Source organism: Amia ocellicauda, chromosome 4 (genome assembly GCF_036373705.1).
Source record: "Amia ocellicauda isolate fAmiCal2 chromosome 4, fAmiCal2.hap1, whole genome shotgun sequence".
NCBI lineage: Eukaryota > Metazoa > Chordata > Actinopteri > Amiiformes > Amiidae > Amia > Amia ocellicauda.
Window position 1 is genome coordinate 5,895,161 of NC_089853.1, and position 143,156 is coordinate 6,038,316.

Consider the following 143,156-nt stretch of genomic DNA (forward strand, 5'->3'; position numbering starts at 1 on the left):
CTCCCACAGGCACAGCCAGACTGCGCTTTTATATAAAGCGTTGAGTGAATTAATATTTCAGAGGGCATAAACTAAGAGGATTTTCTTTTCTCTCTTCTCTCCTGCTGTATCTCAGACCACCTGTCCCAAACTCAGCCTTCTGTCGGCCCAGCCTCTAATCTGCCTTCATTTCAGCTTCAAATCGAGAGCTCTGCCCTCATGGCCCCCGACTACAGCAGCCTGCGGAAACGCAGATGACCAAAGCATGGCCAAAAATAACAACCACACAACGCACAGGCCAACTTGTGTGTGCGTTACTTTGGGCAGATGCTAAATTTCTTATAGTTGGGATTTTAATGTCTGAATATGGAGTGCATCGAGTTTTTGTTTTTGTTTTTTTATTGGAGGTAAAATAAATCCCAGACACACAATACATGTGAATCTTCTCAAACAGTTTAATTGTAAATAAACAAACAAAAAAAGGTACCACACTTGGCATACAAAATGACTGCTGGTTGCGTGTGCAATTTAAACAGCTTAGTACCCCTGTCAAGACAATAAGGGTTGGAAAATCCTTAGACAAATATGTTGTTTGTTCCAAACTTGTAATTTTTAATTTATTAAAAAATTATAATTCAACCACGGAAACTGCGTTAAAAAAAAGCAACATTTTTTGCTGTCTAATTAAATTAGTATTTTTCTACGCTTTACATCAAAATCACACACTGACTGAAAAGAAATAAACAAACAAAAGCTTGTCAGAATTAAAGAAGACTTCACAGATTTTTTTTCTTCCTTTTTTCGCTCAATGTTTAATCTTACTGCAGTACAGACTGTTAAGTTTGGTCATAGTGGCAAATTCTTCAATTTTTTTTTTCCATTTTTATTTCAATTTCACATTGTGAAACAGATTTACATTTTTTTTCTAGTAGAAAAGGCAAAAACTGTACAAAACCTAGTGTTAAATACAATCACTTGTACCAATAAAAAAATCCCACAGGTTTCTTTCAAAGATTACATTTAAATCACAAAAAGCAGCTGGAAAATAGGAAAGTCAGTCACTAAAGTATCTCAAATCAATTGAACAACCACAGTCTATCATAAGATCAAACATTTGGTATTTTATTTTGAACATTTCCACAGGATTCGGGTGACACTTCTGAAACTGAAGTCCACACAAGATAGAAATTCTTGGCAACACTGTTCATTGGAGCCAAAAAAATAAAACAAAACAAACAAAATAAAAATGTTAAGCCTGGCAAGCAAGTGGTTGCCAAATTTAAATCAATCACGCGGGTTTCGTGGGTTCTGAGTGGCAAATGAGTATGATTGTGTTTTGAACACTACAAGGACAGTTTTCTTTTTCTGGCTCAGAGTTAATACATCAGTGGCTTGTAAGATCTATAACGACGATGACAGTAACCAGGCAGGCGATGATTGTGTGTTTAGACTATGGTAACGCGGACTTGAATACCTTGAAGAGAAAGACAGTGCAGTGTGCAGGTAGAGACGTCCAACTAAACCCCAAGAAAGAGACTGAGCGAGCGCATGCGTGTGGAAGGGCACCAATCCTCCAGGGAAAATACCTACTTCGATTCTTGGTTTTCATCTTCCAGATCTGCACTTTAAATGTCTTAAACACTGCTTAGAAACGGAAACATTAGATTCAGACAGGAGGGCTTAAAGAAAAGACAGAGACGTGCAGTTTAGAGACAGTTTGTTCCAAAAAATTTATAAACAGGATAATTAAATGTTCTTTTATCCTTGCTTTTATTGTGACTTCAATGTGCTAATAAAATGGAGCGCCGTGTTGGAACGAGGCCAGTTTCAGAGGAGTTGCTTCTCACTCGGTACCGCTTCTGCACAACCAGACAGGGACTGCCAAATTAGACACTGTGGGCCGCGATCAATTACTTTAAAATTCCTCAGAGCGACGATAACCGTTGAGCGAAGCCCCGCAGTTAAAGGCTTTGAGAGAGGAATTTAACAAGCTAAGCAAAGGAATTTAATAAAATGCCATATTAGAATAGATTATAATATCAGATCGAATATTGATTAGTTGGCAGGTGTGTGTTACACTAAATCTCAGATCGACGCCAATGTTACCTTGACTGATGTGATTGACAGACAGTTAAAATGTCAAACACAATCCTGCTTTGCGGACATGTTTGTATACCTGATCGTTTACGGAAAGCCCTGAAAACCCCTGGACCGGAGCACCGTGCGAGTGAGGAGAGATCTGCACATAAAGACGTTTTCCACCATAGTCTAAACACACAGTGGCGATGATCGGGTGAGGCCAGTTCATAGTTGCCACATCAACACTTTAAAATAATCAAACCATTTTTTTTTCCTTTTTCTTTTTTGCAAGGTTAAACTATAAAGAAAGGGACATAAAAGATACAGAAAAATGTGACCAACAGCAACATGCAGAACTTTTGGCACTATTTTATTTTTATTTATTTTTTTAAACAAAACTAAATCACATTTTGCTGAGGATTTCAGTGCAGTTACGAAAAACACGCATGCAAGATATATACTAAACTAATTGTGACAAATAACTCAGTTTTGCTAATTTTTTTAAGAATATTTTCACTTCAGACAAATGCTGATCTCCACACAAAAAAAGAAAAGGAAAAAAAAAAAAAAAAGTATATGTGCCTAAGATGGCAAGAGACACTAAAGAAAAAAGGCAATTCAAGTGTCTACATTAATGTTGTCACTCGGTTAATAGAAACTCCCAAAAAATACATCATGCCAACTAACCTAGCACAAAAATTACAAAGCCATCCTCAGGTTCAGCAAAATGTGACCACAGACATCCTAAAAAAAGTTCAGAACTAACGAGAGAAACAAAAACACACGCACTCACTCGCACGCATACACACACAAAAGTAGCTTCTACAAATTGATTGGCTGCTTATAGACAAATACATGATGTGATAGGAAGACTGCCCCGAAAACAGAAAAGAGGGGAAACAAGGGAGGGGGGAAAATCCAAAACTGAACAAAAGAAAAAAACAACAACCAAACAAATAAAAAAAAATAAGCTAAAAAAATAAAGAAAACCCCAAAAAACAAACAAAAAGAAAAAAACTGCGTCTGCAAAATCTAGTGGTTATGTTAGGAAGTTCTAGAAAAATAGATTCTCTTTTTGCTTGTAACAATATTCAAATGTAACTTCAAATATATATATTTTTTCACTACCTAGCAGTCTTTCTACCACATCTGGTTGGCAGCACACAAAACGACAGAAATGAAGGAAAAAAAAAAAAATTGTATAATTAATAAGCGTCAAAAGTTAACACAAGGTCAAAGGTGAAATTTCAAGCATCAGAGAAGCTCAGAAGACAAGGATTGGACGATGAACTTTTGACGTCACATCGACATGCTAGGCAAACGATGAACAAACGGGCACGAAGATATCTAGAATAAAACAAAACAAAACAGGGAGAACAACCTAGTTAAAGCAACAACTAAAAAGGAAAGGAAAAAAGAAAATCATAAATGATTATCTTTGCATGGGACTGTATACACTCTAGACATTGAACAATTAATGCAACATGTAGGAGAAGAGGGGGGGGTGAGCACATGCTGACATTACTAACAGATGACAACACAAAACAGTAAGACGCAACACAAACTGCCCACGAGAACAGATGACTGCCACGTGGCTCTTCCATGGCGGGAACTTTGTTAACATTAGAGAAAACAAAACAAAACTGAAAAAGTAACAAAATAAATTAACTTAAGGAGAACTGAAAACTGAAAGGAAATTGAAAGGAAACTGGCTGAAGGCTCCGAGATCTGAGTACAGAATTGGCAGCGCTAGGGTCCGATAATCGTGACAAACCCGACGCGTCTCGAACGGCTCTGGAGTCACGTGATCTCGTTCGTTTGCTCTGGAGGCTCACGGTGTCCGAGAGACCGTCAGGAGTCCAGAAATGTAAATCTCCAAATCTGAGGACCTTCTCAATAAAGCAAATAAACCTAATGATTCACTCTGATCCAGTCGGGTCTCTAAGAGTTTCTAAAATCGGGGCAACTCCAGTTTCTGCGGGCGTTTAAAATCGAGCTTCTACGTTTGTGCTCATTTGGTTTCTGTGCATTAAAATGTACCGTTTCATCAACATCAGCTTAAATATCCACTGCAGAAAAGTCCTCAGGAGCCGCCCAGCGCAACGCAACCCTGTTACAAGAGGTGTGCTGTTCTTTTTCCTGGTTCAGTTCTTTCAGAAGAACACTCTTTTAATCTATTATCGTCAGCGTCTTTAAAGGCAAAGCAAACGCTCAGATCGGAACAAGGCAAAGAAATATACGCATCTCTCTCGTTAAAGGAAAACTTGTGAGAGCCCCCAAGAATGGAAGATAGATAGATAAAGTAAAAAAAAAAAAAATGAAGTTAACCTGGCATTTAATATTATAAAACGGTATCAAAGCCACATCCTAAATTAAGACGACATCAGCCCCTTCCACCTTGTAAACAAATCTGCTTAAGACAACACACATTTGGCACGCGGTCTTGTTTAGTATGTATATGGAAGGGCGACAGCGATTCATTTAAGGCTTCCAATTAACACTGGTACATGGAAATGCGTCTTATCAAACGGGGGCAACAGGGCACGTATGAGAACAGTATCGTTGGGTTAATTCCCCAAGTAGATATATAAATATAAACAAAGGAGAGCGAGAGAGAAAGAGAAAGAGAGAAACTAAACACCTTCACATGTACAGCTCAAAATAACGTCCTGGTGACCCTACAGCGCGGTGGCACCCCCATTAATCCGTCTGGACCTTTATTTATTTATTTCGATTTGTCTGTATGGAAGGGGAGGGTGACCCTGTATTAGAAAATACAAATACGAGAGTGTCTGCAAGTAGCTGCTTTTCCAGAGGCTCAGACAGATCAAGCAGGAAATGAGACAATCTGGTAACACTGTGCAACGGACTGACCGCCTCAGATCGTCAGACACCCCATTCACTCGGTTTTGTTCAGGCTATATGACTTTACTACACAACAGAGACCCACACAGACAGCTGTTCTGGGCGAGACGGTGGCTTTGAATTCCACTAAGATGGGAATTTCAAATGTTATTTTGCCGTTGTAGTCGTCTCCCCACACACCCCCTACACCTGAAACCTTTTAGCAGCACTGGAAAATCCTTCAGTTCGATCAAGTTTCACACATTTCCACTGTGTACATCAACAATACACAACACTGAGTGAAAAGGGCTACACAATTCAGTAATTTAAACCTCACACATTTGAATATATTTACCAACTTAACATTAGGATTCTACAAAACTGTTTTTTTTACTTTTTTTCTTCTTTTTTTTTCTTTCAGAGAAATAATTTAGTCAATAAATAGTCTCCGACACTCAGGAGTAGTATAAAACCTCTATAAAAATAGAAAAGGCATTATAGTTTTGTAATATACATCATCTGGACACATTTCATTTCTCTTTGCATTTATATAAAAATCTCATTATATGACCCTGGAAGCCTAAGTATTCATTTATTGATTTGTTGTATTTACTTCCTTTTGAAAACAGATAATTTACGTCACCAAATTTGAAAAATACTTAGTGCTGTTGAACTCCTACAATAAATAAACTCACACTTGGAAAAATCTACAGGAGAGCCAGTGATTCAAGGGAATGAACACGTCGCTCGGTATCTGTGCCATCAAACCAGATCGTCAATACTCGGAGAGGTAGAACAGACTCTTGTATCGCACTGCGGAGGATGATGAATGATTACAAAACCTTAATTCAGGCTAAGAACACAAATAAACCAAGAAAATAAATAAAGATAAAACAAGGGATTTTGAAACCTTGGCCTCATTCTGTACCGCACTCAAAAAGAGCATGAGGTAAATGGAGCTTGTACTGCCGTTTCTGAAGAAACAACCGGACAAGAACGAAACAGACACTTTATGGGAAGCGGGCGAGGCATCTATGCGTTTGAACTCACTTCAGCGTATCTGTTTTGGATGATTTAGGGCCCTTGTCAGCATCCTACTCCATCAATGGTGGCCGGGACAAACACGGGGCATGCGCTCTGGGCTTCCCTAAACGCTAAGAGAGGTAAGGGCGAGTCTTTAAAAGCATATAAGCTCCCTGCGTGGCACTGCGCGGAGATACGGACGCTCTTCCCTTTACGCAAGTTGCTAAAATTGCGGAAGATACAGTACATTTTGCTCCAGTTTATTTCAGGGGTCGAGGGTCTTCAAGGGCGACGGAGGGGGACATTTCCAGCACAGGGAGATGCCACTTTTCTATTGTATTGTGCGACTCAATAAAATAAACAACGCCCTGTGCTTGTCGATCGAAGAAAACTAGACTGATCTACGTGCGTGTCGAACTAAAAGCGGCTTTCAACGCCAAGCCATCGACTCCATATAACCCACAACTCAAGCAGCAAGATTTCAAGCTCCCTTGTCAAGACGCAATTTAGTCCATTACTACTTCAGTGTTTTGTTTCTAAGCTATCGAAGTTGATATCAGCTGTGATTTTGTGTTGTACTCTATTAAACTGCATCTCGTTTAGGGTTCCTCTCCACCAACATATTCAAATGCTCATATAGCCATCAGTATATTCTCCTGTAACTTTGAGCTGTATTTCCCTTGCAGAAACAAAGTCAGATATTTTTTATTTCCTGGGGAATCTATATATATATATTTATATATATATATATATATATATATATATATAAAAAAAAATCAAAACAATAATAAACTCAACGGCTGTGATCTCACTGGAGGTCTGGGCATGACTGGATTCATTCGATTCAGGGGTTAAAAGCAGAAGACATTTATTATGGCTACTGGCTCTCGTTGTGTAACACATCCCTATGACTTTAACGGTTACACAGCAAACTCCTATATGATATGGCACCTTAACTTGAAAAAAGGAAAAGAAAAATACAGCTTTTCTTTTTTTAAAGAAGTTTGAAAACCACAACAGAACAAAAAAAAAAAAAAAAAAAAAAAAAAAAAAGTATCCATTATTTTCAGTAGAACAAACTCTTAAATTGTAACATTTGTGTTGTCGTCGTTGTTGTTAATACAGAGGATAAAAGAGCACCCCGTCAAGTGGAGTCCCAATAATACACAAGGGGTTGTCTATCTGTCACTCTCAACTTACCGAAAACATTTTCTAACCAAGTCCATTTGAGAGAAAAACACTCAGTATGGCTTGCTGTCATTTTTGGATCTTTTTAGCTGAACCTTCAGTCGCTTCATGCCAATCTGGAAACCGTTCATGGACTGAATGGCTGCCTGAGATGAGACTGGATTGTCATAACTTACGAAACCTACAAAAAGAAGAACATTTGTATTAAATCACTGTACAGATCATATATATTTCCCCCCTAAAATCAGTCAAGTACTCTATGAAACAGTATGTTATTTAAACATTTAAATGTACACAAAATACATAAATTGATCAATTGTATTGACGTTTGCAATAATTTGGATCAAGGCTTGTGTGCAACCAGTATATAAGCACACTTTTCTTAATTTCATCGACACAAAATTGAGGACCGGTAGGAAGCTATGAAGCCAGTGGTTTATAACCAAAATGTATGAAATGTCCCTTAAATGTATTTTCAGGACAGAGTGTGTCCGCTCACACAGGCAGCACTGCCGCCGACTCACCAAAACATTTGCTGAGGTTGGTCTGCTTGTCAATGAACACCTTGGCAGAGATGACATTTCCGAACGGCATGAACATTTGGAGCAGATCTTGATCTCCAAACTCCTGGGGTAGATGGTAAATGAACAGATTTGCTCCTTCGGGACCTTGGGAAACAAAAGTGACACAGCGGGGCGTTGAAACTGCGTTGCTGGCAGCTGCTCGGAGAGGCTGACCTGAAACGCCACGTCCTCAGACGGACGCAGGGTACCGGCAGCTCTGGTCAATGTGGGGGATTTAACATCACGTCATCAGAGCGCACACACATGTACGCACACACACGCACACACTGGCACATGTAAGCACACATCTGTACGCCTACGCACGCTGGCACACCCACACACACTCTGGCACATATGCCTACACACTGGCGCACATGCCCACGGACACACTTGCATGTAAGCCCACGCACACACACGAATGCATGCATGCACACATGCGCACACACACACTGGCACGTACACAAGCACAAACTCGCACGTACGCACACATACACACTGGCACGTATGCACGTACTCACACAAACACTTCCAAGCACACACCAGCACACACCCACCACCAAACAACTACATCAAATACAGAAGAGTGACATTAAAATTGTATGAAAAAAGTGTTAATGTGTTTTGTGTGCTACAATATAATACATTGTGTGTTTCAATGCATAGAAATGTATTAAATGTAAATCAAATGCAGTTAAAATGATGATTACACAGCGCGTGCCGGGCGGGGGGTGCACTGCTCAGGTCCTGGGGTGACAGTCCAGTGTGATCAATGGATACCGTGTAAACACTCCTATATCCAGATGTCAGCTCCTATCTGGTCTCCTATTGGTCTGAATCGTGGCACAGCCGGCGCTCGGCGCGGAGTCCTGGTTAGAGTGCCTCCCCCCTCCCCCCTCCAATTACACTGCCTTTTTAAAACCAGTAACGTCTGTAAGAAACTGGCCGAGGCTGATCAAGTGATAAGAGCGCAGGATTAGAATCGCTGCGGAGATGAGTACCAAAGGATCGCCGGGACCCTGCCAGGCCCGGGAGCGGTGCACCCCTGCATCCCGGTCATTCAAACGTAATTGCGAAGAGAGAGGCGAGCGAGAGGAGCTCGCAGAGAGCCGGAGTCCCACCGTGTTCCTGGAGCAGAGACTTGCCTTCTTTCTGGCTCCCGGCCGCGCCGACGCTCTGCTGCGTGAGCAGGGACTGGTTGTACAGGCTGGGCAGCGCGGCAGCGGCGTACTGCTGGATCCCAGAGTACGCCTGGGTCAGCGCCTCCATGGTGCTACCAGTGCCGTTCGACAGACCCCCGCTGCCCAGGCCTCCGTTCAGAGCCGCCATTCCTGACAAAGCGGGAAACGGACAGTGAGTGCGGCGCCGGGGGATAGGCTCAGTGTGGCGCTGACCCGCGGAAAGGGGTCCCACTGGGGTTGTTCCTAACCGAGCCCTCCATGACTTTCATCACCTGAACTGAGCTCATAATTTATGCAACAGATTTAGCTCTGGGGCTGCCCCTGCGAAGGACTCTATACAAAATAAAAGTGCATACATGCATTCCGATTTGTCAAATGCACACATGTACAGAGATTAACACACACTTCATCTACAAGACAAAATCAGTCTTCATCGGTCAGCCTCCGGGTTTAAGGTGCACAACGTGACCGAGTTCCTAAAGACAGACAGACAGACAGATCTAGCTCACCTGCTAAAGAGCTCACGTTGAGCCCGGCACCGGCCCCGGCTGCCAGGGACTGCAGCGCTCCCAGAGAAGCCATTTGGTTGACAGAAGAGTTGGTGCTAGAAGAGGGGGAGGACCCAGCTGTAGAGCAGAGGACAAGCGCGTTAAAGGTCAGGTCTCCTGGCCGCGCAAAACAGGTGTGAAGATTCAACAAACAAAATGCAATGCCTATGGGCTGACTGCAGGAGAAGGGGGTTGAAAAGAAATTGGTCGGCTGTCTGTTATGGTAAGCAGGGAATTTATGTATTATACATTTTCAACCATTCTCTTTTCACCTAAATCTAATCAAAACTGATGCACCGACAATTCACTTGTACACTGAGGTTTACCAGGATGAGAAAAGTACAAGGTCAGAAAAGCTGTAGGAAAGAGCACGGAGCTGAGCATTTCATCCTAGAAACATGAGCAGAATTTTCAATTAAATAAAGTTAACAGAACAAAGTCCGGAGCTGCCATTATACTGTTTCTGTCGATACTCTTTACTGGAGCATCCGATACAATGTCTCCTCACAGGCACTACACACCAGATTAACTACTCCAGTTATATCTGCAACACTGTCTTCTGAAAGCGACTCTGGCACACCTTGAACAGACAACTTAAGCGAGGGAATCGATGTGAAAAGAAAGTCTCCCGTGCATTTCAACTCTCTCCCTGTGGACACTGACTCCACCAAACCCGGAGGGCTATCGGTTTGCTCTGGACTCGTTCTCTTCCTCTCGCTGGAGTCGGGGTTGTGCGCCTCCTCCCAAAACCCATCACCCGGCTCAACCGAGTGTCAGTCGTGGCATCAGAGCCGACTGACACCGGATTACGTGCTTGAAAACAACGATGCTCCGTGAGGCTCCGTGAAGGAGATGCCTGACCTTCATCCTTAAGTTGCCTCCAGCTATAATTCCCCCACAGACTTCCCAGCGCTTAAAAAACCCATACTGGCAGTAGCTGACCTAAAATAAAAACCGAAAGTATAGAGAAGTATCTCAGGTCTACGCAGGACACTGACGAACGAGAGGGATCGAGCCCGACTACTGCCTGAGAGCGGGAAGGGAGATGGGGCATCATCACACGTTTCCACACATCACATATATTCAGATTCCCATTTCCTGTGGCCCACGTCCCTCTATAGCCAAATGCAGGAGTGAGTTTAAATCACTGCATTAGTGACGACTACATTAAATGGCAGTGGGGCTCGACACACACATGACAAGATTGAGAGGAAGTAGCAGAAACCCAGGAGAACTCTTAAGAGGACACCCACCAGATATCTCGCCTAACTGGTTTGGAACTACACTAATTATCGAAGCGCTTTGGTGGTTTAAAACAAACAAAAACAAAACAAGCTTATTGATTCGGAACTTTAAAATAAATAAGTGACAAAAGAAAAGTCAAACAAACCCTTGTATGCTTCCCAGGAAGATTGTGCCTGCTGTCCCGTACCTGAGCTGGTGAGCACACTGAGAGGGCTGCTGGAAGTGGTAAGTGCGTTTGTGCCAGTGGGGGTACTCTGTGTGGCGCTGGCTGCAGCCGCCAGAGCAGCCAAATTCTGCATTGCATTTAATCCTGCAACACACCAGATAGAGAGGGCAGACGCACAATTATACCCCCTTCACGCGCACGCACACACACACACAGAGGCAAGACAGCCATGCGCTTAAACGGCAGAGATCACGGGGGGCTGTGGGGGGGAAGGGGGTCCTGGCAGTCTTGTTTGGGAGGATCCAGATTACAGGATGCAGGGGCCCTGGCGCTGGCTATCCGGGAAGGTTTGAGAGGCCCGAATCTGATGTTCCCCTTCTCGTGAAGAATTTTAAAGGCCAAATCGGGATCAGTGTGATTCATAGTCAAACTGAGCTCAAATCTGGGCTGGGGAACATAAAAAATAAACAAAACAAAACCAAAACAAACAAAACGAAAATGAGCTTTCCAACTCCAGAAGAAAATCAGAGAAGCCGCTATCTGGAACAGCTGGATTCATGGCAAACTGAAAATGATAACCTACGACACACACACACACACACACACACACAAGCTGGATAACATCTCCAGTGAAACACAAGCCTCATAAATCTATGTCCCTCAGCCGTGCGGGAACCGAGCGCAGGTCACAGTTAACGGAGCTGGGGGGGGCCTCGTTCCCGGGGGAGACGCTGCTCTCCGTGTGACAGCGGGACACCAGGGGGACGGAAAGGCTTTGTTCAGAGACAGGTGTCCAACGCAACAGTCCAGAGCCAGCGAGAGGGTGACTGGGAATCGCAAAAAGTAGGAGAGCAACGTTCGTCCGCCGCGGGGCTTCAGAGACAACAAGACAGTGGATAAGGAACACACAAGCCAATGAACATGCTCAGCCACATGCAGGCACGAACGCTGACACACAATATTATAGCACACGCACAAACACACACAAAATGACACTGAAAATGACAAGGCCCTTTTCTACAAGAGGGAAACGCGACTTCTCCCACCGCCTGCACGTGTGTTTTTTGTCGTGTGAAGATAAAGCTGCCACACAAAAGCCACGCTCCTGGCCACGCACAGATATTCGTGATGCACAGGGACGGGTCAAGTTAAATACATTTCTTAAAAAGTGACAGTAAATGTACAAAACTGGCGTGGTCTGCTCGATAATCTCTATGGCTACAAAGTCCAGTCTGACCGGTCAGCGTGGATGTAAATCGGGCCAGTTTTAGCCGGCTTTTGTGTTCCTCTCTATCACGCTCTGGCCTGCCCACAACAAACCCTGGCAGATTTATTGCCTCAAACTCAGGATCGACACCAGTTACTACCCGCCGTGCTCTAAACGCCACAGGAGAGAAATCTGTGTTCGGTTAAGGTAAACAAATGGATGTCCACCCATGCTCAGACTGTCCCAAGGTTATACAATAAACAACACACCTTCCTCAGTCATTATCAGACATGCAAATGGGAAGCGCACAATTAATAATGCATCTGCTCATCTGGTACACAGCGGCAGCGGAGGAGAACAGGGCGGCGTTGTGCGATAAAAGCCAGAGACAAAAAAACGACGAAGACCTATCATTTAGTCAAAGTGAAAAGCAGGTTACCTGTCATCGGATGAAGGTTGCCGAGTGCGTTTAGGTTCCCAGACGAAGCAGATTGTTGGAGGAGCTGCAAATAAAGCTAGACATTACACCAAAACAGAAAACAGAGAGAGTCAGGTCTGCTTCCACTCTGGTGAATACTGGAGAAAGAGAGAAAGAGCAATAGGAGGAAGACTAGAAAAAGGAGAAAAAAAACTAGAAAAGGAGGAAAGAATGAAGGAAGAAAAAGGCAGAAGGAAGTGAGGGATTCACAGCACACCCATGGAGCAGCACCAACGACATTTGGACCAGAGAGCTACGTTGGATTTCAGCACGCGGTCCGAGCCGGACGCTAAAGCGCAATTTGGTCTCGTTTGTCCATTTTTTTTTTTTGGTATAATAGTGGAGCGATGCTGGGGCCATCCAACGTAGCTTCGTGGCCGATGTGCAAAATAAAAACTCTGAACACAACCATCAGTCAAAACACAGCAAACCAAACTGCAAGCAGCGACTGAACAGCTCTCCTCCAGTTAAAACTCAATCGGATCAGGCAGTTACGCACGATGCCAATTACTTCTCTTGGAAACACAAGATTGGTCTCCCATGCAAGATCAAACCAAAGCTGTCACTAGAAATCACACCGTTCGGGTCTTCTAAGTAGAAATGCTTCTAAAGAGACCAGTTTTTAATCATTATCAAAAGGTGTGGAAACAGGATTTTGTCTTGTAGTTTCTAAAAATAAAGCTAAAACTCACAGGGGGCATTCAGTGGCCTCTTTAAAAGTGTTATTCACTGAGCCCCTTTGGAAATCGAAACCACTGTTCATGCGATCATGCAGACCGCTCCGAAACCTCCCTCTACTAACTCAAGTCTGATCGAGTGGGACGTATCTAATGGATCAATCGATCTTGCTGGATGATAAATAGGTCACCAGCAGCAGCAACTTCAAATTAATGTAACGAATAATATTATAAAAGAACCCATAAGAGCTCCCTGAAGTCGGACTAAACGGGTCTCGGGTACCGGTCGCTCAAATCAGGCCCTGGGTGAAGCGACACTTACTGCCAGGTACTGCGGGCCCAGGGAGTTGAGCCCGGTGAGGTTCCCCCACATGGAGGCTGCGTTGATCTGCTGCATCTGCTGCTGGAGCTGCTGGGCGATGCGCTTCTGCTCCTTGTCCTTCTGGGTGTCAGCAAACTTCACCACGATGGGGGAGGAGCAGCCCTGGGGGGGGACAAGAGTTACCAATCCATCATGGAGAGACAGAGACAGAGAGAGGGGCAGCAGGGAAATAAATACATAAAAAAAAAAACGAATTCCCCAGATCATCACAAGCATCACAGATATGAATAAACTGGCAACAACACTGGCTGAACCCTTACTGTCTTACTGTGTGGACCTGACAGATATGAATGGTTATCAGGGACTCGGACTTATTCACAACACACTCAACGCCCCCCCCCCCCCCACACAAACACACATTAAAACTAACGAGAAGGATCCACACAGTGTTACTGAGTGACCTCTTCCTGCTTAAACTGAGAAGAGAAACAGCCAGTGGCTCTTTCACAATCAGTATCTACTGCTATTCCCAATACACAGTCAACAAAGCACGGCGCAGCTCAACTCGGCACCTCCAGTTCCTAATGTAAATACTGGTGGGTCTGAGGACCAGCATGCCACTGCCAAGAAGACAACCTGGTGTTCATCTTGAGGGGGAAAACAACTGCTGTTCAAATTTAACGGCCCAGTTCCTCTTCACAGGCCGGGCTAGTCGGCTCGGAAAAAGTCATAAAATGTCGAGCGACGGCCCCAGGAGGTTTTTAACTCCCGCGGCTGTGGAGGAACGTCAGGGCCCTCGTTTTTAAAACTGTGGTTGGAGGCATCGCACTCACCTCCATAGTCTGCGACTGGTGCATTGCCTTGATGGCCGACTGCGCCATCTGCCTGGCTGTGTAGGTAACGAAAGCACACCCTGCGAACGAAAGAAGGATCACAGTGAGAAAAGGCCAAAAACAACCAGTAAATAAGGAGGTTAATTTCTGTAAAGATCTCATTTATACAATGTTTTTAATGTAATTTTTGACACTTTGGTCTCTCTCCCTTATTGGGGTCGCATTTACATACTGAAGGGGTTAGGATTTTAAAAACGTAGTCTCGGACACTGCATCCCCTGTACGATCGCTGCAGAGAGAATTACCCTTATCCGTCAGAGTTTTTGATTGGAATCAGTAATGAGAAATGAGTAAAAGTCCTCTGCCTGTTCCGTACAACTCGCTGCAAGTTTTAATTAACAGGACAATGGGTTCCTGCCACTTGCCGGACGTGCAAAGGAAGGTATCGGATCAAAATGAAAGTGGTTAGGGATGCTACGGCGATCTTGGCAGTTAACAAGGAAGGAAAAACCCTCGTGGGCTTCCCATCAATTGCGATACATCTGGGAGTCTTCCGCCAGCAGGGGCGCACGGGCCGAGGAGGAACAGGGCTCACCTCGACTCAAGCCATCCGGTCCCCGTAATATCCGGCACTCCTCGATCTGTCCGTATGGCGAGAACATGAGCCTGATGTCGTTCTCGTTGCACTTCTTCGAGATCATCCCTATGAACAACTTCCTGTCTTCCACGGCTGAAAGAGAGCCACAGAGGTCTTAATCAGGGCTGCGGCTCGGTGTCCGGGAGCCGACAGACCCACGATGAACGTTTTCTCAGACTTCAGTCAGACATTAGAAGGGACACCACAGCACAATACCGACAACTTATTTAATCGATTATTGTTCTCAAGATACACATTCGAAATTAAACATTTGTAGCTTAGTGCTGAAAATGCTTAACATTCACTATGCGTAATTTTTTTGGGTGGGCGGGGGTTTGTTACAAAGCTTGCATCTCAACCTCTCTCCCACCCACCCAAAAGCACCGGTCCCACTTGGAACAGAGCACAAACACTGCAAGAAAAGTCTTGACTGATTTATATCTGAAGGAAGTGCTCCCCCCCTCAGGCTGCACTGCGCTCAGAGGACAAGGGTCGGTCATAAAGCATCTCAAAGCCTCCTTAAAGGAACCATTAAAAAGGAAAACGTCTATTGTGTGTGAAATCATTTCTTGTTCATACACTCCCTCTGCTCCCCAGATCCCGTTCCGCCTGCCTGCCCGGCTGGCCATAAATTAAATATTCACCATTATTCTTCTCGCTGTCTGCAGGTTTCATCTGAATCGGGTGATGCATCTGAAAGCATATGAATGTATATATATCATAACCGGTAACAAGAGACAAGTCTTCAAAACATTTAAATTCACTAAATACAAGCAGCTGACAAGAGTGCAAATAAAATCTGTGCCAAATCCAACACAAAAGCTGTTGCCGATTCACAGAAACAATTCATATTTCTTATTTGATTTTTTACATATAAAATCTAAAACCCTCATGATAAATTGAGACCATGGAGATCACAAACATGGAAGTTAAACATAAATAAAAGTATAAAACAGAAGCATGATGATTCGAAAAGACTGAATGCTCCGACTTTACTTGAAAGAGACTTCATTAATTCAGCCCCACGAGCTCAATGAAAGGACGTTCTTACCCCGGGCAGGATTTTCATGTTGTGGAGGGCATTTTGTGCTTCTAATGCTGCTTTCCGTGTGTAGTATGTTACAAAACAACAACCTGGGGGGGAAGCAGACAGACCAACAACAACAAGAACAAAAACAAGTTAACTTTAAATTGATCGTTATGAACATCAATTCCCTCAGAAGTGCCTTTTCATCCTCGAACCGACCAGCAGCACTTCTGTGGGCACACACATGGCACCGCAGGGCGACGGATCAACCACCTTTCAAGTTAATTTGGATTAATCAATATTCGGGACCCGGGAAAGCACTATAATTAGGAAATCGATGCTCAATTAAATAATTAAAAGGTGCAGAGAGAGAGGAGACACTTACACACCCACATCTGTCCGACGTGTTTAAATGTCTCACCTTGCTCGGCTGTGAACCAAGGAATCCTCTGTAAAAGCAAATCTGAAGACCGCTGTGTCCAACGCACTATAGAGGTTTTCGTTTGTTGCCAGTGGGGAGCGGACATGGAAACGTATCAAGGAAAGTTGCCCTTTTTATTATAATGCACAATATAAACCTTTAAAAAAAACACTAATGTAGCCAGGAGGGATTTAGACAGAAGGGTCCAGACTGTTGCTTCAGGGAAAACGTAACCAGGAAACTCGAGGTTTTAAGCCCTTGCAGAAGGAAGACGTCTCGACAAGAGTCTATCGATTCGGTTTATCGGCAACAAAAATATAGCCGAGCTAATGGCTCAACGCACGATCCATTAACCGGCCTGGGATCTCCGTCTGGGAAGTAATGCTTCTGTACGCCTCGTGATCAAACAAACTCCCAAATCAGCGTCAGTCAGATTGGGACGGGGTGGGGGGATACAACAAGTTAAACTTTGACATCAGCCGTGTTCTCCGCCACGTTGATGTTTCACGATCTCGAACACTGCTGGCGCTCACCTTTGCTCTGCGGCGGGTTTTGACTCCTGTCCCGGAGGACGTTGATTTCGTACACGGCACCGTAGGGCTCAAACAGCTCCCGCAGCTCCTTCTCGGTCCAGCTCCGAGGGATCTGGCCGACGAACATCTTGATTGCGTCGATGTCGGGCTGGTCAGGGTGGTCCAGGGTCCCATTCATCTTCTTCGCACTGCAAGGAGGAGGAGGAGGAGACGGGGGGACTGTTATACACGCGTTATAAACACAGGCCTGTGGTCAAATTTTGTCAAGCTGTGAAACCCATGTTATTCAGAAGCTTTTAGAAACCTACTATATAATCTGACTGATGGTAACTGTGCTAGGTTAGGATCGGAAAGTTGGTGTAAAAGGTGTGTATTGTGGTGGAAGAGACATGAGAATGAGATGCGTGTTCCTCTGAACGATGAAACCTTTTGTATATTTTGTTTAAACCCTTTTGGGCAAATATGATCAACTGTACCACTGACCCAGGTCCTGTACTTCAAATGTGAACCCTTCTATATAGATCAGCTACTTAAACCAGGCCAACTTTTTTTTTTTTAAAAAGGTCTAAAAAGATTTATTTGTGGAAATGGTGACACATTAACAGACAATTAATACTGGTCCATTTAACAAGAGAACAGGAAATGACACGTGACGCATTAGGGACAGCGAACACTTGGTCTTTATTAAAATCAAGGCGTGTTCAAACAGTCAATTAAACGTGTGGCTTAATTTAGAAGACAGACTTCCTTGTCTGAGTCGGCTTTAATGGCAGCTGCCATTAAACAATGCAACACATCTATACAACGCACTTGGAGGGAAGAGGCTCATAACGCAATCAATACAGGAGAAGAATTGATCGATAGAAAAGGTGGAACATCATTACAGTAAGCTTTTAGGAGTGGGACGGGAAGGGCCCCGCCTCGCGCTACAGACACTAAACATCTCTGCAGAGGCAGAGAAACAGTGAGTCGAGACCCTGGCTGAATCTGAAGATGACCACGGTGCCCCCAGGGACTACACAGTATAAGAGAGACCTAAAATAAAATACCCATGATGTGATACTACATCAAAATTAACGCTGGATAAAGGGATAAAGGCTGTAAGTAAAAAGGAAACTGTGCCGTTGTATCGGAGTGTTCATGTACAGCACACGTCTAGGATTGCGGACTCACTTCGGGGAGTAGAAGGTACTATAAAAATAATTCATGGCTACACTTTAACTCTGACCTGTATTTGTGCCTGAACCAGCCCCAGAACTTGATCTTACTCACTCATCGCTTTGTGTGTGAGCGCAAACACAGTGGCATTTCTGTCCAAAAACTTTGGCATACTTTAGATATTACCCTGGAAGTGTAAATGCTGAAATACTGGACGAGCTTTCAGTGGGGTCAAAAACCTCTCCCCACTTCAACTTGCACCACTATCCATCTTCTTTTAATGTACAACTGCAAAACACACCAAGACATGCAGACTCCTCACTGCGCCTTGCATGTTTCACGAGCTTCAACATGGAGGAGGCAAAGCTAAAGACTAACCGTCTGGCATTTGTGTTCGTGATGTATATGGGAGTTTTAAGCCTGTGCGATGATCTCCCGTGTTGTTATAAAAGATACACACTCTGGTATGAATTATACAAGGCGAAATCCCGACTTACTGATGCACAGTACACTCTTCTATCCCCAGTGGCAACTCACCAGTGGTTCCCAGCAAATTCTAGTCCTGTACTGCGTTTTACTGCTTCAGATGGGTTTTTACTTCAATCTGATCAAACTCCAAGAACCAAGAACCAAAAACTACTCTTCTAACCCCTGCCCCACTACTCCACCCCCTTTCACAAACAGCCTCTATCCAGAGGTTTAGTCGCTCGTTAGAAACAAACAAAAAAAAAGTTCTCTGGTCACTAAACCAACGGCACAGAAAACAACACATGATTTACATGCGCAGGTGGGTCCTTGCTTGTAGGTCTGGGGCTGGATCAATACAACACTGGCCTCTAGGAACAATTATCGACTCGCAGTAGTCAAGCGTGCATGAGAGTACACCGGCGAAATGTGCGTTTTAAATAAATTTAATCATCCTCGACAAACAAGTAACATTTAAGACGCTGTTAAGCTTCGACCACAGCCCAGCCGTGTGCATTAGAACAACAGGGTATGATGTTTCTAGATGACTAATGCAAGGCCTTTGAAAACAGGATGTAGCAAAAAGGCCTTAATACCTTCAAGAAAGCTTTTACGACTGCAAGTAGTAACAACTGCAGCCCCGTGACTCTGGGCTGATTCACTTGCAGGAGAGCGATCAATCCCCGTCTGCGCCTCTTAATCTCACAAAACGTCATTTCTTCCTTAACTTCACTTTCACAACTGTTGCCGTAAGTGTCTGTGCCGACGCGCATTGCACACATTTCACAGGCGTGTCTCAACAGCACCACTAAACGAAAACAAAACCGCGTTCGGCTCTTCCATATCATATCATAGTGTGGGACAAGGTTCACTACAGTTCGGTGCTCAAGAAGCGATCACAGTTTGGGGTTCGCTGACCCCGTTTGATGTGATGCTTTGTGATGATCACCTTGGGCACCGTCGCCCCCAGACATGCAAAACATCTCAATTATATTCAGCAATCATCAGGGAAACCTCACTACAGCAACACCAGTTCCTTTCTGCTCTTCCCAGACCTTAATATTCATAAATACATACATCTGGAACAGGTACAGCTTCCTTTGAAGACCGTATCTCTCAGGATGCCATTCAACAGCACTGTGAAATCCCTCTTAAGAGCTTTTTTTTGTCTTGGGTGGATTGTGTACAAATGCAACACTTCTCCCTTCTCCTCCTTCCCACAAAACTGGTTCTTTGACTGCGTGATTAATGTTCCTAAAGGCTGATTCCTCTAGACTGCGGTGAAGGGCACTGCTTTTGGGTTGTTTTTATTTCCTGGAAATTATGTCCAGTTATGTTTGTTGCAGAAGCCACAGAGAGAGAGACAGATACGCACACAATCAATTCTGATTTGAACTTGAACTGCATTTCAAGGATTCTGTCTCATTTTTCCCTTTTTTATAACAAGGCGTGCGTCTCGGACAGCTAAATGAATCCCTCTGTCTCGCACAGGAAAAAGATAAGAGGTTTTTCCAAATCTGAACCACTTATAATTGCAGGCAGTGAGCAATTACTGAACGGCGTCGCTTTTACACAGATGACAGAAGGGACGAGGGAAGCATTCGGGAACCATTTCCACTCCATATTTGTGAGGGTATATAAACAAGCTTAGCTCCATGGCCCGGTGTTATGACAGTTAAATATACTTATTATCTATCACAGGGGTCGACAGAGTAGCATAAGCAATTCACATCGCGGTGTACGCTTTACTGAACCGAGAAGTGCAACCTTGACAATTCAGATACACACGTTGTGCAGCCGTAGCAAAAAACAGCACTTTTTCTTCTCACAATGGTGCGGCACCACAGAGGTGACAATTGAACAATGGGGGGGACGGGGACACACAGACTCAAAAGTCAATTAGTCGGCACACGAAAGTGGTCAAGAATGGCAGCAGTGTGGCGTTGGGGCCCACCTGGGGGCAACACCTGCCTAATATCTTATGCAATCAAAGGCTCCGTCTGGGTCAGGTGTGACAATGGTTATCAGAGTCTGTGCCTGTTATTTATTTACAGGATATACAGGGCGGGATGCAAAGTATTTCTGAAGTCCATGTTCACACTTTCACAATTAAGCAACTACAAACTGCAGCTTTACTAACATTAATAGCCAGTGTAGCAATTTGAAATGGCAAAACTAAAGATGGAACACTTCATAAACTAGTCCTCAAGTGAGACCCCCTAACCCCCAATCTTGTTACTGATATCACATAACCATTAGTTTTTAAAAGCCATAAACTCATACCCACTGAAGACAACACAGCTGTATTGTTGATCAGTTATGTGCCGCGCCACTGGAATTTTCCCCACACTGGGACTTTTATAAAAAAAAATATATCATATGTTAAAAAAAAAAAAAAAAAAACAAAAAAAAACTGCTGACCACAGCCCACCTGTTCAGTGTCACAGTCCGTGCATTTCACACAATTCAGAGTATTTGACAGAATTCAAATTAAGTTAAAATACGAGCTAATGTCTTGAGGAAAACATTGAATGTCACATACACTTACCAGAAAGAAAGTGGGGAGTAAATAAGATCACTAAACCACAAAGAAACTGATGCCACTTCATATAAATCTGATAAGTTCTCCTGAAGCCCCAGTTGGCCGCTGAGCGCACAACACACACGTCAGCGAACTCACAATGGGCGTCACACAGCAGTGGTGGAGAGGAAAGAAAATAGAAAGGGCTCGATGCACCCAGTCAGGTAAATTAAAAACCACAAACAAACCTCGATGACAACCGCTGCCACAGTGTTGGCGTTCCGCTTTTAAATTGTGTTTATAAGTTTAATGACACCCACTGTCACGTTTGTTCTTCACTCCTGAGTACAACATTAAGCAGAACCCTCTGAGGACAAACTCGCACTTTAAAAACAGATTTGAAGCAAAATGAAAACATGGTAATACAAGGAGCAAAACAAGCTGAATCAACCGAGGTCTTGCAAGGTATTCTTACAAGCAAACTATTCCACCCAGTTTCATTTTACACATCGATTTAAACCAAATGGATTAACTTGGCTGATTTAACGCCAAGCGAGACAAAAGCAGCCCGGAGTGGAAACGCATCTTTTCTTTGTCTTTCCTCCTTGATTCATTACAGTCCCCCACGCCCCAGAGTGAATCCAGGCCATAGCGCACAATACACACACGCCATCATGGAAAGTCATGCGAGAGAGAGACCTGCGTGGCACCAATAAATATGAACCAGACCGGCACAACACAGTCAACTCCAGATAAAGCAACATCTCAAACACAGGTATGTGCGTATCTCTAACATACATCTCTGCTCTCCACAATCCGCTGTGATAAGCACATTCAACCACTTTGAACCGGCAACCCATTGCCATTTAAGACTAATCTCACATCCTACTTTGTCCACACACATGCACAAAAAAGACAAATACTCCAAAAGGGTTGAGCCAAATCTCTCGCGTTATCCACAAACCATACAAAAGGAAGCCGGCCCTGTTTGAGCAAGCATTGAGCGTCTCAACTGCACCGAAAACACCGATATCAAAAGAATAAGTAATCCACGCATCAGTAACATGAAACGAGCCCCAGCCAAGTCCAGAAACCTTTGATCTCCACTCATCGGTCCCTGGAAACGTGCCATTTGCCTCTTTAAACAAGATGCACACTACAAACAGAGCTGGTGTATCACAGTTTTAAGTCATAGCACTTCTCAGCATTCGCATACATTTCAATAATGAAAATACAACGGGGGAGGGAGGTTGGAACAAAAACGAATACTTACACAGGACTAGAATTTAAATTACAGTGATCCACCATCATTTCAGGTAGAAAATCCAGTTTGAAGGAAGCCATGTTTACCCACAATGAAAAAACCCCACTCTCATACAAAAAAAAAAACCCAAAAACAAAAGTCCACTCTAAAAAAGTAAACAAACTTTAAAAATATTTTGGAAAAAAAAAAAAAAAAAAATCTTAATATGCCACACCAACAAAAAACAGACTAACAGCCCAGGATCTGTCTTTTCACTGTAAAACCAGAGGATGAGAACTTGCACCAAGGAAAGTCAAGGGGAGAGAGAGAGAGAGAGAGAGAGAGAGAGAGAGAGAGAGAGACACACGGAGGTTGATGGAGAAACAAAAACAAAACTAAAACAAAAAATAAAAAAAACAAGCGAAAGACGCAACAGTAAACTTCGGACTGGAGGACAAAAACGCCCTTTCCAAATTTGTACTGGATTAAAAATGGCACGGCAGCCACTAAACGCAGCCCTGCTATAGTTTACAAAGGAAAGCGCTGATGCGATATTTTTTTTGTGAACATTTCTACTACCAAAGCAGTACTGGGTTGCAGAGTCAGATAAATAAAGTGTCAGATTGATGTTGATAAGAGCGTGTGACAGGCCCGGGTGAATGAAGCCGGTGACGAGTTTATAATCCCGTGCTAATGCACCGCGCTATAGACAATCACTCAGGCATCGCCAGGGACCCCCGCTATTCTGCACCGGGGGACTGCGGGACGGGGGTCACATGGGCCGGGTCACGCTAAACACTCACTGCCGATGGCTGACATAGGACTATGTTGCCGACTTCTGTAAACATCCTGGGATTACAGTGCCAAGCATTTACCACCCGTCCTCACAATTCGGACAGTTACTTTTTCTTCTTGATGCCGTGAAAATACACTTTCCATAATAAGTGTCCTTCATCCAAACTAATTAGAACATTTGTAGGAAAAGATTTATAGACAGAGATCTACAGTTATCGATCCACTGCTGGGTGAAGTTCTCCCCAACGTGTTAAGATGCACATCTTTTCCAGGTCACACCTTTTACTTCATCTTCATCTCGGGATCCTATCTGTACCGTCTCTTAATCCATCTGTGGTCTGTTCCTCTCCTGGGCGGCCCATTGCCTCTCACATCTCCACTCAATAAAGTCACACTATTGTTTGCTCTCAGATCCGTTGGTTTGTTTTCCCTCGTCTTGTTATTCAAAGCACACACCTTTCCCTGCTGCTTTCGTGTGACAAACACTATTCTCTAAAGCAAACGGGGAGATTTCCGTTCAATAGCGTGTCCTTCCTTCCCAAAGCACTCCATCCCGTTTTCACTCAATTTTGATTTCTTCCATAAGATCTGTCTGCGTTGCTTTGCTGACGAGGCAGACGAGCTTCCGACTTCAAATATCTTTCGATCTACTTCAATTTTTGTAGTTTTTTCGTAGTTTTAACAAAAGTTAAAGAAAGGAGTATCTTAAGCTCTTTTTATACTAAGAAAATATATAGTGCCGTCTCTATAAATCTACATACACAAAATCAGTAGGGTTGCAATAGATCTCTCTATATTGGTATGGTGATATATTTCCACTTCCTATAGAGATCATATGAATATTTTATTTCTTGGTGGTGGGGATGTGGGCAGCAGTGTTTTTAAGGACCGTGCTCTAGGGCCTTTGCACGTTTTACAGACATTTTTCTAACGCAACCGACTGGAACAATTACGATTCAAAAAAGCACCGCAGCCATCTTTGCTGGCGACGATCGCGTTTGAGAGGTTCTGCAAACGGACCTCTAACCCGTATCCACCTTCTTTCCTTCATCAGACTGCGGGGGACGAGCACTTTGGGTCTGAAGGCAGGTGTGGTCCATTCCCAGCAAGGGCTCGGTCTCGAATACGGCACCGAATCCCAGACACCATCAAGCCCTCGACTGCAGCCCTGTTCGGTATTCCTCCACACGCTCACAAATGAGCTGGTGGGGTTTAGTGCTACGGGATGTACCGACGCTCTCTCAGCCTTTTCGATTCTTGACCACAGCACACGATGTAACCAGATCACATGATGAGCAATAATACAAACCTATATCCCATTAGAGTTGATAGAAACAGCATAGTGTGCATTACCTCACACTACTTCCAACATGTACACAAAAATGAATGCGAACGTGCCTCAACATCCTTTGCCGGTCCTCCACACTTTGCCAGCCGGAGCGGCGGCGGATAAAATCAGGCACCTCTCAGGGCAGCCTGGAGACACGGGGAAGGACCCCAAAGTGTACGGAGAGAGAGAGAAAGCTGTTCTTACCCCCCAAGGGCAGGGACCTCCAGGGCAGTATGAGGAAGCTCACATTGTGGCTGTCCCTGCTGCTCTGTGGACAGATACAGGACGTCAGGGTCGATGCTATCCATCCAGTGCCTTTGACAATCACTAAAAAGAAACACACAGACATCAGCACAGAAACACACACAAATAGACAACAGTGACTCAAGAAATTACAAAGACATCGCAACAGTACATTTCACAGACTGGGAATCCTGGACCCCCAACAACACGCATGCAGTTCTTAGATGTGTTTTTTATACACACAATCTCACTCTGCAGGAACGAGAGGAAGTCACAACGAAGCATGTCTATTTTAACGTATAGGTATTTAAGTACTTGACAGCAGCGACATGTGTCCAACTGAATAAACATCAGCTGCTCACAATTAATTTCCTGTGGCTGGGGGGGGGGACTGCGATTATCCGGAGCATCGGGTCGGGGGCCTACATCTGTGCCGCGCTGCTCCAGAAATAGTCAGGTAAGCTAATGACACACACAGGGCCGACACCGAGCCCCTCTCGGAGCGATGAGCCGGGCAGGGGGATGTGGAGGAATGAAGACTGTTTTAAGCACATTCAATTCGAATAACATTCCTTTTTAAAGCGGCATGTTTGACCACCGATGAGTTTTCAGGATATATAAAATGTAAAACAGACCCGAGAACAGAACAAAATGCTTCCTCTTCCACTTGTCTTTAATATAATTTAATGGAATTTCAATTAGATTGTCAATCGGTCTAAGATAGATTAAATAAACTACTTCCTGATTCGATGGATGCAGGCCAGTGGCGATCCCTCAGATATAAACAGTACTGTCATCTGCATTCAAAACGCACAAGCACAAACCCACGTGACTCATATCATCACTCCACTTAAAATGCAATCGGGCAGGAATCCTTTGTCGCTTTTGGCCTTAAAAAGGACCCAATAAGCAGCTGCTCTCTCCACACACACACACAAATGCATCTATTGTTTCACACCTGCTGTGAACACAACACACAAGTACCCCTGAATTACCACACCCCTCAGCCAGACGCAGAGACCCCACCACTCGGGGCATTAGCCAAGATTAGTTTTCACATTTTTTTTTTTTTTTTTTTTAGGAAAGTACCTAACATTTCGCCCGGCTGCGTAGCCGTCCACAGATTGCTCGTGTAACTGAACACATGGACAGTTGGCAGCCAGGCAGGGACAAAAAAAGAAAAAGACAAAAGGTTCCCCTATGCATTTGGAAAAGGTTTGCCGTGGTTTTGGTCTGGTGGCTTCAGATCTGGCCCAACAGGAGCATCCCTCGCAGATCCCAGAGCCTGTCAGGGTATGTCACACTTGGCTTCGTGTCAGTGCATGTTAGCTCGAGTTCCCGCTCGGGGGGGAAACATGTCCTACTGTACCGCAGCGCTGCAGGCGATCATCTGCTGAGAGCGCTCGACACAGGCCTCTCCATTTGAGGACAGGAATAATGCAAACACGCTGGGCCACAACCAACAAGGTTCGTAATACAAACCGGCCCATTAAAACATGAATTACAAAAAAAAGTTGTATACATCTACACACATACACTTTCAAAATTGTCCTTGCACCTTTTGTTGCCTTCTAGGTTGGAATTAAAATGTATTCAGAGTTTTATTTTTGATGCATCTACACATCCTACCACACACTGTCCAAGTGAAAATAATAAATGTGTAGAAAATTAAAAATGTGGATAAGTGTCCACTCCCCCTGTAATAGTAATCCTAAATTAGCTCAGGTGTGACCAATCAACTTCAAAATCACACCAAGTGGCTTAAGGCTAATTAACATGGTTTAAGGATAAATTAATCAGTTCCCGTAAGCTTCCTCTGCTGGGTTGTGCATTTCAAAGCAAAGACAATGAGTGCCAAGGAGCTTTCAAAAGAACTCCAGGACAAAACTGTTGAAAGGCACAGATCAGGGGATGGGTATAAAACACATCAAAAGGCCTTGAATATCCCTTGGAGCCAGTCAAGATGATTAAGAAGTGGGAGGTTTTTGGCACCACGAAGACCCTGCCTAGATCAGGCTGTCCCTCCAAACTGGATGACCGAACGAGAAGGAGACGGATCAGAGAGGCGACCAAGAGACCAATGGGAACTGTGCAAGAACTGCAGGCTTTTATGGCCAAGACTGGTCAAAATATGTACATGACAATGTCCTGAGCACTGCACAGATCTGGCCTGTATGGGACTCAAGAAAGCCCAACATGAATACTGTGAAGTATGCAAAGAAACTATACTGGAGTGGCTAAAGGACAAAAAGTAAAAAAAATGTGATTGTTGTCCATCAACACTCCCCACGGAAGTTGACAGAGCCTGAACAGATTTGTAAAGACAACAATGGTCAACTATTGCCAAATCTAGGTGTGCAGAGTTGGTAGAGACCCATCCCAACAGACCCACAGCTGTAAATGTTGCCATAGGTGCTTCCACAAAGTATTAACTCAGGCAGGTGGAGACTTATCTGGTTTTGTATTTTTAATATACACTCACCTAAAGGATTATTAGGAACACCATACTAATACTGTGTTTGACCCCCTTTCGCCTTCAGAACTGCCTTAATTCTACGTGGCATTGATTCAACAAGGTGCTGAAAGCATTCTTTAGAAATGTTGGCCCATATTGATAGGATAGCATCTTGCAGTTGATGGAGATTTGTGGGATGCACATCCAGGGCACGAAGCTCCCGTTCCACCACATCCCAAAGATGCTCTATTGGGTTGAGATCTGGTGACTGTGGGGGCCAGTTTAGTACAGTGAACTCATTGTCATGTTCAAGAAACCAATTTGAAATGATTCGACCTTTGTGACATGGTGCATTATCCTGCTGGAAGTAGCCATCAGATGATGGGTACATGGTGGTCATAAAGGGATGGACATGGTCAGAAACAATGCTCAGGTAGGCCGTGGCATTTAAACGATGCCCAATTGGCACTAAGGGGCCTAAAGTGTCCCAAGAAAACATCCCCCACACCATTACACCACCACCACCAGCCTGCACAGTGGTAACAAGGCATGATGGATCCATGTTCTCATTCTGTTTACGCCAAATTCTGACTCTACCATCTGAATGTCTCAACAGAAATCGAGACTCATCAGACCAGGCAACATTTTTCCAGTCTTCAACTGTCCAATTTTGGTGAGCTTGTGCAAATTGTAGCCTCTTTTTCCTATTTGTAGTGGAGATGAGTGGTACCCGGTGGGGTCTTCTGCTGTTGTAGCCCATCCGCCTCAAGGTTGTACGTGTTGTGGCTTCACAAATGCTTTGCTGCATACCTCGGTTGTAACGAGTGGTTATTTCAGTCAAAGTTGCTCTTCTATCAGCTTGAATCAGTCGGCCCATTCTCCTCTGACCTCTAGCATCAACAAGGCATTTTCGCCCACAGGACTGCCGCATACTGGATGTTTTTCCCTTTTCACACCATTCTTTGTAAACCCTAGAAATGGTTGTGCGTGAAAATCCCAGTAACTGAGCAGATTGTGAAATACTCAGACCGGCCCGTCTGGCACCAACAACCATGCCACGCTCAAAATTGCTTAAATCACCTTTCTTTCCCATTCAGACATTCAGTTTGGAGTTCAGGAGATTGTCTTGACCAGGACCACACCCCTAAATGCATTGAAGCAACTGCCATGTGATTGGTTGCTTAGATAATTGCATTAATGAGAAATTGAACAGGTGTTCCTAATAATCCTTTAGGTGAGTGTATAATCCCCCTCCCCCCTTAACAGTGTGGAGGATGGTGTGTAGAGAAGTAGAAAAACAAATCCTCCTTTAAAAGGCACGAAACCAAGGCTCTGACAACAAAATGTGGAGAGAGCTTGGGGGCATGTACACTTTCTATAGACACTGCATGAAAGCAAATACCAAGTCCCTTTGCGAATATTCGGTAAAAGGATTCAAACGGCTGCATTTTCCCTGGGATTTAAAAGGTCAAATTGATAGTTAACACTCAACCAATGACCAATATGGGCTGACGTGCAAAGCCACAGTATGGAGAGTGTGACACCACCGACTTAACTCTTCACCAGCAGTGAGAGCTGTCGGTGAGTGTGCCCATGTCTCCCTCACCGCGGGGTCGCGTCGCTAAGGGCACGGCGGTTAGAGCGGTCAGCTCGCCTGCCGGGATGCCCACGAATTACTCCTCTAAGAAGATCTCCAGCGTCCTCACGGTGAGCGGACAGCAGTGACTGCACCGAACGGTTCTCTCTCACTGCGGCCAAGTGCTCAAACTGTTAAGCTGGCGATTGATATTTAAGTAACTGATCAGCTGGAACAACAAACAGGAACAGGGCTGAGAGCCAGCGGTCAAAACCAAGGCAGTATCACCTCCCTGTGGCCCAACCTGTGAACTGTGGACATGCAAGGGTCACGAATTGTCCATTCAAGAGCTTGCTCTGTCCATCTCTGATCTGTTGTTCTTACAAGATGTCTGGACCATTGGCTTTAACATTTTTCTTTCTTTCTTCTCCTAACAGTGAGCCATTTCTTCCAAATGCACTCCATCCAATTACTCCTCTTTTATAATATTGATACCAAAATTCTTACATTTACCAAATCTGTTAACCAAAGTCATGTTTTTACTATGGTTCATTTAAGGTCCAGTGTTCTAGATCACATCTGAGGGTTCTAGAAATATATATAGAATGAATGTGTGTGTACATGTTGCACCGAAATGTGTACATTCGCTACAGGGGTGAAATATAGCCTCACACGAATCGAGCTCAACCAGATCAGCTCCGGCCGTGGAGATAAAAGGGGAGAGGAATGCAAATGAATGCCAGTCATGCGCAAGACAAAATAAAGTGCTTACGCTCAGTACAAAGCAGGGCGCAGCTGTACATTGGTCTCCGTTAGTGCTAATGTTCGACCTACAGCCATAACGAAAGCAGCAGCACATGCATGAGCGGGGGGGGGCTGGGAAGCTAGAACATAAATTCCACAAGCACCCGGAGGCATCGTGCTTAATACAAAATAACCTTTGAAGATAATTTAAATATGTACAGGCTAAACCTGTTTATCTGCAGTGAGATCCTGACCGTTTAATTGAACATGCTGCGGATACGGAGCCGCGCACTGCAAGGGTTTACAGATGTGGGGAACGCGCTGGTCCTTGCGATGTCACTGCCTGTCTTGAGGCGGCTGACGATGGTTTATTTCCACTTCCAAAGCGGGCTGCACAAAGCCAACTGCCGAGAAGCTACAGATCAGTAATTACATATTTCGAAACACAAGAAGATGGTAGCTTCAGGTTATGTAAGTTTTAAATCCAATTTCACATAGAGACATTGCCTCCCAATGCACAACTGAAGACAACTGCGGCTAAGTGGGGGGGGGGGGAGCTGAAAGGTTTAAGGTCTCTAATTCATAACCAAATATTAAGACGCACAAGCATTCCAATTATATGTATTTTGCATAAGTGGGGAAATCAAGCTGTTTTGCAAATCAACACTTTTGCAATCACGTGTAGAGAGATATAACAGATGTCAAGGACACTACCAGCTTCATGATCACAGGGCTTTACAGGCTGTCAGGATGTCTTTCAGACAATTTGCTCTGGGATCCACACATACTCATTATTGTGAGAGTTAAATATCTATAACGAGACAGGATGTACAGCCTGACGTGTGTGTGTATAATATACATTTGCCAAGTACATCGCCATTTCTCAAAGCATTGTCAGCTCAGTCAGATTAAACTGGTCAAGTTCATTCCTCCACCATCAATGTTAGTTCAGACGCTGTGCCTGGGAATTCAGTTTTACAGTGACGAGACACGGCTGGCTGCAGGTTTGCTGCCTGGCGATTTAAATGGCGCGCCGATGGGGCCGAGCAGATTGATCCGCAGTATTGATCCTCAGACACCCAGCCAGGCAGACAGCGAGGGCACAGTCGACAAACAGTCCCCAGCCAGATCTTACAGCGTTCAATCGATACACAGCAGCCCCTGGTTAACAGCGACCAAGCGGGCGCACAGTGGCACAGACCTGCCGGGCCTCCTCCGCTCGTTTGCCATGGTTCAGTTCTTGAACACTTTGCGGTGCTGAATGCTGTTCCTGACCAGACACTGGAGAAGTCGCATTGAAAAACCGAGCGAGCTACCGAGGAAGTTGCCAGGAGGACACTGTATCATTGACCGCAGCCTCCCACACCCCCATAACCCCACCACCACCACAGCCACCATGTTGGGGGGATCCTGCCAGTCAGCCAGGCTGCCTGCTGGTTTTACTGGCAGTCATCGATCGGCCTGCCAGGCACACCGGACAATTCAGCAGCCTGCAATTTACGTTTTATTTTAAGCATGCATCATATGCGTGTGTGTTTTTACATGTCCGATCATTAAATGTTCTACAGAAAATAAAAAAATATGATAAAAGGCAACACTGACAACCATAAAAGTATAGTAAATGGTACTGGTCATCTTTCAGTGTGTAAATCCCCATTTGCTGCTTTTACCAACACTTGTTTGGCAAATATAGGTAGCAAAACCACATGAATCATCAACAGCCCTAGGTGAGAAAAACCTGAGGAAATAGCAATCCCTCCCAATATCAATACAAGGCACAAACCTGAAAGATTATCCACAATTAGCCAAGATTATTTCACACAGTATTCCCTTCAAAATGTATTGAAAAATAAAGTAACACAAAGAACAGCCAACTCGATCATTCCTTCTTTCTATAAGAGCTAGGAGGACCTGTGAAGCAAATTGAAATGCAGAATCCGTGCCTTTACTGTCATGTAAAGACAGGATATTATTCAGCTGGCCGAGCACTTCTGCTTTTCACCCAAACTTGATTCATAAATCATGAGCACCGACTTATAATATATGTGCATGCACCTGGATCTTAAACGGGCAACTCTGAGCTTCAGCAGGAAGCAAAACTAAATAAATGCTGAAATTAAAGGACCCATCCGTGCACCAAATCCCAGGTGTCCTAATCAAACACCGATGTTCAACTATAATCGAGTCTCTGTTATTAGGTTTTTGTTTCATTCTCCAAAAACCATGGGGGGAGGGGGAGAGAGACGGAGCTTTATGATTCTCTGTGCGTGTGAAGGTTGGAGAACAGATCGACAGTGTGCTAGAAATCCAACTGCATGTTCAACGACATTCATTTGAATACAGCGCGCCGTCACCACACCTGTGAAACACCCTGGGCCGAGCAGCCGCCTTAGCAGAATACCGACTCACAGATTTAACCATCAACGCCTCGGGAGAAGGGGCGTCTCGGAATATCCTCCCCCGGATTGTTAAACGCTCGACAGTGCTGGGGCTGGTGGGTCTGTTTGTCTGTCTCTTATACATGCACAGACCAAGCAGAGGCCATGGGGTGATGTGTGGCTGGGGGGCAGAGAGCAAGGGTAGCAAGCGCTCGAGGATCATCTCCGAAGCAACCTATGAGGCCCAAATCATCTCTGTGCAAGTTGTAATCGAGAAAGGCAGAGAATGTTTTTCGCTCAAGATGAGTTTAATAGCCCCAGCGCCCCGCGTCAGAACACCTGGGCGGTACCAACCTGCTTGCCAGTGCAATTAATACCGAATTGAAATGGTCAGCCTTCATTATGCACTGCATTTCCCCCAGTGCTGCTTTTAAACTGGATGTGAAATACTTTCATTTTACACGCATGGGCGAAGGAGGAAACATGCTTTATAAAGACAGGGCCCGGTGATGCAGCTGTAGAAAGGTGTGGTTCCCAAGCAGCCACCGAAATCTCAAATAACTAAAACAACATGCACGTGTGCAAGGGAGAGAACACCCTTTATGAGCTTTGTTAGAAATTAAATGCAAGAAATTAAAGTAATTTCTGCACCCAGAGATCCTAACAGTACGTGGTGCTCTTTCCTACTACTGAAGAAATGTTTTAGCACAGAAACGTGTCCTACTTAAGGTGATGGTAACCTTGAGTTGCCCTCCTTCCCCACACATCTCTGATTCGCATGGCTCATCTGGGTCATGAGCTAAAAGCATGTGCTGTCTCTCTCTCTCCCTCCCTCCCTCCATCTTTTTCCCCACTCCCTCTCCCTCTCAGGCACACTGTACATACAGGTGAAATGCAGACAAATGTGTCTTTGTTCTCTGCTGTCCAAGTTTTTGTTTGTATTATTTGTCGTGAGAGATGGCTGAGGGGAAACCTACTAGAGGTCACCGAGGAACACCGAAGTCTCGGGCAGATGGAGGAAGCCACACGTCTGAATAAACACAATTATTATTATTCTACACAACCAAAAACAAAAATCACTTATGCCCAGAGAAACAACATCCAGCTAAACACAATAACGCACGCCTGACCGCCGTTCACAGTTCAGCGTACGAATGCCATTCACTCGAGTGAAGCGCTTTAATTCCTCTGATAGTCCCGTGTAATTGTGCTTCGATTACCTGCTATGGTGCACATTAGTGCCATCGTGAACGAATACCCGGCGACCCTGCTCTGTCAGCATGCGGAACGAGTCTCTGGCTCAATGTTTCGGCGGCGCTTTTTAATGGTTTTAAGTTGCGGCAGAAATATTGAAAATGCAGCCAAAAGGGGGTAAACAAACAAAAACAAATGCATGCATGCGCACACGCACATGCGCACAGAGGGGGTGGTCAGGTTTGCCATTCAAGGCAGGGTATCATCTCCAATATGCTGGGAAACTATTAAAAACAACAGAAAATTCCCTTCAATGCCAGCCTCCGATTGTATGAATCCTCATTGGCGTGTTCAGTCGCATCAGCCCCTCCCGGTCTGGGAGATTGCGCCGTAGCGAGTCCGTGTCTGGGCCGTTACCATCCGAATTAGCGCTCCACAGAAAGGCTGTGCGTCGAGACAAAAGGCACGCACGCGATCAGATCAAATATCCATCCTCCGCTGGAGCTGAAGTGGAGAGATCTGTGAAATATTGATTCCTGCGCCGCAATAAGAGCGAGGCGAGGTCGCGTGAGGTCCGGGCTGCATTTTTCCAAAGAGAGAGGGATTTAACCAGATGGGTCGGCACATACGGGGATTGCAGGTGCTGTAACACACTTGCGGTTTATTTCCACACAAATGGGCTGTAAGGACCCTATGAATTAATAAAATAAAAACATAAAAAAATTAAAACAGTGTTAAAACCAACTGCTGGGAGTGAATCTCTTACCCAGTTCAATCCCCAGTGTCGCCCGACAAATTGTTCTTCAACCAAGCAGTTATAGTTATAGTGCCCCCATAAAAATTAATTCGATAAATACCAGGAAAGCACCTCCGTTAAAACAGAAATTAGATATTCCGCTTCCTTGAACTCGGCATATTATAAATATAGTTAGTTCCTCACGGCCCCTATATGAGCTAAATTGCTTCTAAATGGAGTCCAATTAGGGAGGCGTCCTCGAGTCGCAATGACAACACGGAGATCGATCTGTGGAAGTCCTTCTCTCCCGGAGTGCGGTCTGCCCTTGGACCGCCTTCTATGGATGTGGGGGGGAGGGGAAAGTGATGGTATGAGAAGGAAACGCAACCAGTGAAAGCGTTTCAGGGACTAAACGAGAGAAGCTCTCTGGTTTCGGATCGAGTACAGTGTGGGTCTCTCAGCTCGAAGTGTTTCACAGTTCACTACATTGAAACCTGTGGTCGTTTTCATTCAGGGTTTTTGGCGTCGTATTTCTCAGAGAGGAGGGTCACGGCAGCCAGCAGCATGTTTCTCAGCCTATTCGGATTGAAAAAATATATTTTACAGATGTGTCCAAGGTGGTATTTCCCGTCGAATACTCCCAGGTCTGGGTCTGATTAGCCCGTTAACGAAAAGCAATTCAGCGAGCAGCAGCAGCAAAAAAGACGAAGAGAAGCTAAACTGAGTGATGGCTGAGGAGATTGGTCACAAGTCTCAGTATTGATCTCTTCGACACGGCACATCAAATCACAGCACTGCTCTGAAGCTAATCGTCCGACCAGCGGGTCACCTTTTCAGTACTTCTACTCCCTCTACCAGTAGTTCTTGCATGTGAAATTAAAAATGAAAACATGCATCAATTGGAGAAGCTAAAGCGTGCAGATTAGGCAGTCCTGCATGTGCGATTGTATACGTCATTGGCATATTAACAAGTCACAAACATCCCCGAACCAAGTGCTCTCAGAAGTTGCGTTTTTGAGTACAACATGAATTATTGATCTGTGCTACTCTGCTGCCCGTCTAAAGAGATTAGCGGCTGCAAACGAGCACGAGCCCCTGTAAGTGTACCTTTCCTGAGCTCCTGTGGTTTCTATCAGGGCTCTCTCACTCTCAATTGCACTGACCGTTGCAGCTCGGCCCCCCCAACCCTGTGCCGACTCGGGGCTTTCCCTCCTACACAAGACCTCCGTCTCTCTTGCAAATTACTGGCTGACTTCTTGCTCGAACGGTCACAGGGCAGCTGTGCGACGCAGAAGTTTCTTTAAATCTTACACATACAAAAACATGTTTCCTTCGATGCAGGGGAAATCACCCATATCAGATTTTAAATGTCTCTGTAACGTGCAGACTACAGTAAATAGGGCACTTTTTCTGCTCTCGTTTCTCTGCATCCTCACAGACACGCTGTGGTTATTTTTAACATTATACACTAGTAGTAGATTTTCCTAGAGGCGAACGCTGCTTGAATCACAGATCATTGGGTTTGATTAATGACGATTGGGAGATTTGCCATTAAACAGTCCAACAGAAAGACAAGGGGGAGAAGATAAGCCCAGATCCATTATTAAGTCAGCGAGGAACTGCGCGGAACGACGTTTGTATTCTCTTGTTCCTGGAATGCTGTAATTTTCCCGTCACAGACATTGAAAGGAAGCGAACAAGGGCACAAAGAAAACATGGCAATTACAGTTCACTGCAAGAGACCCATTGCCATTGCTAGTGTCATTCCCAAACCACTGCACCGCCACACCCTAGACAGAGCTCTCTATAGGACTTGCAAACTGTCAGAGGAATAAACAGGCTGGAAACAGCATGATTTACACACAACAACAAAAAACATTAAATAAACTATGAAAGGGAAAAGAAAATATTCAGAGGTTTCAATAAGGAATGAAAATATTGCAGCCTGCAAACTCACAGCTGGTTTCACTTTGATTTATCCCAATTAGCCAGCCCCCCCATCCCAATTGATTTATTGGCAAGTCTTGTTTAAAATGGATCATCTTCAGCACACATACAGAAGCCATCTGTTTCATAACCACCAACAAAAAGACATGCATCTGGACAAACACGTTCACAGCCAAGGACCTGCAGAGCTCGGCCTTTCAGAGCAGCCTGGACTGCAGAAAATAAATAAAATACACGGACGCATCAATAAAGACTGGTTGAGCCCAAATGCCCCATTGTCCACGTCCCGCTGGGCAGCGGAGACACATGCAGCCCGTGTGTGAGGTCCTTCACACACAACCATCTTCTTTACACGGCTACACGGGATCATATTAAAGCAAATCCCCGCCCCCACTGAATTCAAATTTCAATTTTCACATGATTCAAGCCACAAGCAGCACACTTCCTGCCCAGGGAATGGCAGATAAGATTTTCTTTTTATATACAGAGTTAACAAGCTCCAGTGAACTGTGTCCTCCTGCTACTGTAGATATCACACCTCTCTTTCCCTCCCTCTCTCTCTTTCCCCCTTTCTGCCTGTAGCCAGAGCTAACTGAGCCAGTTGCACTGAAAACTAGGCTGCCCACGGTTGGCTGCAAGAAGGGAATTGAGAGATTGTCCAAAATTCAGGTCACCCGTCGGGCCAAAGCAAGATTCCACGTCCAAACCTAGAGTTTAGATCACATTAATTAATAGAGTAAGCTAGCTATCACCTGCGGTAATCTACACAACAGGAGCAGGTTGCCTCTTTGTCGCATTTGAGTTCCACTACATCTTTACACAACTGCAGACGGACGGGCCTAAACATCTGTGCCACAAACTGCAACAACCCATGTTTAGGATAAATAAAATATGGGTAAATCAAATGGCACACCAAAAGACCAGATCATCCAAAAAACAAACACACCAACCAATGAACAGAGTCCTGTAACCTAAATTTGAAGTAAGGCCAAACTGCCAGCGCTGCTGCTTTCGAGACGGGCACGGCAGCAGTCAGGGGACGTTGCGCTCAAGAGTTATTGCCAGCAGAGTCTCAGTGCTTCAGTCTGTTCAGACAGCCATTAGGGGACGATATATTACCCCCCCCCCCCGACGTGGCCCTCGGAGTCGTACATCATCACGGTCTATTGAGCGCACACGCCACACAGCTTTACAGCAGGACAACACAATTAACACGGCGCAAACACAATAGCCTCGCAATCAGGGGCTCGTTTACGGAAACCCCAGGGGGCGACGCTATCGGGGCTGTGGAGACGACCACCATTCAGACCCCAAGAGTAGCATGGAAGGCTGGGGGGGACGGGGACGGCAAAACAATGGGGCGGCCGCATGGTTATCTTGCAAGAGCCAGATACTTAAGCAGCAGAGAAGCCTCAATTCTCATTCTTCTGCACAGCAATCAAAGCACGCTCTCTCTCGACGAGGAAGGACCACGTGTGCAGCCATGTGTCCAAAGCCGCACCTCGCAAGGACGAGACAGCTGCACAAAAGCCTGCATCTTCAGGCACACGATTTATTAATACAGTCATTACAGTAGCGAAGCAGACATGGAAATCAGTTCAACCAGAGACAGAGCCGGGAAACTTCTAAACAATTCCCCATTTTACAAACTATACTGAGCAAATAAGTCAGACAAATTGAGTGCATCGTCCAAGCCTGGCTGTGAGTGTTATATATATTTTTAAACATTAGTACAGTGGGTGTGATTACATGACTAAAGTTAGTGCTGCCTTGGCACAAGTTTTAAATGTTGTAGATGAAAGGTCGAAGGCTTTTCCTTTCCAGTGAGGGTTGCACAAGTTACCCAGAGTGGTTTAAAACCCTACTGTTATACCCAGACTTGTTATTGTGCCATTTCAGAGCTTTATGAGATTATCTGACGTTTATGTGTTTTTTTTCTGCGTTTTATTGAGTCTGGAACTGAAGCATTCTGACCGTCTGTACCTGCGGAGGCCTGAAGAGACAGAATCATCTCCAAACGCCTTCACAGCAGTGATCGTGAATGTGTCCCTTACAGGCTTAAAGTACATACAGCACAGCCACAAAAGAGCCACTGACAGATCAATCAAGGCAAGTGGTCTGTGTGTGTGTGTGTGCGTGCGTGCGGAGTTTAGGTTTAGTTGTCTGCATGTGAGAGGTGGTGGGATGGAGGGCTGGGCTGAATCAAGATGACAGAAAAGACTGGTAATCAATTGTGATGTGGGGCTCAAGATAAATAATTGATACACAAAACACTACAGACACTATTACACAGACGCCTCGTGCAGACGTTCGGTCAACACTTTGGCAACCCATCGGCGAGCGTGTGCCACAGACTGACCTCTCTCCAGAACGGCACGGTGCGTGTGTCAGACGACACCACCGCGGTCCCCGTGAACACCGTACTGTAAACAGACCGCTTCGGTTTCAAGCGATGGCATGGACACAGCGCCTGCTTCCTCACTGGATTAATATTGCACGACTCCGACATGCGCCGGCTTCTCGCACGCCGTGCGTGTGTGTGTGTGTGTGTGTGTGTGTGTGGATAAGGTTGCACTGCGCCGGATTCATGCAAGATTATGATAATTTCCCCCTAATGAAGGTCAGCCCTGTGTTTCTGCCCTCTGTGAGAAGGGAGGGGAGGGGATTCCCTCAAAGGAAATAAGAGGGGGATGAAAAAATAACTGCCCCCAGGATAAATCTCCAACCTTTTCCACTCGTTTTACTTGTTTTTTTTTAACATGCAAAGCAGTCTTAGCTTAGCACTTCCCTTAGCTTTTAAACAGAAGTCACCTCCTTATTCTCCAGCACTGATTTACTGCCCAAATTAAGTTCCCATAACATGCACCATGAACCTTATTACCTGCCCCCACCTATGGTAAATGGCTCTATTAATACCACATCCCAGAGAGCAGCAGCGAGTGGGGGGTGACCTTTCCGAGCGCCAAGGGTCAGACTGTAATGTAGTGCACATAAACGCTTATTGCCAAATATTATAGCGTCCATCAGCTCAATCCAGCGCTACACCTGCGGACAACACGCAGCTACCAGCATGGAGAGAGACGGGAAGAGACAGGACGCAGTGTTTGTTTGTTTAAGAGAGAAGGAAAATTCCTATCAATAAATATCACGCGTCAGGGACTGGAGCTGTTCAGTTTTATCAGCTGAATAAACACAGATTTATGATTAAATAAATGGTTTTACTGGAAGCAAAGAGCAGCAATGATTTAAAAGAAAAAGAAAAAAAAAACACCAGGGGAGGAAGGAAGATCGCAGTGCTTAATAAAGCGCACTCACCCATCTTCAGTCTCCATACCCAGACCTCCCGAGACCCTGTCCACCTGATTAACATCACAATTGTCAGCCGAGGCTGTCATCGCATAGAGGAGACGAGAGGAGGGGAGGAGGAGAGGAGGGGGGGGCGGAGAAAGGCAGCTGCTGCTCTTCCACGTAGGGGGGTTGTGGCTGGGTTGTTGTGTTGTTGTCGTTTTTAATGCTAACCTCTTGAGACGGGGACGTCCAATCCTCCAATATCTACTTCTTGTCCAAGGTGTCTTTTTTTTTTTTTTGCACTCTCTCCCCCTTATGGCCCTGAAGGCTGAACAATCTCCACCCAAACGCCGCCCGGGGGCCTAATCTGCCGAGCTGCTGCTGCTGCCGCCGCTTCTTTAACCCGCACTTGTGATGCTGCTATTGTCTGAAACTCTCTGCCCAGTCTGGCAGCTGTGCCTGTATCAGGACCCCAAGTGCAGCGGCCGTCTACAGCGTGCCTGAGTGAAACTCGCAAAGAAGCAAGGGGCGGCTGCCTACCCAGTCCTCCCATCACCCCTTCTCCGCCCCTTTCGGTTTCACTTTCACCCCCGCCTCCTTGCCTGCCTGTTTATGGAGGCAAACTCATTACAGGGCTACATCCATTCCAGCCTGAGATTTCACACAAAAACAGGTAACAGACAACAATCATGAATGCAATAAAATACTACTGGATTAGAAGCAACCGATTGATGCATTTGTTACATTTTTGTGTGTTGTTTTTATATTGCAACATAGTCTGCACTACCCTCCATACTGGTCTTACTTGATAATCAATACAAAATTAAAGACTTGTACAAAAGTTAGCTGCCCGCTCGTTACATGAAGAGCCATTCTTAAGTGCAGAAGATACAGTTTGTATTCGTGTGCAGCGCACGGTGCCGTTTAGCACAAGATGAATGCCTATCAGAGGAACGTGATGATAATTTGACCCCGTACTGCTGATGAGGTCCCATACTTAGAGAACGGGAATTTTAATTGCCATTAAGTCAAATTATTATTAATCATGAATCATTTACAGCAGCAGGATGATGCAGATAAATATGTCATTATCTGCAGCATAAGGAAAAAAAACTAACCCTCGACTGTCTGGATTCTTATCGATCAGACAATTGTATTTTTTAATCGTGAGCGGTTTGTGTTTGAAAAATAGACATAATTTGTTATTTTCTCTCCACTCAATAAACCACAGAATGCAGGTAAGTCACAGAAGAAAAAACAAACAAACAGTATCAAGGTCACCAAGGGAATCTGTGTAAAGCCTTTCCAATAAAACAAATTTATATATAAATGGATAAATAAAAACAAATACACTTGTTACAATGATATGAAATGTAATGTGCATCAACATCACAGACTATCACTGCAAAGGAAATTCACTTATTATTCAAATTAAGCAGGTGACACTTCCTTTTAGAAAAGGAGATGCTGCCACAGAATGTCTTAAAATGGATGCTGAGGGTTGAGCATAACTGTCTGGTAATTGGCTCAATTCAGTCCACAGCCCACCATTGTTCATGCAAACGCACTATGAGAGGGTGACCATGTCAGTGCATCCAGTCTCATGTGTAAAGGTCGGCACTTGCACTTTTCACTGGTTGACAAGGTTTTTCTGGTTACATTAACTTTTGATGCGACTTTAAAAAAGATTGATTGTTTTTTATGGTCAATCAATGCATGTTTTATGGCCGCTGCGAACACAGATCAACACGGTCTGCGATGAGAGATCGATTCTGTTTGAGGTGCTAAATGCATGTACATGTGATCAATGAAAATTCCAGTAATTTAGTGGCCAAGCTGTACTGTAAATGCACAGACACATGCACTCCCACTTCTTCAGTGTGTTGACCATTTCCTTACTCAAATTGTCAGTTCTCCAGCTCAATCTGTATACTGGATTTTCTTATGCCACTGCTCTGGCCTAGCTCTCTCCCCTGCACAGGGCGAAGCAAGATCTGCAGTTGACTTCTACCACCCGTCACATGACGCTGACAGGAAGCCAGGATTGCCAGTTTTATGAATGTAACCACAATTGCACAGAATTACAGGGGCTGGAGGAGACTTGTAACAGTCTGTGGGCATGCAACCATAATTTGTCTAAGCTAACGAGTTACCACATCGTTACGGGACAAATAAAATGTTACCGAAAGCTAACATGATGGTGAAAGTCAGTGCGGCACACGTACATGCCAACACGCAGCTACACACTGGGTTTACGTGCACATTGACACAACACATACAATCTTTGGCAGCTCTGGTCTGGTCCAAAAGGCATCCTTATGGTTTGCCTTTAAAAAGGTTTGTGTGTGTAAGAATTTTTTACGTCACAGTTTAAAAATAGACTGAACTGCCGAACAGCGCTGCACCCTGAACACACACTTACATGCATGCATCTTTTATATGCATCAGCCCATGTTCCACACGAGCTGAGCGACTGCATATCGTCAAAGCAGGCTGCCATCGCTGTTCTCGTGAGCGCTGTATTACATTAAATAATGCAGATTTGAAAGCCAGCGGGTGGGAAGCACCCCGAGGCACAGCCGCACAGAGCTCTGATGGCAGCTTGGAAGGAAAAGAGAAAGGAGAGCAAGAGAGAGAAAGGAGAGCAAAAGAGAGAGAAAGGAGGGAGAGAAAAGAAAAGCTAAAGACTGTAGTGCCGAGAATAGTAATAAAGCGGCTGTCTGACTGTGAGGTTAAGGAGTGGTAGCAGAACGCCTCTCTGAGCCCCCTGGGGAATAATAACTTAATGAGGCAATTTATTAACACTATGTCGACCAGACGTTTCCAACTACATTCAACCTTTTTGTTTGGTACAAATTACATTGTACAGATTCGTCAGGTTTATTGTAAAGAAAATCAAGAATCTCTTTCCTGTAACTCTTCTTGACAAGTCCTCGACCCCGAGGAAGGATGCCAGTCAAACTTTTTTTCCCCCTCGGCTTCTAACAAAGCCAGCGAGTCAGTCCGATGAATTGAACGTACTGCACTGTAGTTCTTTGTCACGATATTGATGAACACCCTTGCTTTAACAGTTCTGCCCATTTCCACAAAACATCAAAAAAGTGACACCATGCCAATTCACATCACTGTAGCAGCTGCCGGCAGACCATTTCCTGCCAATTCAAATCGCTGATTGCTTAGGATGGGTCTAAGCTCCAGGAACATCCTTAAGTGAATTCAAATGATCTTAAACACAAACATTCGGCCATAAATAGATCAAATCTGTTCTTTAACCTGGATGGTTTGCTTAAAACTAAAATGCTTAATACCAAAAAAACATAAATCTGACTTTCAGGGGAATAAAAAGACTGCAAATGGTGCAGAAATGAAAAAAACACACTTTAAGACTCCATTTCTTAATCTGTGTCGATCGAATTCGAATTTGGATCGCATGCAGGCTGAACAATTGAGGGTGGGGTTTCCTTTCGCATCCTCCAAAAAGCTACTCAGTGTCTCTGCATCAGGAGATTTTTAGAAGCGACTTGTTAACCGCAGAGAACAAGACGGCGACACTCAAACTGAATCATAGCTGGGCGTCAAGAGAGACCCGATGCCCGGCGAGGTGGAGCAGCTTTGACGGCATTTAGTAAAACCATAAAAGAAAAAACAAGTCTCTACGGTGTATTAACCTGAAACATTGCGAGACCGGAGTTACTGAAACACTGGAGGGGAGGGGATTGCCTTTGGCCAGGGACAACATCTCACTCTCATGCTTGTGGACGGTGGTGCACAAGAGCCGTCACTCAGCGGCACACAGAGGTCTCTAAACACAGGCTACTGATATATACACGCACAGAGCAGCCATTGCAAGAAGGACCTGGACTATTGCCTGGCAGAGCAGAAGAGCTATTCGAACTCACACTGGGCTAATGGGAGGTATTGTTCTGCATACAGCCAATCCCACCGTCTGCAATCCTCTCTTGCAGGGAAGCAGACTGACTCCCTGTGTGGCTCAGGACCTCTCGCTCCCAGTAACCAGATTAAAAGCCAGGTTTGAAAGATCGTGCCCTGAACGCAAAGAGAGAAAGCCACTTTTACTGGGACCAACCTGCCCTGAGGGAAGAAAAACCTTTATTTTGACTGTACGTGTTTCAGCTTCACAAGTGTGCTGAATTTGGCAAACGGGGGTGGGTCTAAAACCACCACTCGCAAGAATCTCAATAGAAATGCACCTTATCGCTCAACACTCCATTGATATTCTATATGAAACGCGTCCAGAGATTGAGAAACTGATTGGGTTTAAATGTTAGACCAGCTCTGGTTAGATCACAAGCCACTATCGACATTTTCCGTCCTTGTTATGCAGGGACAGTGTCGGGTCTTAACCTCCTCTCCCCTGCATTGATGTTCTCCCAACTAGTTACAAACCAAAGGACAGACGTTGACAACCCAGAGATTGAAACGCCAGCATCATCACGTCCGGCTGAAGGCCCAGAGAGATTTTACGATCTATAAGGCCTTCATTCTGATCGAGAAGGCGGCACCACCCTGTCTCTGGTCTTAGCAGGCCTTCCTTTCGGCCCTAAAATCACACAGCTCTTATGTGTATATATATTTATTCCCACCCTCCATGTGCATTCTGTAACACCTGTCAAAGACAGGTACCCCAACCTACAGTACCAATAAAAGCACACTGTGTATAAAGGCCTGTGCTTCACACTTGATCGCTCCAGTTAGCGGTGGCACACTGCTTTGGGGACTTCCTGGCTGAATGACAGGAACTGCGTGTTTTCGTTTAACCTTTGGCTCACTGTGGACCCGAATTAGTTTATTTGTCTCGGTTAACAGAGCGATCTCGTCACGAGCGCTGCTGCCGCGGAGGGGAAGACATCAATATAGGTCAGACGCTGAAGAGAACGAAGTGGCGTCTCTCTTCAGTACCACCGAGTAAAACAAACCGATGAAAGATAATCCCAGGCTGGGAGCCACCAGAATCGGTCTGAAAAACAAAGAGTCAATTTTGAAGAAAGCGTTCCAAGTCACTGAACCAGATCTCGTTTTCTGTGAACTCACTGTCACACACATAGCTCTTCTGCTTTATAACATTGCCATCCTCCCCCGCGCCTTTAAAAAGAAAAGCATTTCTATGTACCTTCCCAGAACACATTCACACAGTCATGTAGCGTATTTCTGGGTTCAGAAAGCATCCACCTCCCCAGCTCGCCCATTTATTTGGTCTGTGAACCCAACACAGGACTAATGCATCTCCATTAGCGAGGGACTAACACACATGAGTTCAGGCAAGCCGGGGCAGCACTGCGGAGGAGGAGGCCCTAACCCCTCATGTAGCCCTTCACAATGTTGTAATGTCTAATCTCCTTAAAGTAAAGCCACAGTGGGCCATGCGTCGAGGTCGCCCCCCGACCTCTAGGCAAACGCAGCCGATCGTGCAGCACGAGCCCCTCTCCTCCGGCACACTTTCAGAGCCCCCCCACCATTCCACAAAGCACAACTCTGCAGGTGGGAGACGGCACAGCAGGGTCACACCGCCCAGTGCTCCCCTCGGCCCGGCCCGGAGAAGCCGATGACGGGGAGCAGCACAGGAGACCGAGCAGACGTGCGAGGAATCAACCGCCACACACACAGCATTACAGAAACGGCAAAAAAAAAAAAAAAACGGGGTGCGCACTGCGTGGGTACATTACCATCGTTACCAGGGCAACAGCATGCAATTATACATTAGGTGCTTCTCGATAAAAACGCTTAAGATTTTTTTTTTTTTTGGGTGACAGTTCTGCAGAGGAAGCACATAAATACAATTTTATTTAATGCACCGAATTATCATTCCTATTTAAAACTGCCCAGGGAAGCCAAAACTGAACGTCGCGACGAGCCGGTCGTACCGAGATCTCTGATCCCCCCGCAGCAACGCGTCCTGGACCGCTATATTGAGCCGGAGACACTCGCCTGGGGCGTCTGGACACAATCTCAAAACTAAAATAAAATGAGGCACAGAAACCGAGCGCAAGAGTGGCTGGACTGAACGACCCTGGTTTGCAACCGGAAGAGCCAGACCGATTATTCTGACCATGAAGTGCCTGCAGTAGAAAGGCAGCGGATGACACTTAAACACAACCTTTCCAGAGCAGATGGAAATGTGACCGATGGCAATTTTAAATATATATATTCAGCTGCAAGCCTTCAGTCACAACCACAGGGTTTAGACACCTTTTTCCCCTTGCTAAAAGGTTTTCAAAGTGCAGGCCATTACACTGCGATAAAGCAGACTTGCCAACCCCTCCCCCCCACCCCGCACACACAGACTTATCTGCAGCTGAGTGTTGCATAATTTCATGAGTCGGCATTAGGTTCTGCTATGGAGATATCCAAGGTGCTTTTAATATCCCGAATGAAGTCTGTCCAACTGCTGTCAGTCTATCTCCTGTCAGCTCCACAACACAGCTATTCAGTTAAAAACCGTGCATTTTTATTACCGCTAGGCCCCTATAAGTCAACGCATTTTGTATGTTAAAAAAACAACACACTAAGCAATTAAGAAACGACTGCATACGTGCACATCAATAGATCATTCAATATACAGACCACGTATGTATAATTTTCATCAAGTAATGGCAGAATTTCACGGCATCTACAGATCAAAACATACGTGTGTTCAGGAAAACAGCGCCATTAACACAGCGGAACATTAACCCTGTGTCGGTGTGGCCAACGAGACCCATTTTAGCGACGCACATTCCTAACATATGCTGACACACAGGCACGGTTTCCGCAATGCGCTGGGAACGAGCAGCTCACCTCGCAGCCGGGGTATGTGCCTGAAAATGTGGAAACCATCATAGTTATTTTGGATGCGATATTTGTGGAACGGGTACGGCACGGGCAGGGTGGGGGGGGGTGGTGGAGAGTAATTCAATGCGTGTGCTGACAGCCCTGTGTAACCCTCTCGTACCAGGAGCTGGAATACAACGTCACCGATTTAAATCCAAGACTTTCCTCAGCAGTCTCGAGTGCTTCATTAGCCGCAATCTTGGAAATGAAGTGGGATGCACAGGGAGGCATTATCTTGTAACACAGTACAGTGTTTCACTGCGGCTATTTTTAACTTCATACACACTAAGAACAGTGGCTGCACCGTCGTTTGCTATTCCTGCATGGCTCGCTCTCGGGCCGTAAATTAGCTTCTGTGCCATTGTTTCACCTATATTTAAATGCCTAATTTCATAAGCAAGAATATGTATCTTGTTGTGAGGCCGTAATTACAACAGGGGCAGGTGGAGCGGGACCAATTGAACTGCAATATCAAAATGGAACAGCATCTGTGTCCAACGCAACTCTGTGTGCATAAAAACGGTGTAGTTGTGCAAGCACTGAACCTCATATAGGCACATCAAACACGCCACGTAAAGCACTGCTGTAGAAAGTTTGTTTAGCTTACCTCTTGTTCACTTGTCAGGTAAGAAAGCTTTTTCTTTATCCTGAAAAGAGAGAGGGGACAAAAAGGGACAAAAGAAACGTCAAAGAACAGTACATTGAAAATGACTGACACCTGCCACAGCTGTTGTACATCTCATAATTAGCAGCACACGCCGGGTGGTTGAGAGAGGAACGCAACAAGAAACAATACAGGGGACACTGTGTGCCACACCGCAGACTCCGCCAACTGCCCCTTCTGGGAGAGGGGGGTGAGAGAGACGAGGCCCTGTCACGGGGGGCTGAGGCCAATCAACCTATTGGACATCCTGATCAATAGGCATGGACAGACCCCAAATTTCTGGAGGTCTAGAATTTAGATTAGTCTCCGAAATGGTAGAAAGATTTTCCAGTTTTAAGAGGATTTAAGAGAATCGTTCAGCCTAATTGTTATGGCACCAACACACACAAGAAAACAGATCCAATAAAGATTAAACGAGTCTGTGAAGAACAAACGACAGCAACCCCTGGAACGAGTCTCTGCGCGTCTGTGAGCGAGCACAGGGGCCGGGCGGCCGCGTTCACGGGCCGACGACAGGGCCCGGGCACTTCAATAGCCGCCCGCGGTTCTGTTCGGCAGTGGCGTTTCTATTTCTGCTTCAAAGCTTTATTTACATCGTGACTTGCAGGGTTTAGTACGTTGGGGGTGAGAGGATATATTTTAACAGGACTGATGTTTTCAGAGGAATGACTGGTTGTTGAGCGGTGGGCCACAGCATGCCTGAACACCAATCTCAAAAGCAGTGTTGTTAAAAGACGCGTGGCCACGACATATTTCTCATTTGTGGTCAGTCGAAGAGAAACGGCCTGATGCAGCAAGTGCCTCCAGCTGGGAGATTGCTGTATTCTTTTTAAATTGGTTTCTTTTAGAACAACAAACAACAATAATCACTTAATTCCTTCTCACAGGGTTTCACCCCTTATCAGGCACGTTTTAAAATGTCATTTTTCACCCAGCAGCTGGCTAACACACGCCTTTTCCACCGCTAGCCTGACTTCTCGATTGAACTCAAGCGATTGCTGTGCCGTGAGCTCACCGGTTCAGCTCACCGCTGGGAACCTGCCGCAAGAGCAGACATCTGTGCCAATCAGAGCCGTGTGGGGGCCGTGTCAACAGATAACACGTTACTGAACATTATTACCGGAGACTCGAGCTGAGGACAGGAAGCCCGAGACAGCCAAAAATAGAATCAGACGTGTGCATTCCTGCAGAAGGCATCAATACCACTCGAACGCACAGTACAATTAATCTCCTTTACAGAAAATGGTCATCTTCACTGGATACCTGGGGTGGGCAGAGCAGAAGGGGGCTTCGAATTCCGAGGGCGGGGGATAGACAGACTATCAGATGGGCTCAAAATAAACCTAGAAAAGGCAGCCTTGCAAGCTTTTAACTGTGGTGCTGAGGTCAATACATACATTTCTTTCTTTAAAAAGAGGAAGCAGGCACTCCAATTACTAGGCCGGGGGGGGGGGGGGGGGAACCATTTTCACCATATAAGGCTGTAAAGGAGAGGGGAGAGGGAGACAGCGAACGAGTGTGATTATCACTCTGAGTCGCTCATCTTTTTGGTCTAATTGGAGATCAGAAAACAAGCGCGCGCTACACTAAGCGCTCTCACTTCAACGCAAAACAGGCATTACAGAGATGACTCGCATGTCAGTCCTCTCCGCGGCGCCGGCACTCACGCCAACGGATATTACATTATGCAAGTGATGGGGATGGGGACGGTGAGACCCCCCCCCCCCACCAGTCATTTTCAAACTCCAGGCCGAGCCGCATTTAAAACATACGCACAAGCCGTCAACGGACCGAACGCAACCGTCAATCGTTGTCCTTTGAAGTTTTTCTATTCCAGCTCTAATTCCAGAACTGAGCTGGAACTGACCCCCAGTCTGGCTTCTGAGGAGGTCCAGTCAGGCCCTGTGGCCCCTGAGAGCTGAGGGCGAACGTTGTACACGGGCCTCCTATTCATAATTGAGGACGGCCGGGCATTAAAAAGACAAATGTGCCATATCAGTACACACTCAACCAGAAACACGAAACTCCGGTCATCTAATTTTGGCACATCTTCCGTTTTACAAGCAAATGGAAAAAAGTGAATGTTAAGAAATCCCCCCCCGCCACTATTTAAAAGACAAGTCTCAGCCATCCAGCCTCTCGCTTCCCTACATTTAACAGAGACGCTGCTGAAGAAACTTCTAGAAGTAATGATGCATTCAGATGCCCCATTAGATCCCCGTTAGAAGCTTTAATACAGAAATCCTTTGTTATCTGAACTGCGCTGTTAGCTATTCAGTAACCATATCTGACACCTGATATGCTTTGGGGATGGAGAGGGAGAGTCCGCTACCTCTTTCACAGACACCTGCTCTTATATCATTTTAAATGCAAGACTCGATCTATGTGTGCGCTACAGAAGAGAGCTCTTCTGCCCTCTCTCACTGGTCCAATACAGACCTATATGGACCAGGTACCTCTTCACACCGGCATGGTACATCGCGTCACAAACAACTCATAATGTGGGACCAATTAGACCGGCTTCAGACATGCAATATTAAACAGCCTTTTATCCTGGTACGGCCATCACTTGCATTTCCACTGCTACTGACATTAATTGAACCAGCTTCACTTAGGAGCTCGGTCCCCAATCCTGCCTCTGCAATCAACGCTTTTGTGGAGGAAGAAACAGCACTTTTCTTTTCTAAATTTAAATGGAGCTGCGAATCGCTGTGCTCCTATCAGCTGGCATAGAGCGGCAAGCTCTCTACTACCGCAGGCTCATAGCGAAAGCCACCACTTTCACTACCTGCTTATTTGCGTGTCTTTACAGTATGGCCCTTAATGTTGTGTTTTCACCAAGAGCGGTTACTTTCCCACTTGCCAGGGGAGCGGCACATGAAAGAAAAGCCCAACTCGTACGGTGCTAGAGCGCGTGAATGGGGATTTCTGGGAGCGCTTGCGGAAGCTACTCCATCGCCTTGGCTCCGTCTGCTTTCTTGCCCCTCGGTACGGCTCTTGCCACCAGACTTCAAAGAGAGCAGATAAAACACTCCTCTTAATCTGCCTTGTAAAAGTGAGAAGACCAGGGCTGTGCTCCTAAAGTCAAACACGTCCTGGATTCTGATCAAGATGCTGGAGCTGCCAAAGTCTTTATAGGCTGCCCTTTTCTTTTTTGGGCCACACATTCAAGAACAATTATATTATACAATTTAGAAGGATTACTTAAAAGCTCCAGTGTAAAGTTACGTTTTGTGTAATGGTTTAAAAGCAGACTTGAGTAAGTCATGCACTGTACAGGATACAGCTGTTTAGGGGAAGGGTTTTAATACATGTTGGAGTAATCAGTGGCCTGGGATGCCAGCAGGGGCACTACGGATACTTTCCTCATTTGCTGGCACTGGGAAGTCCTCTGGCATGGACATCAAAACAGGGCCTGTTTCCCAGAAACGTTTGGAAATCAAGGCCTTTAGCACGATCCTCAAATACCTGGTAGACGATGGACTGATTATCTGCTAATTATCCCGACGAGACTAAGCGATTGTGCAAGAACCCCCTCCAGTGTTTTACTCAACCTCCCTCAGGACACCAACGCCATTTGGTGGCAATCTCCCTCCCGATAACTCACCCCCGATCGCCGGGACCCCCCCCGAGTCTGCAGACCGTCACAGTAATTAACATATATGATGTGTAATTCCCCCCCCAACCCTCCAAAGGGTTTGCATAAGAAAGAGAAGGAGCACCACCACGGCTGGGGATTATGCAAACTACGGAGACATTAACCTCGCAGTGGAGCAGGCAGGCAGGCAGGGGTTAAAGTAGTAGGAAGCTCTTACAAGCACTTACACTGCAAAGCGCCGCTGTGATTCACCTCCGTTATATAAGCCCATTTAAGGACTGATAAGCCTTTTTAATTCATTGAAAACACGATGAGCACCGGCAGGGTTTTGAGCCGAGACCTTCCGAGAAATTACACTTCGCACGCGTGGGTGTCGAGCCGCAAATCTGACGTCCCAGTTTCAATCTGTCCGGCTCCCCGGAACAGATCCTGTGCTCGGCCAGTCAGATCTGACCTCTTTTTAATACACACACTGCCACCCCAAAGTGAGCATCACATTAAAATACTGTACAACAAAAGAGGCAGCCGCTTGTAACCAGGGGCATCTCTACAGGAGTTCAGGCAACAGGAGCAAATGCAGCCTCTTTAAAATACAACTATTGATTTTTGCGTAGGAAACGACACCAAAAAAATAAGTTGTGTCGGTGTTTATGGGTGTTGGGAAAAAAAAAAAAAAAAAGCATATTTCACAGTGGAGGATATTTTCAGCGGTGGCATCTGCCCCCGGTTCAATGCACTATGCAACGTTTGTTCTCTGCCACCCAATTGCAGCCGAGGCCTGGCCGCCTAGTTCTGCCCCCAAGCGAGAGGGAGGAGCCGCACCGCTCCGGCGTGCAGATCCTCCCGGAGGAGTCCGCGCGGAGCAGACCGCCGTTGCTGTGGCAACAAAAACCGAAAGTATAACACCGGGGTCAAAGGTCCCACTAGATGACTCATTAAAAGGAAAAAAGAAGACAAAATGAAAGGAAAAACTAATGGAATAAAGAGGGTTTGTGGCTAGTTTGCTCACACAAACAAGGAGAAGTATACAGGTCTACACACAAGCCTCCTACAGGAGACAGAACTTGCCTGAAGTTTAACAGCCAGGGGCTGAAGTTGACATCAACCGAAACCATCACAGAACGAGCGCTCTGAGGTGCCATCTCGGAGAGCAGAGCCGATCTAACAGTCGCCAACAACCGTTTACATTGAGACCACGTCTACCGCGGGCCAGCTTCACATCAGAGACTAGGAGCGGGTCGGGGGGCTCGAACGACGACTCCAGCTTTTCATTCCAGCTGAGCTCTCAATTGCTTAATTGAAACCACAACTCGTTGAATGTGATCGTCAGCCACTGACTGAAAACCACTCATTAGGCGCGAGGCACGGGGGGCTCCCTGGGACCAGGGTTGGAGACTAGTGATCTGCATGATCAGATGAGACGCATGCTCTCTCTGGGACATTATTGACTTTTACACAGAACATTCCCGTTCACCGATATGCAATGCTCCATTGATAAGTCTGTACCACAGGCTTGCGTTTAGGCCAGGCTCAAGTGCTAGGCCATGGGGGGTTCGGCCCTGTTCCTGGAAGAGCCACAATCCCGCAGGCTTTTGACAGTCACCAATTGGGTACCTCGAACACATGGACATTTAAACTAATTAAGGATTGACTAATTCAACAATTGGCTCAATTAAGCAATTAACGAGGATAAAATCGCACTGCTGCTCTCCGGGGACAGCTGCGCTCGGCTATTCATAGCTGGAAATGTTATAATAGGCCAAGATGAATAGATTGTCAGTCAGAGGCAGTTGTTTTAAAGCAGGGGTGTAATCTGACTGAGGGAAGGTTTTCATTCTTCCCCAAATTTGTCAGCTACCTAATGATGCTAATTACCGGCTTAACTGCAGCAATTCACCCTTTCTTCCCAGTGTTGCTGGTTTACATGCAGCTACAAAACCAGGACCAGAATAACTTTAGGAGAAACGTGCTGGATTGCGAGACCCTCAGCATTGCACAACGGACCAGGCCTGAGTTACAAAGAGATCAGTCCAATCTTTCACTCCCTGACAGACAGTTTATGCAACTATATAGAATTATTTGTGTGTTAAAAAAAAAAAACTGCACCAAACGACAACGATGAATCCTAAGCAGATGACAATTAAAGCTGAAGGGTTCAAATTATGCGATTCTTTCACTCTTAAAAACTCTTCACAGAAGGAGCTATATTAAAGAAATGTAGCAGCTGACAAAATTAGCTGTTTTATGTACCTGGAACAAAGTCCTAATAAATATAAATATAAACACGCCACAGTTTTGAGCCCTTCTACAAAGAAACCATTACGTAAGTGACATTGAAAATAAGGACGAGTAGAGAGACGCTTCCCTTTCTTCCGAGCAGAATCACAAAACAGACCATTCTGCACAAGTACAGGATTCAGGGTGTGAGTGAAGTACAGAATTCAGAAGGCTTATCAATTCCTGCATTCTTGAACTCCCGCAAAAGACTAGAAGGTCCAAGCAACGTATTTATTCTATAAATATAAAAATCAGATTGACGTTGGCATCACAGTGATTTTATTTTACTGGGAACCGAAGTCCACTTCCAACTTAACAGCGACAAGTGAAAAACCTTTCAGCGCTCCATGAAAGAGACAATTGTAGTCGAGAGTTACAGCTCGGGGTTAGTCAAAAAATCTTTAAAAAAAAATCCTTGATATCACGTGGCTGTTAAGTAGCCTTGCACCATTTCCCACATAAGATTAAAAAAAACTGTACATGTGTGGCAGAGCCAGGGCCCCTCTTCACACCCCCCATTCATCCTTTCCCCCTGCCCACCGCGCTGAAGGACCCCCAGCCTCCCTGCTTCTCCAGACGCAAACCGTCCGTCTCAACGACGCACGGCGGGCCAGGAGCCTCGCTGGTTGCACTTTACAACTCTGCAATTAGGATCGGTCTGGTCTACAGTGTAACAAGTGGTTTCGGTGCCTTCTGTGTGTTCGCAGTGGTTACTGGTTTTGTTCATTGAACCCCCCCCCACCACCACAACCTCCTCCTCCCTCATGCATTCTGGAACTTTCCTCTGAAGAAGCTTCCACTCCGCAGCAATCTGGTCGCGTTTTCCTCGGCACGGAGGGGTTTCCAGAACGAAACTGAAAATGGGAATCACATTCAAGGGGGCACTACCCAAGAGGTGCTCGGACACATCCTCAGTCCAGTCTCAAGGGTCGATAATCTGTGGGAATTGAAAAGCTATGTGGCACTGCAAGCTAACAGCAATAATTACAGTGATATTGCAATAATAATGCATTTGCACCACATCCAGAACTGAGCAGAGAATGAAAGGGGTGTGAATGGTTAACACTCAGCCAGCCAAATCCTACATGTTCAGGCATCTTGCTGGATAACTAACTATGGTCCTTCTATTTCACAATGATGCCATTTTCACAGTGTTGGTTGCCAAAAAACGCAACAGAACATGATGCGTTCGACACGACTGTTAAACAACAAACGCATTTTCCGTACATTATCATTACACAGCTGTCCTCTGCAAACAGCCTGGAGCCGACTGTCACAGATCTGATGGGGGGGGGGGGGTAGATGCAACCAAAACCAGCCTGTTCGATTCATAATCATGCGCTCGGGTCACTGGGCACCGTCATTCCAGGAGCCAAGCGGTTCTCTGCCCCCTTCCCAGGTGTGCAGGCATGTAGCCTTCACCGGGGTGATGCAAGCAGCTGCAATGACGTGAGAATCCATTTAAAGAGTCATAAGATGCACATAGGAGCCCCTGGTAACAGTGGTCGGATTAATACATTCATCAGAAACACAGGCTGCACCAACACAGAGACAAAGAGACTCCAATTAAGAGGACAGACTTGACGGAGGCGAATCTGGGGCTGTGAAATGTGGAGAACAGAAACAGGATCTACAAACTGCTGATTTTGCATAACCCACAGTGAGCACTCTCTCAACTGCACAAGTCACACTCTTACTTCCCATTCTCTGTACAGTACAGTAAACCAAATGACATGGGGGACGGCCAAAGTGGCTCAACCAGCAGGCTGGGGGCTTATAAACAGTGGCTTTAATACACTATTAAATCTCACACACAGTCATTCACGCCATGTCTACTGTCACGAACAGGCCGATTCTGTCATCCAACTGGGTGGATAAGGCGTCTCCAAGGTTGTGAGTGAGAATAATACAACTTTAAAAAGGGGTTGCAAACAGACACGTAACATCTCCAATGTTCACAACCCCCTCTCCTGCTGCCTGACATCAATGCACACGAATGGGCATCACGGCCTGCCTTGTCCTGTATTGTCACGCAAGATCTATAGAAGACTTTCAAGGCTCCCAACTACCGCGGCTATAAAGAACGGACTCTGATCCGAATGGCACTTGGGATCGAGTCAAGCGCCGCGGTTCTCATCGCATCACATGTGTAACTGGGCTGCATATATAACATGACACGCAAATCTCCACGAGGGGCTGGCGAAACGTGCTGTTGACAAGGCCTGCGCATCGAGGACGATCTTCCGCTACCCCCACCCTGCTCCTCTCGCCATGGAGGACGGGCTCATGTGACCCGGGGAGGCGAAAGACACTGAGAGCGACACGTAATCCGGACGCCGGCAGTCAACTGGACTCGGCCCGGCGTGCATACTAATGTGTTTTAATAAGAGGAGAGGGGGGAGTGGGGATAAAGTGTTTGTGTTGTTGTTCTTCTGAATCAACCCGCCCGCTCTGTCAGGCTCTTTAAAACCTGCACCGGCAGCCCGGCGGCGTGCGGGAGGGCCGGTCTGCAGACACCAGGGTCCGAGCCCAGCACAACGTGCGGCGCGGACACACCAGCAACATACAGACAAGACGACCGGCGACAGCAGCGCGAGCGGCCGAGCCGCGTTCGAATCCCCGGGGACGTTCGGGCGCTCGAGCGAGAGGCGAGGCGCGGAGCTGCGGATCCGAGAGGAAGAGGAGGAAGAGGAGGAGGAGGAGGGATCGCCACAGCGCTGTCGGAGATGGCTAGCTGCTCGAAAGCGCTGCCCTCGCCTTGCACGCCGAGCCAGAGGACCCCCGGAGCCCCGGACAGGACACGGACGCCGACCGTGCCACCCCCCCGCCGCGCCGCCGCGCCGCCGCCTCCGACCTGCATTCTTGCACAACTAACTTAGGCGGACAGCTGGGTGTCGTGCTGCTCCGCCACACAAAGATGCATCAGGAGCCTCGATACGTGTCTGAAAAAGAAATGAAATCTTCTTACCCGATGCAGGGAGCGACTTCTGGCCAACTGAGCGGAATGTGGATCTCCTCTCGGAATCTGTTCTCGGGATTGAGATTAAGATGATATTTCCAAAATAAAAACCGCCTTCTACGGCAACCCACCTTAGGCTGCACTCTCCAACAAGGGGACTCTGCAAAATGGCTGCCTTTCCTGCCTTTACCACCGGCCTCTCCAGCAGGGGGGTGGGGGTGGAGCCGCCGCTGAGCTGCAACGCCAGAGACGGCGCGGAGCCCCCGGCCTCAGCCGCACACAGACACTCATTTGGGGGGATCTGAGCGATTCGTAGACCCTGGCTGAGAGCTTATGGGAATCATCCCGGCTTTTTCACGACCCACCCGGCACCTGTGCTCCCCCCCGCTGTGGGACAGGATGGGATGATCCAGAAGTGTTTTTCATCAGTAGCGGTGGGGGGGTCGGTGTCAGTCCGCAACTTTTTTTTTTCTTCCCCCTTTTCAGTTTTGTTGTCGGGCGTGTTTTTCCCACGCATTTCGGAAACACGGGAGTGACCCCCGCAGCCGGAGTCGGTTGGCATTAACTGTGTTATTCATATTAAATTCATATTAAATGTGACAGAGTGCCATCGCGAGGGTGAGGGTTCGAGTGATGAGCGATACATGCATACCTGGGGGGTCGTGTACACTGTGGGGCACATGCCAATTAATGCCTGGCACAATTCAAACCATAGTCTAGTGAAGCACATGCACCTCGCATCCAGGCGTTGCATGTGTAACAAGAAGAGAGAGACCATTAAATGAATAGATCTGAATGTGTGACATCATTGCCAGAGACAAAGGCATCTATGGAATGGATCCCAAGAGAGTAAACAGACCCCATAAGACGACCACATAGAAGATGGGGACATGAAACCATACACTTGGCATGCACGAAGTGGAAAAGAGAAGCTGAAGATCAAAGCGAGTGGAGACAGTTTGGGGAGCCTTCATCAGCAGTGGACCGATATAGACTGATGGTGATGATGATGATGTGTATATGTGGTCAATCTTGTGGTGGATGTAATTATATTAAGGTGTGAAGACCTTGTAGTGTTAGTACACCGCAGTCACACAGACCCCCCACCTCACACATATGGGCAGACCAATGCACTGTTGTGTCAAAATAATGGAATCAAGTTTATTTAATCTGTACTTTACAGTTAACAATTTGTTCACATTGTTGCAGGTTCGAGTGTATTTGAAATATGGAGCAAATTGCAACAAATAAATGGTATCAAATAAATCCCAGACATTGTATTGGCTTCTTATATGAATAGAAATGGTGCAAAAAGATAGCTCATCTATTTCATATTGTGTTTCTCAGAAAATGAAGAAATATTAATTAAGACAAATATTTAACAAACACACACATCTTAAATTAAATTTAAAAACGGGGATAGCGTAGTTGTATTTATATTACAAGCTGTCAGGTCATGGCCGGCAATTTTCAAACTACAACAGGTATATATAATTGGAAAAAAAGGGTTAATTGATTAATTAGAGATGTGGATCTCAAGGACAGCAGGCCCTTTTGCTTTCGCCTCCTGCTAATCAGTGTCACAATGTAGCCAAACGCAGCTCGGAGGAGCGCCGTTTTGCTCAATGTCACCTAGACCTCCGGCCCGCTAGGGGGCGCACCAAGCAAAGCCCCCGGTTCGCGTCATCTGTAATTAGTCTTCCGGGCCGCTGGGGGCACCGACAGCGGCAGTTTGTGGATACTGTAGACGTGTGTGTGGTGCATGAGCGCAAGGTTGCACTGCTGCACAGAGGAAACGTGTTATTAGTAGCGCTAGTGAGCGGTTGATCCGTTGACCATGTCGGGCGCCCTGGCGAGGCTGCTCTTCTACCCGACCCTCGCCTACAATGTCTGCATGGAGAAAGTGTCGGCCAGGAGGTGGTTCGACCGGGTGGATCAGACCGTGCTGCTCGGAGCGCTGCCCTTCCGCCCCATGACGGAGCAGGTGACACATTGCGCTCTGTGGGCAGGAGCTGTGCACCAACATTACGTGTTGGCCAAAACATTGAAAAGCATGTCTTTAAATTAGTTAGTGCAACCCAATTAACCTATCAGCCATACATCTCAGCTAATGCATTCATCAGTCAATCTGGGTAATTTGCATATTCTGTTTGTTTTGCAGTTGGTTCGGGAGGAGAATGTGCGAGGGGTGATCACTATGAATGAAGAATACGAGACTAAATACTTGTGTAACTCCACCGAGGTGAGAGGATAAGAGCTCAGGCATTCAGATTATGAATTGTATACCCAATATATTATTTATTTGTGTTTATGTATTTATATTAACAAGTCCCATTCATTGAGCAATTAAGGTTCCTGTTCCTGAGGACTTTTCTTCCTGGCACACTCTTGGCATGTGCAATCCTTTCTAAGTGACACACGTGTATAAAGCGAGCTTCAACCCATCAGGCAACTGTAAGTGCCAGTTAGATCTGACAGATTGCAGCGAACGGCCGCCGTAGCCTCTCTTGATCTCTGTCTGTGTCCGTGTGCCACAGGAGTGGCAGTCTGCGGGGGTGCAGCAGCTGCGTCTCAGCACCGTGGACCTCACGGGGGTGCCCAGCCTGGAGAACCTGCACCGGGGCGTGGAGTTCGCGCTGCGGCACCGGCAGCAGGGCGGCAGTGTGTACATCCACTGCAAGGCAGGGCGATCGCGCAGTGCCACCTTAGCGGCCGCCTACCTGATCCGGGTGAGTGGGGAGATGGCACGCTCTGGGACGGGTAGACCTGAAAAGACACCCCTCCAACCCCGTGCTCATGACACTGGGCAGGGGGTGCAGGGCTGAAATGGCATGTTTGAGTGCATGCGTGTCCTTTTCACACACTGTGGCAATGACGGGCTCTGTGCTCTTGTGTTCCTACAGCTGCACTGCTGGAGCCCCGAGGAGGCCCGTGCGGCGCTGGCGGCGGTCCGTCCCCACATCCTGGTCCGCTCGGCGCAGATGGAGGTGCTGCGGAAGTACCACGGGCAGGTGTGTCCGGGGGAGGCCAGCTGAAGGGGGACTGGGCTGCAGCTGCGCGACACGTGGCATCCCCTGGCCTAGAGAGAGAGGCCAGATTCGGTCGAGAGGAGGGCACTCGACCGGACGTTTGTGAGACATGTGCTGTATCGGCAGACATATGTTGGTGTGCGCCCTGTTCAGAGTTCATACACGCTCTATTTTACTTATCTTTTGGACCTGTTTCGGACAGTTCTGTCTTATATAATCGAGCTGATGTTCCAAAAGGTTTTAAGATATTTATTTTTATAGAAGGAGGGTATAATAAAGTTAAAAATGTGAAGTATAGAAAGTCCCCGGCCTGCTAGAGAATACAGTCCACTCCGCTGTGCTGTATTACTGTGTGGGATTGCCTGTTCTGCTAATGCAATGTAAATGCAGTGGATTATTAATGCTATGGCTGACATTGTATGAGAGTTATCACCAGGAACCCCCGCACTGGTAATCCTGCAGACTCTGTAACCGAAACGACAGCGCGCACCGTTTTCCCCCGACAGCCAGGCTGGATTTTAATCTCATCAGGCGTGTTGGTTTGCTCTGTTATTAGTCTGAGCAGCTGAAGCCTGTCTTCGGTGGTGTTATTTTGGGGAGACGTCTTTAACATGGTGTTGTTTCTGAAGGCCGGTGTGCTGCTTTTAATCTTCATTGTTTAAAATCTCAGTCGGTCTCCCTGTTGCAAGTGGGGAGGTTTGATGAATTCATGTCATAAATGGAGAGAACATACACTGTGTAAATCCTAGACTGTACGGGCCCCGAGGATAGGAGAGATTTGTGGAGATCCCCACACACGCATCCAGGTTGAATGAATGTGTTCAGGCCTGTGCTGCTCAGTGCTCTGGAACGAGGGACCAGGGACGGCCGGCTGAAAGACTGCTGCGCTCAGCGCTGACGGGGGCACGCTTGGTGATCTGGGTGGGACCGGCTGATAGTTCAAGTTCAATCCATTAGTTCCCAACGGCTCCAGAAAAGGCCAGTTTTACCGCAAGTCCTGGGAGGTACAAACTCCTGTGACTCGGCACCATAAGAGCAATCGAGTTCACCAGGCACGAGGATGAGGCTGAACAAAGAACTGCTTTCTGTCCGTGCTCACACAGGTATAAGGGATGTATTATACTGAGGCGGACACTGTCGTATTCAATACTGTGTGAAAAATGGGCCGACGTGAAACTGGGCTCAAGCTGTACATGTGTTAAAGAAAACGCCCCCATACAGGACAGGCAAGAGAAGGGGCTTTCTGGGGCAAAAATGTGCATTTAAATAGGGTTAAAATATAATCTCCACTTCTTGGGAGTCACTTTAAGGTAACACTTTATCAATGCTTCTTTTCAAGGTGCTTTCAAGTCAACAGACGTACATTTCCAATCTCATATTTCATCAGTATATAGTTTAGTGTGGAAGACATGCCTGTGATTTATTCAGTTTGTGTGTGTGTTGAATGTGAACAAAGGTGCACCGAAACAAAATGTACAAATATAATTGTCCTGTGGAATTGGATCATCATTCAGTTTGGTGATGGATTGATTATATTTTAGACACTATAATTAAGATTGATGGAGCCTCTTTCGTCCTGCATATCCTTTTAGCAGCAGAGCACAGGCTCTATTCAGTACAGGCTGTTTATCCGATGTAACCCAAATCAAGGACTCTGCTCTTGAAGACGTGGTCACCCCACTTAATCCTGCTCGGTGCGTTTGTGCCTCACACACAGGAGCTCAGCTCGGAGGGAAGTATTTTACTTTAAACACAAAAAAAAAAAGCCTTGAAGCTTTTACCACTTCTAGTCAAGTACCACTCTGCTGGCTGGCATCTGGATTCATAAAAGTTTCGCCCACAAGGATTTGATACTGAACTGAGAAGCAGAGTGCCAAGCAGACCTTTCACTTAGGGGGATCGCAATTGACAATAAGAGGATGCATTTCCATTAATTGGAGCAGGACAGGCCTCTTTCTTCGCTGCCAGAGAACTGTCAATTGTTTTTAAGAGTGCGGACAGAAAAATATGCTTTTGTTAGTGTACTGAGCAGCACCTAATGCACAAGGTGCGATGCATTTGTGAACGCTGCACTTATGGCAGGTAGATCTATTTGAGCCTCTAAAAATAAGAACCATCTCTTGCAAAACAAACAGGCCAGGTCTCAGAAGGGACTGTAAGGCCAGCAGGGATGAACTGTACTCTTGCAAGCGTACGGCTTCTCGTCATTTAATTTACAATCCTGCCACTTCAGTCGGCCTCCGTTGACAATATCATTAAAATTACACTATATACATGCGCTGCTGCATGGTCACTACAGCATCACAGACTGGGAGGGCTGCGAGGAAACCTGCAAAATGCCCATTCGATTGCAATAAACGTTGACAAATTGTTTTCATTGCCACATTTACGCCTTCATTCTAAAACGTCTGCTTAACATCTCAACACTGGTGAAGCTGCCCGATAACACCATGAAACACTGAACAGTTCAAATTACTGCACTTTAATTGAGTTATCAGCATATCTGATGATTGCTGCTTTTAAATCATGGAGGACTGATTAGACTGAAATGGGTGTGTTTTGTATTATTTTTTCGATATCCTTTTGGATGAACCTGCAGCTCTGAAGTCCTGTAATAGTTTCCATACCTGAAGCTTGTACTCCTTGTTTAGCAATACAGTAAACTTTATTCTGACTTATTTGTGTCCTGCACTTATTGCTCATTGGTTTATTTCATGGACCGTTTTGTGTGAGATGAGCACAATTCCATGCTATGTATTGCAATATGACAGCAATTCCTGAAAACAGCGACTCAGTACACAAAACTGACCCATACCTGAAAATGTCAAACCAGAAATGAAGTCACACACTGATGTTTTGTTTTGGCACAAGATGCAAAAGCACTTTTACAAAAAAAGATACATGAAGGTTAAATAATTTTCTACCCATAGTTTTGTTTCACAATGTTTAAGAATCACATACATTTCACATTCACATTCCACAAAGAAAAATCTCAGCTAAAAATCTACACAAACCTAATTTAATGATCTGCATTCTACGCAATGCCAGTTCCTGAAAACATTAATCTTCTGTCACTGTCCTGGACATGTAACGCTATGGAGCTTCATGGAAGCTATTCAAGTTTTAAAGAGCATTATTTTCTTGCTTCATTTGCTGTCAGTCCATCTGTGTCCTAAATGTTCTGTCTTATGCCTCCGGTTATTATCTCTCTATAATCTGCACAAGGGAGGCAACGTTTATAATGAGAAAATCACGGAGGAAGCGGAACTTGGGGAAGCAGAACACAGAGGAATTCTAGAACAGCAGTAGAGTTACTTACTCACCATTGTTCAGTGTCTGTTCTGTCTTTGATACGTGTCCTCCAGTGAAGACTGGCTACACGTGGAGCTCATTGATATCCAATCTGATTGTGGGCATATACACGTCTTGGTTTTGTTCTAATTATTGGTAAACCTGTAAAATAAAACTGTCCCAATATATTCTGCATGCTCTCATTCCTGGAGAACTGAGCAGGACAATGGCATCAGGGTATGACAATAAAAATTATGTGGACGTGACATAAACACAATCAAGGTCTCACCAGGCATCAGTCCGAGGAGATTGTCGCATTTGACTGATTCTTTCGCAGTGGGAGCATGTAAGTTAAAATATGTAAATAAACAATAACGTTGTGAAAAGACAACTGAGGGTACTATCTGTCTGAATGAGTGTTTTAAGTTGTATTTAAGGGAATATAACGCAGGCTGATGAAATCTACAGCCCTCAAGTCATAAAAGAAATGGTGGCAAAAACATTAGAGTAACCCAAGGATTATTGTGCGAAAACCGTCTCAGCCTAAACCAATCCGACCATCTGCAAACTCTGCACTGAACTGGTTCGCTCCCAAGCATCACTGCCGGAGCAGCTCGCATCAGTGTTTCCCAACCTTTTCAAGCCTAAGACACAACTACACGTGTGTGCAACACGTTTTAATCAGGGGAAGTTAACCTACTGATGTCATACGATGGGTTAAACGTTAAATTTAAGGTTATATTTTGCTCCCGGCTTGGGTTGGGATTTGGATTTGGGGTTCAGGCTGTTTGGCCCTAAAGGGGGACAGTTATTGATGCAACACAGGGTTATAGTGAATAGTTTCTGCACTGTGATCCAGTTCTGATTAATTAGGCCAATTAATGGACATGTCTAATTAGCTCAAATTTTGAATATTTAAGAAAAAATAGGAAATCCAAAATCTGACCAAGCTCATCTTTAATGAGGGATACAAGTGGAGGTGGGACGGGTCTGAAGGTCACAGCGGGGTTGTTAACAGAGCATCCAGTAAGACTGAACTATAACGGATGTGTTATTATCGTAGCTGTCCGAGGTGCGACTCCTCTAACCCCCCGCGGCACGCCGGGTTGGGAAACACTGAGGATTTCGATGCAGGACACGCAGGGGCAGCACAGCAGGGGGGGTTGGAAAGACGGCACCGAACGTACATTTAAACCGTCTCGAGCAAATCTGAAACCCGCCGGTCTGAGCTCTCGCTCCGCAATCCCAACAAATCCCAACAATCTCCCTCAGAGGGAGATTAAACCGAGAGAGGGAGAGAGAGAGCGCGAGAGGGAGGGAGAGAGAGTCAGCAGGAGGAGGAGGAGAAGGCAGCAGTCCGTTTGGGGGCTCGATGGCTCAACAGAACAGGTGAAAGGGGAGACGGGCGAGAGGGGACTCAGGCCAGAACAAACTGCCAGTTCGTCAGCAGGATCTTGATGCCCTTGATGACGGATACCACCGAGGTGGCCGGGTCGAACTTCAGCGTGTTGGCGTCGCCCTTCTTGCACTTGTCCCTGAAGACGTAGATGCAGCCGTTGCAGCTGGCCACCTTCCACAGCGAGGGCACGCAGCTCCAGGCCTCGGGGAAGCGCAGTCGCGTGAAGCTGTCCAGCAGCGGGTTGTAGCAGACCAGCGAGTCGCCCTCGGCCACGACGAAGATGAGGTCCTTGTGCGCCGTGGCGTGCATGCACCCGGCGAACGGCAGCATGTAGGCTTTGGTGTGGCACTTCTGCGCGGCCGTGTCGAAGCACTGGATGATGCGCGAGGGCTTCGTGAAGAAGTCCATGTCGTTCTCCTCGCCGCCCAGCAGATAGATGGTGCCGCCCAGGTTGACGCCCGCCGCCCCGGAGACAGCCGTGTCCAGCTGGCTGGTCTCGGTCCACATGTTGTCCCGGACGGTGTAGTAGATGACGGCGTTGGACAGCGTGTCCTGCAGCGTCTTGCCGCCCAGCGAGTAGATGGCGTCCTCACCCGGCACGGAGACCAGCGTGTGCTGCAGCCGGTCGCGGGGCAGCGGGGCGCAGCGCTCCCAGTCCATGGTGTGCATGTTGCACTTCCACATGCGCCGCGGGATCGAACCGCCCACCACGTACAGGTCGCCGCCGTGCTTGCAGGCCGCCGTGATCTGGTGGCACAGGCTGTTCTGGCCGCTCACGCTGATGGCGTCGTCCTCGTCGCAGTGCAGGGACACGGCCAGGGAGTGCGTGCGCGTCTCCTCCTTGCCGATCAGGTAGATGTGCACATTCTCGCCGATCTCCTGTGGGGGGGAAAGTCAAGGCGATGAGAATGAATGCGTTTATTTAATATCACAAGGCTTCCACAATGGCCCCTGGAGTTGCATGGCTACGCCTCTGTGACAATTCACCACGGACTCACGGTACCTTCAGGCTGTCCTGCAGCATCCCCGAGTGCGCCCCCCGCTCGTCCTTTTTGTGGTTCACCCACGAGTCGATGGCCGCCGTCGGGTTCTGGGAGCTGGGGACTCCGTCTGCAGGGATGAGAGAGAATTATACCGACGCCCTGAGAATCTGCTTCACAGCTAATAATCGCAGGTTTTGAATCTTCGAGCCTCATTCGAAGTCGTTCTACAGCCACAGGAAGAGAAGTTAACCTCTGCATCGTGACCTCGTTATTCCCTGAGTGGAGTCTGAACGTCATACAGAAGCTGTTCATTGTGTTTAAGGGGGGGGTTAAGGAACAGATACTCAACAAAGGGATACTTGTACAATGGGTGCAGTATTGTCACAGCCTCACAATGACTAATTTTAACCATCATTGTCCTGATACACAAAAAGACACAGCTCTCCACACCCGGCTACGGTGGCCCTGAAGTGCAAAACACAATTGCAAAAAGAAAAACACTAAAACAATTTTTTTTTTTTTTTTATTATGGAATTGCGTCATCTAGAGTCCTACCAATAGAAAACATGTCTCGCTTCATTTATTAAAAACACAAAATACATATAATGACTCTATTGACTGTAAACTCTTTACAGGGAAGTATAATTAGAAGTGGAGGTGCACTGTATAGAGCGACAAATGTAGGTCCTGTAGGCTAATTTCATATCTCGATCAAGACCTATATTTGTTAATATAGAATGCAAGAATACCAGCTCTGGGACCAAATCAGTTTTAATATCAGAAATAAACACTGTGTAAACAGAGAGCTTAACTCACATACATTGCACCAATTATGTGTGTGTTTTCCCTGTAGTGTTTATAGTGAACACTGTCCTCATATGTATTAAATGTACGTGCACACACACACAGAGACCCACATACGCACAGACAGTATTGTGTGAACTGTAACGTTATAGTGTTCATCTAATAAAAGCATGATGTTCTTCATTAAATGTGAAATCAGTAATCTTAACATTTGTTTAGTTGTTTCCGTCAATTCCCCAACACACCATGTGCATGGCAATTGCTTTAAGAAACACTTAAAGTAGGCTAACATCACTTTCTAACCTTTTCTAACCTGCATCAACACTTATCCTTGAAATCGAGCGTTTCTCTCATGCACAGAGAGCACAGAGCAGAGAACAGAGACGCTGACCAATGGCAGCGCTTCAGTCCTGCGTGGGCGTGTAGCTGCCCATAACAGCAGTGGCCTTCGAAATAATGCGGCTTGGGGATGAAGAAACTAAAAAAAAAAAAAAAAAAAAATGTTTTTGTGTTTCTCTTTTTGTTTTTGCAATTGCCTGATTTTTTTTCCAGTTGCGGTTTTCTTTTTGCACTTCAGTGCCACCGTACCCGGCAGACGCAAAGCTCTTCTGTTCAATAAAGCGTATCAGAATACATGGCAACAGCCGTCCCTAATTCGATTCAACAGAGAGGACTGATAGATGATACGGCTCCAACGGCACCAGAAAGAAAGAAAGAGACGAAGGAGTAAAGCAGGAGGAGAGAGGCAGGAGGCAGACCTTTGATGATGTCCACGAGCAGCCGCAGGGGCAGGTTGAGAAACTCCTCAGTCTGGTGCAGCTGGACCAGGTGGATCTTGGCGCAGTGCTTGGCCGAGGTGTACAGCTCCTGGTCGCTGTGCTGGTCAGCCAGCCACATCACCTGTGCGGTCGGGGGAAAGGGTGCGTTTTAAAAAAGGGAAGGGACAACGTCTTCACAGCTTCCATCCCACCCCCGTTCCTCACCACTCAATACCTCTATTATTGTCTCAAATTATATCAACTGAATGGCTGCCCAGAACGGCATTACACACATCTGTGAGCCCTGCATGATTGTGTACCCCCCCCCCCCCCCCAACCGCAAAACCACCCTCACTCGCTCATGAGCCACTGACCTGCAGGCAGTTCCTGACGGCCACGGTGCGCGACAGGAACCGGGAGCACTCCTCGAACAGGGCGGTCAGCTGGTACATGTCGGCCATCTCGTAGGTGTCCTGCAGGTCCTCCACCCTGAGCTTGATGGTGCCGTGGTAGATGTAGTCCACGAGCAGTTGGAAGACGCGGGCGCTGACGTCCTTCAGCTCGATGCTGCGGTTGTGTGCCTCCTTCAGGTTGGAGGTGAACATAGACCGGAAGAAGCAGCTCTGGGCCGACAGGACCAGTCGGTGGAGCTGGAACTCCTTGCCGTCCACCATCACCGTGACATCGGCGAACAGCCCGTCCTCCAGGCACAGGTCCATGATGCTCTTGACCACGCGGCTGGAGTGCGAGCGGTCGGTGAAGGTGTAGCCCAGGAAGTAGTTCTCCTCGCCAGACGAGCCCCCCACGTTCAGCACCCCCGCATCCTCGCTGGACTCCATGTCATCTACAAAAACAACACTGGTGGACCCACTTGACATAATACAACAAGGCCAGTCCCTTCTTTCTCCATGCTTAGACAATCTTGAACTCAACTATGACCTAAGCCAGGGGTGGCTAACCCTGGTCCTAGAGAGCCACAATCCTGCAGTATTTCCAGGTCCCTCTAAATTACCAATTAATGGATACTTTGAACACAGGGACATTTTGCCTAATTAAGACCCACAATAGAACAAAATCCCGCACACCCTGCAGCTCTCGGGGAGCAGTGTTAGCCACCCCTGACCTAAGCTATGATTTCAGACAGAGAGAGAATTGTGTGGATCCCCTAAAATGTTCTGCTGGGGCAGGAAGCTTTTGCGCAATTGTCTGATTAGGATAGTCTTGTCCAGAGCTTGACCCCTGGAGGGCCATAACAACTCACACAACATAAACAAACACAACCTAAAAAGCAATCGGAACAGAAATTGCACACCTGGGAGAAAATCAACAAATGATGGACAATCATAGCAGATACAGAGTTTGGCCAATAATAAAACAGGAACCAGACCCCAGAGTACAGACACTGTGCAGGGAATGGATGTGGAAATGTAATTTAAGCAGCATGTCTGAGAAAACAACAACAACAACAACTCTCCTTATGGATTCGCAACACGTTAGCTTTGTCTTGCACTGGTTGTTCGGTTTTGTAAATTTATAAGTTGACTTGACCTATAAAAAATAAAACCAGGCTTCCTTCACATTCAAAACACACATAAAATATTTGATCTCTGCTAGATCTTTGATTCTGCTATAACTCTCTGTGCCAGTGTGTGTGGAGCATGACAATCAATAACACAGGAGCACAAGTCAGTCTGGTACCAAGTCATAAACACAAAGCCCACTTGTTAAAGCTTTTCTCTCCCTGTGGGTACTGCTGTCTCACTGCACAATCTCCAATAAATTACAGGGGCTACAAGTGCCTCTTAAGTCAGCCAGACCGGCTTACTATTTTATCATCGTAAAACAAGGGCACTACTGTAACTCATGTCATTTTAAAAGGGTAATACTATCAAACATACGCAACCAGGCCCCAAACACTCCCAATACCACTCAAGAACACGTTTCTCCTTCTCCTTCTCTCTCTCTCTATTTCTATGTGACTAATGAATCAATCACGTCTATCTGTTGTTTCCACCTCGCACGTCAATATTACAATCGACTCCATATGTATGTAATGCAATGTTATACACAACATCAATGATGCTTATTGGAGAGGTTTCATTAGATTAAAACGAGTTAGTACACATTATAAGCCAGGAACCGTTAGGAAAATGAGATCAATGCGCTCTACATGCGACACAGCTGATGTAATGTCATGTTTTTACGAGCTTTGATTTGATGCTGCAGCGGGGCTTGTCACACAAATCACGCCAAAGCCTTTGTTTTGTTGTTGAGTTAAACCTGTACGGAAATGCAGTACATGTTGTTTATTTACCTGTCCTTCCACAATCCCAGCCCTGACGTGTCGTTAATCTGAACCTCGGGTAGTTTTATATGCTACCTATGCCTCTCAGCTGTTGTAAGCACCTGTAGAAGTGGACCAGGGGGACCGTATAGACACACACACACCGCGGCCACTCAGCGGAAGGAGAGGGGAAACGAACGGACTCGTTTCCGGGCAGGACCGGTGCGGCGCTAAAACGCGCCCGGCTGGAAACAAGGCCGCGGCGTTTCAGTGTCCTCTTTATAGAGGTTGAGTATAACATACAGTACAGCAGTACGGTGTGGCGCCAATTCAATTCAAGGGTGCTTTATTGGCATGACAAACAGTTGATATTATATACATACATTGAAAAATAATAAAAGGTAAGAAAAAAAAATGAAACAGTAACATTATAATTTATAAATAAAATCTTAATAGACATGTACATTTACTTTATTTATAGTTATCAGGTTACAGCTGGTGCTCATGTATGTTTTCACAGTGAGCCCCTCAGGCTGTGGCAGGCGGCTACATATTGGGCGGCCAGGGGGGCTGTATGTCCCTCCCCCAGGAGGATAGCTATTTTTTTTTCATTTATCAATTCAGAGAATGATTTGGTAATATTTATGAATTTATTAAAGAATGTGTCCCTTTATTTGGCATATTTATTGCAGTGGAGGAGGAAGTGCATCTCTGTCTCGACCTCTCCTGTCTCGCAGTGACACAGCGCCGCTCCTCTCTGGGCAGCCAGCTCTGCCTGTGTCGGCCCGTCTCTATGGCCAGGCTGTGGTCACTGAGCCTGTACTGGGTCAGGATCCGTCTCTGCTTCGTATCTCTGACAGTGAAGAGATACTCTGCCAGGGTGTATTCTCTGTTTAGGGCCCGATAGCAATCCAGTTTACTTTGGGATTTGGTTTCATTGTTCCAATGTTCCAGATAGGAGGTTTTGGTTATCTTTATTATTTGGTTGACTCTGATTGGGGGCAGGTAAGCAGTGCTGACCTGAAGCTGGTCTCTGTTCGCAGTATTAGCGGGGGTCAGTGCCATGAGCTTCAGGGCCAGCTGACTCAGTGGACTCTTTTCAGGGCTGAGCTCTTGGGTTTGGAGGGCCTTGTACTGGAGTGAGTCTGACTCGCTTTTCTTCAGGCGCATCCATAATTTCAGTGCTCTTTTCTTTTATTAATGAGGGTTGGGAAGCGGCCTAATTCTGCCCTGCATGCGTGGTTTGGTGTGTTCCTGTGCACCTGCAGTATGTTTTTATAGAGTTCAGCATGCAGGGTCTCTATTGGATGTTTGTCCCACCTAGTGTAGTCCTGTTGACTGAGTGGACCCCATACTTCACTACCATACAGCGCAATGGGCTGGATCACACTGTCAATTAGTTTGAGACAGATTTTGACTGGAATATTAATGTTATAGAATCTTCTTCTGATTGCATAGAATGCTCTTCTTGCTTTGTCTTTGAGCGTCTTCACTGCCAGGTTAAAGCCCCCTGACGCACTAATAGTCAGGCCCAGGTAGGTGTAGTGTGAGGTGTGTTCTAGGGTAGTGTTATCTAGCGTGAAGTGGTATTTGTTTCCCTGAGGTCTGGCCTTTTTTTGGAAAATCATGATCTTTGTCTTCTTCATGTTTACTGCCAGGGCCCAGGACTGACAGTACTGCTCTAGTAGTGCCAGGTTTTGCTGAAGCCCTTGCTCTGTGGGCGACAGCAAGACTAGGTCATCCGCATAGAGCAGGAATTTGACTTCTGTGTCATTTAGGGTGAGGCCAGGGGCATCAGACTGCTCCAACACCGTTGCCAACTCATTGATGTAGATGTTGAACAGTGTTGGGCTCAAACTGCAGCCCTGCCTCACTCCCCGCCGCTGAGTGAAGAATTCTGTTCTTTTGTTGCCAATTTTTACTGCACATTTGTTTTCGGTGTACATTGATTTTATAATATCATAGACTTTACCCCCTACATCGCTTTGAAGAATTCTGTAATAAAGTCCCTCGTGCCAAATGGAGTCGAATGCCTTTTTGAAATCAATGAAACAGGCAAAGATATTGCCTTTACTTTTTGGTGGACGTGTTTGTCTATGAGGGTGTGCAGGGTGTAAATATGATCTGTAGTGCGGTGATTTGGGAGGAAGCCAATCTGACTCTTACTCAGGACACTGTGCTCGGTAAGGAAGGCCAGTATCCGGGCGTTGATGATACTGCAGAACACCTTCCCCAGGTTGCTGCTCACACAGATGCCCCGGTAGTTGTGTTAGTTTTATCTCTGAAAGATACGCACACCTTTAACAGGATGCAGAGAATCGCTGTACACCACAGAGCCAAAATGGCGAGTGCAGTATAACAGTTACCATGCTCGCGTTGACCCCCTAGACATAAATAGCCCTTATTATTTAATTCGCAGGTTCGTATCTCGACACCAGTGGTAAAGGGTAGTGCAGTGGTACATCTATCGAGACTTTTACACGCACATTGTTATTGAAGCTTAATAATCACTCAGCTGTAAAGAAAAGACAAGCGGGTGTGGAACCATATATATATATATATAAAATCATTGTTCATTTCTGTTTATTCTGCTCTATCTATGGTGGATCCTCAGATGTGACCTCACTTCCGCTCTGCGCGGTTTTGTCACAACATTGCGGACTCCAACTTCCGGGTAGCGATGGCGGCCTCCCTGGCGCGTTTTGTCCGCGGAGGACTCGGCAGAAATCTTGGTTGTAAGTCAGCACTCGCAGGATGTTTATTATTATCTGGGCAGTTTTCATAAAATGGCCGTTTGGGAGACCGTGTTGTTCAGATGCATTTCGCGCAGTCGTGCTTTATGCAATGCTTCGCTTGCAGTTTCTCAATTCTGTATCTGGATGACCTTCCACTGCTGTGAATGAAGGGAAATTGCAGACACCCGCTTTTGTTGTATATTGTTAACAAATTGTGTTTTTTTTTTTTTAATGTTCTGTATTTGTTTCCACTGAACATTTCTAATACATCCTCGTATTTAAGTAACTGAAATTAGATTTATTACGAGAGTGCGTTTTAGATTGTCCATACTTTGCATGCAGATGAAGAATGCATGGAGCAGATATTACACAATAATAATAATAATGTGTACAGCGTTTTAAAATGTATAGCATTATAACTGATCTTGCTGTTGAATGTCTCCCAGTTGCCCACCGGGCTGCAGCCTTCGTGCAGGCGAGGTCTGAGGCGACAACCACAGACACCAGACGTGAGTGTTTATTTACCCGACAAACTATATTTAATCCTCTTCCTGAATTCTTTTATTTCCAATCAATAATACAATATCAATCTGTAGAATATATAATATTCCAGACTGTAAAGGAAAAAGCGTAACTGGTTAAACCCTTATGGGTGACTTCATATGTTGTGCACAAGGCTTTTTCAGTTCTTTGAAAGAGAAGATTCACAGTAGCATGACTGACAAGACTGCCCAACACCTAACATCGCGCATTTGGAGACTGGCAGGAAATGAGTGTCTTGTTAATTTAAATGAAGTGGTGTTTCCTCCCAGACAGTTCAAAGGATACAGCTTCCCCCCGCCCCCCATCACTGATTCCACTAACAAGATGAGGCTCTGAGAACTGAGGACAGGATTCCTGCTGCAACTGAACTAGTCATACAGTGGAAGTAGCCCTCAAGACTATTCATGCTTTTTAAATTGTAATATAATAATAATAATACTCTCTATATTCAGCTACTGTTCGACCCAAGGACCAAGTCACCCATAACCAGCTGGCAGCTTTTGGAGAGTACGTGGCCGAGATCCTTCCCAAATATGTGCAGCAAGTGCAGGTATGAGCGTGCGTCCAAGGTATACTGAGGTGTGTGTATATATATATATATATATATATACACACATTGTGTGTGTGTGTGTGGACTGTGAGTTGTGTTTTTTAAAGGCTGACTGTAATGTATTAGAATATAAGACGTAATTCTTTAACACTTAAAGCTTCCCATCTCTGATAGTTATGTATTTATAGTTTGTGAAAACGTCAAGGTTAAACAGCCAGGTCCAGGATCTGACCCTTGAGCTCGTCTCCTGGGGACAGGGAGACCTTTTTCCAGTGCTGCATCAATGGGAGTTAGAACTGGGTGGATACACTAGGTCCCAGGAGGCTCAGGTGATGCCTCTTTTCTGTACCTGTGACCGCAGGTGACATGCTTCAATGAGCTGGAGGTGATGATCCACCCCGAGGGCGTGATCCCCGTGCTGACGTTCCTGCGCGACCACACCAACGCCCAGTTCAAGAACATGACCGACCTGACGGCCGTTGACGTCCCATCCCGGCAGAACCGCTTTGAGGTACGAGCCGCAGTCGGACTCGCTCTTCCTCGGCAGCGGCCCGAGCTCCGGCCGCCATGTCGCTGAAGGACCCTTCCCTGCGGCCTGTTATCATAGGGATGTTTTTTGTGGACCCTGGATACTGGCATGTTGTTTTAACATGATTTTCACAGCCCTTCCCCCTGTCGTTAACTCTATAGGGACTTGTTTTTAAGTGTCTATCAGCAGCAGCCTTTTATTACGGATCTTTACACACAGGCTACAAACACTTAACCCCATTCTCGCCTCCCCGGATGCACAGTATGAATGTAAACCTTTTCAGATATGTATTCTGACCGTATGTCTCAGTGTTGTCGTCCTTTTAAGGGCAGTGCAAACCATTCGAAACATTGTAGCCCTCAGTGGACGCTTCCCTGCACACACTTCATTAAACCAATCACACGGCTCTCGTCAGCACGATTGACACACACCAGCTCAGACTCCCTTCTCGAGAGATCAGATGCACTCTGGCTCGTAGGGGGAATAGATGTCCAGTCGCCTCCTGGCTGTTTTACGCTGCGTATCCACAGAGAGTAACGCAGCGGGCAGCGACACAGGGTTTAATTGACTGCGTGATGCTCTCAGTACCTCAGTATCGTGTGTGTGTGCTGGTTGTGTTATAGCTCGTGTACAATCTCCTGTCCCTGCGCTACAACTCCCGGATCCGCGTGAAGACCTACACGGACGAGCTGACTCCTGTGGACTCTTCGGTGCCCATCCACCAGGCGGCCAACTGGTACGAGAGGGAGGTAAGAGAGAGGCGTCACTGGAGCCAGAAGCTCGGATGTTACTTCAGTAGGGATCTGCAGTCTTATTGGAGGTTTCTATCTTGGAATAGTGTAGATGCGGTGGTCCCCAGACCTCTCCACACTGCGGCCCGGCAATCTGTGGTATCCACGTGTTGTGGACCGCCAAACAGAACTGTACCGCCATCATAGAGTTAAAAAATATATAATTGCCAATTAAAAAAAAATGCAATATCTAATACAGAAGACTCAAAGCATTTTAAATTATTTTCTTCATATTTTATAGTTTATAAATATGCTGTGGACCGGTGCCATGGACCCACTAGTGTAGAGGTCTGGGAATTGGTTTATTTTGGCAGCATATTTAAATGGTTTGTATAACCCTGAGGACGGATTTTTTCATTATTATTTTGCTTTGTTTTCTTTCATCCCAGATTGAATCGTTTTTTGCTGTTACCTCTGCATTCATTTGTGACCAACTTCTCAATCTAGTGCCGAAACAGTGAAGCGAGTCGATCTCTGTATTGATACTTAGTGTTAACGGGCAGAACGTCGAAATCGATGTGGGTTCCTCTAGGAAATGAATATGCAGAATCAGCAGCAAGAGGACAGTTTTTACTGCCGGCTTTTATTTGTAATGCATGTTCTCAGAGACTGACGCTGCATGATTCTGGTGTCTTCAGATATGGGACATGTACGGGGTGTTCTTCGCAAACCACCCAGATCTGAGGAGGATCCTGACCGACTACGGGTTCGAGGGACATCCGTTCAGAAAGGATTTCCCTCTGTCTGGATATGTGGAGGTGAGAATCCATATTTAATTGAAGGGTCGCATTACTGTTGAAAAATACCTTCCCAGGACAGAGATGGAGACTTTTTAAACTCCCGGGGTGCTGAGTGTCTGTGCCGGCTTCTGTTCTCAATGACTTCTCTGCTCTGATTATTTAAGAACCTGAGAAAGTGTCCAATCGAGAGGAGGCCATTCGCCCCATCGTGCTCGTTTGGTGTCCATTAATAACTAAGTGATCAAGGATCCTATCCAGTCTGTTTTTGAATGATCCCAAATCGTCTCTTCAGCCACATCGCTGGGGAGTTTGTTCAGATTGTGACGCCTCTCTGTGTGAAGAAGTGTCTCCTGTTTTCTGTCTTGAATGCCTTGAAGCCCAATTTCCATTTGTGTCCCGGGTGCGTGTGTCCCTGCTGATCTGGAAAAGCTCCTCTGGTTTGATGTGCTCGATGCCTTTCATGATTTTGAAGACTTGAATCAAGTCCCCACGTAGTCTCCTCTGTTCCAGGGTGAAAATGTGATCAATTGAAGCCATTTAACTCTTTTCCCCTGGCCCTGGAAAGATTTTGGGGTAGCGCACCTGCTGTCAAGTCTATCACCATAGTCTTCTCTTTCTTTGAAACAACCTTGATCTGTTTCTCTTGTTCAGGTGCGCTATGATGACGAGGTGAAGCGCGTGGTGGCCGAGCCGGTCGAACTGTCACAGGAGTTCCGCAAGTTCGACCTCAACAGCCCCTGGGAGGTGTTCCCGGCGTACCGTGAGCCCAAGGATGCGGCCAAGCTGGAGGCCGGGGAGAAGAAACCCGAGAGCTAGTGGAGCAGCGGCCTGTGGACCCGAGGAGGGGACTCCGGCATGGCCACACGCGTGTGTGTCCTTGTGTTTCGGTTTAACCTGCAGGGGCTCGGCTGTTTCTCTGGCCTCTCGCTTAGTATTTATGTAAATAAAATATTAAATCTTCGATACCTAAAGCACTTTTGTCTCAGACTCTTGTTTTCCTGTGAGATATCTATGAATTTGACACCAAAGGGATATACAGGCATTGTAAACGAAACGCAACTGCCCAGCGATCGGCTGCTTCTGTAGTTAAGGCAGGTTCATGCCAGATGCTTCTTCCCTCTCTTAGACTTCATGAAAACTTGAGGACCATGTCCTGTGGCCCGGGGGGTTCTGCCACTGAGGCGAGGCCGTCCGCATGTGGATCTGCGAATGTGCTGTGCAGAATAGGACGGGGATGGGGTTGTTATATTCTATTCCAGCTCCATGTGTTTTGAGTTCATGCTTTGTGGTGAACAGATAATAGCAGACAGGTGTGTGTGTGTTGGTTCATCGGCAGTGTTGTACTAAAGGGGTTTGGGTGCAGCTTTTGATGAACACCCAGCATGGACTCTGGTCGCTTCTATCCACGACTATCCACAGGAGCTGCAGAAAGCTGCGTCACACGTGGGATTCATCATTGCTCTGTTTCTGCTTATTTGTGAGGAATTCCTCATTTGATTCCTTCTGAATTCCAGAAAGAATCATTCCGTTGGCTTCAGTCCGCTCTTTCCCTGGATAAACAGCCCGACTGGAATGCATGGCATTTTCACAGGAAAAAGTTCTGGATATATTGGCTTGTCTCTGGATCAGACGCTGAAAAGCCATCTGAACTGACAGGAAGTGAGGATAAATCTGCCGCTGGACTGAGGATCCACTCAGAGGAGGGAGAGGTCGTGTGGACTTCAGCATGGCTGTGCTGCTGCTCAGGGTCTGTCTGTGGGTCAGCCTGGGCCTGGCCACCCTCGGGGGATCCAGGAAGGACACAGGTGGGCTTGGTGCAGCTGCAGGTGTTCAATAGTGTGCAGGGCGCTCTGGAAATGCAATACCTGCCGGACTCCCGCTCGGAGAAGCGTCCGGGCCGTGACGTATGTATATCTAAGTACGACACTAGAAACTTTTAAAATAAGATTATTATACAGTAGCGCGTATTGCTGTAAAATACGCATGAAAACTTTCAACTGCATTGCGTGTTTTGAGAGAAAAAGCCGTAGTTTTATTAACGAAACGAACTCGTGTTCACATGCATTGAATATGGTTTGTAAACAAATCGGATAACGTGATTTGTATTATTCATTTTAGGTGTGTTAGTATTATTGGTATAACCTGCAGCTACACCGCCTCATATAGTCTTATTTGAATGCTATTATGGGGTTATTTATATGCACAAACACTTCATAAACGCTTGTATCAGCGGCTTACTGGCGACAGTAACAATCGCTGCATGTGTGTTGGGGGTGCATCTCTATATGACACGCGTTTTACCCAGTGTGTGTTGAACGCCTGCAGACTTTACCATTCCTGCACATGTGTTCAACTCATGTGATGTTGCGCACAGTAGCTGCTGGCATTCAACGCGTTAAATACGTGGCACATCCGTTACTGTACCTTTGAGATATTTTCAAACCACAGATAAATCATTTATACAGTCGGTTCTCAGCCAAGTTTGGGTTCTCCTCCCTTTTTTTTTTTGGAAGACAAGCGTTTTGATGGGGATTGATCGCACTTCAGTGTTTCTATGGAAGGATATTTTTCCTCCAAATCAAAAGTTTTTTGTTTGTTTTCAAACCATTGCAGAAAGCACGGAGGAGCCAGTGATATGAGCCAATCTGGCATGACATGAAGAGCGAGATGGGAATGCATGCAGGCTGGCTCGATGCACAATAGAGAAAGTGACTCATTTCCACAATGCCCACAACAGACAACAGATGGGATCAAATATCTACATATCTACCCATGTTGTATAAAACGGTCATCTCAGTGATGACATTATGATGTGCCATTATTATTCTCTCTCTCTCTCTCTCTCTCTCTCTCTCTCTCTCTCTCTCTCTCTCTCTACAGATTACAGATTTTCTCCAGTGCAAGGTCCTGCCACAGTAACCAAAGTAGTGTTTCACAAGTCTGTCAGTGACACCAATCTAATGTACGAGGTAATTATTTTTGAATTTTCTTAAAATATTTTATATTTTAATATAATATTTGATATCTTCTGTATTGCAGCAGGATAACTACTATTTGATTAATAAACACTTATGCTTGTCTCCCAGTAGGGGGTGCTATAGATAAACTGTTTTTTTTTCGTTGGACAGATGTTTCTTTCCACGTTTCTGTCTGTTTCATGTTCCTATTAGTAGACTATCAACATCAGTATTGATGAGTATTTGGCAAAATTTGGACCTAATTTCATTGATATCAGGGTTAACTCTTCATCATTTTATTTAGTGTCCATTTGTAATCCATATTTATATGAAGGTGTCACACAAATCATGTAATTCTTCTGTTTTTTATAAATGAATTTACAATGTATCTTTCAACACACTGTAAAAGAGACATCTGTGTAAATGTCTCTGTGATTTTGGACTCTTTGCATTATGAAAGTCCATGTTTATCCTTGAAGCATAACTTCTGTGCCAGGAAACCTTTTTAAAAGTTCAACAATGAAACATTAACGAGTCCCTAGTTTTGTCCTCGTTTTATAAGATAAACGAAACCGAATGGGGACTTTCTGAAATTCCTTCCTGGTGACTGGACCTTTCCCTGGAACGAACTGTCTTTCCCACTTCCTGTGTAAACACGGCTCTGGGTGCCGGTGCCAGAAGCACGGGACTAACACAGTCCAGGCTGGTCCTGTTCCACCCCAAGCTGTGTTTTCTTTGCCCCGGCTGCAGCGGGAGTTGTTTGGCTCTGAACACAATTTTCGGCATTGTAATTTAATTTCGCTCAGAGTTTAAAAATGCATCTGTAACCATTTCAATGTGGCCTCCACCCAGTCACGGGATATATACTGCACACAGAGGACTGGCATTGTTAACAGGGTCACACTGGTATGTGTGTGTGTGTGAGAGAGAGAGAGAGGGAGAGTGTGTATGTGTGAGAGAGCACGTGTGTGTGTTTGTGTTAGGACAGAGTCCCAGTGTGAGATGACACTTGAAACCAGAGGAAGCATTACACAGTGCTTGCCTGAATCATTAAATAAATAATCAAACAAACAGACGGAGACTCAATAGTGGTGTTCTGCCATTTCTGAAATCCAGTGCTGTGTGAAATGATGCTATGGAGTTGTGTCCTTCACTGTGAGGTACAGGGAAGGGGATTGTGGTCCATATTTCTGTATCTCATCTCATAGCGGAAATGCTGTCACACCCTCCTCTCAATTCTGTTCAAAGTGGAATTATTGTCATGACAAATGTGAGTGTGTTGCCAATGCATTTACAAGGATTAAACTGTAAAATGTTTTAATAATAAAATCAACACTTGTTAACATTATCCCTTAATAAACAGTATCTCCTCTATGTCCTGCTATATGTGTTTTTGCTTGTTATTAATTTCTTGGCAGACACCCTGACCCAGGGTACTTACAGTTGTCAAAATATACATATTTTACCAATATACTTAACAGATCTCTCTCTCTCTCTCTCCCCTGTGTGTGTGTCTGTGTCTGTGTGTCTCTGTGTCTGTCTGTGTGTGTGTGTGTGTGTGTGTGTGTCTGTCTCTGTATCTGTGTGTGTGTGTCTGTGTGTGTCTGTGGGTGTGTCTGTGTGTCTCTGTATCTGTGTGTGTGTGTGTGTGTGTGTTTTACCAGATCCTGCTGAGGGGGCTGGTGATAGAGAAGGACAACAACATTGTCCTGCAGGATGAGGAGCTGGCGTCCATGCGGCAGGGACGGGTCTTTGTGTCCCTCATCAACGACAACGTGCCCAAGAGCCGCGTCACCATGCAGAGGCTGCTGGGCCGGCTGCAGGCCGAGCGCTGGCCCCTGGAGATGTTCCACTTCGAGACCCTGGTCCTGGGCGCCGTCTACTCAGCCCACCAGGCGCGGCGGCAGAAGAGTGCGGAGGAGCAGGCGGTGTGGGGGGGCCTGCTCATGCAGCTGGTCAACACCACACTCCTGGACCTCCGCAAGACCCCCCAGCTCGGCTCCAACGCGCTGGGCACCTACTGAAACCCTCCGCCGGGTTTCATGTCCCACCCCAGCTCTTAATCTCGTCAGTGAGTTCATTATTTCGATTAGAAGTCTAATCGCCGGTCATTTCCAGGTCTTCATCCATCTGGATATGAACGCTGTCTGGCCCCCCAGGACTGGAGCTGCCCACCCGGCCCTCAGTGCTTTTTCTGTCTTGTCTGGTGATCTGCTTTCTGTCCAGTGTGTGTAGGCTGGTCCTGCTTTTCGCTGCCCCCCGTTTGACACCTGTGTCTTGAGGGTGGGAAAGTTGTCTCTTATTCTGCCGGTATCAAAAAAAAAAAAAAAAATCTGCGCTGTATTGAACTTGTACTTCCTGTACTGTTTCTTTATAAGCAGCTACAATTCTTCCCAAATTGTAAATCAGACTGTTGCTGTAACGTGGATGTCATCATGTGTATTGAAGATGCTAATGGATGTAATGACTTGCTAATAAATATGATAAGGTAAAATAAATAAAAGCTAAATTGTGTACTTTTTGATCAGTAGCTGTGTAGCCTTTTGTCAGTCGGTTTGTTTCAGGGGAAAGTGCATGTGATAATGAAGTTGTAAAAAGTACTATAACAATTGCTGTATTTGCCAATCTTAGCACACCTGTCTGAGTGCTTTCTGTCCAGCAGGGGGAGCACATGCATCGCTTAACTGCAGGCTGGGGGGGCACTGCAAGAGAAACGCACCATGACAGACCCTGAAACCACAGTAAGTGCAGTTTTACTACAAACACTTTACCACAACAAACAAGCCACATCAAATAATAAGCCATTTATTGTTATTTACTGAGTCGCGTATACACAGGCAAAATGCACAGAAGCATCCAGTTTCAAAAGCAACATTTAAAATGTTTTTACACATCTCAATTCTGCAGAGCTGTAATTCGTTTTTACATAAGAGCATAATATATCCCTGGTCTTATAAAAAAAGAAAGAAAAGAAAATCCTCTTGTACACGACTACAGCATAAAAAGTACAAATGACCAAAGTACCACAAACATTATAATACAGGAGCCCACATGGTGAGAAATGGTACAAAACAGTGTGTCGTTGGAGTCGGATCAGCTTCTGTTTTACAACCACACTTGCACTAGTCTTGGCCAAAGCTGAGTGAACAAAATCAGTGAGTGAAGTCATACAAGACTGTGCACACCTGACTCAATCAAATACAGTCCAGGAAATCAGCCTCATTACTGTCAGTCCAGAAGCTGTCTTTAAATATGAACTGACTCGCTTTTTCAGGACGCTGAGAGAAGATATTATTAGATGTTAATCTGCATCTCACTAATGTGTTATTTTTTCACAAAAAGTATACAACCAATGAATTTGTAATGCATGTTTTTAGGTATTTCTTATGGAAGAATCTAGGTTTACATTTGCAAATCCATGCGCAAAATGGTCACATTTGTATGTGTTACTGAAACAATTAAGCCCTTATGTTGAAATATCTTCCCTATAGCTTATGTGTGTGTGTGTGTGTGTGTGTGTATTTTCTGCACTGCTTATGCACGCCTTTTGTGCCTGTGCAGTGATATATAATGATGATGACTGTTGGTATTGTTATTTAATTGGAGTTTTGATTCTAGTTATCATCAAAAAAGTTTAATTAGTGTTTTGCCATTTTACCCTTTGATCGTAAATTGGTATATAATTATTGTAGAGGCTTTATCTTGAGAGGACAACATATTTCATCCAAACGTCACAAAAGCACCACATGCAGTGAACAGTCAGTGCACTCTCTGAGGTGCTTTAAATCACAGCACTCACTCCATGCAGTGCGTCTCTGTAAATCTGCCTGTATCAGCACATTGTCCCAGCTGATGGCAGAGATGAGCTGCAGAGCAAAGTATATTTATTTCAGTTCAACAGATGTTTTTTTTTTATGACATATTTCAGAACCTGCCCTGAATGAAAAGCAGGAGCAGAACAATACTGCTTCTGCGGCCGGGCTCCCCGATTGCAAATTGAACAGGGTAGTTGTCAGAGCATGTTCAATCATAATGAGGGTTTAATTGTGAAGAAGCAATTCAATTTTGGTCGGTGGCAGGCGAATGTGAAAACCAGCTTGATAAATTAAAATTGAATTACTGGAGTTTAGTCTTAATTTCCTACAACAGGAGCGAGGCACAGGCGGCCTGGGAGGCTCGGTTCTCCAGAGCAGAGTGAGAAGAAAGCCTGCTGTTTAAGATTCAGATTTTATTTTTTTAACAAGGATGGGAAACTCAGAGGTGGGATGAACCAAAGCCAGAGGAAAACTTTATTCCTGGTCGGTTCATCTGGTCGTGGCAAACCTGTCTGTGCCTTTGTCAACCTCGGGGATGTGATTAGTATGTTTCCTCAAACACAGCAACATGAGGAGGGCAACACTCACATGCTTCTCTGGTGGACACAAGATAGAGAGAAGAACGAGAGAAAGACAGAAAGAAAGCAAGAGGAAAATAAAACACAGTTGACAATCCATAACACATACAAAATGAAAAACAATAAACCAATTTCTCTTTTTTTTGTGTGTGTTTTGTTAGTTTTTTTAAAGAAACACTCATTCAATAAATTAACGGGGACCGGCAGGGCGGCACGCTCATATTTCGTTCCTCTGCCTCGTGGGGCTCTGCAGTCTGTGCGGCGCCGGCTCGGGGTACACCAGGAACCCCGTGAAGGTGATGTACTTGCCGTGGTTGCTGTAGGCGCCGTAGCCTTCGTGCTGGTGGCTGTAGAGCCAGACTGTGTCGCCCTTGTGCAGCGACAGCATCAGACTCTGGCTCTGCATCTCCCGCCGCTTGGAGTGGCTGTCGTCGTAGATCATCGCCTGCACCTCCAGGTGGTTCTTCATCAGCTTCACCGACATGGTCTTGTGGGGCAGCTTGCCGATGGTGAATGAGAAGTAGTAGGTGCCTGGCACCCGGCAGGTGAACACCCCGGCCGAAGTGTTGAAGTCGTTGCCGATGTTCACGAAATCCGTGTCGAAGGTCATCGGCCGGTGCTGGACCATGCCCTGGTCTTCCCCCAGGATGCTCTGGCTCCGGGCCACGGAGAACGCCGACCTGGGATCCTCCTCCTCTTCCTCCTTCTCTTCTTCCCGCTCTCTCACCTCTTCCTCTTCCTCTGGCGGCGCCGGTTGATCAGACTGCATGTGCTCCGGCTCCCGCGCCCGCTCGCAGCCCTTCCCGGCAGAGGAGGAGGAGGAGACGGTCTCCAGGTGTCCGTGTCTCTGCTCCTGGAAAGGCAGGGCGTTCCTCTGGAAGGCGTAGACGTCGGGGTAGATCAGGTAGCCGTTGAAGGTGGTGTAGGGCCCGGTGTTGCTGTAGAGCGCGTACTTTGGATCGCCGTGTAGCCGCAGCCACACGGTGTCGCCGAACTCCAGCTGCAGCATGGCGCTCTGGCTCTGCACCTTCCTCTCCTTGCTGTGGTGTTCATCGTACACGATGACCTGCACCTCATTCTTGTTCTTCATCAGCATCACTGACAGGTTCTTCCGGGGGAACTTGCCCACCGTGAAGGAGAAGTAGTAGGCGCCCGGGATCCGGCAGCGGAAGACGCCCGTCTTGGGGTCGAAGTCCGCGCCGATGTTGACGTAGACCTTGTCGAAAGTCACCACCATCTTGGGTCCCCCCTCCATGCTGCTGGTCCGCGCCACCGAGAAGGCGGACCGCTGCTCCAGGACCCCCTCCGCCATGTAGGCCGACAACACCGCACCCGTCGCCTGCAGCAGCAACCCGATCAGGAGCGGCCCAGCTGGGGACATCTCTCCTGCGCACAACGAGAGACCTGCATTAGAGACAGCAGCACTTTCACACAGAGAAAAGATTGTGCGATTGTCATTGTGCGTTAATTACAGAGAGCTCAGTTGTTGTGCACTTGTTTGTGTACCACTGGGACTACCTCTGTATATACAAATATAAATGCAGGTTTCAGGCATTTCTCGTGTGAACTAAAATGTACTGAATTACTTTCAACCACATACTGTGCTGAGAAGCAGATTTGTTTCTCCTGTCCTGTACCGTCCTCCTCCAGTTCACCAACCCCCCCACTAGGAGACAGCACCGGCACAGACAGCCAGACAACCACACACCTGTGCTTTTGCTTTTGACAAGGTGCCACGATAAGGTAAAGGAGGGCTTGGGTTACTAGCTAGGCCGAAGTCTTGGCTTGTCCGTCACTGGCCGGCCACAGGCTGGACCTCATTACACGCACACATTACATCAGGCAGGTACATTATACCCTCATTAAAATGGCGTTCAGTTGGGCCACAATGAACGTCTGCCTCTCTCTGCTTCTCTCGTCTGGGTTTGGAATCAGGGGGCTGGCAGCCAGGCCTGGGCTCAGCGGACCGAACAGCCCCCACCTCAGTACAGTTCTTTGTTTTTTTTTCTTTTCTTTCTGCGCAAGGAATTAAATCTCCTTCTGTCAACTGCCGCCTCACTGCTCCTTCTCCCCCCGACACAGGGATCTCAAGCAACACCAGATTTGGTTTCCTGACAGGGGATCAGATTAGGGAGGGATGGGAGAGCTGACGAACACAAGAGCCACAGATATGAGGAGGAGGGTGTGTGTGGGGGGTGGGGGGACGCTTAGACCTAGGCCACAGACAATGGCATCTTTATCAGCGGGGAAAAATAGGAAACAGGTGACTGTGAACCAGTGCGGTGCAAATGCATACTGCACCCCCTATCCTCCCCCCCCCCACCCCAGCTTTCACTCTTTAGTGCTGTAGCCGCAATTCCAGTCTGGAGAACCTGACACCGGTGAAAAGCTGCTCCTGGCGAGAGCACTCTCTGCAGGGGAGGGTGAGCCTGGTGCTGGGGGGGCTACAGTGCCTTCTGGTATTTGTTCCTCCTCAGCTATCAATACGTTATTTGAGAAAATAAAAAAAACATGTTTTTTCTTCAAAAACCATCAGTCTCCTCGATAAGAAAGAGTATTCTTCAGACTATGGTTTTGCAGTTGGCTTTGTTCAGCTTCCTAATCTCGGGCCCATATCCCTGACCAACACTGACTGTAAAGTGGTGCATGCGTGGGCCTTTGTGCTTTTAAAGAATGACCCTCAATTACTGACCATCTCTGACCCCGAGCAACGAACCAGATTGTCCTGTAAATCCAATTTACTTGTGCAAATGTACTTGGTTACTACGTAACAGGAAAGCAGTGGTGTGTGTTAATCTGCCTGTGACACCAGCGGATCTCTGTACCGCTTTCCAGTCCGCGAGACTCTGGTTAGATTTGTTTTTTTTCCAAGTAGGCAACATAAAATGGAGCTTCAGTCACTCCTTATGGTGTCTGTGGCAATCGCTCAGCAACTAGATCCCTGGAGAAACTGTAGTACCAGTGCAGCACCACACCTCGGTCTATTTCACAGGTCGAGTTGCCTTCATCTAGCTTCAAGTGCCGCACGTTCAAAGCACCACACTGTGCAGTCTCAATTTAGGAGAGAGGTCAGTGACAGGACTCTTCTAGCAGGGAGGGTGTTTTGTGGCCGGCGGCTTTGCACCTGCTCTGAGAATAGCTCCCATTTTGACCTACTCTGTCTCATACCCTTCCCAGGGACTTCAAAGGCTACCAAACATTAAAAAAATGGAAGCACAGGGGACACAGCACACAGCGCAGGAAGAAACCAAGCAAACGCAAAGCTGGGGTTTTCATGTGCGCAGCGCCGGTACACCTCGGTGCCGTTGCAGTGCTGGAATGAAACAGAATGCTAGATGAGAGTGTAGTGACTGCTTTTCTTTTTTTTTGTCTTAAATGTAAATAAATAAATAAATGCAATGAAGTAAAAATGAAAGGAGTCACTGCTGGAGGATTCATGTTTTATTTCGCTTGCCTTTGTGTTTTAAAGTGGTTGTCTTAGCCTAGGTGAAGCTTTGATTAATCACCAGCCTCTCGTCCCCAGGGGACATGGAGGTAAATGCTTTTGTGATTAAATGCTCTCCATGAAACACACACCCAGGCTGAGCAATGTGGCTTTAGATTTACATGAATCCGCGGCCGCCTCCTTTACAGCTACAAGGGCTGGATTTCTCCATTGACCTGGACAACCTAAACATCTACAAGCTGATTTTGTTTTAGCTAGGTTGGAACAAAAACCACCAGGGTTGGGAACCACTGTACTAGAGTATCCAGACAGCTTAAGTTATTATACATACAATTATCAATCGATCAATCAATCAATCAATCAATCAATCAATTTCAAGAACATCCTTTGCAAAGTTGCCACAGAGCGCAATTAGCCCACTACCATCGGTTGGCATCCAGGCCATGTCTCAAGCTTGTTGCGTGCTCCACCTGTCGCTTTGCCTCCTGTACCCTGGCACTGGTTCTGGTGACCGTTATCGTGACTGACCACTTCCCTTTTCTCTGTGGTGTCAGTCTGGCTCAGGCTGCGGCCAGTTTTCCCTCCAGTCTCTTGCTTTACCACAGAAAAGCCGCTGCTTCCTGTTTCAGTCAGTGCTACTTAGCCAACACAACACTCATTGACCAAGCATTAGTGGCTTTAGGGCAGCAGTCCATTTTGCAATCCTCTTCCTGTATCACAGGTCTATACGTCTGTACTGGTAAACGGAGAGATGCAGCTACTGGGTGTATTTATTTTTCTACAGCAGTTGCATTGATGCTATTTACATCTGTCTAAAATAAACACTACAGCATCCCACACTGCAGTAACCTGTGTCTTACTTTCCCTGTAAAGTTTTCAGTTAAATGAAATTCCAGCACCAGTAACAAGCTCTTTATAGCAAGGTGCAATGGTATATAATAATTTAGATATGGTAGCTTGAACACGATAGATTTCTGCAAATAGAAAATGAAAAAAGCAAGGAAAAAAGCAGTATTTCATAACAGCCAGTCAATTTAAATGAAAAATAATTATTTTAGACACCAGGGGACCTAACCTACTTTCTGCGTAGGCAGTGCAATTTGTGTGCAGGTATGCTAATGAAAAAGGTTTCTAATCATTATCATTAAGTGATAAAAGGGAAAATGTAGTATTATTATTACCATTCATTAAGTGTTCTCACGGACACTGTGTACACAGCTCCTGCCTGCGCGTGTGTCTCTGTGTGTGTGCGTGTCTGTCTGATACCCCTGGGAAGAAAGCCCTTGTTTGATTTTTCTCTTTAAAGAACATTGTGCTGGGCTTGTCAGACTGTCTGTCAGGCGTCTTGCAGTCGTATCCCCCTGTGAACGAAGCTGGTACACAGCCAGAACAAATATTCCTTTATAATCGAATCCCTCGGGATGTGGCGCGAAATCCATTACGCAGGCGGGTAGGCCCATTCCTCATACTGCCGGAATTAACTAGATGATAAATGGTGAGCACAATCAGACTTCGGAGAAGGTGCTGAGCATCCTTAATCGCAGCAAATGAGCGCAGATGTTTCCTCGTTAGCAGACGTATTACTGTCATGTTTGGAGGAAGTGGAAGTCTTGACGATCGGCGAAGTGGAGTCTTTGTTTGAGCGCCGCGTTTGCTTTTTCCTCGCTGGTGTGGCATCTTAGCACACATGTCCCTGTCTGTGTAGCCACATGTTGGAGGTCCTTGTTATCAGGAGGGAAATTGACAACTGATATGGTACTAATTTTAAAACCTTTTTTAAATGTTTCCCCCATGGGTTTTGGTTGCGGATTAAGGTGTGGACCAGATGTAAAGATGGGCGTGGTGTATGGGGAGGTTTAATTAGGGATACAATTAAAGCGAGGAATCGAGTTATATATAGATATTTGGTTCTCACAGGTTTGTACTTTGTGATTGGCTGGCAGGTCACAGATTAATGTGGTCTAGGCCTAAGAGGTTACAGCAGCCAGCTTGTTCTTGATATACCAAAGAATCGACTTCACCGCGACTGAGCCCTGTAACAAATTGTTCTTGACTCCGAAAGTACAGGAGGCAAGCTTCACGTGTGGCCGATTCACCCTTAATTACAGCGCCTGCAATCTGTAATAAACTGTGGGTTGGTACATAAAACCAGGAGAGAGAAAAAACAACATCCACAACAACAACAACTCTGCCCATTTGTCGTGGGCATTATTAGTAGCCTTTGAGATGTGGTAATTGCTCACGGCCAGACAGAAAAATCTATCTCGTCTCTTAGTCAGTTGGCACCTGAAAAATCGGCAGGAGCCGAAGCGAGAGCAGCATCCGATCGATAACAGACCCGCGGCGTGGTCTGAGGTGAGGCACCGCCAGTCTCTTGGCACGGAGTCAGAACTGCAGGGAGATTTGCAATCAAATCAACCTGCCCGATAACAAGGGCCCAGGGGCCTCTCCGCAGCATCTGTGGGACTCATGCCATCTCCGGTGTTTTAATTCACTGCTGTATGAACACTTAAGGGATGTTTAATAAATCTGATATGCACGTATTTGCTCTCTCTTCCTTTTAATTGCTTGATAGATTACAATGTTATCTACCCCTTGCCGGAGTGTAATGATCTCAGATGAGGAGCCACGGACAAATCAGTATTCTACCAGCAGTTTATTACTCTCAATAGTGAATGACCTTTTTTTATAAGATAGAGGGGGCCAATAATTATATCATATAAGATTATACTGTATAAACCTTCAAGGAGTAAAGTGTCAGTACTAATAACTGTGTGGTTATGGTCAATTGTGTTTAGTGTGAGAGTAAAGGTCACATTAAGCTGTTATGTGTGGAGGTTAAAGGTCAGCACTTATGGTTCTGCTGTCAGAAAGTTCTCTCAGCGCTGCAGAAACCGCCAGCCTTGCGCAGCCCTGACGATCTGTCACTCGCACGCCGAGAGCTGGCCAACGCTGCGCTCCGCAGAAACAAACAAAGCTGGGGACAACATCATGTGAAACGAAACAAAAGGCATCCAGTTCTCATTCCCCAGCGTGTAAATATTTTATGCTGTGGCTCACAGAGTTTGCTCGACATTATGTTTTGTACAGATGTGTTTAGCTGACCCACATTTATTTTTCTGATTGAAAAACAAAAACGGAACCCTGCTCTAGGAATAGGAGGCGAGCCGGGATCAGGGCTGCGTTGCGCCTCGGGAAGCGCAGCCATCATGGGGGTCGTCCTTCATGCGCTCTGAGAAAAAACGATTAAAAAAAACCTGGACTTTTATTTGTGCGCTCTGGACTGCTTTGCTAACACTAAATCATTTGTAATTGTTGTTAACTGTGTTTCGTGGAAGGTCATACGGTGCTTTATTAATGTGTCCACCTAATTCTTCAGATGTCTGAGGCATTAGTAACTAGTAACTAGTAACTAGTAATTCATAAATTACACTGAAGAGTTACCATGAATCTTCAGAGCTTTTTTGCTGGCCTTTTCCCCCTGCTATAAAAAATTAACTTCTTATGCCTGTGGGGTTGAAATTAAGGAAGCTATCACTCCGTTCTCCACTGGCTATCGCTGGTACTTCGCTTCGTCTTGTTAGTTTCTCAATCTTCTCTTTTGGCAGCAAAGGCTGGCGAGAATAAGGACATGTTGTTTTTTGTGGCCTGCCAGTTGAATCTCCCCCAGTCCGCAAGGGTTAGACTATTTTTTACTGTCCTCCCAATAATACAGGGGTGAGAACGGGAGACTCAGCACGTCAGCGGGGGATAGGAGGATTGATCAGTCTGTCAGTCATTATCACGTCAGCAACCAAGCAGACGTGCGTGAGAGAGCTGAGAGATTGGCACGCACACTCACACACACTGAAAGAGATATCTTGGCGAAAAAGACTGTAAGCTATGCCCACAGACTTCTGCTAAAGGCCTCAAGGAAAACATTAAGCTCTGTTTTAGAGACCATTAGGAGAACCGGCCAGAATCATTGCTCTAATTGCGTGTCTCTGAAATCATAAATGACACACTGCTGTACACACAGGTACCCCCACCGCAATAAAGGAACAAATAATAGTGGAAGTGTCCTCTTTTCCACTTGTGTTTATAGATATCTGTCTTCTGCAGGATCCTAAGCGACAGTCCCATCACCGTGCAGCAGAGCAGGCTGAACATACCCATGCTGGGTGCTGGGTCAACACCAAGGATGAAAAGGCTGCTCAATTGCATGTTTAGACAAAAGTGCCATCAGCCCAGTTCCTCTTCCAACTTCTGCAATGCCATGAGTTGCTGTTTTCTTTACTGTCTGAGTCTGAGAATGAATCTTGTCATTTCACACAATACTTATTTTCTTGATTTAATCAATATAAAATCAAGGCCAGGTTTGAAATGTATTATACAGACACCTTCACACCTCCACCCAGTGAGGTTCTGTGCTGAACCCTATTTCCCAAATCCATCCCATGGCTTTCTCACATAAAAGTGTGACAACCACCCCACAGTATCCTGGACACCCAGGCCAGGAGGAAACCCACAAAGTTTAGTTGATTCAGAAAAGCAATAAATAAATAGTTTAATTCGCTATCCAGAAGACAGAGACCAGACCCCCATTTGAGCAGACTGACACACAGTCACAGGTCCCTCGATGTCACAGAAGAGTGAACGAGATTTCTGTCAGAAAGCTCCATGCCATTAAACATAATAGTTGTATTAGTAATAGTATTATTTTATTATTTTTTAATTTGGAATCTTTTGTGCAGCCCGCATTAATTAGCACCCAATTATTAATGACAGGATGTTACGGTTGACTTTGCTAATGAGGAAACAAAAGGAGGCACATTGTCACAGTTCTCTCGAGGCATTTCTCACTCTGTTCTGTTATCATTCTCCCTGATGATCCAAACAACGAACACCGAGCCGCCTCTGAGCCCCGAGAGGCAAACCAGATGAAAGAATGTAATCCTTTTATTAGCAATTAAATGTCATAAGCTATTTCTCCGCCGCCTGCAGACTTCCTCACTCTAACAGAGTGACTTGTAACGGCTCCGACGCTGTATTGTTCGAAATGTGCTCGGCATAGAGAGAGGCAGGGCAGCAGGGAAAGCACATGAGAATACAGATGAGAGGATCAGTTTTATTTTAGGTCTGAATGTTGTTGTGGGGATTTAAAATGTATGAATTAATTAAATCCAATTAATCAGTTAATTAATATGTCATAATATGCTTCTGTATTTATGTAACACTGTAGCACATCATCGAGATTTCATCATATTCACAGATTTTTAAAAATGATGGCGATATAAAAACACACAATTCATTAAATTATTATTATCATCATTATCACTATAAAGAATAATAAGAACAGTGATAATATATTCTAAACAATGGGATCAAACAAAGGGCACATGGGATCAGAATACCAGAATGAGATAAAAACCAATGATAACAACAATAGCAACAGCAACAACAACAGCCAAATCCACTCTCGTAATTGGCTACCCAGAGAGGCGTTTTCACAGATTTCGGGCCGGATTAAATCAAACCCTTGACCCACCTGCCATCAGCGATTTCCACACCAGTGATTACAGTGAAATTCATGAGGATGAGGAAAAAATGCAATCAGAGGAAAACATTAGGCCGCCACAGAGGAAGGCCTTCTGGTTTATTATCAGAGCAGCCCGAGTAACACATGTGCTGGTTGTCAGAAAATGGGGCTTTAATTACTCAAAAACAATAACCATAGAGAAAGAAAAAAGAAAAACTTGCACAAATCCAGGCGGTCAGTGTGGAAGATGCTGTAAATTGCCCCTTCGTAACAACAGAGGGCTAGGGGAAAAAATACAAATAAAAACCTGCCTTGTGAATGATTCAAGATCCGTGTTCCCCAAGGGCCAGCGGATTGTGATATCAATTATCAGGAGTTAGGAAACACTTCTGCCCAAAGTGATTTACAGAAACCAGAGCTACGATTCTGCTGCTGCTACTCCTCGTAAAATAACCATGGTCTTAGATCTCATCCACAGAGTAAAGAGCCCCACGTCTGAGTGCCTGGAGCCAGACCCTCGTTACAAAGCAAATCTATTAACCACTGAACCAAGCAGCTTTCATAGGAGTTAATAGATCATGACCTGTGACGAGGGGGATTGGTTCAGGTAAGAGAATAATTAATTCAATTAACTAATTAAGGGCCTAGGAGGAGTGAACTGTGGAGTGCCCTGTGGCCCCCGGAGGAGCCGAATTAAAGACATCTGTATTAACTCTATTCCGTCCGCACTTGTCAGCTCATTTGTACCAGGATGTGTGCTTGTCGTACTGGTTGGATTTACTGCACTTTGTCATGTGTTGATGTTTCTTGTGAAAACCGCAAGGTGCCCTGGGTAATGGTGTCACTGAGAGATAAATCATAATAAATAATAAGCGTCTGCAATGGCCGGGTTTTTCCATGTCAGGCTGTTTCACTCGGGCCCTAACGAGCGGTTTGGCGCCCCAAACGCTCGCGTCTTCATTACTGCGCGGAAATGTCAGCAAACCACGGTGGATAGGAGCTGCTTTTGTTGTGGGGATGATTGCGTTCAATTGCTTACAGTAAGCCGGGCTGGGAATTGTCCTCTTCGCATGGCGTAAGTGCCTTTCATCTCGCGTTTGTACCAGACTGTGCTCGGAACGCGGCCCAAAACAAATTGCGTCTCGCCCTCCTCTCTCGGCACCTCATTAGCGCGCAGCCACATGCCTTTACAATGCAAATCTTAATCGGCATTGAAATTGTAATCTGCCCATCCCTTTTGTCGCACTGCACACAGTTTTTTTCCTGTAATGACAGGAGTGTACTTAACAAATCCTGTTTCCTCCTTGCTGTTGTTCGAGGCTCCTGCCGTGGCACTTGTCTTCAGCACGGCGCGGTCATTAGGCCGGGTAGTAAACCCATAGAAGCATCTCCTCCACCAGGGAGGGATCTGACCGGAGCAAATCCTCTTAATACGTCCCACAGCCGAGGTTACTGTGACTCTGCAGCTCAGCGGAGGCCCACTGGGAGGAGGGGGACTTCGTTGGCCTGCAGTCCTGTTTCTAGCAAAGCTCTAGATTGTCCTTATTATTTTGATTTTGATTATTGCTAAACACTGACTCCTCCCACAGCTCGTGTGTCACACTGTTTAGTCTCGCATGGTATTTCTTGCTCCCGTAAGACATTGTTTGGTTGTGTATTCCTTTTTTTTTTTTTCAATTACCCCAATGAGTTAATGAGTATCTCACACGCCAAACAGTTACTAATTTTTTTTTTGCTAACATGTTTGCTTTTTCCACATTTACATCTCTGTATGTACGGATGTATGTATGTATTTTTGACAATTAACATTAATAAGCACAATTAAACAATTAGCTGTTTTAGTGGCTGTTCCACTTAATGCGTCTCTTAAGGCAACAATAGTTTCACAGAGTGGAGTTAAAGGGAAAACAAACAATATTGCATACTATGTACAACACCCTATAAAACCCCTATCCCTCTTTTACACAAAAATAACACACTGCACTAAAAATAAATAAATACATAAACAAACAAACGAACATGCTCCTGTCTTACACGTGGCCAGACCTGAGGGGAAGACAATGGCTATTTTAAAATGATGTACTGCCCACACCCGATCCTTTACTCCTGCAGCACTGCATTAAAAACAGAGTTTAAAAAAAGTGGGTTAGAACCACACAGCTCCCTGTGTGTCAGAGTGATTAAAAACACACCTGAGGACCTCTGTGAATTCAGTGAATTTCAATACAGGGTTTGATATTTACTTTAAACATGAAAAGGCTTTCATCGGCACTATGCTGAACCTGCCACCTGGCGTAGAGGAGGCCGGGGGGGCCGCTGGGAGCTGGACTGCAGTGTGCCGTGCGAGCAGCTCAGAGACCCAGCTCTGCCGCAGTCATCCCGACTCTCAGGGGCTCCCGGCAGCATAGGGGGCTGGCAGGGGGCTGCACCGACCCCACGGCACGCAGCCCGGCGCTCCTGGAGGCTGCGTCACCAATAGAATACTTACACCTTCAAAAACGCAGTCACTAAACCTATAAACAGCCCCCGGCTCCTTGTACAGAGACTGATCTCTGACTGGAATTTTAAGCAGCTGTGTGCACATGGATTTTATGGGCATAATTCTGTAGTTAATAGATGTGTTTTTTATCTTTTATAAAACTGCAATAGATTAGTGTAGTGTGAGCTGGAGAAATTCCCCAAGAGTGCAGTAGCCTCCGTCTGTCCCCTCCATCCCAACACACACATCTAAACACTGGTAAGTGTTACACAGCACCCCAGCACAAAATATATACTTGAAGGATATTTAAAACCGCTTCTCTCTGTAACAAAACCGATTCCAGTTGTTATGCGGCCATTTTTACTCCTCGTCAATCTTCAGATACCCACAGTTATATTTTCTATACTGGAAGACACAGTGGTGGTTGTTTTCTGTTATGGATTTATCATATATTTAGCCGATTCTCCTTTCTAAGCATAAAGCGTTGCGTTTTTTCCTCTCCCTAGTGCCATTGAATCCCCTCCCCTTACTGTTTTCACCGCATTTATATCTCTTTCCCTGTCTGAATACATCGTGACCTACATCTTTTCACAAGCCCATCCACCTCCACAATGAGCCCCATCCATCCGCCAACAATAAGACTCACAGCGGGAGAGAAGACATCTCTCTCAGGAGGCTTCAGACATCTATAAATCTAATAAGAGTAATAAAAAATACATCATCCTCACAGATCTAACATAAGCATGATTTTTATTATGAAGAAAAACTAAAGAAAATAATAAGACGAAGAAGTCACACCGGAGGATGTGCGGTACAGAAGCGCCGAGGTGTGGCCGGGTGTTATTGTGTTGGGTATGAGTGACAGAGTAGCCAGGACTGATTGATTGTCAGGAGAAATGCAGCAGAGTTTTATTCCTTTTTAATTGTGAATCCCGCTGCCGCTAAAGCAACGAAAGCCCCGTGAAGCGCACACACAACTTCCTACAATGCCCCTGTGACCTTCCACGAGAAGCCAAAGAATGGCCCCCTTGCCTTTATATAGAAGTCTTCAATTTACTGGATAAGAGGGGGTCTGAAAGTCAATTTCTAGGAGAAGCCATCCTGTGGTTTTTTAGTGCCTACTGAAATTTCAATTCCTTAATGCATTTCTTCTTTATCAAATCAAAATATATAACCAGACATAAAGGATTTCAACAGTTCTTGGCTTTTGATTCTTGACTTTTGAGGCACAACACCTCTAAGATCATTTGCAGCCTGCAGAGACGTATTAAATCCATCCAGTTAATCAGCTAATCAGACCGACTTAATCTACTGGGAGCTTGGATAGAGCAGAGCCAGGAGACACTGTTGGGAAACCAGTTGGAGCATCTTCCTGGTTCATGAGTAATCGGCGGTTAGTTATGGTGATTTGCTTGCTCGTCTTGGTTTGATCAAGCTGGTAAAAGTTTCATTTTTTCCCCTTGCTCTTTCTCTCGCTCTCTCTCTCTCTCTCTCTCTCTCTCGTTTCAGATTCCACACCTTCTGGTGTCTGCAGTAGGTTGACCCAAATTAATAAGCTTTGGTTCATTGCCTGCGCTGCACCTGACATTTAGCTCGGAGGAACAGAGATAGTATTTTTCAGACTTGTGAGCTCAACAGGGGCTGAATGGGAAGCAGGAATTCATAAGGAAATGGATACAGTTCACAGGAGAGAGTGAGAGGTTTGCATAACAGAGGAGGGAGCAGCGGAGGGTGTAAGATAAAGGGAGACTGAAATAGAGCCGGAGAGAGAGAGAGAGAGAAACAACCCGGAGAGAGATTTGCGAACGGCACATCAAAAGGAAAACGACGGCTTTTGAAATGGATGGTGAAACAATAATAATAATAAAAGAAACATGTAAGTCAGACATATCTAACAGAAGGCTGGGTAAGTGCTAGCGACACACAAACTCAGACATGTGCGGGGTTAACAGTGCGCAGGCCTGAAATAATGGGCATCCTTTGAGACAAATTTGGTGTTTCTGTGTCTTTGAAAAGTACCTGCATCCTCTCTTCACCTCACAGGACTGAAGAGTTTTCTACTTATCTACTAACATTGGTGACTGGGAAATGCAGATACTGTAATACCAAATAAAATCATTCATTTTCAGCTTTTTTGCCTCTCTTATCGCCTGCACTGCACCCTCACTAGGTAGTATTTCTAAAGAGCGCTGCATTATTGTTGCTTGCCAGTCAGGTAAACATTATCCAGTACAGGGTAGCTCAGCATGTTACATTTTAAAAGTAATATATATATATATATATATATATATATACACTCAAACATTTAATCGGTCCGTTCAAGTTCTAAAGCGTTAGCCTTTTTGGGAGGTGGATTTTACTGCCACTTTGAGCGCCCAAAAAGTCTGCTTAAAGTGATAACGGAGAACCGGGTCTAAAAATGGAAACAGGTCTCTGTGGGACAAGAGCAACTTGAAAGAGATTTTTTTTTTATCTCCAACTTTTCACTGGATTAAAATTCAAATAAACAGTTTTTTAGAATAAAAGCACTAAGAGCATCGCAGAGCTGTCTGTCTTTTGTCTTTCCTCACCAAAGGCTTATTTTCTAGTACGACGCTGAATGCATAAACTAATCCAATCAACTGTCCCCGGCATTTCTCGTCACTGTGGTGGAGACTGTATTTCTCAGGTGACTTTAAAGGCAGCGGCCGAGATGAAACTGCAGTAAAGTCTCAAATGACTGCATGCTCACCTCGCATCAGTGCCATGGATAATTTACTGGTTTTATGCCATCCTGTTAGTTGTGTCAGTCCCAAAGATACACTGATTGAATTAGCTAGTCAGTGTGTTGGTTTTTTTAGTGCATTTTATTAATTGTGCCTAAAAAGTAACAATATGACAATCTAACCCAAAGCATCACTTCCCTGCCGAGAGTCAAGCGATTAGGATGACACTAATGATCAGATTTGGGTCACACGATGGGATCTGGTTGTTGCCTCTCTTTCCCTCCAGCACAAAGATAATTGTAATGAGATTAGCACTCAGCTGACGGGTTCCCAATGGCCCCACTGCCCGAGTTTTCTACATCTCTCGTGCAACGACGCCAGAGGCACAGCTGGCAGGAGACAGACTGCCAGAGAAGACTGACGAGTTGTCTTTGGAAAGCGTAAACAAGGCCCGGCACAAATGCACACACAAACATCAGGACAGAAAGCCTTTGTTTCCAGTATGGAGAGACTGGACTGGAGAGGAGAATGCTCGGCCCTGGGAAAGGACGAAGCTCCCTGACATTGACCAGCCATCTTTGTCTCCTCGCCCCATGCCAGGTTGGGTCATGTGACGTGCCAACGCACCCAAGGAGTGAACTTCTCCATCGACACCCCAACCCCACCCTCAAGTGTCTCCCCTGAGTCCCTGTGTCTGGGATTTGCAGGAGCAGGACTGTGAGGCTACATTTAAACCTTTTTTCATCACATTGACTCGCACTTTGTTTGGGAAAAAGGCAGCAAGCGGGACAGTGGTAATAGCAAGTAGTCATTTTAAAAAGACACCCCTATACAACACATAGATCAGGGGAGGAACTGTGTCAGGAACCGCCTGCTGATACCAAGATGTGCCTCTGGTTAATTTTTCTGGAGATCAGATCCAAAAGGAATATACTGTACTGTAACACATGTAGAGTTCCTGTCCACAATGCCAAAAGGAAGACAGCAAATGTCAAACCAATCCACAAGAAAGAGGACAAAACTGAGCCAGGAAATTACAGACCAATCAGTCTCACCTGGATCACTTGTAAAATGTTGGAAAAAATGATTAGACAGAAAATAGAGGAGCATCTTAATGAAAACCATATTCTTGGAGATAGTCATGGGTTTAGATGAGGCAGATCATGTCTTACTAAGTTATTAGAGTTTTTTGAACATGCAACTGCAGCGGTAGATCAGGTGAAAGCATATGATATGATATACTTAGATTTCCAAAAAGCTTTTGATAAGGTTCCACACCAAAGACTGATCCTCAAATTGGAAGCTGTAGGCATTCAGGGTAATGTAAGTAGATGGATTATGAACTGGTTGATGTCTAGGAAACAGAGGGTGTCGATTAGAGGAGTCACTTCTAACTGGAGTGAGGTTGTTAGTGGAGTTCCACAGGGATCAGTACTAGGGCCTTTGCTTTTTCTAATCTATATTAATGATCTGGACTCTGGGATAGTTAGCAAACTTGTCGAATTTGCAGTTGATACTAAAATAGGTGGCTCAGCAGATACAATCTTGGCAGCACAGGCTATTCAGAGGGACTTAGATAATATTCAGTTGTGGGCCGACACCTGGCAAATGACATTCAATGTGGACAAGTGCAAGGTAATACACACAGGTAACAAAAATGTCCACTATAATTACACTATGGGAGGAATAGAACTAGATGAAGTAACGCATGAGAAAGACCTAGGAGTCTATGTGGACTCCTCACTTTCCCCATCCGAACAATGTGGGGAAGCAATAAAAAAGGCAAACAGGATGTTAGGGTATATTGTCAAAAGTGTAGAATTGAGAACAAGGGCAGTGATGTTCAGACTGTACAATGCACTAGTTAGAGCTCATCTGGATACTGTGGACAGTTCTGGGCTCCACACTTCAAGAAAGATATCGCTGCTCTAGAGGCAGTTCAGAGGAGAGCAACCAGACTTATTCCATGTCTGAAGGGAAAGTCCTGCTGAGAGACTGAGGACCTGAACCTTTTCACCCTGGAACAGAGGAGACTACGTGGGGACTTGATCCAAGTCTTCAAAATCATGAAAGGCATCGACCACATCAAACCAGAGGAGCTTTTCCAGATCAGCAGGGACACGAGCACCCGGGGACACAAATGGAAATTGGGCTTCAAGGCATTCAAGACAGAAAACAGGAGACACTTCTTCACACAGAGAGGCGTCACAATCTGAACAAACTCCCCAGCGATGTGGTAGAAGCTGAAAGTTTGGGAACATTTAAAAATAGACTGGATAGGATCCTTGGATCACTTAGATATTAATGAACACCAAACGAGCACGATGGGTCAAATGGCCTCCTCTCGTTTGTAAACTTTCTTATGTTCTTATGTTCTTCTTAAGAGCCAATTGTCCGCAGGAAGAGATTCACACCTGACCTTAGACCCTTCTGATGAGCACACCTGAGGGGAGAAGGGGGTTGCCATGATTTCCCACTTTCTGCAGGGCCTCCGAGGTTAATGTGACAGGTTTGCCTCACTAATGCATTTTCCTCTCAGATGCTTTTTGTCAAGGTTTGCAAATCTGTTCTGCTTTTCTTTCTCATTCTGTGGTTGCTACACAAGCTTCCTGTGAACACCTTTTAACAACGGACCTCCCAGCCCTGCTTTGTGTTCAGAGCATCAAACCGCTGTGTGTGCTCTGCATAAAACCCAGAGCTGGTGGTCAGGAGAGCAGGAGCAGGGGAATGAAAATGCAACGTTTCCCATCCCGCTTTGCTCATTTTCCTTCTCTATGTTCGACAGCGGGCTGCAGAGAAACGCTCTAGGGAGTTGAGTGTCAGGAAGGGAATTTAATCTAAATTATGGAAAAAGAGGTAAGTTGAAGGCACAGATAAGCAAAAGGCCAACCAACCGTGCAAAACATTAACCGCCGACCGTGTCTGATCAGGTTTGCAAATGCACAAGATAAACGTCTTCACTCTGAGTGCAATATCACCGGCCGGCTCGTATCGGGGAGTCTGCGCAGTGTTCCTCGGTGCGATGCGGCCCTGCACTGCGCTGCTCCGTGCCACGGGAGGCACATGAGGGAGTCTTTCACACATCGCCTCACCGCAGCCTTCAGAGTGTGTGATGGCTGGCAGCCGACGGGCAGCGATCGATGGCTCATACCATCTGACTGAACATTTTGAATTTGACCCTGTGGAAACCCTGCAGCAACTGCCCTGCAAAGCCCAGAGGAGACAGGGAAGAAACTAAAACCAATTACTCGTTAAAGTGGAACGGACATTTACAAATGAGAAAGAAGAGGAAAAAATCTTGGCAGCCTCCTTTTGGTGGAGGAACATGGTGATAACTCATGACGGCCTTTAGGACAGGGTTTTTATTTCATCATGGTGTCATTAAATGAAATGCACAGAGGAAAGGCAACAAGCAAGAGAGAGCCTTCCAGACTTTGCCCATCTTTTCTCCGTCAGTTGAGAGCAGTGTTTCCGTCCCCGGCCCCCAGTATTGTCAGTATTGATCACATGGTTGGCTGATTTGTTCCAACACTCACAACTCTTTCTACAAAAAAAGAGCATCCCTTCTGTTCTGTCCTACTTCTGCTTGTATTTAACATTAGTCGGGGGCCTCTGGGACCAAACCCCAGGCCGCTCCCTTGGGAGAAGACATTTTTAGCATTATGGATGCCTGTGCAGAAACACAACTGAAGATGCCCTTGTTATTCTCACCAAATATGTCACTGGACTTGTCTTTTTTATTTCACTGTTACCAGTCATGCTAATGACAATGGAAATCAATGTGAGAAAAACTAATAGAGCTGAAGTCTGAAAGACCGTACATTTTAATTGTTCATCTTACAATCTACTTTATGAAGCTCAGTCCTCTCTCTGTCTCTCTCTCTCTCTAATTTAATCTACAGCCAAGACAGGCGATTCACAGGAGACCCACAGTGCGTGTCTACTCTCTGAAGTGCCAGTTTGTGATGGATCTGACAGCTTTAGTCTGAGACTGTCAGCAAAGTAAGATCACACCCGTACATCTGCACCTGTGAGGAGGCATGCTTTAGCCCCTATCAATACCAAATACGAAAATAAAACAGAATCCTTCCATATCACATCTCGAATGTTCAATAGAAAATGTTTTTCAGTCCGAAAATGACAGAGCATTTGGAAAAGGGAACCACACTTGACTGAAACATGCAATCCATGTTGTTTGAATCAGGTTTGATTCTAGGGTGTAGAAAGGAGGACGGTAACCAATAATCACCTGTATCTGCACTCAATATCAGTCACAAACAAAGCCAGCACAATGAAGAGAGTGGGAGCCCAGGGGAGAGCAAACGTTTGCCTCCTCTCTGCAGCTCTTGGTTTTCTCAGCTGCAGTGGTTGTGTTTGCGTTCCTGGTTGGAAAGCCGTGTTTTTTTCCCCCCGCCAGTTAAACCACAAACAGTGTTTCTCGTAAACTTCTCTAAACTCTCTCTTTGACACTATCAGCGTGGGTGTGAGAAGGCCGAAGGAAGAAAGCCTTTCGCACCATTTCCGAAAGTGTGGAATCTATTTATGTGTGTGTGGGTCTTTTTAAACCGAGAAACGCAAATTGTTCTTGATCTATGCTTACTAAAATCTATTTTCCTCTATTTCAATCTAAATGTTTTGTGTTTCCCCCATGTTTCTTTTCTTTTCTTTTCTCCTCCCAAAGGCTTTTCTCTATAAACACTTTGCTTCCGCCGTGGAGGGAATAAGCAGCTGTTTAATGATATGGATGCATTCATGTTTTAATTCACTGACGCATCCAGTCGTTTGTTTAGAGTGTCTTCAATGCATTGCTTATTTCGCTCTGCATGAGTAATGCGTCAGTGGTGTCATATTGTGTGACAATGTGTGTAACTCAGATTGCGCACAAACAGAAAATATTTAAAATTGCTCCTGACATTTCTTTCACGGAGCACTTTATGTTTTTCTCTCTGCTGTGATGCACAATTCTTTATGTACAGGCTGCCAACCCGCCTCGAATGTGTCTTTACAGTCTCTATTCATCGCAGACCAGCACATGTATAGAGATGCATGCATTGGTATAAGAGTGGGTGTTATGAAACACGATTATATAGTAAATCCTTATCACACTGAGAGGGGCCACAGAATTACCATTTACACAATATCACGCCTGCACTGCGGGTCTGTAACCTCCGAGATGTGCGCAAACCGGCCGACTGCGTCTTATCAGGCTGCCTCACCTGAGCAGCGGTATGTGAACAGACAACAACACAGCGCTGTGCCATCGGGAGCCAGGAGATTATGCGAAAGGATAGAGAGGGAGGGAGGGAAATTCCCATGTGGTCTTGTGGTGAGAAGTATAGCAGAAGGCGCAGTAGTTAATCTCAGTCACAGACTACAGCCCTGGTCTCCAGCTCTCCGGGAAAGATTAGCCGGCAATTGAAAAGTGCACTTGACATTAATTCCTGGATAATATTGTTCTGCTGTCAAATGTCTGGGCTAATTACAAACTTTAATTAGGAGGGTGAGACCTGGGGGGTTTCATCATGAAGCCAGTAGGTTTTGGCTGTAGGCTACTATGCGTTTTTAAAAGGGCTTTGCGTTTGAAATATACATTAAATAGGCATCCCTTTGTGCTGTATCGTTGCTCTGTTGTGTGTGGATGCTGATGCACAAACACAAAGACTGCCCCCCCACAGAAGCCCCTCCTGGCATCCCAGTTATTTCATTATGTGGAGCTGTTATCAAATTGCCAGCAGACATTTTGCTAATAAAATCCTCAAATGTCATTGCTGTGCCATTGCTTTCTTCATCTGAATCTTAATTTGAATCTTCCCCAATGCACACTATTATGATGTGACCTTCTGTTGAATAATAAGCAGCAGTCCTTCTTTTTTTTCCTTTCTTTTTCATTAACTTTGGGGGAATTAAATTGCTGTTAAAATGAACCAAACCAGCCCAAACTGTAGAGACATTTATCAGAGCTCATCCGCGGCAGAGCAATTAGTCTAAGCTGTTTCTTGTCAATATGATCTTTATCTCCTGTGACAAACTCGATTCAGGGACATCAGATGTCCATAAACCCCCCTAGCTGTGTTTTATGGGTCTCATCTGCTCCTCACAGTATGTCTGTCTGTCTGCCCATGTCAGAACTGCAGGTCCAGGTCCTAAACCCAGCTCTCAGTGCTCAGAACATGTGGATGCCAGGAGCAGCCTGCGTGGTGCGGTGCAGTCGCAGAGCCACAAAACCATCTCTCCCCGGGAAGAAAGACACACAGAGAGACGCACAAGTGCACCCAGAGGTTCCGGCTCAGCCCGGGAACTGAGGTAAAGCATTTCACAGTCTCCTCTGCCAGGATGGTGCTCAAGTCACAGCTAGACCACCAGGCTTCAGTCAAATCGCTCACAGATGACGAATTACAAACAAAGCCTTTATAATGCGAGGAGCCCGTTGACACAAATTACTGTAGACTCACTGGCATGAGTCCACCTGCTCCTCTCACAGCGCACCAGCAACTGACCACATGGAGACGCAAACTGGGAATTTAACCAGCTCCACAATGACATTTCCTGACTCTCTGACCGGCGGCAGATCTTTATCCTTAAGGCAGTGCAGTTTTCTAAAGCTCAGATTGAGAAAGTCTTGGCCAGTCACACTCCTGGCGTGCCTTGGCATGTGTTTATTGTCGATGCACACCGGTCTATACAAGGCTACCGAAGCAATTGATGCAAGCCAGCCTTAAATTCAGAGATCTGGGGAGATGAGCCATAGTTATTATTCAGCTAACACCAAATATCAATACATCAATACATTGATATTGTACCTATGTTCCCCTGCCCTCTAGTAAAAAGCAGCTCTACCTGTGCTGTGCATTTATAAAGCATAATTGCCTTTTAAAGTCCACACCTGGCACCGATGCTTCCCTGCAGAGGTGTGAGTTCCAGTCACTCATCCCTGTGCCGTGTGGTGCTCGATTTTACACCAACTGGGGGGGAAAGGGCCCCGCGCTCGGGAGAAGCACAGGCTCTGCATGTGACGGCGGTGATTCGGCATCAAAGTTAATGCCCTGTGTTAGAACAGGAGGCTGACACTTCCAGGATTGTTTGACAATCCTAATTCAATATTGATGCTGTTTGATCAAGCCAAATCAATTATGCATCCTTTTTGTGTGTGTGTGTGTGTGGAATGTATGTGGGCTGGAGGCGAGCGGGGTGCGTCTCCCTGCCAGCGTTGTACAGTCACAATTTAGAGACACAGACGCAGTGTATATGTGCGAGTGTGTGTGTGTGTGTGTGTGTGTGTGTGTGTGTGTGTGAAGTGAGTGGAGAGTGGAGTCTCAGAGTAGTAGCCCACAGACAGTTCTCCTTACCTGGGTTTTGCAGGGAAAATTGTCAGAGGTCGTGAATGAAATCCAGAGGCGATGTCCTTCACTGAAATGCCAGCTGTCTCCGAGCGTCCTGGCAGCTACAGTGCTGCGGTGAGGCGGGAGCAGGTAGTGGAGTAGAGGGATCAGTCCAACGAGCCCCTCTCTGTATCCTCAGAAAAGCTAAACCTACTGCTATCTCCCCGCTCGGCTGTACATGCATATACACTGTAGGCACCAGTAGAGGGATTTGAATATGAAAGGGGTCCCTCTCCTGTTCAGGGGGGTTCTGGAGGGGCTGTTTCACAGAGTGTCCCCGGCAACAGGACTAATTGCAGGGATACGAGGGGCTCCTGTATTGTCTCAGGGTGTTCCCGAGGACCCAGGCACTCACTGGCCGGAGTGGGCTGTGGAGATCAGGAGGAGACGGGGGTGTGGGTCTGTCAGGGTGGGATTACAAAGCCCCGTGGGTGCGCTGGAGAGAGGAGCGAAGCATGTGAAGTAAGATGCAGACTTCAGGGGGAGGGAAAGCAGAAATTAGCCCAGGCGGTTCTAAAGGTTTAATTACAGGCAGGATTTGTTCACTGGGTATTAGATGATAACAACTGCCCGGGGTGGGGGGGGCTCCTGCAAGTGGATTTTAGCACTCATCCTCTGGTAATGTCAGATTGCTAAAGGCGGAGCGAGGAATGCTGTGTGTTTTGTGTCTCTTTATCCCCTCGAATTTGGCAGCAGATCTGCCAGCCACATTACTCCAGATTCCTGCCCTCTCTCACTCTCCGCCGTTGATCTGTTCCTGCCTCCCGGTGCGTCTGCGAGCCGCGCTGGTGCGCCGTGAGGCTTGAGCGTTCCTCGCCTGCGCAGGAGGGAGCGCGTGTCTGTTGACCAGATACCAGCACTCCTTGTGTCGCTCCATATGGGCGCTGCCTCGATCCGTGTCAGGCTCGTGCATCACAGACATGACAGATGAAAGGGTCAGGAGGGAGTGAAACGGGGAGGGAAAGACTTTTTGAGAAGCTCCTGGGACGTCTCTTAGGCTTCATACTGATACAGTCCCTAGAAATACTGGTGCCCGTTGGTGGTGTGAGGTTTTGTTCCTCATTGATCAACAACAATGCACAATGCTCTCTGTTCTCCATGGCAACGGCGCCACTGTTTAAGACAATCCCGAACAATGCTGTCGCAGGTGTACGTACAGTTCAGCTGACAGTGGGCTTATTGTCATCCCCCCGGGTTGTACGCGATACAGTCGAGGAGGGATACCCTGACAGCCTCCACAATTGGCCCTTTGTGTGCGTCTTTCTCTCAGGGCTGATCGTTAGACAATGGCCGGCCAGTCGGGTCAAAGGTCAGGTGGTCTAGGCATTTGCAGGTCACACATCAGCCCCTTCTGGTTTGTGAATGAAGCCAGTAAAGCTCTCCTGTCTTTAAACGGGAGAAGAAAGGAGAAACAGATATAGTTATCTGTTAGCGGTCCGGGCATCTATCAGGTGATGATTTTATTTGCGTTGAGCTTCACAGTCCCAAGGTGCATCCCATCCTTTTGTGTTCACTCCGAAATCCAGGCGATGAATGCGAACGGCGGTGAAGCACCAGCAGATGTTTTGTCTTTTGATGATGTGTCACTTATTTATTTATTTATTTTATTATTTCCTGCTGACTTTGTCACTTAAACATCAAAGGCTTGGAGGGTGGGGGTGCTGTGGATCCAGCCAGGCTTGCGCACTCTTGGAAAAGCGTGTGATCTCCGGCAGCCCGAAGCGTTCCATCAGGCATTCCAGCACAAGGGCTACAACTCCAATAATTATTGCGCAGTAAAGAGCTGTTTGAGGTTCTTGCTTTGTTGGGAAGCGACCCTTTCCAGCCGACGCGTGCGACTTCAGACAAAGTTATTAACTCACAGAACGCACAAAACTAATACTTTAAAAAGGAATGATCTAACTATAGGGTTTATTCCAGATCAATTATTTCCTACAACACGGGCAGAGACCGGAATTTGACCCGACTACATGATGCAGCACAAAGGGAAGCTGTGGGGGGGTCTACCCAGTGTTGTATAAGGGGATTTGATAGGATTTATATTGAGACTAGTGCATAGGCACTAGAAAGCTAGTCAATGCTATCAAAGGGGTTGGGGGGAAGCTAAAGGAAGCAGAAATGCAGCAGTAACGATAGCAACTATACAGTCTTCAAGCACAAGGTTGCTTTTGAAACACTGTAAGGCAAAACATCGTATTCCCACTTTCTGAAGGAGTTCCCCCAGGATTCGAGACAGAGCGAATGGCTGGCCAAGACGAGGGAGAGCAAAGACAAGAGCCGAGGTAAAAATCACAGGGCTGTACAAGGGTATAAGCAGGGAATAAAGCAACGTGTTCATTGTGTTTTTGACTTGAGAGTGAATGGCCATCTCGAATGTTCCCATCACTCATTCTAAGAGTACAGCCAGCGCTCCCTGTAAGTGACCTGTAAACGACAAGAGGCCAGTTTAGACTTTTTAGAATCTAAATATGTTTTCAAATCTATCACTTCTTTTATGATGGGCATCAGATGACAATCTAATCCTTCCTGCTAGAGCTACATGGAGTCCCAGTAATCTATGCCCTTGACTGGGTGTCCTGGGTCGTCCATCCTGCTCCTCCACTACGAGCCTGAACCAGGGGGCACCAGGCAGCCTGGAATCTGTCAGAGAGAGCCGTCCCCCCGGTCACCGGTAGACTGCTCTGAAAGGAGATTAAATGTTCTTCACTGCTGTTTTCTGACCTATTTTTTCACACACACACACACACACACACACACACACACACACACACACACACACACACACACACTTACTTATACAGCTCTGGAAAAAATTAAGAGACCACTCCAAGTTAAGTGTTAAGTGGTCTCTTAATTTTTTCCAGAACTGTATATATATGGTCTCATCTGCCAATCCTATGTGAAAAGCAAAATGGGGCGATTTGCATGAGAATGCTTCAGCTTAACATGCTTATTTGTACTGTTTTTCCATGTCACTTCCCTCGTTTGATACTCAGGCCAGCCTTAGCTGTTTGCATTGTGCCTTTGCTCTTATTGATTTATATTTATTTTTAACACTTTCCTGGACTGAACTGGGCTTCAGGCTGCTTCCTCATTCCTTTTCCTCCACTTTGCCTAGCCTCACCATGCTTTACAACAAAGGGGATACAACGCTCCTGGGATCGAAGGCCAACCCTCTATCTCATGGCTTTTTCGACGAGTCCAGGCTCTCACCTGAACTTTGTTTCTCTTTGGCTGCTTCACTCTGTGGAGCACGAAAGGCAGGATGTCTGGGATGGCGTGTTGACGCTGACTTATTGAGAAAAATCAGCCCTCCAGTGTTGCGTCGAGTTGCATCAGAGTTTCACCGTTTGCAATCGTTGAGCCAGATATGGGGGCCGACACCCCCTGAATAATGCAGAGCTTTGAGCCCAGTTATATTAAAGTGACGTGACTGAATCGATAAATACAGAGTGCTGTTCACTTGAAGAGAGAGAGTAACTTCACAACAAGAGATTGCCGTTTTCTTTCTGTATTTTTTTCTCATGTTTTTTGGACTGCTGGGAACATTAACTTAATTTAATCTACCGCAACATTTCCTCCTTGAAATTGTTGTTTTATTTGTGGTTGTTTGTGTTGGTGAGTGCTTAAGCTGGTAGTATAGGAGAGGTAGAGATTGGTCTCAAAAGCCAAACATGATAGCTCTGTCATCGAAGGTGTTGCTTGGTTTTCGTCCAACGCACTAAAGGAGGGCAGTGACTCTTTCGACAGTTTGTAAATGTGGCAGCGTCTTCATTAGCGCAGCCCAGAGAGATCGATGAACTCCTAAAAATAGGCCCTTTCTACCGCCTCCACAAAAGCGCACGGCACTGTAATAAACACCAGCTCGCCACACCCTCCACCAACCCTCCTGTGATTTGCCCCTGCAGCGAAACAGAGCGACCCTGTTCATTTAGTTGACAGAGTTTTTTCCTCCATAAATATTTACAGAAGCAATCCAGCTGGCGAGACACAGAAAATAATAACAATAATAATAAAACTCTGCCAACACCGAGCATTTGCATTCCTGTGATATTTGAAGCAATTTATACATTCCTTAAACCTGCTAAACTGCCAGAGAAGCCTTGGGGTCTGAACACTAATGAGCTGTAAAGCAAAAACTGCAGAGTTCAGATCCGCTAATGCGTGTTACACGGATGGGTCTGTGTTGTAAAACTGTGCAGACGTGGGGTGTCTCTAAGGGGACGGGGTAAGCAGAGACGAGAGGTGGCTGTAGGGGTCTTAAAACAGGCATTGTTTGTATTCCCATAGAAGCAGGAATACACTTGATCAGTTTGAGCCTAATTTCACAACATCTGGAGAGTGTGCTGTTGTTTTGAGGCACATTCCTGTGGACCGTTCATCTGTCCCATCTCAGTCCATCCTGGTCACGATGGCGGGGGACGGGAGGGTCCCCTCTGTTCCTAATCCTTATCCCAGGATGGGCATAAAGGCATTACAACCAGCGTTTGCCAGCTTGGAAAGCAGGTCAATTTCTGTTTCAGTCCTGCTTTTTTCAGTCCCCTTCATAGCTATATCCACTGCATCAGATACATTGAATGTTTATTTTATTTCAGTCCAGTTTTCTTCATGCTATTTTCCTCCTCCTCACTCTTTGAATTATTGATAATGGCATTTATTGAGTTAGTCTAGAAGGAGGAATGTATCTAGCAATAAATAAACAAATTAAAATTCCTTGTAAAGACCCAGTTTTTTTTAATGAACCTCCCAAGGCCATTACTGCTAATTTTGTGTTTTCTCTTCTTTTATGAACCCATATGGCGCTGAGTGGATGTATCTGGAACAGTTTGCCGCGCCGTCTGCTGTCTTCACCGCGCGTTTACACAGAGATGCGCAGAACTCTAGTCTCTCTGGACAGTGTATAGGTATAAATTATTGCCTGCTATCCTTTGTTAGCCTTATGCTCATTAATAACTCACTTTAGGTCATTTTATTAGCAGAAGGATGATGTCTTGTCTCAGGAAAGTAAGGAGATAAAGAGTTCATCGCTATGTGATACAGAAACTGTATATTTTGTCCTTTCTGCAGACCACACTGGTCTCCCACTTCAACTGAAACTCCCAGCTACTGCCTGAGAAAGATTTAATCTAAAAACACAAACTATAATAATACTGGAATAACAGCAACCTCTCCCTCCATTGAATTTCTATTTCTCTTGTTGACAGACGGATTTATGCGTCAAGCACAAGATTTCATTGATTTCTGAGGTCTTTCTCGACTGGCGATGAATTCCCTGCTCAGGACGAATAGTGTTTTAATTGCTCTTAAGAATGGAAAGAAGGAAGAAAGGAAGGAACAGGGGGGCATCAATCCAACACAGCCCGTCATTGAACTTTTTGCTTGTTCTAAAGAAAACCCTTTGTTGGGTATAAATAAGTAATCGCTTGATCAATGAGTCAATCTTTAATATCGCTGGGAAACAAACAAAAGCAGGAGAGAAGGCTATCTGTAATGTGCTGCCCGCGTCGGGCCCGATGCCGGTTTCTCAGGAAGGACATTGCGGCAGATGAATCGCCGTGGTTATAAAGCATTAATGAGGCAGTTTTACCCCGAGGAGGAGCAGGTCTGAGTCCAGGCAGGAATACAGAATATCAGAGTGAGACGGTGACTTTGAACACCTTCTGTTGGCTCGCCTCGCTTTATTTGAACCACACAACGCACACACAGGAACATGAAGGGAAGCTGTTTAGTTGCAAAAACACCCAGAATGCAGTTTGATGTAGACAGCGCCCGACTCTCTGTGTGTCTTATAATCACTGTTAAACTGCTGCAGTGTGTACCGGTGACGTCTAATGTATACACAGATAGAGGGAGTAGTAAAGACTGCCTCACCGAATACATAATGCGCAACAATCTTTGAGAGAAGTTGGCAGTCTCCTGCAGATAGCCCAGGCCAAGCGCAAACAAAATGGTTGTTTCTCTTTTCAACTGGCAGCTTTGACTGTGTGGAAACCCCACTGTCACAGCAAGATAGTTATTAACATAATGACATATTTATGTGACATAAGACCTGGAGCAGATCAAAACCTGGAACTACACATGAATTGCAAAATGTGTACTCCATCATGTTTTTATTTATAAGAAGTGGAAAGTAATATCTGACAAATTATAAACATGACTGGGAACGAGTCAATTTGCAATTCGCAGGCAGGGCAAAGAAAACTCTGACTCTAACTCAACCCCGGGTGTATAAATTAGGTTTCTGCACACTTCCTGGTTGCTGGAGGATAATGTTTCCTGACAGGGGTCTCTTCTGCTGTTGGGAGCACAGTGTGGCAGGAGGAGATCTCACCCCCAATCCTGCTCGTTCCCTCCGCTGCTATAATCCACTGATGCATTTTTAATGCCACTTTTGCCTCCCAATTAGGTGTAAAATTTCATTTAGCAATTAAACTCCCTGTGAGCATCAGCCTGTTGCCAGCGGGGGGGGGGGGGGGAGGATTAGCATACGCCACACAATTCAAAATACCAAAGCTTATTTTAGGAGTACCAGACTGTGTGCCCAACAGCTGAGATTTGTTCTCTTGTTCCTGTTTAGATCTTTGGATCCTCAGATTCTCTATTCAGACGATATCCTGGCCCTACAGCTGACATTCTCAGATAAAAGAAAGTCCGAAATTTCTGTTGCTGTGTCTCTGAAACATTTATTTGCAAGACAAGTTGAAGCTTCACCCATCAGAAACAGCACATCCACTGTCTGCACCCACCTTCATTAGATCTGACTGATTTATTACTGCGGGCGCAGGGAAGCTGGGTTTCGGCACAGAAGTCTCCTGCTCGGATTATTCAGGAGATGACAGCGGTGCCTAATGACAACCAAGCATTCGGTCACTTCCACGGGCTTGAGTGTCACGCTGAAGACATTCCCCGTGATTCAATCGAATCAGTTGTGTGGGTTTTTTTTGAGAGCGGTCACATATGTCATTTATGAATTTACAGGGAACTTTTAAAAAGTTTGCAAGTGTTTTAGCAAAACAATCCACGTAATTCAATGATGTACAATGAAGCAAAGGCAGTGTGGAGGGGTGGACGATTACGATTCAAACCATCTGTGCATCCAAGCAGACCTGCACTGTGGTCTACAGCAGATAGTCATCGAGGGCCGATCGCTCTTTATCTGATTGGAAAATCGAATCAAGGTCAAGGCAGACCGAGTGAGCTGCCGGTCAACAAGACTCCAGGTTGGAGAATCACTACAATCGATTCATGGAGTGTGTAAACATGGTGCCACATGCTAAAATAATCAATCCACAAGCCCGGGCGTCCACCTGTCTGCACATGTTACCCTCCGTGTCCTCACATGCGCTTTCTTTATTCTATTTCTCTGTTTCCTATCACCACACGTGCCCCCCCCGCTTCCCCTTGGAGATAAAATGATTAGCAGCTTGCTGATCCCCTGTGTCGCCCCGTGAAATCACACGCCTGGCTACTGCCGTGACCCAGGGCCTGGAGGGAACTTTCGATGGCTGCTGGTTTTCAATCTGCTCAATAGAAACTTAACAGCGTCTTCATTAGAGCCTCCATCACCATCGGTGTCAGGGGGGTTGTGTTTGTTTGTCTGACTTTGTTTTCTTCCTCTTTCCTCTTGTCTCTCTCAAGAATGATTTTGGCGCTCTGAGACTCCAGAACCAGGTTATGCTGTTAGGTTTGTGTTTCTTGTCTTTGTTGCAGCTGCTACCTCGCCCGTTTAATAGAGAATTGAAGTCGAAATCCCTGACCAACATGACAGCACTCCTGCACAAACTACAAAACACAGACATTGAAGCAGTGGTGAGGGCTTCTACCTCATGGCTCCTGGGACCTGGGTTCAATACTGCCCTTGTGCATCTGTCTGTGCATCTCCTCCACCCCCTTGTCAAAAAGCTTCTAATAAGGTTCCACACCAAAAACTGATCCTCAAATTGGAAGCTGTAGGCATTCAGGGTAATGTAAGTAGATGGATTATCAACTGGTTGATGTCTAGGAAACAGAGGGTGTTGATTAGAGGAGTTGAGGAGGGAAATGTCCTACTGAGAGACTCAGGGAACTGAACCTTTTCACCCTGGAACAGAGGAGACTACGTCGGGACTTGATTCAAGTCTTCAACATCATGAAAGGCATCGACCACATCAAAACAGAGGAGCTTTTCCAGATCAGCAGGGACACACGCACCCGGGGACACAAATGGAAATTGGGCTTCAAGGCATTCAAGACAGAAAACAGGAGACACTTCTTCACACAGAGAGGCGTCACAATCTGAACAAACTCCCCAGCGATGTGGCTGAAGAGACAATGTGGGAACATTCAAAATCAGACTGGATAGGATCCTTGATCACTCAGTTATTAATGGACACCAAACGAGCACGATGGGGCGAATGGGCTCCTCTCGATTGGACACTGTCTTATGTTCTTATGATAACATATAATAACTGAGAATTGTGGACTGGGGTATCATGGTAATGTAGTGGTGAGGGCTGCAACCTCATGGCTCCTGGGACCCGGGTTCAATAATGGCCTTGTGCATCTGTCTGTACGTCTCCTTCACCCCTTCAGCTGTGTGGGTTTTCTCCCCGTGCTCCGTTTTCCTCCCGGTTCCAAAAGGCAGGCTGCTAAGGTTGATAGGGTCCTCTCGATTGTCCTGTAGTTTTGTGAGTGTGTGTGTGATTGCGGTGTGTGTGTTTGTTTTACCCTGTGATGGACTGGCCCCTGTCCAGGGTGTACCCTGCCTTGCCCCCTGTGACTGCTGGGATATACTCCGGCTCACTGCTTAAGGAAGTGGCTGTTCTTTAGTTAATATATTATTATTATTATTATTTATTATTTCGTCCAGGCATATTCATCCATTCTGACCTTCAAATCCCAGCTGTATTCTGTTTCTCCAGAGATGTGAAGTGACACTGTTCATATACATTTCCACTACACACACACAGCAAGCCTTGTGGTGTTTATTCTGTATTTGACTTCCCTGGCAGTTTCATCGTTTCTTCGATATGGCTGAGGAAACACTGTGACAGAAGTGTTTTCAGAAACCGTGTTGGGGATAATCCTGTCACACTTCATTCTCCTTATATATAGGATTAAGTGGGTATATATATATATATATATATATATATATAAAAATAAAATAAACTAATGCAATTCAGTTTGATCATCTTCCCAGCGAAGCAGGCTTGCGGAACAGGGCTGGAGGTGTCAAGAATCCCTTCCCAAAATATCGCCTGACAGGTCCCAGTGGGAATTACTCCTCCCAGATTTGTGGGCATTAATGTTCCAGGCTTTTGACTTGAGCTACAAAAGACCTCCGCACAGGAGCTCTCTTCTCTTCCCAGGGAGGTGAATTTGGACTCGTTGCTTAAAAATGCAGCTCTGCTCCTTGGAGCCGGTCTCTCAGAGCTGTGGCTGTGTCACCTGTCGTTCTTATGACACGAATAGGTGCCCAACGTCTTTCCTGCCAGTGTTGCAGCCAGACCCAACAATGATGAGAGGAAGCATAAATCACAATCACTTTTGTTGCACCCTTATTCTGATTGGTCGAAAATGCAAGGACGTGACGTGTCATTTGCCGGCAATCATTTTCCTGCCCCCATTCACACTGTTGCTGGAAAATTGCCAGCAATTAGACTAGGACCCTTGCCAGACCTTGCCGGCAACAAAATGCCATCATATTGCCGGCAATTGTTTCAGTGTGAATGGGATATTAGTTTACAGGTCGCTGTCGGGTTGTAATGCAATTGCAAAATACAAGTCACCAAGCTCATCGACACCAACCATCCAAACAGCACTAGAAATGGAAAATAAATATTCATATATATTCATCCAAGAACATCAGATCATTTACATATAAATACCAAAGCAACAATGTGGGTGGAAGTGTGTTGTTTACTGGCAGATCATTAAAGGTACATAAGCTGCACCTGGACAGAATAAAATCCCCAAACACAATGCAGCGCAGAGAATAAAACCTGCTTTTCTAAGCAAGCCGTATATTTATATAAAAAAAAATCAAAGCCCATCAGCGTGTGATTAAACTGTCCACCCTGCGTGCTGGTCACTGCTCTCGCGGGCGGTTAATGATTCCACCGAGCGTTTCATTCGGCTTGATCTTAGAGCCGCCGAAGAATCAGAAATGTCAGATCAAAGCCTGCCGTGATCAATGCCGTATTGATTGCTGTTTTGAAGCCTGGTTTGCCAATCCTGAGCTGAACAAATGTGCTCTGCAGCCCACGGGAGACCTTCTCCTTTGAGGATCAGTTTGGGGCCAATTAACAGAGCCACAATTACACTGACCCATCTGAATATGTCGTCTTGGCTTCTGCACTTCGTTTGCTTAACAGCCTCCCAAGGATCGCTCTCCTCAACGCGGTGGAGCTCATTACAGGAGGACACCCTGACAAGGCTCTGCTGTTGCTTAGCAATTGGCAACACCTTTGCTTTTAGTAGAACACACAGCTGGCTTAAAAAAAAATACGTCTGTTCTGTGATGATACAAGACAGGGAAGGCATGATGAAAAACTAATATGTCTGCGATGGAGGGCTCTGCGTGGATAACAGGGCATTTCCCAGGACACAAACCTGTCTTGAGCAGCAGAACAGATGGCAACCGCTTCCTCATTCAGGGAAACTTGCGGACGCATCGCCCACAGTCGGTCTCAGACACCTGCCCACACACACACACACACACACACACACACACGAGAAACATCTCAATGAGCCAACAATGAAAACATTAGAACTACTGATCATTTTCTAAGTATATGTAATTATTTATAGGACAGATATGCTGTTGATCAATGCAATATTGATTGTTTTACACAGCTCTGAGCTTTGTTACTGAATATGAATCTAGGTCTGCATCTAATTCTTGTTCCACAACATTAGCCAAGGTTTGAATACATTTCGTGGCAACTACTGGCCAAATAAATAAACAAATAAACTACAAACATGCAGCACGTCTGAAACACACATTGGAACTAAATAAGAACAAACTGCATATCAATCAATTTGGTGTTCAATAAACAAATTACCCAGCAACCACATGGAAATGCAGGCCTTTCATATACACATGAATTTTGTCTACACATGTTATTAGATCTATAAAGCACATTGTTGATTGGAATACCCGCTCTTTCCTTATAAATGTACAGAATCCTATTGTGCAAGTCATTTTTTGATTGGCAAATGCATTGGTAATCTAGGATATTACCAGGAACATATAAGAAAGTGTCCAATCGAGAGGAGGCCATTCGCCCCATCGTGCTCGTTTGGTGTCCATTAATAACTAAGTGATCAAGGATCCTATCCAGTCTGTTTTTGAATGATCCCAAATTGTCTCTTCAGCCACATCGCTGGGGAGTTTGTTCAGATTGTGACGCCTCTCTGTGTGAAGGAGCATCACATTTTCGTAACACTACTGAGTTTCCTATCGATTTCAGACTTTCTGTTTTCACAATCCATGTATTCTACAGTTTAAATGGTCTGTATTTATAATACAGAAAAGCACCGGAGATACATGTATGTGATCTGATGTGCAGAGCTGACAGGAAATAATCAGCCTTCACGCGTATTTACAGTAAATAGGGAATGAAAACGATGGTAAAATCCCAGAGGAGTGTTCCTTGAAGGGTCAGCTTTAATAAACGGAGAAGCCATGTTGGTCACCGCTCTGAATTTGATCGTTATTAAAACCGAACATGGCATTTCCTCAGACGGGAGAAGGGATTGAACGAGAGACCTATGGAGGCATTCGTGGCATTTCTATTTTTTATTATTATTCATAGAGGAAGAAAGCAAAAAGAGCCGGTAACTGTGGTGACACCTGAGGGACACGATTTCTATTTAAAACCTGGCCTGCCACCCCCCCTCAGCCTCCGAGGTTAAAGGGCGTATTTCACTCTTGCATTGAGAGAAGCATCCTCTCTGCACCTCAGTTTCTGCAATGCTGGGGAATTTAAGCAGTAGGTTATTTTTGGCGTAGAGAGCGATGGAAGCTGATGTTTTCAGACATCTGACACAGTGCAAGAATGCCTTGATAATCCTCCTAGTTTTTTTTTTTGATTGTTTGTTTGCTTTTGGTCATCACTAGAGGTTTGTTTTCATTACAGTTTGGCTCGTTTGGGGAACCCATATAGGCCTATTATTTGGTTGGTCAAATGTGTTTGGACTACTGTATGTAGTTACTGTATTACCTTCATATATATATATATATATATATATATATCATATTGTATGCGTTATGCCATTTCTTATATGCTCTAATCATGTAAATATCTGGTGTTTTATCAATACAAAATGAACCAAGCTCACTTGATTATTGCAATGTGAACACAAGCGATCCGAGTCCTGAGAAAACACAGAAGTGAACCACGAAAACGAACCCGAGTTAGTTTCCAAATGAACACAGCACGCTTGTACACAAGGCAAATGTGAACAGCGAGCACACTGATATATTGTTTTAAAGCAATGTTAGTTTGAAATGAACCCTGTGTGAATGGGGGTAACACTCCCTCAGCTATCCATGGGCATAAACCCCCTGTGCCAAAAGAGCACATCCCCAATCAGAACATCATCATAATAATAATGATTAAATCCTCACCCCAGACATTGGAAACACAGAGAAATAAATACGAATGTCGCTCTGTAGCTCTGCGGATTTTAAAACCTGCACATTTCAGGGCCGCAGGAGAACAATAGCTTTCCTTATTCTGACTTCTGTCTGCCTGTGCAGATTTACTCACAATAAGGTAAGAATTGAGAAATCGTGGTGATATAACAGTCTGCAGCTCGTAAGACAACGGAGCGAACCGCTGTGTCGCCACGTGACTCTCTCGCCCGCCTCAGCGTCATATGAACATGTGTCAGGCTTCACTCCCCGTTCCCGTGGAACCCCAGAAAACAGGTCAAGCACCGAACAGTCGCTCACAATCTCCATTTCAACCCCCCATCCTATTAGGCATCAACATCTGAGAAGCTGGCATGCAGAAACCAAATGAGAAAATCATATTTTCCGATTTGACGCGCATGTCCCTGGTTTCCGAGAAAGCAGTGTCGGATCGGCCATGATTTTGAGGGCTGCGAGTTCTGACAGGTATCGCACGAGAGGAGATTCGCTGTGACAAATAAATCACTGTGCCGCTCCGCAGTGACAGAACGAATTGTTCAATCCCATTACATCTCTGTACCTACACCACCGATGCTCACACCATATGGCCGACTCATCTGGGCCCTGGGAGCTGAAAACTCTGTTCTGTGATTAAACACAATGAGATGATGAAGATAAGCACATCGGCAGCCTGCTGCAAACCAGTCCGCTGTGTCAGAAGCTTTCCGGTTTGCTAATTAGCGCTTAGATTACTGCAGCTAACAGCGGCTCTGCAAAGATGTGTTCTGCGGCGCCGCAGGGCGGTGAGGCAGCCAGTGGCCGGTCGTCTTGTCCGCGAGGAGCCGCAGAACGTGCTCGGTGAAGGAGGTATCACTGGCCCTGACATTCACTCAGCCTACTCACTCACTTTGAAGAGAAAGAAGCCTGATCCCCACAGAGCCCACTGGGGTGGGACTGAGATGTTTCAATTGTGATGTTTGTCCAGCACAAGAACTTACCTGTCGTTCGCAGCCGACTCTGCAACCTTCAGTCTTATTGTTCCACAAAATCTACCATTTAAATGTATTATAGCCAGACAATCATTAAGAATATAGAGGCCATAACTGGGCGTGTTCATCACAACCTATTCTTCAATAATAATAATCAGAACAAAACTACCTTTTCTTCATTCTTCATAATATTGTTATTTTATTGTGATTTTGCACCTGCACTAATACCAGCTCCTCATGGCAAAGTGCTGCTACTAACCGAGAGCTGACCTCTCATCTGCACCAGTACCCCGACACCCCAGTGAACATAGATCGTGTTATTGTGCATATTTCATCACGTATCTTACATGTTACAGGTAAATGACCGTACCATGTGTTGTTAGCAAAGAGAAACAGCAGTGGGAAACAAATCCACATTATAGGACAGATAACTGTGGTAAATGACGAATGCTATGTTTGCACCTTGCAGTCCTCGTGACTACACCATGCTTTTACTTTGCTTTTCCATCACGCTCCACCGCACCTCTCCCCCTGCGCTGCCATTGCCCTTTGCTTCAGCGCACTTTCCCTGGGAAGACCACCGTCCTGTGTACACAAGGGGCATAGCTACAGCTACTGACAGTGGACAGGTCCTCTCCTCTCCAGAGCCGAGGGAACCGAGAGCCGGTCCTCGATCAGGCTGGATCTCATTCCCCCAAATCAGAGGTCAGAGAGTGGATGTCTCTCAGTTAAGAGCCCAAATATCCCTCCCTCCCTGCCTGTGCGCTCTGTGTGTCTGGAGCCATCAGTCTCCCTGCTGTCTGTCAGTCACGGGGGTGGGGGGGAGTGTCTCTGTCTCGCTGTTCTCTGACGGACAGGTCTGATGTGCCTCGCCTGCACTCCATGTGTGTGCTGTCAGCCAGACACGCTCAATAAACAGACGTCCTGGGAGTCGGCCTCCTTCACAGATAACCGTTGGGCAGCTGCAGCATCAAGGGCACAATGAGACGGTGAAACTCTTAATGGAAACTTCCAGCAGGGAAGCTGTGACAGTCAATGGTGTCAACGATGTAGGGCTTCGGAGGCATAGGTGGAATAAAATGCTTTTATTCCCATTTTCCTCAAATAAACTAATAACATTAAATATACATTCTTGCTGTTTAGCTTCCTATGGATTTAAAAGGAGTTGTTAAGACAGGACTCGACCAAATCTAATTTTGAGCTTCCCATGCATCGCAAATGACAAACTCTTACCCTGTTGCATTTTGATTGATAAGTGGTAGAAAGTGGCTTCTTCAGGTTTGTGCAAAGAGGGGGGTAGATCAAAGTTTTGATTTGGTTTTGCCCTTAGTTTCAAATTTATTTGACATACAGTACACTGAAAGTTATACCAGGCAGAATATACATGTCTATACAGATTTGTATTCCACTGTACAGGCAAACTCTTTTTGAGTACAACAGTTCAGAAGAAAGATTTATCAGTTTGGCACAGCAATGCAGCATCTCAGATTTGATTAGAGATTTGGATTTGATTATGTAGGTGTTTGGCTAATTCATTGTCATCCCTTCATATATTGCAGATTTGGCTGTTTACCAAAGAAAGGTATGCCTCCCAATCCACTGCAATGCCAATATTCATTTAGGTTTTTCAGGAAACCGCTGTTGTTTCGACTCATATTCAAAAGCATGAATGTTCACTGCTAGTTTGTTTCTTGTGTAGATGTTTCAGATCAAATCCTCTCTGCACCCGCAATTAATTCTCATACTTCTGTAGTGCGTCCCGCAGAGGACGATGGGGGGGGAAACACACATTTGTTTGGATTTGGAGGCAGGGGATGAAAGACAAAATTGTCACCTTGCCACAGAGTTTCACTGTCAGCAGCCGGGGGCATCCGTGATCAGATCTGTTCTGTGGCGGTCCTGGAGCAGGGGCTGCGCATACGGCCCGGTCTGGCTCTCTCTCTCTCAGCAGCCAGTGTAACGGGGGGGAGATTACGGCACTGAGTAGGTCTCTCTGACCTCAGTGTGAGAGTCCACATCTCTTCTCATCTCATCTCCAGTTGTTATGGAGATGCTGCAGCGCGGAGGCCGACGGCACCGACAGCCACAGATCCCTCGAGCCTTTTCCATCACTGCGCTGCGATTCCAGCTGTTCACATCGGCCTCCCCCTGAACGCTTGCCATTCAGCCCGAGTGCTAATTAGGAATGATTATGTTTAATACCTATTATTATTATATTATGATAATGATGATGAACCGAGCGCCCGATGTAAGCGACTGTGGAATTGGATATTGATCTAAATGTGAATGCTTTTAAAATAGTCACAACACTGTTACACACTCTACCTGCACAGTGCTGCTTTAATTGTATTCACTCAACCGCCTCCCATTGGTGTGTCTCACGATGTGTTTCCAGCAAAGCAGAGAGCTTTCACTTTTCAAAATGGACTTTTCTTCTGCGTCTGGAGAGTCCTTCATACCATTCCTGTGTTCATTCTTCTCACCTGAATGCTGCAATTTCGCTAGAATAAGATGCACTTGACTATAATGGTTTATTAGGTCTAAAGAGGAGATTGCAATGGGGCGTTGTTGTTGTTCAGCACAGTAACCTTGTCTCGGTCTGTGTGAGAACTGGAAGAGTGTTCAGGGTCCTCTCGACAGGTGTGATGCTCTGCGCCCTGGTAATTCTGCTGGTGTTTGTTGCGTGTGTCACCAGGCTGTTTTGTGTTGTAGTTGCCAATTTGTAGGAAGCAGGGATCAGTGCTACAAGACGTAATGAGTGGGGGGGTGCGTAGATTGGTATTCTTTGTTCATTTGGTGTCATAGCAGCACTATCATTAACTGGGATCCTTCATTGCTCTTCACAGGGCAGCAGGCTGGCGTCGCTGCTCGATACCCCAATACACCCAGCTCAACACTACATTAAGCCCACGCAGAAACAATCCCGTTTTCCCTAAATTATTCATTGCTTTCTCACAGCCAAGAAGACGGGCAAGTGGCGGAGAAGAAAGGAAAGAGAGAGTGAAAAAGAGTAAGAGAGATAGGCAAGATAATTTTCTCCCCCCTCTCCCTGATGAAAACTGGATAGTTGTCTCTATGTTGGCTCTTCATTTTGGATTCGGTGCCTACCCTTCAATTTCAACTTGTAATGTGCCAAGAATCCTACTGCCTTTCTGGGATAATTGCCCTCGCTGGTTGGCACAGAGCTGCAAGAGCTCATGTTGGCAACGCTCTGCATGCTGGTGGAGCGGGACCTCGGACCAGCTGTTGCAGTGATTGGGTTTGTGGGTTGATTGAAAAGGATGCAGATAGAAGGAGGCAGAATGATGTATCTGTTGCAAGGAAAATCTGGCTAGAGATGGTCATATAGGAAGGAACCCTACAGAGATCAGCGGTCCTGTCCAGTCAGACTCTAAGGAGCATCTTGGCCGTATATGATATGATGAAGACCTTCGTATCCTTGTCTTGTGCTTTGTGAACTTTTAAGATTTCCTGTCATTGCACCACTAAATCTTTGCTTTTTTTTGTTTCCTATTATAGTAGTTAATTAGTTTCCTTATTGCAGGTGAGTAGTGTTGTATTTATTTGAGCCCTGATAATGACTCCTAACCAGATTGTCCCAATCCCATCACAGCTTGTAGGAGGTTGAACACGTCAGTCCATCGTCCCAAGTATTTGAAACGACAACATATCGAACGCACGGCATCATACAAAAACTGTCTCAACAATTAACTTTTGCTTCGTTTGTTTTGATTGGTTGGTTGTTTTTTTCTTTCATGTGTTGCAGCCACATCAGCACTTCCCACGTCACACAGGGCTCCAGCGTTCTGATAGCACACAGTTAAAGATAGAAGATGAACGTCTCAGACTCAGTGGCACATCTGCAATCCATCCGATTATCTCGGTCCATCTGCAGAGGCAATACCAGGAATTGGCACGCAGCCTACGTGTTGCCGTCAGTAATTCAAACCAGGATCACAGGCACGGCAGCTCCGAGGTCTCAGCGTTAGTTTCTTCACTGCACTGTGTCATGATGGTGACACTGATATGATCGCTTATGACTTGAATTGCAATGACATTTCCCTGCTCTTCTGAGCGTGGGTCTCTCTGGCTGTGTTTAAAGGTCCGAACGTAAGAAGTGTATCGATAGGTATGGTGCCTTTCTCGGCGTGACCAATGCAGCGGTCACCTAGAACACAAACAGCTCAACAACCCTGTTCTCTTCAGACCAATGCCAAACTCAATCTTATAAGACATTACAGTTTGTTGTTCTTTCTGGTTCTTTAAATTCAGTGCCGTGTGAATATTATTCTTGGCACCACTCTAAAGACCACCCCCCATTCGACTGAATGCAAGTTGACATCATGAAAATAGTTGCACTGGAATCATAACTTAAACATTTAAGCTTTCATAGAGATATAAACAATTACAATCCTGTTTATTTTCCATTACATATGCCAGGGTGCTGCAATGTTTTTCAGAACCCAATATTTGATCTTCAGAAGAAAGGTGCAAACTGGTTGTCTCTTCCAGAAGTATTTCAGTTATTCATTACTATCTCACAGCCAAGAAAAATAAATGTTGATTGATTTTACTCATTGGTGAAGATTTAAAACAAATACTACTTACAAATAAACTTCCTCTTCTATCCAATACTATTTTATCTTTTTTTGTTTATTTATTGGTTTCTTTGTTTCTCTGGCCTAATCCAATTACTCTCCAACAATCCTGAAATACATGTATTCATTAACAAAACCCACCTTTGTGCTGTTTGTGTCTTCAGATAATTAGTGTATTCTCGGTGTGAGTGTCAGCGAGGCAACACGTTTGCTCCCAGCACAATCACAGGTACCTTAAATATTTATTAGCTGGTTTCTTGGTGTCTCGGAGGCACGATTGTGTGTAATTACCTTGGCTCTTTTATATTTCATAGTTGTGAAGACATCAGCAGAACGGGACTCAATTACCTTCCGAAAAAAGAACGAAACAAACAACCACTGAATGCTGGAATTTGCATATTGAGCAGGTTACCCAAAGCAGAAGCACAGTTTTCTAATGAATGTTCAGGCATAACCTTAATTTAATTACACAATAGAGCAGACATGATTACTGTGGCAAAACACATGCATGAAAGCAATTTGTTTCTGTCTCCGTCTCTACCTGCATGATGGGCAATTGTCTGGGCCTGTACCTTCGTCCGCACTTCCTCGGTCATCCACTGGCTCTTCCTTGCATGGGTGCATATTGACCAGGGATGCGCGGTGTTTAAGGAGAGTTAATAGGCTTTTTGTTAACGTTAGAATAAATCAACACGGCTTTCTAGCATCTGAGCGGTGCTTAATGTAGTTTAGTGGTGTCATGTCCACTCCCTGGAGTGGCACGTATTCTTTCAGCTCTCAATTTGTCTGCACACAACGGGCCTAATTAAGTAATATCTAATACATATAGATTGTGCAGTAGTTGTTTTGTCATTATCCGGTTTCAAGAGTACCTTTGAAATGATCAGCTGTATTCAATTTCAAGATACAACCCATATGTTAGGGATTTCCTTGACACTCTGGGTGAGATGTTGGTTTAATAATGAGGTTCAACAACAAGTTTATTAAATACATTTTCCACATTTCCAAAGGCTTTAAGAAGTATCTTCATGCCCTGAAGATCAAATAAAGTCCAGGGACAAATGACAGATCTGTCTAATTAAGAATTTAAGTGACAGAGCACAGCTAGAACCAAAATCCGAAACCCTCTGTTCTTGGTTGTGTAGCATTGAGAAGCCAATGCCTTGTGTAGGTGCTTTTCAGACACAGTTTAGCCCCGGTCTGGGACTGCCCAACGTTATCATCGTTAGGGTCTTCCAAGACTAGAGCCAATCTGTGAAATCAGTTTGTAGTGCGGAGAAGGTATTGTTGTGTTACTCAGGGAGAGACTCACAGGCCTGGTAGCTTAAACCAACACACTGAATCAACACGTAATGCTGTTGACCCCAGAAACCCAGACAAATTCACACAAGAGGGAAAGCAATTACTATTTCGCGAAAGCAAGTGTAAATCAATGGCACAGGCCCGTAATTACAAACACAGGGGCAGGCCATCACCTAGGCTATGGGTGGACATGCAGCTTTAACTATAACACCCATTGGAATTGATATCCACTTATCTGACATGAATCACTGCGCCGCTTCGATCCCACAGCCTGTTTTCCGATGCGATTTTAAACAAGCTGTCATTCTGTGCCCCGAAGCAAAGCAGAAAACAATATTAAAAACACAAAGGGGGAGAAAAAAGAGAAAAAAACATGAAATGAAGTCTAATTTTGGAAATGAAAAAGACAAACTGGCAGAGATGCATATTCAGAGCTGTAAACCTCTATACAAAAGAGACGGGATGTGCTTTGAAAGCTCAATTTGTTTTTGTTTTTTAAATACCCATAAGTCTGCTGTGCTCCGTCACATCAGCATCCTACTGGTTGTGTTTCTCAGTCGTGCTCATCTATCAAGTACGCTGACAGGTCCCCACGGGTAGGAGTTGTGTCACACTCAACTGTTTGTTTCTAGGTATCTGATTATGATGTTGATTATTAATATCATCGTAAAATATTGCTGCAACCCAGTGGAATTTATTTTCTGGTCTTATTAGGAACAATTCAGTTTAATCTCATTGTTCAAAAACGTATTTACGTATTCTTCTGTTCACAAGCCTTATTCTAGTTTAATGTGTGTGGGGGGTGATGTCAAGTAAGACATTAGAAGGACTTCTGCAGCCGCTTGCACTGATGAATTAGATAGAGTAGACTTCATTGCTTCAAACAGAATGCCTCCTGGACCAATTGCGTCTGTTCCAAAGACTAATAAGAATAAGATGCGGAAATTCATTAAAAGAAATAATTGAATTGAATTGACCTTGGCTATTTGAATATGTATATAGTTTCTCCATTCGAGTGCACGGAGCTTTAAATCATTTATACTTCTTTTCTTTTTTGTGAAGCATTAAATTCTGCGTGTGCTTGGCGGCTCTGTGTTTGATCTTTAGAAATGTCATCTTGAAGCTCCGAAAGGGAAAAGCATCGCAGCTCTGGAGTTGCAAGACATAACGAGATGAAAGCGTGAGTGAGAGAGAGAGCTGGAGTCGGTCCAATTTCAGCGAGTGGATTGTTACCGGCCTGATCTGAGCTGAAGCTGGGCTTGCTCTACACATCTTCTAGAGCAGGAACAGGGATTTGTAGATGGCTGCCCAGCGCGCTGTAACTCTGACTCCGAAACCTTGAACTGTTGAAGAGAAATTGCAATGGGTTTACAGCCTGCACCGGCAATTACTGGCAATCTCTTCAGTGACGAGAGCGCTATTAAATCGAGGCACGCTCGGCGCACAAGTCCGCAGCATGATTTATATGTATCATGCTTCAGGAAAATTGCTTCATTACACAGATAGGAGAGACGAGGACTGAGCTGTAAGTGGCACCGAGCACCGACTGCAGGTGTTCATATCCGGTGCTGCTGTCGTCGTCTCGGCTTGCGGTAGAAGAGACTTGTTCCACAGGGAGACGGGAACGCGAGAGAGCAGGCCATCGTAGAGACTGAATTTGGCTGACGAGATAATGTTAACATCCCGCTGAGAGAGAGGAAACACGGCCCCATCTTACAATAGGGTTTCTAAACTGACACCCTGAATTGCGAGCAAAATCAAGCACCTCGTGGAACAGAAAATTGTGGCACAAATGTATCCCATGATTCTCAGTATACGAATACAAATATATATATGGATAAGCTTCAGTATCCTCTGAGAATAGGATTTTAAAATGCTTCCACAAGAGTGGGAGGCTTATCCCCAGGGATGGAGAGAGGGAACCGGACTGGCGGTCGTTCAGGGCCAGACTGCAGTTGTTTACTTCGAGCTCCCGCCTCCTACGTTCAATTTCTTGGCGGCATTTAAGTTAAGAGGATGGAAATGAGATGTGGGTTGAGAGTGGGAGTGGAGAGCCCTTATCCATTTCCAGTTCTCGCCTCCTCATGTCTGCAGTCGTGAGAGAGGAATGGGGCAGGAAGGACTTCGGACTGGACTGGACTGGACACTTCAAAGGGCTCTTTCGCTTTCCCTGCTGCCGTTCTCATGGCTCTGCTCCGCAAAAGGCAGCAGAGGAGACTGAGAAGACCCCCAATTCTAACAACCAGGCCGTTTCTTTTGCTGTTTGGTTGACCTGCAAGGGTCTGGCGCATCAATAAGAAAGGGGACTCATACCAGTCAAAAGTTGGATCCAGACTCTCAGAAGCAGCACTTATTTATTTATTTTTTTAATCCCTGGCTTTATGAGGAGAACTTTCAACACTTTTACCAGGTGAAAGAATCGTTGCAGCTTGAGAATGCCCAATTCAGATTGACAGTAATTGTTCCAAATGGTATAAAATTAGTCTTTTGTGTGTGATAATCAGGCTGGAACTGAGATTCCTCTAAAATAATTATCATTTTTACAAATTTCAGTTTAACTGTACTCAGCAATCCCCAATTAAGACACCATCGCCCCCTGCAGATTTAATCAGGAATGGTTTTGAGGAAAATGGGAATTCCTAGGGTTCAGTTCAGCAAACCAAATGCAATCTTCATGCTAAATCTGGTAGGTAGAATAAATATACATACAATATAACTATACTCAAATCACACACAGATATATATTTAGTTTGTTTCTATGTATTTTTCATTCACAATCTGCTTTATCTAAAAAAACTGCAGGATGTTTACATGCCGTGCATCTGATATTTCTCCTTTGTCGACTAAATCAGCTGTCAAGAACATGATCAAGGTCCCAGTACACACACAATACAGTGCAGCTAATGCACAAACTCTGCAGCAAATCTCGATAACACAGCACGTTCAGTTTACTTCCTTGCCTGGCAAATTTGAAATGACAACGTATTCTTTGGGATTTCCATGTATTCTACTTAAACATGATCAGGACTGAACATGCAAGGAATTTCAGCTCAAAACTAAATAATACAGTGAACATTTACTGTCAACATTGCATGTACTGTTAATTTCTTTTCTTTACATAAAATACTGAACTTCACTGTTCTTGTGAGCGTTGAAGCTGCTCTTAATTTAGCCCATCCAGGGAATCAGTATTTTTAGATGAAGAGGCTCATGACAGTCTGGTATAAAAATATGCTTTTCATCAGTTTACACAACTTCTGAAGAGACACCTTCCCACTCGTTAGACACACTTGAAAGGAAACATGACAATATGACAATTATGCCATTAGATGTATTTTATATATACAGCTCTGGAAATAATTAAGAGACCACTCCAAGTTCAGAAATCAATGTTAAGTGGTTCTCTTAATTTTTTCCAGCGCTATATATGTATGTGTGTGAGTGATCTAACCTATCCTGGGGAGGACCTCACCCAGCAGTGGATGGACAAAGGCTGCTGCTGACAACATATTTAGATATGATCCAACTCTCCAGTTCCTTCCAGAGATGTTCTAAATGATGGAACCTGTCAGGATTTAGAAACTCACTACATTCATCTCTTTTGTTGATAGATGTACGGGATATACAGCTCAAATATATGGATATACAACTCAAACCTCTGTGGAGTACTTGGCCTTGGTTAGAGCCACATAGAGAATATGGATATGGAGCGTCGTTCCCTTGCCTGTGATTGCTCGGTGGAGGGGAACATGTCGCTACAAAGGTCACCTTCCAGGCTTCAGTCCCCAGCTGATCCCCTATTCTCTACGGATCTGGTCAAGGTGATTAATGACCTCTAGCCCGATTGACGGCAGGGTAGCGCCTGGACTCGGAGACGATCAGAGACGCATCATTTTTCATTTTATATTTTCGTCTGTACAGTGATTCTGATGCGCATCGACATGGAAGACTAAATAACCGCGGTGGCTTATGAATGGAGCCGTGTAGAGATTTAATTAGTTTTCTCATTTGAAAAAAAAAAACAAGGAAGGAAGGCAAGATTGTCTTACATGGAGGCAACGACAGAGGAACACCAGTCATTTTGCGAGGCATCGTTTACAGTTTCATGTCTTAATGTGGCGTTGCTAGGCTACGGCGAGGCGCAGGCCGGGGCTGGTGACAGCCTCGCACATCTCCAGTCACACCTTCTGAGAGAGCGGGCGTCTCTGCCATAGGAATCGCTGGCTTATTAAGATGAAGTGGGATGTGGGAGTTGACTCTTAAAGCGACGGCTGCAGCAAACCTGCCAGAAGAAAGCTTTCTACAGAAGATGATAGTGATACACACACATGTACCTACATACATATGTTAACTTTATATATCGTACTGTTATTGCATCAGAGTGCAATTAGCTAATGCATCTCTTTAAGTGTCTTTTTTGTTAGGAGTAATTGTCCAGAACTGTTTAAAATGGCTATGTGGGGACTTGATTCAAGTCTTCAAAATCATGAAAGGCATCGACCAAATCAAACCAGAGGAGCTTTTCCAGATCAGCAGGGACACAGATCTTTATTGTAAAGGGTTTAAACAATGTTTGTTCAATGAACCATAAACAATTAATGAACATGCACCTGTGGAACGGACGTTAAGACACTAACAGCTTACAGACGGTAGGCAATTAAGGTCACAGTTATAAAAACTTAGGACACTGAAGAGACCTTTCTACTGACTCTGAAAAACACCAGAAGAAAGATGCCCAGGGTCCCTGCTCATCTGCGTGAACGTGCCTTAGGCATGCTGCAAGGAGGCATGAGCACTGCAGATGTGGCCAGGGCATTAAATTGCAATGTCCGTACTGTGAGATGCCTAAGACAGCGTTACAGGAGACAGGAAGGACAGCTGATCGTCCTCGCAGTGGCAGACCACGTGTAACAACACCTGCACAGGATTGGTCCATCCGAATATCACACCTGCGGGACAGGTACAGGATGGCAACAACAACTGCCCGAGTTACAACAGGAACCCACAACCCCTCCATCAGTGCTCAGACTGTCCGCAATAGGCTGAGAGAGGCTGGACTGAGGGCTTGTTTTCCTGTCAGTGTCTGGCATGGCCAGCGAAGAGCCCGGATCTCAACCCCATTGCGCACATCTGGGACCTGTTGGATCAGAGGGTGAAGGCTAGGGCCATTTCCCCCAGAAATGTCCGGGAACTTGCAAGTGCCTTGGTGGAAGAGTGGGGTAACATCTCACAGCAAGAACTGGCAAATCTGGGTCAGTCCATGAGGAGGAGATGCGCTGCAGTGCTTAATGCAGCTGGTGGCCACACCAGATACTTGACTGTTACTTTTGATTTTGACCCCTCCTTTGTTCAGCGACACATTATTCCATTTCTGTTAGTCACATGTCTGTGAAACTTGTTCAGTTTATGTCTTAGTTGTTGGATCTTTTTATGTTCATACAAATATTTACACGTTAAGTTTGCTGAAAATAAAAGCAGTTGAAAGTGAGAGGACGTTTATTTTCTTGCTGAGTATATAAATACTGTATTAAAACTGAAGTTTATTTTTAGTAACATTATTTGCTAATATATAAACCACACTTCTCCACATTCTATGATGAGCGCTGTTATTGTTAAGAGTGTGTGACCTACTGTTCATGTACAGCCTTTGCAAACCATATAGACAACATATTAACTTCAGCAGTAACTAACGCTAGATGTGTGCCAGTTCTCTCCCAGTGCCAGGCACCTTTGACTACTGCGCTGGTGTCTGCTGCAGCAGTAGAACCACAACTTTTTGAAAACAACTTCATTAATGTAGCATATTTAGCAGCTTCTGCCTCAAGAGCATTTTTTTTCTCTCTCTCGCTTTTTCGGCACCAATGACTGAGAGTGAAAGCGGGTCTCCTTCTCATGCGTGAATGTAGATTTGCATAACTATGAGTTTAGCCTCCTCCTCAGCCAATCAGAATGCCAGACTGGCCCATTGATCTTCATAGCAGGGCTGGCCATTGCACATATCAGCCAAATGCTTGTTATAAATATATACATTTTTTTCAACTTCGACCAGCCCACCGAACTAAAAAACGGTCCGGCCCACCTGGCATTTGCCAGAATTGCCAGATGACCAGTCCAGCTATGCTTCAAGGCATTCAAGACAGAAAACAGGAGACACTTCTTCACACAGAGGTGTCACAATCTGAACAAACTCCCCAGCGATGCGGCTGAAGAGACAATTTGGGAACATTCAAAAACAGACTGGATAGGATCCTTGGATCACTTAGTTATTAATGGACACCAAACGAGCACGATGGGGTGAATGGCCTCCACTTGACTGGACACTTTCTCATGTTCTTTTGTTCAAAGGCAATGTCTTTATGACTTCGCTCATTACATCATAAGCACTGAATGTGTCCCCCCCGCCTCCACCTAAACACAAACCTCTTAGCCAGGTCTTCTCCCTCACGGGGATGAGTGCATCCAGGACAACACACCGTGAGAGCTTCCAGTTTCCCTAGAAAGAACAGCACAGCTAAAGACGGTTTAGATGTGTGGCGGGTGGGACCCTTTAGATGAGTGTGCTGACCGGTCACCTGAATGTCTCTATAGCGCTTGTTTAAAAACTAAGGTAGCCAGGTGGGGTAAAGATGCACAGAGAGAACTGCATGGCAGAGTCATTTTTAATCTACACATTTAAAGTAAGATAGGAAAAGCGATAGCAGTGTTTTATGCATTTGTGATTTTACAATTTATATCTTTAGTTGTGCATAAGACCAATTAGTCTATTGTATAAAAACAGAAGTATTTACAAGTTGCCACAGACAGACACAGGAGAGTACAGGTGAGAGGCAGCCATGTTGTTGTTTTCCTAGTTTCAGACCAGTCTTAACATTCCCCATTTTGTTTTTACTATGCCTTAATTGATGTTTATCTTGTCTGTAGTGTGCCTTAATTGAAGTCAATTCAGTTCAGCTGCTGAGTTGGTGACAGTAAATAGGCTGTAGAAAGGAGATTTAGTCAGGGACGATCAGGAATTATGTTCCAGGTGGAGCCAGGTAGGCGTGAATTGGAGGCAGGTTGACAAAAGCTACTTAAAGCAGCTGTTTAGAAAGGGCTGCGCTGTTTCTCGGTGAGAAAAAGTTAAGCAGTTGATTAGGGAACAGGAACTAAGACACTGAAAAAAAAACTAACATTTAGAAGCATGTGCCCACTACAGTGTCAGGTTTGCAGAATGATTGCCTTCCTGGATGAACTCATCCAAGAAGATTTCATTTGTGAACGCTGTCAACATGTTGAAATCCTAGAGATCAAGGTCTGTGATCTTGAGGCTCAGCTTGGTGATCTGCGCTGTATTAGTGAGATGGAAGAATTGGTCAATCAGCCCATGAGAGAGATGGTGTGCAGCCAAAACCTAGGGGAGTTGAGACCTCAGAGCAGGACAGCGTAGAGAACTGCTGGGTTACAGTAGGTTACAGTAGGTTGTAACCGCAGAAAAGGGCGTGCACAACCCCTAGAGACACCCCAAGAGCTAGAATTGCCCAACAGGTTCCAACTGCTGGACACCGAGTTGGACAGTGACAGCTCTGAGTGTGATGGGAGGGCAGTTGGGCAAATGTCATACCAATCCACAAGAAAGGGAGCAAAAGTGAGCCAGGAAAGTAAACCAATCCGTCTCACTTGAATTACTTGTAAAATGTTGGAAAAAAAGATTAGACAGAAAATAGAGGAGCATCTTAATGAAAACCATATTCTTGGAGACAGTCAACATGGGTTTAGACAAGGCAGATCATGTCTTAATAATCTATTCGAGTTTTTTGAACATGCAACTGCAGCTGTAGATCACGTGAAAGCATATGATATGATATACTTAGATTTCCAAAAAGCTTTTGATAAGGTTCCACACCAAAGACTGATCCTTAAATTGGAAGCTGCAGGAATTCAGGGTAATGTAAGTAGATGGATTATGAACTGGTTCAAATTGAGCTTCAAGGCATTGAAGACAGAAAACAGGAGACACTTCTTCACAGAGAGGCATCACAATCTGAACAAACTCCCCAGCGATGAGGCTGAAGAGACAATTTGGGAACATTCAAAAACAGACTGGATAGGATCCTTGATCACTTAGTTATTAATGGACACCAAACGAGCACGATGGGGCGAATGGCCTCCTCTCGATTGGACACTTTCTTATATTCTCATGTATATATCTGCAGGACAGAGTTGGAACGTGTTATTATTGGCCAGTTTTGAGATGGTGAAACTTCCCTTTTGGATGATTGAATGTGAGTGTTTAGCTGGTTGTCGCTGTATATGAGGGGATGTTGATTGCAATTATGTGTTTGAAGTGTTGCTCATTGGCTTTTTGTTATTCTAGGTATTGAGCGCACTCACTGTTTTTCCCATATAAAGTGCTATTTGCACATTGCCTCTACATACACATATGAGCGCTGGATCCATATTGTATTGAAAGCAAGATTGTGAGCTGTCTCAGTAACGGGTTGGACGGAGCCGAACTAATCAACTTTAAAGTCGCATTTAATTTTATGTATAGTGTAGCTGTGCCTGAAAACTGAGTTGGGATCGCTGTCTTTGGGGAAGCTTCACTTGCTGTGTTGATTTTAGTATTTTCATTTGTATGGTGTTGGTGTTTATTATTCTGTTTAACTTTTTATAATTGTCTTATTGTCAGTAGTTCTTTGGTAACACGGTTGTATTTTGATTCACTGGTTTTCACTTGTATTGCACCGTGGTAGTTGTTCTTTCTTAGGTTTTGAAGAGACACCTAAGAGCCAGAAAGTTCACTTTTTAGACTTTTTTTTTTTTAGATTAAACTGGGGTTCAATTGGTAACGCCTGTGGTGGACGACCCCCCTCAATTGCCACAGATTTCGTGTGAAAGACTGAATATTCAAACAAGGCTTGCTTTTCTCAAACAGATTATGAAAGTTTCCTCCTGTTGAAAAGAATACTTTGTGTCTCTCTCCTTCTCCCTGGCTCTGGAACAGCCAACCAAACCTGCCCACACTCTACTGGTAATTAGTAAGTATTTTAACATGGTTGATCCTTGCAGTTACTTCTTCCTTCTAAATGAAATACTTTTGAAGCCCGGGTTAAATAAGGAACTGCTTGATTGTGCAAATGTGGATTCTAACGGGCGAAACAATGTTTGCTAATGAATGAGTCTCTGAAGCTCGCCTTGCACCTGCAGAGCATATGGCTTCCCCTCACGTTCAATATCCTCTCAGGGCAAAGGAACAGCTTTCAATTATTAATAGGAGGTGCGTTACCCCAGTGGCGCTCAGCTCGGGATCTCTCTCTGTGGGGTCAGGGCTGCAGATGGGAGGGAGCGGAGAAAGGTCACCACCTCACTGTGTTCAGAGCGAAGGAGAGAGAATACAGATCTCCCAGCATCACCGGCTCAGCTCGTCTCCCTCCCACTGAGGTGAGTAGGAGGGCTTTCTTTGAAAAGGAGAGTGCCCTGGAGCGAGAGGAGGATATCCTGTGTGATGATGCAGACAGGAACGAACAACAGCAGGGTCTATGAGTGAAGTTGTGTACAAACATGCATGTTAGGGCAGAGGAGGTAGTCCTTGTTTTTCCTCTGCCTTTCATTCATCACAAAGTGTGTGTCCGAGCGGAGCAGCAATGTTCCACACAATTTGAGATGAATAATTGCGCCATAAATCAGGCGGCAGATCAGGACTGCGTTTCCCACCGAGAGATGGAGGACGATAAATGGAGGACAGATTTTATTTTTTGTTTTGTTAAACCGCTGATTACTCCGATCCATTTCTCATGGCAGGCTAAAACCTTGCCGAAGATGGAAGGGGTCTGTCACCATGGGCAGCCTGCGCCGGCTTGCTGTGCGTTCGAGCGGGCAGTGTGTCGGGAACATGCTGCTCGTGTGGTGATGAATACGCAATAGCAATGGAAAAACACTCCCTACTACCTTGACATCGGGTGTACCATGGGGGGATAAAAGAGTCTGTTTAACGTGTAATCTCTGTATTATTCCTCTCAAGATGTGTTGACCCTCCTGATCCTTTCACAGTTACCTGCAACACTGCTTCCAGCATAGCGAAGAAGAGTTCTGCTTTTCATTCCACACGATCTGCCTTACTTAATTTGCAGCCTTTTAGCCACCGCCTGAAGACTTCCATGGCATGAGACCCCGGGTCAGCCATCACTGCCTCGTACAGTACAGACTCGATCGGTTGTTTTTTTCTGTGTGTGATGTTATGGTGGTGGACTGCAGCCGTACGATAACCCCCCACAATCAAACAAACGAACAAAGACACCCCTACCTGAAACAACAACCAAAAACACACTTTAAATCACACTCCAACACAATCAAGATTATGTCCCAGCCCTCGACAGGAAACTGCTCCGGCACTGGTCCTCCCGAGAGTGAGGAAAACCAGAACGCTTCCTTAATGATCAGTGCCTTCGGTTCTCTATTGATCTGATGGCGGAGCTCCTGCCCTCACAGACCGCACACTCTCCTGAAGGGACCCGGTTCACTCCGGTCAGGTGATCAACACGTGACACCGGCACAGCGCACCTCCACGCTGAAGGGTTCTGTATCAGGCGGTTTGCGTTACTGAGGTCTCTGGAGCATTCAAGCATCTCCTTGTGCTGTGGTCGGCGGCAGGACGCCACTGTGCAGTTTGAAACTCTGATTTCTATTTAACCTGCAACCCTTGGGCTGTGGCTCTACTGTGTCCTATAGGGAAGTGATGCCTCTCCCAGCTGATGGTCAGAGGGAGCTCATTGAAGGGGGAGGGTCTTGTTTCTGCCTTATGCACCAGTGGGTGTGGAGAGGATTAATGATCTATATTGCAAGAGCAGCTCGGTGGACTGATTTACTGTGTAGCACCTTTGGGTTTATTTACATCAGAGTGTTATATGTTTATAAGAATTGTATTCCAGGCAGAGTGGATATATATAGGGAGAGAGGAGAGTAACAGGTCACAGCTTATCAGTTCAGAGGTTCGCTCAACATCTTATGCTCCACAGCAACACAATACCTTACCATGGTAACCAGTAGTCCAATGCTTAAAGGTGAAGGTCGGGCTGAGGGAATGGAACAAAAAGAGACGCCACGAGCTTCTGTTATTGCTGTTACCTGGGGTATTTGTATTAAGACGTGATGTCCTAATTGTGTTTTCACATGCCTGCGAGTGCCTGTGTGCTCATGAATCACATCCTCATTTCACTGTGCCTCGCTCTGACAGCAGCTCCAGCTTTGATGCCGGTGAGCTGGTCATATTAAGATGGCAAACTGGGCTGCCTTTTGCTCTTTATTTGCGGAGGTTTGTCTGTCTGTCGTCAGTGACAACCGGTTGATCGCCGAGGAGGTCGGCTTTAATTAGTCCCTGATAACGTGAAGACCGCGACGCAGCCCAGAGAGAAGAGCTGTCACAAACCCATTGATGTTATTCACACATCATAAAAAGCCTATTGAAACACAGGTAGCTACATGGGAAAGCAGGGAAATAGTGCTGAAAAGTGATTAGAACATTGCAGAGGACATCTTTGGTTTTGTAAAACCTGACAAATACTAGTATGAGTAAAGAGTGTGGTAAAAAAAATGAAAAATGTGAGAGAAGCAAAAAAACTAATTGACATTTCACCACCTTGTGTCTTGTGCTCGCTCGGTGCAGGTCTGTTTTGTTAACACTCACAGGATGGGAATCCCCCCAGAGAGATCTTTCAAGAGCACCCTCTGACACCTTCAAGACAGTAATTGGTCCCTATGTTCAACGCTGAAGAGAGAAAGCACTGGGAACATCTCGTTGGGTCTGCAGGATGCGTGGCAGAGCAGTGAACCCCACACCTCTCGCTGCGCTGCCCTGTGTTTCTGTTCTCCACAGAGAGTGCCCTCGGGCCCAGTTCAGACCGAAGTCAGCTGCATGTGAAGTGTGCAGTTCTGCCTCAAGGCCAAATATGAGGTGGGCTATATGGCTGCAACACCACGAAACCAATTTCTAAACACTCCCACGTACAGTGATGGGAATTGTGGAACTGCCATTATAGCTTGTGCTTTGATGTCTGTTCTATGATAGTTTGAGAAGAGGCATCTTTTATCATTAAGGACCTACATCCCATGAGTTCGGCCATTGCAGTGCGTGTGCTGTAGACATGCCCAGGTTGCACTTTGATGTGATAAATAAGGGATTATAAATAGATTGTTTTTGTGCTTTGCTAAATTATCTTTTCCCGAAGTGCAGCAGAAACCGTTATTATGATTTGTGTATTTTTCTAAACTTACAATGAGACATCTGGGCCAAATGTAGCTCAGAGTCCTCCAGGAAGACAATAGCTGCTCCCGTCTGTGGTTTCTGTCGCCTCACTAATATCAGAGCACTTTCTATTGATTCGTTATGTTTGGAAAATGTGGCTTTTCTCGTTATCTGGCAGCGAGACTGTACTAAGTCAGCATTATTTGTAAATACTAATGAAACGAGTAGGCAGTGCCTGTGGTGGAATAATTTGCTCTCCCCAGCATTGCACTATATGCAGCAGACCACAAAAACAACCACAACATTGAACCAATAGTGGTCTGAATAAAGATAACCTGGAGAGAAGCAATTTCGAGGTGAGTGCAGATACAGTCTCGGCAGCACAGGTTATTCAAAGGGACTTAAATAATATTCAGTTGTGGGCCGACACCTGGCAGGTGAAATTCAATGTGGACAAGTGCAAGGTATTACATGCAGGTAACAACAATGTCCACTATAATTGCACTATGGGAGGAATAGAACTAGATGAAGTAACGCATGAGAAAGACCTAGGAGTCTACGTGGACTCCTCACTTTCTCCATCCAAACAATGTGGGCAAGCAATTAAAAAGGAAAACACAATGCCAGGGTATATTGTAGTGTAGTGTAGTGTAGTGTAGAATTGAGAACAAGGGCAGTGATGTTCAGACTGTACAATGCACTAGTTAGAGCTCATCTGGATACTGTGGACAGTTCTGGGCTCCACACTTCAAGAAAGATATCGCTGCTCTAGAGGCAGTTCAGAGGAGAGCAACCAGACTTATTCCAGGTCTGAAGGGAAAGTCCTACTGAGAGACTGAGGAACTGAACCTTTTCACCCTGGAACAGAGGAGACTACGTGGGGACTTGATCCAAGTCTTCAAAATCATGAAAGGCATCGACCACATCAAACCAGAGTAGCTTTTCCAGATCAGCAGGGACACACGCACCCGGGGACACAAATGGAAATTGGGCTTCAAGGCATTCAAGACAGAAAACAGGAGACACTTCTTCACACAGAGAGGCGTCACAATCTGAACAAACTCCCCAGCGATGTGGCTGAAGAGACAATTTGGGAACATTCAAAAACAGACTGGATAGGATCCTCGATCACTTAGTTATTAATGGACAGCAAACGAGCACGATGGGGCGAATGGCCTGCTCTCAATCGTACACTTTATGTTCTTAAGAGTGCAAATAATAACTAACCAATTTATCCACCTCTGCAAGCTGTGGTGTTAGATTTTATAAATACATCACAGCTGGCAACCCAGGACTGTTTAAGAATATAGAAGAAAAAACAACAATACTATAAACAGAATTACTGAGATGGACGTTGAAGACCAGCCTCTCTGCTGTCCACTGTTCAGTTCAGTTAAACACAAGTGGCACCAAAAGTGAGGGACTTGGACTCTGAGCTGTAGCCATTGGATGCTATTTCTAGCGCCGCACCTCCGTCGCTGTGTTTCAGTTCCACACAGAGACTCACGCTGGCGGAGGGAAGAACGCCCCTGCGAGGGCAGTAACAATGCAGGACCTTGTCAAAACCCAACGCGTCTCATCAGAGTGTCTCTCATCCACAAGGCCACCTTGTGTTTTCACTGTCTTTTGCTGTGATGTGTCTTCAGAAACAATCCAATCAAATATAACGTTATCTGCGTCTGCTTCTAAATCTAAATATAGGCAAACATCTGGACTTTTTATTTTAAGAAAAGAGGTGTGATTGTAAGAAGAGTGGAAATGTCTTTATTAGAGCTGCAAGCATTTGGATTCCTAGAAATAATCTTCAAATATGTAAACCCTGGACACTGGAATGTTTTCCACCTCATTGTGGATTTGAGTACATACTACGCCTAATTTAAACACTACTACTACTTCCACTAACCTACAAACTACCACTGATACTAACCTGCATGGTACCACACAAACAATGCATATTCTATTGTTTATTAAAGTACAGTCATGTACAGTCAAAGCATCCTTGGATACTTTAAATGCTAGTTGTTATTTTAACTTCTTTAACATATCCTAACCAGTAATGTAACTGATTTGTGGACAGACAGAGAGAGAGAGAAATTATTCTTTTGACTCGAGGAAAATAAAAAAAGTAAATAAACAGTGACAGTGCAGACGCAATTATGAGCTCATAGGACAGAAAAGAGGGGAGCTATCAGGCAATCAGCACTTCTCAGCTGGCAGGAAGGCAGAAAACTGGAAAACGGCTTGAGACATTCCCTGTCTAAAACCTTTTCAAGTGACTGCTTTTGACAAACCAATTACCAGCGCTGTCAGGACCGCGGTGACTCCCTGAGTAATTTGCAGATGCTATGTTCACCTTATCTATAGAGAAGGTCTTTTTAGGAGCACTTTTCCGCTGTGTACGTCAGACTAATCCCAGCCATCATCTCTTGGGCAATAGGCTGCACAAAGCGCGATAGACTAGTGGAAAGTGAAATTTCGTATTGCGGGAGTCAGTGCTCATATGAAGTATGTGACGGGGTTATATATATATATCGCCCCTTGTTGTGCATATTTAACATTTTACTAAATAAACTCTGTGTTTATTCACCACATTTAAATGTTTAATACCATTGGTTTTGATTTATTTTATTACACTTATTGTTTTCTCAAATAACTGGTTTAGACTCTCACCAATTCCCTGTGATGGATTTTTTCTCCCCTTTAAGCCTTATAAAAGGAAAGGTAGTGGATTTAATCTGAGATAAATCAACTACATATACAATATTTAATTATACATATAAAACTACCTTGCTTCTTAATAATTTCCATGTAGTTGAAATGTAGCCTGTACACTTCAAACGACAGCAAAATCATGCAGAAGTCCTTGTACTCCATGTATCTCACACAAGCACACACACACACACACACACACACACACACGCATTTGTCACATTGTACTTTCAGAGTCTCTCCCTCACCTCCAACAATCCTATTTCTGTACCTGTCTGTGCACATGCCACACAGACGTATCTTTGAGTGAACGCTAGTGAAGGAATTTCATTTTCTTAAAATATCCCACATGACCTTCACAGCAGAAGAAAATCAAAAGATAATAAAAAAACACAGACAACTCTTGCCTTTTGTTTTTTTAAGTAGAAGCATTTTTATTGCGGAGACGAGCTTAAAGCCTGAAGCCTAAAAACATAGAGCTTTACAATGTATTCAACTGCACTGGGCCAATCAGTTAAAGAGACGGACATGTATTTATTATATAATGTGGGCAACTGTCTATGCATGACCTTGAATTGGTGAAACTATCCTACTGTACTTCTACACGTGATCTTGAAAACACATATTTAACCCTCCACAGAATCTGAGGTGTCGTATCCTGATCTCTGTTCTCTTATGGCTCATTCCAAGCTGTTTAAGCAAGCATGTCGCTGGGTATTTTGCAGCAGCACAAGAAATCTGTATTTTTCGTCCGTGAATGTCCCGATTCCAATGGTGCTCCAAACCCCGGCTCTTCGATCACAGGAATCAACCTAATTGAATTGGAGAAAGGTTTGTTGTACAATGATCAGTTACGGTTCAGGTTTCTCTTCAGTCAGAGATGCTCATACAGATGTCTGGCCTAATAGACTGCAGGGGGAGCTAAAGCTGAGGGTTCAGGGTGGGCCAGTTTCAGTGTTGACCTCTGAATGTTCCCACTGGTCTTTACATGTGTGTCACAATCTGATTTTATTAGATTTATTTCTAATCGAAATACACTAAACAACCTCTCAGTCTGTCCCAGAATTGTCGCCACCTGACCTGACACGGGCGTTTCATTTTGTTTGACAGTACACTGGCTACGTTCATTAAGACAACACTTTTACAATTATTATTTAGAATTAGTATTACTATTGCTGTTTAAAATGAGACCCTTACTGCATTCATAGAGCCGATTGATCCTCGCAATGTCGATCGGGCTCATTTCCCGGGCTCTTCCAATTGACACGTTGGGGTCTGGGATCGGCTCGATTGTTGGCCGTCCATTGCCGGAGAAGGCAAACCTACCAGAAATAATCACACACACTTCATTCGTTTTCATCCTAAAAACCTACACAAGATGGCGGGGGGACATTTTATATTTGTTGTTGTATTTATTTCGTTAGTTATGTCGCCATTATCTATAACCAAACTCCCTTATTCTTATTAAATGGTAATCTAACAAACCCCAACAGATACGGACAGATAACCAGGCAATAGACTACCAGCTGTCCCCCTTGTGCCCAACCCAGATGCATTCCTACTTTTCTGGGGAGCACGAGGGTTGTATCATTTTTGGAACAGTTTTTTAGCACTCCCAGAAATGCAAAGCTTACTAACCTCGAATAGTGCATTACAGAGCCGTAGTCATACGGAGTCCCAAGGTTGTTGGTATTAATCTTGTTAAAATTGTGTTCCTGGCCTGGAAGCAAACAAAACACAGAATTAATGACTGGACTGCACTTGCGGTACACACAATGCTTAAGGCTGTCATACCAGTGTGCTGTTTAAAAGCTGCAGTGTTGTCTTACATTCGAAACAAACCTATAGAAATGTGTGTGTGTGTGAGAGTTTATTGCTTTGCTTCTATGGAGAGCCACACGTGGATATCTGCAGCGAGTTTTCTCCACAGAGGGCTCTTCAATACATACTACAGCAAAGTGAATGCAGCTGTTATCTCCCAACGGAAGCTATGTCAATTAAGTGTGGATTTTGGGAAATCTCATGATTTGAATGAGTCTCTATCGGTGTAAATGTGTGTGTCTGTTTGTTTGGTTGATCAGTTGTTAGCCAGTTATCAAGCCTCCCGGTCCGTCCCAACGCAGGTCTATGGCACTGCCAGCTCCCTGCCTGTCGACTCAAATGAATGAGATGATTAACACTCCTCTGGAGCAGACGGTTGTGCAGCAATCCTGGCGTGCAGTGGAATGGGGTTGGAAACTTTGTGGGGGGAGGGGTTCAGGAGCATTTCAGGCTGTGTTGGGACAAGAAAGGGGCCGGCGATTTGCCCTTACCGCGGATGATGTTCTCGTATAAGATTCGGACGTGTTGGTCGCGGTCGCTGCGCGTCTGCTCGTGGTTGAAACCCAATGCATGGATCACCTCGTGCTGCACCACCTGGAGATACAGTTGTCATTAGCATTAGTATTATTATTAGTAGTAGTAGCATTTGTAGTAGTAGTAGTAGTTAATTAATTTGGCAGAACCTGTGTTTAAGGTGACTTAGGGCTGGAACAAATCAAAACTTTGATCAACACCCAAATCGTGAAGCACAGACCTGTACCCTAATGTGGTTAATTTCTCACCAGAATCAATGTAAATACTCATATTGATCAATATACAATGCTCGTTATGAATACAGGCCCAGTGGTCCTGGACAGATGTGTATCCTTTTCAGTCGGAGAAAGTCTAATCAATGCACAGGGTCTCCACAGACAGGTTTCACAAGGTTAGACTTTAAGAGGTCGCGTAGGTTGTCTGTTGTCATGATCACACATCACTAATTCACCTTTTTTATCACAGATTAGGCAAACCCTGCTCCCCCCGATGAATCTACACATTCTCCTTACATGATGAAAAACGCATCCGCCTCGCTGTAGGGACACAACCTGTCGCCCCCCCCGCCGGCCTACGAAGGAATAGCACCTGAAACAGGAGGACAGGGAGGTCAGCACACCGCGGACCCTGCTGGACTCCCCCGAAGGGAGATCACCACAGTGGGAGGAACCAAATCTACATTTAAGAAATACCTTTCACAGGTAAGATTAACACAGAACAATATGATGTTGTGGCAACACCCAGTAACACAGCCAGTGTGTCAGCTGGGTCCTTGCACAAAGAAGACTAAGACATGCAGATGCCAGGGCCAAGGGTAGCCGAAGGTTTTGAAGGACGGGCACAGAGAGTGAAATACCCGGAGCGGGATTCGATGGATAGGTAGTCCTCGTGCTGATTGCGCCTCTCGAACTGGATGCAGGTGGAGTAAAAGAATGATTGCAGGGCCGACTCGATGATACTGTGCTCTCTCGCAGCTGAGGAGAGAAGAAGAAGATTGTTTTTTAAAGGAAATTGGGGGTCAGGTGGGTTACTGTAATGGCCTGGAATCCACAAATAAGACCCTAGGAAAGTCTGCTAACCGAAGAAGGCCGTTGGAGAGTTACACTGATGCTGCTCGAGTCCGTGTTTGGTCAGGCCTGACATGTGGTTTGATTGTCCGGTGCACAATAACCCTGTGACTATTTATCCGAGAAGCACTCGAGATCCCAGCACATTGTGTATTGGTTGTTGTGTTTGGGTTAAAACGCACACACACACAAACTGGCATGATGTGGAACATGTTTCTAACTGTGGAAGGGCACCTAACATCTGCCATCTCGGTGAAGACTTACAGTATGCCGAGGAGATGACATAGGGGACATGTACTCTCCCATCTGAACCCTTCTTCCATTTGCAATTCCGAGAGGTACAGGGGTCGGCGTTGCCGAAGCCCAGATCCATGGCAATGTCCCCGAACAGAACGAGTGGACCATCGGGGTCTTGTGCTGGAAAACAATAAGAGACGGGGAGACAGGGAAGACAGATCAGAATACAGACACCTAGAGAAACGGGTCAGACACCAAAGCACGAGCTGTCAGACCTTTGATCTTGTGAGGAAAATATGCACCTGCTGGACACCTGTCAACAGCAAGTGTGCTACAAATTCCAGGTTGCTTCTTTATTTTCTAATGCTGGTCTCTCGAATTATTCCAATAAACAGGGCTGTGAAGAGTTTCCTCAACATTAGGCCAGAAGAAGAAGAATTAGTTATCTAGATAGATTTCAAAGGTGTTTTGTTCGCTCTTACCCAGGTTCTCATTGGCTTTCTCAATCAACGTCGAGACATCAAAAGCTTCATCATCTGTACTGTTGCCTGTGTGACGTGAAGCTGAACACAAGGACACAATCTGTCATTGATTTGTCTATTTATTTTCCAATTGCATGCATCGCAATGGGTGAACGTGTGAAGCTGATGTTGTGCAATCACAAATTATAACGGCTTACCCTCACGGAGTTCATGCTGCACCTCTGACAATGCATCTGCCACAGGTGGGAAATGTACAATATATTAATTAGTAATAGTAACTACATCTCATTTGCATTTATGTATGTATGTATGTGAATATTACCAACACCAATGGATTACACTGACCAACAAAACTGTTAGCACAGATGCAAACTTCATCTTTAGTCTGAAAACATAAGATACTCACTGCCACCTGGTGACCAATTGAGGTACTGATACATCGTTTTCAAAATGTTTAATTGGGCCAAATTAATTAATTGGCAAAGTAATTATAATTAACTTCACAACACAGTATTTCCTTGACGAGTTTGATATCTTGCCAATGATGCAAAAAATGATGGAGAGTCACGTTTGTTTATAAATGAAGGCAAGTTCATGCTAGTAAAGCTATGGGTTATTAACCACAAATCCACCAAATTAAATAGTTTTATGTTGTTTTTATGTGTATCTTGGTCTAGCAAAAACTGTATGTAAAAGTCCAATGCTTACATCGATCTTGGCGGTCATCATTGTCTATCTTCAGATTCAAGGAAAACTGCAGAAGATAGAGATGAAGAGAGTAAGAACAGGTTTAAAGTAAGGAGAAGAAGACAGTTATTATTATTATTATTATTATTATTATTATTATTATTATTATTATTATTATTATTTAGAATTCTTCTCATAAATATCTTAACCTTTATAATATTATAGTGCCCAGAACACGATCTCTGAATATACTATTACATTATCTATATATTATATTATTATATATTATATTATTACTATTTATAATGCATATTTTTACACAACATTAAAAAGGTTAGAGTCTGAAAACTGAGTAGCAGCAATGCATTTTAAATCACAACAATAATATAGAAATGAAGACTAATATAAACATGTATAACTCGTTACCTTGACAGGGTGGCAGTGCACAAGAGTGAGCAGTGCATAGGCAAAGGAGACGACAATCGCAGACCTCATGGCTCCGGGTTCCTGGGCTTGACTCCTGCCTCTGTCTGACTTTTATAGACACACAGACAGAACCCATTCCTCAGGTTTGTGCAAAAGGAGAAGTATCCAGAGTTGCATACATCTGTGTTGAAACCTTTAACGGTCTTAACAGATTTTCTAAGATTTGTTTTTGTCCCATTGTTATTATTATTATTATTATGAAATAATAACACACTACAGGACATTACACTGCAATATATAACACTACAGTGCTGCACTACGTTACAATAGAGTATATTGCACTAAAATGTATAATTTAGCACTATAGTACTACAAAACTAAACTGATTCTTTCTACAGCGGAACAGATTAACAGGTGAAATAGACCCCAATTATAATTAAGTTACATTATAACCCTTTTAATGTGCAGTTAACAGCCCAGTAAGGAAGAGAGTGGCACAGTACAGAATAAAAGTGCCATACCAGACCAACAACGGCACATGTGACGCACAGATTCCATACAGAAGCAAAAAAGCCGTGCCAGACTAAATCGTGCCAGAGTTTTACACAGCTGCAAAAAGTTCTATACTAAATTGTTGTAGGGGACAAAAAGGATGCTGTAGGGGACACCAAAATGTGGAAAAGTCTCTGTGGGCAGACACAATCATCCATATTACTGCATAGTTATTGTTGCATATAAAATCCATATTATAGACCATGATACACACTTTAAAACATTGTACTCTACTGTAACACTGTATTTTACTATAA

General features: G+C 45.3%; 7 protein-coding genes across 28 annotated transcripts; 3 read left to right on the forward strand and 4 right to left on the reverse strand.

The window, feature by feature from the left end:
* Positions 1 to 416: 416 nt before the first annotated feature.
* celf1 (cugbp, Elav-like family member 1) lies at positions 417 to 55,514 on the reverse strand. 21 transcript variants are annotated; one of them, XM_066700668.1, is made up of 16 exons: positions 55,357 to 55,514; positions 46,457 to 46,496; positions 24,665 to 24,787; positions 16,949 to 17,136; positions 16,019 to 16,101; positions 15,612 to 15,660; positions 14,926 to 15,081; positions 14,331 to 14,410; positions 13,498 to 13,659; positions 12,460 to 12,535; positions 10,793 to 10,957; positions 9,364 to 9,480; positions 8,795 to 9,004; positions 7,638 to 7,781; positions 7,126 to 7,294; positions 417 to 3,405 (listed from the first exon to the last, which is right to left on the reverse strand). In XM_066700668.1, exons 3-15 carry the CDS (start codon positions 24,766 to 24,768, stop codon positions 7,167 to 7,169), a joined length of 1,662 nt encoding a protein of 553 aa, XP_066556765.1. In that variant the 5' UTR covers positions 24,769 to 24,787; positions 46,457 to 46,496; positions 55,357 to 55,514; the 3' UTR covers positions 417 to 3,405; positions 7,126 to 7,166. The 21 variants fall into 21 exon arrangements, with proteins under 21 accessions (XP_066556765.1, XP_066556780.1, XP_066556776.1 ...); XM_066700683.1 differs by having other exon boundaries at positions 417 to 7,294; positions 8,819 to 9,004; positions 10,835 to 10,957; positions 12,460 to 12,523; positions 14,926 to 15,060; XM_066700679.1 differs by having other exon boundaries at positions 417 to 7,294; positions 10,835 to 10,957; positions 12,460 to 12,523; positions 14,926 to 15,060.
* A 1,556-nt stretch (positions 55,515 to 57,070) lies between these two features.
* Positions 57,071 to 61,054, forward strand: ptpmt1 (protein tyrosine phosphatase mitochondrial 1). The gene is made up of 4 exons (XM_066700692.1): positions 57,071 to 57,331; positions 57,509 to 57,589; positions 57,885 to 58,076; positions 58,251 to 61,054. Exons 1-4 carry the CDS (start codon positions 57,185 to 57,187, stop codon positions 58,380 to 58,382), a joined length of 552 nt encoding a protein of 183 aa, XP_066556789.1. The 5' UTR covers positions 57,071 to 57,184; the 3' UTR covers positions 58,383 to 61,054.
* Positions 61,055 to 61,289: 235 nt separating this feature from the next.
* kbtbd4 (kelch repeat and BTB (POZ) domain containing 4) lies at positions 61,290 to 68,095 on the reverse strand. Its single transcript, XM_066700690.1, has 5 exons — positions 67,926 to 68,095; positions 65,986 to 66,455; positions 65,612 to 65,753; positions 64,070 to 64,176; positions 61,290 to 63,945 (listed from the first exon to the last, which is right to left on the reverse strand). Exons 2-5 carry the CDS (start codon positions 66,448 to 66,450, stop codon positions 63,085 to 63,087), a joined length of 1,575 nt encoding a protein of 524 aa, XP_066556787.1. The 5' UTR covers positions 66,451 to 66,455; positions 67,926 to 68,095; the 3' UTR covers positions 61,290 to 63,084.
* A 2,419-nt stretch (positions 68,096 to 70,514) lies between these two features.
* Positions 70,515 to 74,757, forward strand: ndufs3 (NADH:ubiquinone oxidoreductase core subunit S3). Its single transcript, XM_066700693.1, has 7 exons — positions 70,515 to 70,630; positions 71,077 to 71,139; positions 71,626 to 71,723; positions 72,085 to 72,234; positions 72,876 to 73,001; positions 73,682 to 73,801; positions 74,435 to 74,757. Exons 1-7 carry the CDS (start codon positions 70,576 to 70,578, stop codon positions 74,597 to 74,599), a joined length of 777 nt encoding a protein of 258 aa, XP_066556790.1. The 5' UTR covers positions 70,515 to 70,575; the 3' UTR covers positions 74,600 to 74,757.
* Positions 74,758 to 75,276: 519 nt separating this feature from the next.
* Positions 75,277 to 79,264, forward strand: LOC136747660 (protein FAM180A). Of its 2 annotated transcripts, none has more exons than XM_066700694.1 (3): positions 75,277 to 75,588; positions 76,664 to 76,752; positions 78,405 to 79,264. In XM_066700694.1, the coding sequence occupies exons 1-3, from the start codon at positions 75,510 to 75,512 to the stop codon at positions 78,762 to 78,764; spliced, it is 528 nt and encodes a 175-aa protein (XP_066556791.1). In that variant the 5' UTR covers positions 75,277 to 75,509; the 3' UTR covers positions 78,765 to 79,264. The 2 variants fall into 2 exon arrangements, with proteins under 2 accessions (XP_066556791.1, XP_066556792.1); XM_066700695.1 differs by lacking the exon at positions 75,277 to 75,588 and adding an exon at positions 75,599 to 75,687.
* Positions 79,265 to 79,525: 261 nt separating this feature from the next.
* c1qtnf4 (C1q and TNF related 4) lies at positions 79,526 to 102,980 on the reverse strand. The gene is made up of 2 exons (XM_066700696.1): positions 102,627 to 102,980; positions 79,526 to 82,519 (listed from the first exon to the last, which is right to left on the reverse strand). Exon 2 carries the CDS (start codon positions 82,512 to 82,514, stop codon positions 81,351 to 81,353), a length of 1,164 nt encoding a protein of 387 aa, XP_066556793.1. The 5' UTR covers positions 82,515 to 82,519; positions 102,627 to 102,980; the 3' UTR covers positions 79,526 to 81,350.
* Positions 102,981 to 137,501: 34,521 nt separating this feature from the next.
* On the reverse strand, positions 137,502 to 142,463 carry LOC136747662 (high choriolytic enzyme 1). Its single transcript, XM_066700697.1, has 11 exons — positions 142,348 to 142,463; positions 141,943 to 141,988; positions 141,432 to 141,467; positions 141,235 to 141,315; positions 140,780 to 140,932; positions 140,305 to 140,422; positions 139,961 to 140,036; positions 139,406 to 139,508; positions 138,732 to 138,813; positions 138,291 to 138,415; positions 137,502 to 137,905 (listed from the first exon to the last, which is right to left on the reverse strand). Exons 1-11 carry the CDS (start codon positions 142,414 to 142,416, stop codon positions 137,901 to 137,903), a joined length of 894 nt encoding a protein of 297 aa, XP_066556794.1. The 5' UTR covers positions 142,417 to 142,463; the 3' UTR covers positions 137,502 to 137,900.
* Between the last annotated feature and the right edge of the window lie 693 nt (positions 142,464 to 143,156).

What these genes read in the sequence shown, in the direction of transcription:
- LOC136747660 (XM_066700694.1), top strand. Translation starts at nt 75,510, where the DNA reads ATGGCTGTGCTGCTGCTCAGGGTCTGTCTGTGGGTCAGCCTGGGCCTG. An exon ending in GGGATCCAGGAAGGACACAG is followed by an intron (nt 75,589 to 76,663) that starts GTGGGCTTGGTG and finishes CTCTCTCTACAG; the next exon opens with ATTACAGATTTTCTCCAGTG. An exon ending in ACACCAATCTAATGTACGAG is followed by an intron (nt 76,753 to 78,404) that starts GTAATTATTTTT and finishes GTGTTTTACCAG; the next exon opens with ATCCTGCTGAGGGGGCTGGT.
- kbtbd4 (XM_066700690.1), bottom strand. Translation starts at nt 66,450, where the DNA reads ATGGAGTCCAGCGAGGATGCGGGGGTGCTGAACGTGGGGGGCTCGTCT. An exon ending in CCGTCAGGAACTGCCTGCAG is followed by an intron (nt 65,754 to 65,985) that starts GTCAGTGGCTCA and finishes CCGACCGCACAG; the next exon opens with GTGATGTGGCTGGCTGACCA. An exon ending in GCTCGTGGACATCATCAAAG is followed by an intron (nt 64,177 to 65,611) that starts GTCTGCCTCCTG and finishes TCATCCCTGCAG; the next exon opens with ACGGAGTCCCCAGCTCCCAG.
- ptpmt1 (XM_066700692.1), top strand. Translation starts at nt 57,185, where the DNA reads ATGTCGGGCGCCCTGGCGAGGCTGCTCTTCTACCCGACCCTCGCCTAC. An exon ending in TCCGCCCCATGACGGAGCAG is followed by an intron (nt 57,332 to 57,508) that starts GTGACACATTGC and finishes TTTGTTTTGCAG; the next exon opens with TTGGTTCGGGAGGAGAATGT. An exon ending in CGGCCGCCTACCTGATCCGG is followed by an intron (nt 58,077 to 58,250) that starts GTGAGTGGGGAG and finishes GTGTTCCTACAG; the next exon opens with CTGCACTGCTGGAGCCCCGA.
- LOC136747662 (XM_066700697.1), bottom strand. Translation starts at nt 142,416, where the DNA reads ATGAGGTCTGCGATTGTCGTCTCCTTTGCCTATGCACTGCTCACTCTT. An exon ending in TGATGACCGCCAAGATCGAT is followed by an intron (nt 141,468 to 141,942) that starts GTAAGCATTGGA and finishes CACCTGTGGCAG; the next exon opens with ATGCATTGTCAGAGGTGCAG. An exon ending in TGTCATCTCCTCGGCATACT is followed by an intron (nt 140,423 to 140,779) that starts GTAAGTCTTCAC and finishes TTCTCTCCTCAG; the next exon opens with CTGCGAGAGAGCACAGTATC.
- c1qtnf4 (XM_066700696.1), bottom strand. Translation starts at nt 82,514, where the DNA reads ATGTCCCCAGCTGGGCCGCTCCTGATCGGGTTGCTGCTGCAGGCGACG.
- celf1 (XM_066700669.1), bottom strand. Translation starts at nt 24,768, where the DNA reads ATGGATAGCATCGACCCTGACGTCCTGTATCTGTCCACAGAGCAGCAG. An exon ending in GAGGTCCCTGCCCTTGGGGG is followed by an intron (nt 17,137 to 24,664) that starts GTAAGAACAGCT and finishes TCCTCCTTGCAG; the next exon opens with TGCGAAGAAGATGAATGGGA. An exon ending in AGACAGCGAGAAGAATAATG is followed by an intron (nt 15,082 to 15,611) that starts GTGAATATTTAA and finishes GCCCTGATTAAG; the next exon opens with ACCTCTGTGGCTCTCTTTCA.
- ndufs3 (XM_066700693.1), top strand. Translation starts at nt 70,576, where the DNA reads ATGGCGGCCTCCCTGGCGCGTTTTGTCCGCGGAGGACTCGGCAGAAAT. An exon ending in AATATGTGCAGCAAGTGCAG is followed by an intron (nt 71,724 to 72,084) that starts GTATGAGCGTGC and finishes CTGTGACCGCAG; the next exon opens with GTGACATGCTTCAATGAGCT. An exon ending in CCAACTGGTACGAGAGGGAG is followed by an intron (nt 73,002 to 73,681) that starts GTAAGAGAGAGG and finishes TGGTGTCTTCAG; the next exon opens with ATATGGGACATGTACGGGGT.